The sequence below is a fragment of the Pelobates fuscus genome, chromosome 1 (genome assembly GCF_036172605.1).
Source record: "Pelobates fuscus isolate aPelFus1 chromosome 1, aPelFus1.pri, whole genome shotgun sequence".
NCBI lineage: Eukaryota > Metazoa > Chordata > Amphibia > Anura > Pelobatidae > Pelobates > Pelobates fuscus.
In genome coordinates, this window is record NC_086317.1 from 390,611,652 (window position 1) to 390,755,830 (window position 144,179).

Sequence of the window (144,179 nt, forward strand, 5' to 3'; positions counted from 1 at the left end):
CTCTTTATTGTCAATTGTTGGACTAAATCTTGTGAGTTGGGGTAAACTACCGTGACATTGACAAACACATATACACTCTCAGTGACAGACATACACACTCTCTGACAGACACATACACACTCACACTCTCACAATTTTTTTTATTTAACCTTCATTCCACCCAACCTCCTTACCTTTGGGAGTGCTGGAGTGGATTGTTCCCTGGTGTCCAGTGAGACTGGCTGCAGCTCTGCTGGCAGGGCATGCAGGCATAGGCACAGGCACAGGCGGGGGCGGTTGGATAGGCAGGCTCACATTGGAGGCGGCAAGGGATCTCTGGTCCTCCTGCTCAGCTCCCTTGCGCGCCTCTTAGTAATTCCGGGGCCGGAGTGATGTCATATTCCGGCTCCGGCATCACAGTGGGGTGCGCAAAGGAGCAGAGCAGGAAGAACTCCGGGGACATCGTTCCCTCACAGCCCGCCTCCAGCATCATTAGATGCCAGCCTTGGGGGGGCCCCCAGGACAAGAGGCTGACAAGGCATCTGCCGTCAGGTATGGGGGCGGCGTTTTTTGCCATGACTGTAAGGTGAGAGTAAGGTGACACATCACCCACTTTCCCACTAACATTTAGATGCTTAGTACTTCTGGCTTATCAGATTTCACCTAGAGAAGGAAGTAATCAAGGAAGAGGTAAGAGAGGCCAAGAGTCCATATTCAGTGCTATCAGTGCACCTAACAATATTTTGATTCAAGAAGCTCTGGCTAGACCTTATTGCAGTGTTATAAACTAGTAACAGTTTAAAAATCTAAGACAGAGAAACTAGGCACAGTAAACACAGACCGTACATCAATTGTGGTTGAAAAACTGGGGCTCACCCAGCATAGGAGACAGCAACAGCAGGCTCGCCTCAGTGGCACAATTACATGTCAGTAATAAGGGGGTCACCCCATAAACCAGTAGGGCAAGCAGCACCTACCACTCTAGTAAAATCTCCAGGGTCAATACATTGCTCTTAAATTCAGTGCCCACACCAAAGCAGGTAGAACTGATTGTAAAAAGGTATAAACTTGTAGAATCTGTGAAATGCTTCACAAACTTTGTGTGTTATCCTTGCACAGGGGCCATGCTAATCTTCTCTGTACCACCAGGGATGTCAGCAGCACAGTCCCCCCTACCTACAAAAGGTAAGAAGGGAGGGGGGCTATTAATTAAACGGTCCCCACACAATACACACAGCACCCACACACACAGCACCCTCACACATACAGCACCCTTACACAGCATCCTCACACTAACAGCACCCTCACACTAACAACACCCACACACATTCATCACCCTTACACACACATACATACACATCACACACTAACAACACCCTTACACACACATACACACACATCACACTAACAGCACCCTCACACACACACACACACCACCCTCACAAACACTCACTATTAACTAAACAGCCCCCACACAATACACACAGCACACACAGCACACACAGCACCCTTACACAGCACCCTCACACCTACAGCACCCTCATACATACATCACCATCACACACACATAGCGCACACACACTCTAACAGCACCCTCACACTAACAGCACACACACAAATACATCACCCTTACACACACAGCACCCTTACACACACATACATACACATCACACACGCACTAACAGCACCCTCACACTAACAGCACCCTTACACACACAGCACCCATCACACACACACTAGCAGCACCCTCACACTAACAGCACACTTAAAAAAGTAAAGTTTTACTTGATCCTGATGAAAGTCCTCTATGGAGGACTGAAACGTTGATCGTCGGTTTTTAACATTTATTAATAAACTTTGGATTTTTAAAATCCGTGAGTGCAGCTACCTACTTGGATGATTGGATAAAACAGCCGTCTTTTGCTTGCACCCGGTCATTAAGGGACACTAAAGCGTGAGTGCAGGAGCATCATTTTATTTATATATATATATATATATATATATATATATATATATAGATATACGCGGCGTGTGTGTTCGTGCTTTAGGGTGCACACCCTTATGCAATAGGCTGCTCACGCCTATGAAATAAGGCCTAGTAGTGTTCAGGCAGAGCCTGCCAGAGAAAGGGGGTAAAATTGTAATGGGGCAGGCAGTGCCTGCAGGAAAGGGACAAATAAGGCCTAGTTTGTAGGCAGGGCCTGTCTGGAAATAGGTAGACAATTAGAGCCCAGTTGTGTGCAGTAGACATGTGCAATCCATTTTAGTCCGAATTTCAATTCGGGCGAATTTCGTCAATTCGGACATTCGGATGCCGAATTTCCGAAGTGTCCAACCGAACCGAATTGCCGAATTCCCGAATTGACGAAGTCCTGAATTTCAGAAGTGATGAATTTCGGAAGTGCCGATCCGAACCAAATTGCCGAAGTGCCGAATTTCGGAAGTGCTGAAGTGCTTCGGATTTCTGAAAAGTGGCAAAACAGGAGAGGTAGGTAAAATTAAGGGAATGATGACAGGAATCTAACCCTAACCCTACACCTAACCCTAGCAATAACCCTATCACCTACCCCTACCCATACCCCTAACCCTTACCCCAACCTTCTTTTAAGGGTTAGGGTTAGGGTTATGGGGTATGGTTCAGGGTAGGAGTAGGGTTAGGGGTAGGGTTATGGAAAGTCTCGAATTCCCAAAGTGCTGAATTTCGGAAGTGCTGAACGAACCGAAGTGCCGAATTCCCGAATTGCCGAAGTGCCGAAATTCGGAAGTGCCAAACCTAATTTTTAGCCCATGCACATCCCTAGTGTGCAGGCAGAATTTGCCAGAGAGAGAAGTAAAACAGGGGATACAAACAGATCCCACACTAACAGAACTCCCAAAGAATAAAATAAACATCAGTCGCAACACAGCAAACTGACACAATAATACAATGCAGAGAGCAGAAACTCTGACCTGCCCTTGTTATGGAGCAGCAAAGAAAGAGGAGGTGCTTTGGTTTACTGTGCCTCATATATAAATGTATTGTTTCTGATTGATTCTTGTTTTTTCTACATGTTTCTTTGCTGCTATGGAGCCTTATGTCATGTTGTAAAATTCAAGCCTGCAGCAGTTCATCTTCCTCTGTGGCTGTTTAGTATATTTTCCCACCTCGGGTTATTACAATAGTAATTTAGTATAAGTACCTGGGTGTTTCAGTTCCTCCCATCTGCTTACATTGGGCTTCCTTTGTACAAATAGGTCACATTTAGGATCTAAATGGTGAGCATTTAGAAACGTTAATATGTCCAATGATGCATCTTAAAAATGAAATAATATTATTTATACATAATATATATATAAATAGCATAAAATAATGCTGCTAATGAATATCCTGGCTGTATAGGCATGTGGCCTTGATTCTGTTACCTGTGCATTTTAGAACTTAAGCAGGCTACTTTCAGAGAGTGGACATTGATGTATTGTTTGTATATTCTTCCTGATCTAAATCAGCATATGAGACCAAGATAGTCTCTCTATATAACCTGGTGTAATTACACAGCTACAGTACATGTGACTGATATTATCTCTGTATATGATCTCTGTATATGAGCTGGTGTGAAGCACCACTACTATGTCTAGAATACATGTTTTATGTATGAGTTACTGTGAGGACACAGCCTCAGTATATGTGTCCAGTATGTGCTCTATGTATGAGTTACTGTGAAGACAGCTTACAGTTGCAAGAAAAAGTATGTGAACCCTTTGGAATGATATTGATTTCTGCACAAATTGGTCATAAAATGTGATCTGATCATCATCTAAGTCACAACAATAGACAATCACAGTCTGCTTAAACTAATAACACACAAAGAATGAAATGTTGCCATGTTTTTATTGAACACACCATGTAAACGTTCACAGTGCAGGTGGAAAAAGTATGTGAACCCTTGGGTTTAATAACTGGTTGAATCTCCTTTGGCAGCAATAACTTCAACCAAACGTTTCCTGTAGTTGAGATCAGACGTACACAACGGTCAGGAGTAGTGATGTTCCGAACTGTTCACTGGCGAATAGTTCAAGGCGAACATCGCTTGTTCGCGTTCGCCACAGATGGCGAACACATGCGCTCTTCGGTCCGCCCCTATTCGTCTCCATTGAGTAAACTTTGACCGTGGCCTGTACCTCACAGTCAGCAGACACATTCCAGCCATTCAGCAGCAGACCCTCCCTCCCAGACCCTCCCACCTCCTGGACAGCATCCATTTTACATTCATTGTGAAGCTGCATTCTTAGTGAGAGTAGGGACAGTGTAGCTGCTGCTGATTTGATAGGGAAATTGATAGCTAGGCTAGTGTATTCAGTGTCCACTACAGTCCTGAAGGACTCATCTGACCTCTGCTGTAAGGACAGCACCCCCAAAAAGCCCTTTTTAGGGCTAGAACATCAGTCTGCTTTTTTTTTTTTGTGTAATGTAATTGCAGTTGCCTGCCTGCCAGCCAGCCTGTGTGTCAGGCTCACAGCATATACTGTGCCTACTTGCCCAGTGCCACCACTCACTCACTGGTGTCACAATAGCTTGCATTTAAACAAAAAAATATTTTTTTAATGTAGTATAATAGCAGTCAGTTTCCTTCACTAGTGTGCGTTTCAGGGCCTGCCCAGTGCCACCACTCACTCACTGGTGTCACAATAGCTTGCATTTAACAACAAAAAAAACTTTTGGACTGTAATATAATAGCAGTCAGTTTCCTTCACTAGTGTGCGTTTCAGGGTCTGCCAGGGCACAGTGTCACACCAGTGCAACTCATATCTGGTGTAACAGTAGTGTACATTTAAAAAATAAAAATACAATTTTGACTGTAATAGATTGAATAGCAGTTAGTTGTCTGCCAGCATGTGTGTCAGGCTCACAGCGTATACTGTGCCCACTTGCCCAGTGCCACCACTCATATCTAGTGTCACAATAGCTTGCATTTAATAAAAAAAAAAACTTTTTGGACTGTAATATAATAGCAGTCAGTTTCCTTCACGAGTGTGCGTTTCAGGGCCTGCCAGGGCACAGTGTCACACCAGTGCCACTCATATCTGTTGTCACAGTAGCTTGCACGCATAGTACCACTAATCGAAAAAAAATAACAGGCAGAGGCAGGCCACCCCGCAGGGGCCGTCGTGGTCGTTGTTCTGTGATTCCCTTTGGCCCTAGAATAATGCCCAGTGTTCAGAGGCCACGTACCCTGAACTTGAAAAGTTCTGAGGACATAGTTGACTGGCTAACACAGGAAACCCAATCTTCTACAGCTTCCGCTCGGAACCTCGACGCACCATCCTCCTCCAGCTTAGCTTCGGGCACCTCTCAAGTTACCACTCGCCCACCTGCCACCACCACCAACACTAGCACCACAGCTGCTTAACTTGGTATGTCAGAGGAGTTATTTACACATCAGTTGGAAGAAATGAGTGATGCGCAACCATTATTGCCAGAGGATGTAGATAACAGGGATATGTCTCAGTCAGGCAGCATTACACACGTACGGTGTGATGATGATGATGTTGTACCCACTGCTGCTTCCTTTGCTGAGCTGTCAGATACAAGTGAAGCGGTTGATGATGACGATGTGTCCGTGGATGTCACGTGGGTGAACAGGGGGAAAATTCAGATTGGGAGACAGAGAGGAGGAGGAGGAAACGAGTTGGAAGCAGGGGGAGGTCGTCGCAAGGAGCTAGTGGCACAATCAGACAGCATGCATCGGCACCCGGGGTCAGCCAGACAGCACGCCAATCAACGCATGCTGTTGCCACCACCAGAATGCCGTCATTGCAGAGCTCAGCAGTGTGGCATTTTTTTGTGTGTCTGCCTTTGACAACAGCTATGCCATTTGCAACCTATGCCAAAAGAAACTGAGTTGTGGGAAGTCCAACACCCACCTAGGTACAACTGCTTTGCGAAGGCACATGATCGCACATCACAAACGCCTATGGGATCAACACATGAGTACAAGCAGCACACAAACTCAAAGCCGCCATCCTCCTCCTGGTCCAGCATCTTCAGCCACGTTAACCACTGCTGTCCTCCTTGCCCCCTCTCAACCATCCGCCCCTCCGTCTCTCGTCTTGAGCAGTTCCTGCTCATCTGCCCACAGGTGTCTGTCAAGGACATGTTTGAGCGTAAGAAGCCAATGTCACAAAGACACCCCCTTGCCCGGCGTCTGACAGCTGGCTTGACTAAACTCTTAGCCCTCCATCTTTTACCATACAAGCTGGTGCAGTCTGAGGCGTTCAAAAAAATTTTAGCTATTGGGACACCGCAGTGGAAGGTACCCGGCCGAAATTTCTTTGCACAAAAGGCAATCCCCAACCTGTACTCGATTGTGCTAAAGGAAGTAATGGCATGTCTGGCACACAGTGTTGGGGCAAGGGTCCATCTGACTACTGATACCTGGTCTGCAAAGCATGGTCAGGGCAGGTATAGCACCTACACTGCGCATTGGGTAAACCTGCTGACAGCTGCCAAGCATGGAATGCGTGGCTCTGCAGAGGAGTTGGTGACACCGCCACGACTTGCAGGAAGGCCTGCTGCCACCTCCTCTACTCCTCCTACTCCATCCTCTTCCATAACCTCCTCGGCTGAGTCCTCTTCTGCTGCTGCGTCTTGCTCCACATCAACGGCACCCCCCCAGCTCCCCAGGTACTGTTCAACATCCCGGATATGGCAGTGTCACGCCGTCTTGGGGTTGACTTGCATGAAAGCAGAGAGTCACACCGGACCAGCACTCCTGTCCACCCTGAATGCACAGGTGGATCAGTGGCTGACTCTGCACCAACTGAAGATCGGCAAAGTGGTTTGTGACAACGGAAGAAATTTGTTGGCGGCATTGCATTTGGGCAAGTTGACACATGTGCCGTGCATGGCACATGTGTGTAATCTGATCGTATAACGCTTTGTGCATAAGTACCCAGGCTTACAGGATGTCCTTAAGCAGGCCAGGAAGGTGTGTGGCCATTTCAGGCGTTCCTACACAGCCATGGCGCACTTTTTTTTCAGCGGCGAAACAACATGCCAATGAGGCGCTTGATTTGCAACAGCCCGACACGTTGGAATTAAACACTCCTAATGTTCGACCGCCTGCTCCAACAAGAAAAAGCTGTTAACGAGTATTTTTATGACCGGAGTGCTAGGACAGCCTCTGCGGAGGCCACGTTACTGGACGCTCATGCGCAATGCCTGTAGGCTCATGCGTCCTTTTGAGGAGGTGACAAACCAAGTCAATCGCACCGAAGGCACCATCAGCGACATCATACCATTTGTTTTCTTCCTGGAGCGTGCCCTGCGAAGAGTGCTGGAACAGGCCGTAGATGAGCGTGAAGAGGAAGAGTTGTGGTCACCATCTCCACCAGAAACAGTCTTATCAGCATCGATTGCTGGACCTGCGGCAACGCTGGAAGAGGATTGTGAGGAAGAGGAGTCAGAGGAGGAATGTGACTTTGAGGAGGAGGAGGAAGACCAACCACAACAGGCATCCCAGGGTGCTCATTGTCACCTATCTGGTACCCGTGGTTTTGTACGTGGCTGGGGGGAAGAACATACCTTCAGAGAGATCACTGAGGACGAGGAACAGGACATAAGTAGCTCGGCATCCAACCTTGTGCAAATGGGGTCTTTCATGCTGTCGTGCCTGTTGAGGGATCCTCGTATAAAAAGACTGAAGGAGAACGACCTGTACTGGGTGTCCATGCTACTAGACCCCCGGTATAAGCAGAAAGTGCCTGAAATGTTACCGAATTACGGCAAGTCGGAAAGGATGCAGCAGTTCCAATATCAATTAAAAAGTATGCTTTGCACAGCGTATATGGGTGATGTCACAGCACAACGGGAATCTAACAGGGGAAGAGGTGAAAGTAATCCTCCTCCTCCCACGACCACGCCGGCAAGGACAGGATGCTTTACAGACGTGTTGTTGATGGAGGACATGCGGAGCTTTTTAAGTCCTACGCATGGCCACAGCCCTTTGGGGTCCACCCTCAGAGAACGACTCGACCGACAGGTAGCAGACTACCTCGCCTTAACTGCAGATATCGACACTCTGAGGAGCGATGAACCCCTTGACTACTGGGTGTGCAGGCTTGACCTGTGGCCTGAGCTATCCCAATTTGCGATAGAACTTCTGGCCTGCCCTGCTTCAAGTGTCCTGTCAGAAAGGACCTTCAGTGCAGCAGGAGGTATTGTCACTGAGAAGAGAAGTCACCTAGGCCAAAAAAGTCTAGATTACCTCACCTTTATTACGATGAATGAGGGATGGATCCCGAAGGGACTGACAGTGAGCGATACATTCGACTAAAAAAGGCCTGATGAGGGGGACTACTTAACACATCATTCCTATCTGGTGGCACATTAGATTGCACGCACAGTGCCCCAAATTTGAAGTAGGAGGACCGGCCAAGCATCTTTTTCCATCTCCCGCTTCCTAAAATCGATGCCTTATATACACGTCCCCTGATAGGGGACGTAACAGGGATTAAACCGATAGGAATAGTACTACTTAACACACCACTCCTATCTGGTGGCACATTAGATTGCACGCGCAGTGCCCCAAATTTGAAGTAGGAGGACCGACCAAGCATGTTTTTCCATCTCCCGCTTCCTAAAATCGATGCCTTATATACACGTCCCCTGATAGGGGACGTAACAGGGATTAAACTGATAAGAATAGTACTACTTAACACACCACTCCTATCTGGTGGCACATTAGATTGCATGCGCAGTACCCCAAATTTGAAGTAGGAGGACCGACCAAGCATCTTTTTCCATCTCCCGCTTCCTAAAATCGATGCCTTATATACACGTCCCGTGAAAGGGGACGTAACAGGGATTAAACTGATAGGAATAGTACTACTTAACACACCACTCCTATCTGGTGGCACATTAGATTGCACGCGCAGTGCCCCAAATTTGAAGTAAGAGGACCGACCAAGCACCTTTTTCCATTTCCCGCTTCCTAAAATTGATGCCTTATATACACGTCCCCTGATAGGGGACGTAACAGGGATTAAACTGATAGGAATAGTACTACTTAACACACCTTATAATAACGCAGAGAGAGGCAACGCAGAGAGAGGAGTCTGAAGAAGAGGAGTCAGAGGAGGAAGGTGGCTTTGAGGAGGTGGAAGACCAAACACAGCAGGCGTCCCAAGGGGCTTGTTGTCACCTTTCGGGGACCCTTGGTGTTGTACGTGGCTGGGTGGAGGAAGAGACCTTCAATGACATCAGTGAGGACAAGGAATGGGACATGGCTAGCTTGGTATCCAACCTTGTGCAAATGGGGAGTTTGCGGTTGTGCAAATGGACTGTTTGCGGTGCGTTAAACGGGGAGTTTGGTCTGTCACTGTAAAGTGGGCGTAACCCTTACACTACCTGATCGATACAACATCATACCTGATGTTTTAAAGCAGGTTATTCCAAACAATTTAGGAATGTTAGGTGACTTATGCCCTTTATGGATTAAAACCAGACTCTGCATCAACTATGTAATTTTCCATGGGAGTTTTGCCATGGATCCCCTTCCGGCATGCCACAGTCCAGGTGTTGGTCCCCTTGAAACAACTTTTCCATCACTATTGTGGACAGAAAGAGTCCCTGTGGGTTTTAAAATTCACCTGCCCATTGAAGTCTATGGTGGTTCGCCCGGTTCGCCCGTTGGCGAACATTTGCGGAAGTTCGCGTTCGCCATTCGCGAACCGAAAATTTTATGTTTGCAACATCACTAGTCAGGAGTAATGCTTGACCATTCCTCTTTACAGAACTTAGTTCAGCAATATTCTTGGGATGTCTGGTGTGAATCGCTTTCTTGAAGTCATGCCACAGCATCTCAATCGGGTTGAGGTCAGGACTCTGACTGGGCCACTTCAGAAGGCGTATTTTCTTCTGTTTAAGCCATTCTGTTGTTGATTTACTTCTATACTTTGGGTCATTGTCCTGTTGCAACACCCATCTTCTGTTGAGCTTCAGCTGGTAGACAGATGGCCTTAAGTTCCCCTGCAAAATTTCTTGATAAACTTGGGAATTAATTTTTCCTTCGATGATAGCAATCCGTCCAGGCCCTGACGCAGCAAAGCAGCCCCAAACCATGATGCCCCCACCACCATACTTCACAGTTGGGATGAGGTTTTGATGTTGGTGTGCTGTGCCTCTTTTTCGCCACACATAGTGTTTTGTGTTTCTTCTAAACAACTCAACTTTGGTTTCATCTGTCCACAGAATATTTTGCCAGTACTGCTGTGGAACATCCAAGTGCTCTTGTGCAAACTGTAAACGTGCAGCAATGTTTTGTTTGGACAGCAGTGACTTCCTCTGTGGTATCCTCCCATGAAATCCATTCTTGTTTAGTGTTTTACGTATTGTAGATTCGCTAACAGGGATGTTAGCATTTGCCAGTGACTTTTGTAAGTCTTTAGCTGACACTCTAGGATTCTTCTCCACCTCATTGAGCAGTCTGCGCTGTGCTCTTGCAGTCATCTTTACAGGACGGCCACTCCTAGGGAGAGTAGCAGCAGTGCTGAACTTTCTCCATTTATAGACAATTTGTCTTACCGTGGACTGATGAACAGCAAGGCTTTTGGAGATACTTTTATAACCCTTTCCAGCTTTATGCAAGTCAACAATTCTTAATCGTAGGTCTTCTGAGAGCTCTTTTGTGCGAGGCATCATTCACATCAGGCAATTCTTCTTGTGAAAAGCAAACCCAGAACTGGTGTGTGTTTTTTTATAGGGCAGGGCAGCTGTAACCAACACCTCCAATCTCATCCCATTGATTGGACTCCAGTTGGCTGACATCTCACTCCAATTAGCTCTTGGAGATGTCATTAGTCTAGGGGTTCACATACTTTTTCCACCTGCACTGTGAATGTTTACATGGTGTGTTCAATAAAAACATGGCAACATTTCATTCTTTGTGTGTTATTAGTTTAAGCAGACTGTGATTGTCTATTGTTGTGACTTATATGATGATCATATCACATTTTATGACCAATTTGTGCAGAAATCCATACCATTCAGAGGGTTCACATACTTTTTATTGCAACTGTATGTGTGTCCACTATATGCTCTATTTATAATTTGGACTGTGTGAAAACACAGCCACAGAATATGTGAATTATATAAAGACACAGCCTCAGTATGAGTCCAATATAATCTTTGTGTATGGGCTGTTAAAACACAGCCTCCGTATTGTGATTAGTATATTCAGTGTGCAAGATAGTGTTATTATACAGCCCCAATATACACACAGTCTTAGTATGTTTAGTAATTGCAACTGATATATACATATCTGTATATGAGCTCAAAATAAATATAGTCACAAAAAATTGTACTGTGGCACTGGTACCTATAGGTACCTAAGTACCTATTACAAACTGTGGATTATTTAACTCAGTTTCTCTAACTCAGTTTCCTAAATGAAGATTACTATAATTTTCTTAGGTCCATACTTACCACCCTGTGGTCAAGTGGCTCCTGTAAACTTCCCGTTTTTTCGTTGCTCCATCACGCTCTGTTTAGTGATACCACAACAGGAGTGACGTCATAATCGCTGGAGGGAGCAGTGAGGAACTGGAAGAGCCACTAGTATATTTTGTCAGCGTAGGCAACTGCCATCCAAGTAAGCAGGTGCCTACTCTGCGTTAATGAATAAGAGCCCACTTTGGAGCCCGCCATCTCCTGAGCCCCCTGTGACAGGCGGAACACAGGGGCTAGGTCGCGAGCCCTGTAGTTCTGCCATTTTCCCCACCTCTACATGCAGCAAGGAAGGCTAAGCATCTATGCCCTTATTGGTCCTACATCTTACTGAGGAGAACAATTGGGGAGGCCATATCTTACCTCTGTTTTGCCATTGGAGGGACCCAGGGATTGTGCCCGGATGATTGTTCATATACTGGGAATTTTGTCCGATTCCTTTAGTCCTTCTTTACCAGGTGCTAAGTCCTTTTTGCAGTAGCAAATGTCAGCATCCCAATCGAGATTTTCTGCACCTAGACATTGGCGCAGGTGTGATACTAGCGCTATATTCCTATTTAAGACTTCATGCTCTTTTCAAAAGAATGTGAAAATTTAAAGTAACAGGTTATATTGCTCCTCTCCTATCCATTCACTGCTCTAGCATACTGCCCTCTCCTTCAGGTAGGGTATAATGTGTTTTGCTATTTTTAGGTTTATTTCTTAAGACTATTCTGTTATTACCGTATAGAGAGTTTTTTTCTTTTTGTATGGCCTTCCCACCAACCTCCCCAGTGCCAGATCACAGAAGTATAAGGTGAACCATATATCTTACCGATTAACCCCCTAATCCCCACCCATTGGTTGCCGGTTGGGAGCTTCAAATGATAATGGGAGGGCTATAAACTAAATACCTGAGAAAAAAACAAAAAAAACCCTTATCTTTAGATGTCCCCAAAAAAGCCAAATAAAAATCCATAAAGTTGCATTGAACTATTAGATCATTTAAAAGGACCCGATCGAAAAAAAAAACTGTATAAAAAACAAAATTAACAAATACATTTTTTAAAACGATTCCATCTTCACCCGGCGAGGGCTCCACGCAGACTGAGCTTGCAGAGCAGGGAAAGCCTTATAAATCCTTCCCATGCAATGTACGTTGACTCAGTGTGCTCTAACCGCTAAACCTTGAGACTTACCTGTCAACCAATTAGAGGGCTCTAGCTGTCAAAGCACTCTGATTAGTTGGCCAACCATTTAGAGCGGTCTGAGTCAACTTGCACAGCATGGGAAGGTTTTATACTAATTTAAAAATATGGCTATCCCTCATGGATACCAATTTAGGGAGTTATCTACAAAACGGCTGCAGGATCGGAATTTCATTCGGTTGAAATTAAACCAATCAGCGAATTTTGGCCGAAAACGTAAGGACAAACTGTCGAAATTCGAATTCGGATGAAGTGATCATTTAAGTGGTGCCCAAATCTACATTACAGGACGTTTTAAAGGGCGAAAGGAGGCAACTTGAGAATACTGAGGAAAGGTGAGTATTGTGGGAAAACTTTCCTAGACACAGGAAGTGAAGGTTGCTTAAGTATCTAAGAAAGTCAGGCGGAGATAAAATAGAAAGTAGTCCTTACTTTGTGTTATGTTTTTAGTTAGAAGTAGCTGGAAAATGAAAAAAGAAACACAGAATAGGAAAGAGGAAGAGAAGAAGAAGTGATTGAGAAAAGTTAAGTACGGCATGAAAGTGCCTCTTTAAGATCCCTGAAGAGAGAGCAGAAATGGAAACTTCAGACATATTCTTTGAGGATCTGAAAAGCAATAGACTGTATTTTCCATTCATACTACTATTATGGAACTTATCCTTAATTAGTGGTCGAAGCCAGAAAAAGTTATCTATTCAGGGAAAATTGCCAAAAGTATATTCCTTCAATTCCAAAGAATGTAGGTTACTGATTGGATAGGATTTGTTAATGAAAGTAAGATATCATCTGCAAAAGGCAGAAACTTTCAGTTCTCCTCCTTGAAATGAGTATCCTCTTATAAATAGATTTTTCCTAATAGCCTGTAAAAAAACGCTTACATAGCTAAAACAAACAGAAGGGGGGATAAGAGACATCCCTGCATTGTTCCATTTCCGATAGAAAATAATTTAGAAAACTGACCATTTACCTTTACACTACAGGTAGGACCATTATAAAGAACTTCTATCCATTGTCTAAACCTATCCCCAAACCTTTGTGCCTCCAATACAGTAAAAAGATTGGACCAGTCTGTGGCAAACTCACTTGGACACAGTTTTGGAGTGTAAGCTGGAATAGATTTTAATGGTGCCACACTGGCCTTTTATGACAATCCCCAAGTAAGGTGTATGCCCACATGGACCTAGTTGGGGACAGGGACACAAACTTACAAACCAATAATAACACATTTACAATGTAAGACACTCCCACACATGACATACAATCCCTCCCCTCTGCTTGGGAGATAATTGGATCAGTAACTGTACTAATTATAATCCAATTAGCTCCAAGCACAGGAAAAACATACATTTCTAAAAAGTCCCAAAAGTACCCCAAAACACATGATATCCCCACATGTTACATCCCCTGATAGCCCTGATCTGGGTGACCAACATATTCAGAAATCACACAGATAAGTTCAGGGGTTCATGAATTTCTTGGAAGTCATAATTTTGACCGACCGTGCACATGGTCCTATCCACAAAACAGTTCCATGAAATCAGTGGTAACAGTCGGTCAAGTTTGGTAGTCCTTTACAGGTTTGGCCATCACGTCCCATCAGGGCCATCAGGGCCTGGGCTAGGCAAATTATATAGTCTCTGATAATATGAATAAAATACCTGCGTTATTCATTCTGTTGTCAAATGTTGATTTCCCATTTCATCTTTTATTTTTGCTATATAGGAAGACTGGAGCCTTTTTTTAAATGCTTTTGCTAACGATTTTCCTCACTTATTATCGTGTGAATAAAAAGATCTACATGTAAGCTGAATCGCTCGCTGCGCCTGTAAATTAAGCAGATTTTTAAGCTCCATTCTATACGCTACGAAGCGCTGATGAGTCTTAGAAGATTGTGTTTAACTATTGGGCCTGATCTTCAATTTCTATTTTATAAATTAATATCTCTAAATTAGCAAGGCAATCCTTTTTTTTTATGCATGCTCCCCATGTAATTCGTATCCCTCTGATAACACATTTATATGCTTCCCAAATCCACAAATCCTGGGTATTGGTTGACTTATCAAAATATAATGCTATGGTGGTTTTTAATTCATCCTGTACTCTTTGATCTTCTAATAATCATTCATTCAAACGCCACCTGGGTTTGGGGAGTTAATCCCTGGGAGCCTTAGATCTAAATAGACTGGAGCATGTTCCGACCATGTAATGCTCCTAATTGACAAATTTTTAATCAAATGGAGATGCCTATGGGCATAAAATCATATCCAATCTAGAATAACTATTAGCCGAGTAGGGAAAAAAGAAGACGGTATAATCTCTCCAAGTCGGATTGGCAGTTCACCAACTATCTGCCATCTGGTGGGCATGTAGAATTTTTTGTAAAAGGACTCTCTGATGCTTTAGATAATTCTTCCCATTAAATTTACTGTCTAATGATTGGTCCAATACTAAATTAAAGTCACATCCTAGACTTTCCATAAAATAATCTAATTTCTACACCTAATAAATGTTACCTGTTGTCTATTTGGGACATTAGCAAATCAAAATTTTACATTATTGATCGTGCCCTTTAAAAAAAACAAATCTACCCTGGGGATCAGTAACTAAGCCAATCAAGTTAAATACAATCTTGTTTGAAAAAAAGAATAGCCACTCCTCTTGTTTTCCCTCCATAATAATTACTATAGAATCCCTGGGAAATAAATTTTGACTGTAATATGGGTGCCGAAGCTCCTCTGCGGTGGGTCTCTTGAATGAGGCACACCTCAGCTGAGCTTCTATGACTTTCATTCACGAAAATTGTATGTTTTTCAGGAGTATTAGCCCCTTAACATTGAATGTCATGATCTTAAGTTGCGCCATTTACATACCAAAAAAGGAAAAAAGGAGAGAAATAAGATGCTCTCCTCCGCCATGCAGCAGACTCATCCATCTAGACCCAATACATACTAATTTAGTTGAATCTCAAAGAAATCATTAATAGTACTGTACGCAATACATTTACTAAACAACAAAAACATAAAAATAAAAAGGAAAAATACAAATAGAACAATTTGAGATGATGCAAGACTTGTCAGGTACGCAAAGGGACCTGCAAGAAAATCTGAGCACCTCTCAGGGGTTTAGTGGCATCTAGCTGGGACTAGATTGCCACCCGAGCCTTATGATATAGACTAAACATACAGCGACTGTAAATATATACAGTCTGGTTAATCCACTACATTTCCTCCAATTTCAATACTTCAGAAACCAGAAAAATTAGAAACTTGTATGGTCCTGTTTAAATTCTGTCCTCCCCCCCCTTGCCCCCAACCAAAAAATGGAGCAAGGGGCAGAGGGAGAAAAACCAGAAGAAAAAAAAAAGCAATTAGAGGTTTTTAACCTTTTATGTCAATAAATTGAGATACTATTAAATGGGGGGTTCCTTCCTCTCCATTTTTTCTTTTACTACATAGAACATCTATAGTTTTCTTGTAAATGTCCTATTTACAGTTAAATCCCCCCTCTCATAATGTTGTATGGTGCTATATAAATGGCAATAATAATAAAACTTTTTCTTAAACCTTTTTAGGTTTTTGAGAAATACTAGGCGCCCCTTAACAGGAGTTGTGGATTATACGAGGCTTAGGTAAAACCATGACAGACCGAGGAGGCCTGATTATGGTTAAATGTGTAATGAGTGATTCTAGGGTCTCGGGAGTGCAGAGAGAGGGTCATATAGGAAAGAGTTGCATGGGCATACCAAGGCAGAGAGGAATAGTCAAGCATAGTATATGAATATATGATAGGATTATAGTACACCCTTGAAAAGCAGGAAATGTATATAATAGCCCAAATGAGGGGCCAAAATTGTCTCATAGTGGATTGACCATGGAAGGCCGTATGTAATGTATGGAGTGAAGGTCTAGTGAGGTCACAGTATTGCAGCGGAAGGCCGGGTGCGTTAAATATCTTGTGTAATTTGTAATTGCCCAAATGAGGGTCTGAAAACTGCCATAGTTGATTGCCCGTGGAGGTCTGTGTGAAGGCAGATCGTGCCAAAAGTAAGTCTTGAGCGGCCGCATGGATAATAGGCTGTATGAGATGTATGTATTATGGCATGAACAAATGTAGGTTAATCATACCAAGGTTGTAGGATTTATAAAATGGACTGTAGATTGAGTATGAACAGAAGTGATGCTCTGGTCTTCAAACTGGCCCATCTGTTTTTGTTTTATTTATTTTCTAAACTGAGTGGTTTACTTAAACATAGTAGGATAGGGCAATATATAACCCAAAGCGACAGGTAGTCAAAATGAGGTTGTAGCCCACTAAGGGACATATGAAGAATATGAAGTGAAGGCCTGGTGAACATAAACAAATGCTGATCTGCTCAAAGCTGAAAAGTAACTGTATAACGGAGGCCGTGTGGCCAATTATAAGCTGCAAATATGAAAAATTGAATATGGCATAGCATTTATTATACATTAAAATTAGGGTGTCTAAACTGAATTGCATATGATAAAATACGATATGGCCAAATGAGGACCGAATACAGCAAGAAGAATACATTAACCAAATTGAGGTATCACTGTGATGCTATTGTATGAATACAGACTGAACTGTGAATGCCACCATAGTTATTGAAAGGCTGAATGTGGGCGGAACATATGTTGAATGTCAGTCATAGCACGGCCTGACGTGGGTGGAATAAACAAACTTACAGTTTTGTTGTTAAAAAAACAGCAACAAGAAAAAGCTGCGGCTGGGTTGGATGCGGTTTAGTCCCAGGAGCTTCGAGGGAGACGGCTGTTTTTTTTTTGTTTTGTTTTTCTTACCTGGAGTGAGGTAAAAATGAATACTTTCGTAATCCACATAAGGCCAAGACTGGCTTGTTTGAATTTTAGGTAGTTTGTGTTCATCATGACTTATTTATCGGAAGTAGATGGTTGTGTACTGAACCAGGAAATTTCGGTCCAGAGGAAGGGGACTACAGGCTCCGCCTTCAAATATATATCCTCTAGCTTGTAAGCTCGTTTGATCAGGGTCATTAACCTATTATTGTAACATTTTGTAATTGTTTCATTTATGGTTAAACTCTCCCTTCATAATATTGTGGTGCGGTTGGCACTATTTATCCCAATAATATGACACTAAACAGCCACATTAAAACCACCTGCCTAATATCCTAGGTTCCCCTTGTTTTGCAGAAACAACTGATGTGTCGAGACATGGACTCCACAAGACCTCTGAACGTGTCTTCAGCAGAACATTGCGCAAATCATAACACTGTTTTGCCAGCTTGCCTTCTTTCCGTTGTGCATACTGCACCATTGCTTGCCTGGTGAGCTACGCACATGCACCAGGCCATTGATCTGATCCAAAAGAAAATGTGATACATCAGACAATCTTCTTCCATTGCTCCATGGTCCAGTTCTGATGCTCATATATACATGGAAGGTGCTTTCAGTAATGGACAGGAGTCATAATGGATCGATCTGCAGCTGTGCAGCAAACTGTGTGTCCCAACATATCTCATGGCCAGTTTTTCAGAAATGTAAAGTACAGTAGCTATTCTATGTAATTAGACTAAATGGTGCTAGCTTTTGTTTGTCACGTACATCAATGAGCCTTGGGTACCCTAATGCTGGTTCACAGATTGTCTTTCCTTGTACCACTTCTGGTAGGTATGAACCACTGCCTACTGGGAACACCCCACAAGACTAGCTGTTTCAGAGATGCTTTGACCTAGTCGTCTAAGAATCACTATTTGACCTTTATCGAAGTCACTCAGATCTTTTCGCTTGCCCATATTTCCTGCTTCCAGCACATAAAATTCAAGAATGGACTGTTCATTTGCTGCTTAATATGACCCACCCTTTGACAGGTGTCATTGTAATGATATAACATGTTATGTGATTGACCTTCAATGGTTTTAATGTTGTGGCTGATCAGTGTACATTAACAGATATACACCGGGATTTGGGGGAACAATGTGCTAGACATTTTTGGACACCTACATCAGTTACTGATTGTTTACATTTTAAGTGCATTATATTTTGCAAAGTTTGTTGCAGCACAACATTTGGTATTTACAAGTTACAAAATCTGTCTACTGTGGACACAATGACAGATGAACTTTGAGCTGAAATTCCACTTTGTTCTAATAAGGGGCAATTAGGCTAACATGAAGTGTATATCAAAATTGTGCCCTTTAAAAGGATCTAAATCATTGCTGAACAACACGTAGACCTTTAATGGACCTGGCAAACCACCACCATGTATGGTCATTATTATAATCCTTTCTAAAAAGCACTGCTTGTTTATACACTATTTCACAATGCTTTTTTTGTAAAATTTAAGAAAAATAAAAACTGCTGTGCAATCAGTCTTGTCAGTGTAGACAACACAAGTGCCCTCAGAATTCTCATATTCTTTGTTTTTCCACTATGTTGTCACGTGCCAATTATCTCATAACTTTATAAAAAGTACGCTATCCCCTCCCCAACTTATACAACTACTCTTTTCCCAGGGTTCTGTCAGCTGCCACATTCTCTACCACGAAATAACCAAATATGTGCCAATATTATGTCAAGAGTACTTCGGTTTCCAGGAATGATATCTATACAACTGTGAAGGCCATCAGGGGAACCTGTGCCAGGTTTATGGTTGAACATTAATAATAATAAAAAATTATGAAGTTTGAACCAAGGAAGAATTTTCAGACAAAGAAGTGTAAAATGTAGATTAAAATGTGCACCTCCGATGTAAAGAGAAAGGTCTTCCAGAAATACAATGTTGCACAGTACATGCTTTCCATTTGAGAGAGGACAATGTTACAATGTTTAATTAATTCTCTTTTCAATTGTGGAGTAAACTAGTTAGTTTGAAAGAGCAGTTGGCCCAGATAAAATAAAAAAAAATAAAAAAAACCACATAAATCAATTATCAAGAGAGTTCATTTAATACTTTTTCTCACTTTTTTATTCTTAAAAAAGACCAAACAAAAAAAAAACCTGCACAAACAAAAACAAAAAATGATAATCAATTATTATTTCCGCACAATATTTTGGGAGTTAAAACACAATGTGGTGTCCAAGCACGGGTGTCGACACCCCAGTTAAACCATGCCAAAGCGTTCAGCTCTTTTTCTCTTCTTTGCCTGGAGGAGATAAAAGGGACTATTTTAAAAACTAGAGGCAAGTTTTTTTCACAACATAGATGAATCAGCTCTAGCAAGCAACAACATACATTCGTGCCATTCAACCTTTTAAAATACTATGGATATTTGACATGCATGGTGAGAAATTTGTGTTGAAACACTATTCAGAAAACTCTATTTTATGTTTAAAGTACACATAATATATCCCAGAAAAATGTCTGTATTAATGCCTTAATTAAATTTTCCAGAGTTGTATACAGCAGAACATTCTAATTCTAACCTACAGAATTAGAATTTGTATCGATAACTTCATTAGCTCACTCGTAGTACATTTGAAATCTCATCACGAAAGCAGCTGTTGAGTAGCTGAACAAGTTAATACAAAGCTGGCATAAAGCGCTTTATGGATACTGCTTCCTGTTCTCACTTCCCCCACCTTTTGCAGCCCTCACTTGTGTGCCCTTTGACCCACAATGAGGTCTAATTGGCCAGCCTTCCCCCACCTAAGGCTGTTAGAAGGCTCCCGGCCTCTGTGGCACAGAGTTAACACTTCTGACAGAAGCCCTCACATTTTTGTGCAAGGTAACCACAATCCATAGGGTCAGGAGTGCATATTTGACCCTGCATTCCAAAGTTTTACAACCCACTACATGAGTTACTTTACCAACACATAATCCACTTCCAGCTGTGTTTTACTGCACAAGAGCACATTGAAGAAGAGGGGGAAAAGAGGTAAAGAAAGCTAAACCACAGTCATTAATGAAACATGGGCAGTTTGGACAGTGTGATATTGTAATAGCAGTAACACTCAAAATAGGACTGTAATGGGCAGCTTTCCAGAAATAAAACCAGACAAAAAACAGCACCTCTTTAAATGCCAGTATTAAATATTTAGGTTTAAAAAAATTAAATCATGGATGACAGGATGGAGGGGGACATGCCGCTTCCCCCACTACCAAAATATACATTATGTTTCTACTGTAATTATAGGAGATAGGCAAGTATTACATGTTTACTAATAAGATGGATGAAGTTAATGACAGGGATACACTTGGCAGGTACAGATGTTTAGCAAATTTGTGTTAAGTCAATGAGGACTAGTCAATGAGTTCTCTGCTAAAATGGATTTATACAGGAAAGTCAATATTGAAAGCAACACCGCATTAAAAGTATATTATTTTAATAAAAGATATACCTAACAAAATATGCATGCATTTTACTGCATGCTTTCTTTGAGGGTATATGAAAATATAGCTTGCAAATGCTGCAGACCTTCTGTCTGCAGCATTTGCAAGACCTCCTCTCTTTCCCCAGAACATACTTTTAGGGGTCTGTGAATACAATCATCAGAGGTCCTCACTGAGAAACCTCTGCTCTGGTGACTTGATCACAATCTACAATGAAAAGATGCATAGAAAAGTTGGTGTTGCGTGTGTGTGCGATCTAAAATAGTAAGGAACCACTAGACTACATCTCCCCCCCACTCTCCCCAAAAAATTGCAGATAGGTTAAACAGATAAAATGCAGATAGGTTAAACAGATAACATTTTGGCCCCAGCAACAGTTAGGTTGCACTGAGGGATTTGGATTTATAAAGAATTGAGGCCATGAAAATACATCCCCACGGTCAGCAGCTGCAGAATGGCCAGACTGCATCTGATTATGACAGAGCATGCTCACAAACCCAATCATCTGGCTAGAAATGCATTATTATTATTTTTTTTTTTATAGAAGCACACATTTATCTACCTACATCTGAACCTAAATGAGTTACATATTATATCACTAATTAACTTAAATCAATATTTAATCCAGTATTCTCTTAACCAAGTAAAAGTACTAGCTTGAGCCATATTGAATCAAACCAAAGCTTACCTCTACATCATCTGTAACAGAGGCTGAGCTGGTAACAATGCCAAAACGTTCCTTCCTCTTCTTCAGTTTCTCGTCATTTTCAGTCTGTGGGATAAAGAAAGAGAAAAAGCAAAACGCTATGAAATCACACTGGTTACAATATGGGTGTCCAAGTGTCTGTCTGGTGCTTATTTGTCAGAGCTCTGGGTCGCATGATGACCTGTTTGGTGCGGTTTCTTTAATTACTGGGCTGATGCATGTTCTACCTAAACAATGTATTAAGGACATGACTGCACTAGAATTAAAAAAAAAAAAAAAACCAGAAGCACAGGTAACATCACTGCTGTGCAAATGATGTCAGCTAGAGGAATTCAGTTCTCCAGGTTGACTGAATCTCATGGCTTTGACTGCATAGCAATTAATCAAGGTCTCTCCTTACTGATAAGTTAAGTCAAACATCATTGTGGAATAATAACTTCAACTTACCACGAGAGCAAATGCTTTATCAGGGACAAAACAGTTATGTCATCCTTTAATTGAATTATTGAAGGACGATTCAGATGAAGTTGAAAAGAAAAGCCATAAATAAAGTATAAAGCAGTTACAAATTGAAAGAAAAAATAAATTCTTTATCTGATAGTGATAAAGCAAAATTCTAAATAACTGGAGCTAGTGACACAGCAGTCAGGTTTGAAGTAGCAAACTTCCTATTCATTTCAGCTTTAAAGCAAAATATTTGGTTAAATGCAGGATTATTCACTAAACTGCTCATTAAAGAAAATACAAATCAAAAAAGTTACATTTATAGGTACCCTAACACACTTGTTAAAAACCGCACATTAGCTGAAATTGAAAAAATAAAAATAAACGGAATGATTAGCACAGCTGCCATTTCTTATATAAAAACTTAATATGGATGTAAGAGTATCTCATGTTCCAGATTTAATCATGAAGAGTGGAAATAGAAGATGGCATGCAGATCATGTTGGGTTTCAGATATTTCATGTGTAGCAACACATTTCTTACAAACGTCCCCCTAACCCCCTAGCAAGCTCCACTAACTCCTACACTAAATCAACTCTTCAGAAATCTGTAGCCCACTTGACCTCTGGGCCAGCAGGGGTCACAGAGAGGCACACTTACAATGCTCCTCACTCCATCTTTAGCCTTGTACTGACAGCTTTTGATTCATGGGTTGCTGGAGCCCATCTGAGCTAAATTACCTCTATCCAAAAGCCAGCAGGCCAAGCATTTATCAAACCTTTCCCCTTGGACCCTCTCCCATGCTCGTTTCTGCCCCCAGGCCATGCTCAAGTGCACCCACAGGCACCATGCAGCTGCTGGGGACAGTGACCTCCACGTTTAAGTGTCAGATGGCTGTTTTTAAGTGCTTACACTGCCCTCTTTTTTTTTTACTGGCCAGGAGAGCAGTTTTTCACGTGAATACATATACAGTCACTTCTCTGTGAAAGTCTATATCAGCTGAAAGAGTTACAACAGTGTGGCAGAGATGATACTGGGAATGCCGCTTAGAAAAGCGCATTTAGTATACATTTATTTTAATAACACTCTGCTCTAAACAGGTTTGGAAGCCTTAAGCTTTAGTGCACCATGTAAAGGAGGTTGTCATCCAGAAAGGCAGATGTTTATAGATTGGTGTTAAGGATATCAAAAAGCAAAAAAAGTGAAATATAAAGAATTTTGAACCATTTGGATAATTAGAACCAAAACATTCCACGTTATCAGTAATCTTTTGAGTGCAATTATGGGTAAAAAAATTTCAATGGTCCAGCACTCTTTCAAAGAAAGCACAATAGTGACAATGTTTTAACTAACAATTGATTGTGTATTTAATTATCACAAAGTAATGAGAGCACTTACAGGAGTAATATTACACAGCTCGCTTCACAATACTACACTGGGGATGTAAAACAGGTAATTGACATTCCAAAAAGGAATGTTGACAAAGACAAGAGGTGAAGAGGGCCCTGATTTAGCCAACTATAATCAATTTATGCTGTCAAATATATTTCACCATATGCTGTAAGCATAGACATCATTTAACCTCTTAAGGACCGCTAACATTTTAGGACCATCATCGGAAAAATACCTGCCAGGCAGATAGTAACAGCCAATTATGCCCTGTGAGCAACACGCGATCGCTCAAAATTTGCTGCGGTCAAAGTGGGTGTTACAAACACTCACTTTTACAGTGATTTCTGCCCCTCTCTCCTCTGTAGGGTTGTGTGAGGGAGAGAGACAGATTGTGATAGTTTGTTGCCAGAAATGATCAAGACTTTAAAAAGTATCAAAACTTAAAGGACCACTCTAGGCACCCAGACCACTTCAGCTTAATGAAGTGGTATGGGTGCCTGGTCCAGCTAGGGTTAACTAATTTTTTTATAAACATAGCAGTTTCAGAGAAACTGCTATGTTTATCAATTAGTTAAGCCTTCCCCTTTTTCCTCTAGTGGCTGTCTCACTGACAGCCGCTAGAGGCGCTTGCGTGATTCTCGCTGTGAAAATCACAGTGAGAGCACGCAAGCGTCCATAGGAAAGCATTATGAATGCTTTCCTATGTGACCGGCTGAATGCGCGCGCAGCTCTTGCCGCGCGTGCGCATTCAGCCGACGGGGAGGAACGGAGGCGGAGAGGAGGAGGAGAGCTCTCCGCCCAGCGCTGGAAAAAGGTAAGATTTAACCCTTTTCTCCTTTCCAGAGCCGGGCGGGAGGGGGTCCCTGAGGGTGGGGGCACCCTCAGGGCACTCTAGTGCCAGGAAAACGAGTATGCTTTCCTGGCACTAGAGTGGTCCTTTAATAAAAACCTTTTTAACCCCTTCCCTGCCAAATCTGTTACAGCCGAGCATTTCTACTGTCTGTATTTTTTTCTCTTTGCCCATAAGGGTTAAATTTGTGTTAGAAAGCGGTGTCTTAGTCTCCATTAGATTCTTTTAACAGGAGTTAGTTTAAGGATTGCTGATTTAGTCTGTTTTAGTATAAGAATTTTTTTGTTTTGTTAGTAATTTGTTCGTTTAGACAGTGTGTTGGTGAAACATGCAGCACATGTACAGCTTGGACGAGACATATGCCTTCTTGACGTCAGACTCTGACACCACTGACACTGCGTCCGATTTTGACCTAGGTCAGTTTTGTAACAGGTCATCTGTGTGTGAGCTGGCTGCAAAAAGAAGCGGTGCTTTCCCTGCTACGCCGAATGTGGAGGACTTCACAGTTAGCTGAGCCAAATATTCCCCCTTTTAATGCCAACGCAGGCATTAATGACAAGGTGGATAACTTCTCCCCTATGCAATATTTGCAGCTATTTTTAGGGGATACCATCTGGGAGGAGATTGTTTCCCAGACTAATTTATATGCTACCCAATTTATTGATACCAATCCAGGTAGCTATGCAGTCAGGGAACATGCTTGGCATTCCACAGATGTCCCTGTACTTAACAAATTCTGGGCTCTTACAATGCTCAAGGGGATTATAAAGAAGCCATCAATTCGCGCTTACTGGAGCACCAACCCTATCTGTTCTAGCCCACTACACTCCAAAACCATGTCTAGAGCAAGATATAAGTTGCTACTGAGAGATTTACATTTCAATGATAGGCTTCATAAAATATGCCCACTGGTAGACCATCTTCAGCACAAAATTTCTGAATTTTATACTCCCCAACAAAATGTATCCATTGATGAATCCCTAATGAAATATAAAGGGCGGTTAGGATTCAAACAATACATCCCCTCAAAGCGCTCTAGGTATGGCGTAAAATTGTACAAATTTTGCAAGAATGAAAGTGGCTATAAGTTTGCCTTTCGCGTATATGAGGGCAAAGATGGTCAACTGGACCCTCCTGGCTGTCCTGACTCTCTGGGAACAAGTGGGAAACTTGTTTGGGACCTACTGATCCGCTTGCTCAATAAAGGTTACCACCTTTATGTGGACAATTTTTTAATCAGTGTCCGTTTGTTTAAAACTCTTTATGGTTTGCAGACACTGGCCTGCGGCACTGTGAGAAAAAAATGCCAAAGATTTCCCCAGACCTCTCGTAGAGGCCAAATTAAAATAAGGGGTACATAAAGCTCTATGCAAAGCTGAAGTATGCAATAAAATTTAAGGACAGGAAGGATGTTAACATGCTAACCACCATCCATGACGAAAGCATGCCAGACGTCACTGTCCGAGGCAGAGTACAGGCCAAATAACAGGGGGGTGTTGATTGATGCAGCCATATCTCATTTTAAGAAAAACAAAAGCCTGGTATAAAAAGGTGGCTATCTGATGCAAGTAGCAACACACAATTCAGTTTTACTTTTTTTAAAAAAGGAATCCTGGAAAAACCACCTTTCTCCAATTTCAGCTCAAGCTGTTTTCCACAACCATTTAATGAGATGGTCACGTTCCAACAACGGTGCCAGAGGAGTCCACAATTGGTGCTACACATTTTTTTATTAAGATACCACCAACTGCAAAAAAAAAAAAAATCCCCAGAAATGTTGCCGGGTCGGTTATAAAAAAAGGAACATTAACTGGGGGATGCAAATGCCCCAAACTGAAAATAGGCCAATCATACCTATACATCAAGTTGAAAAACTGACATGCACAAGTCTCGATCGTGGCCTTTTAGCCCCCAAACAACCAAGCAAACCTATGCATGGGTGGTATCACTGTACTCAGGAGATGTTGCTGAACACATATTAGGGTGTTTGGCAGTGACGCATAACAGGATCGGTTAATGTGTGTGAAAAATAAATAAATAACTACCCAAAAGTTTGACAAAGGCTAATGGTAAATTCAGTGCATTAAAAGTGTTAAAATGCCACAATTTAAAAAAAGGTTGACTACATGTCAAGTTGGAAAACGAATATGCGCACCTGCCAAATGTGGCCTTTTAGCACCCTAACAACCTGACAAGCCTATGCATGGGTGGTATCACTGTACTCAGGAGATGTTGCTGAACACATATTAGTGTGTTTTTTGGCAGCAACACATAACAGGATCTGTGAATTTTTACCTGAATTGCAATGTATGTAAAAAACAAACAAACAAAAAAACCAAAAAAACACTACCTATGCGAAGTTTGGCAAAGATTGGTGGTAAAATGGCTGCATAGAAAGTGTAAAAATATCCTTAGATGAATACCCTGGATACTTTAAAAAAACAATATGTACATGTGTTTTTTTTTTTCAGAGATATATGACAGATAACAGTGGTACAATGTCACTATTGATAGATTGTAAAAATGTATATTTTGAAGCAGCCCTACTTGTACTTATAGCCCTATAACTTGCAAGCAAAAAAAAAGCATGCAACACTGGGTGTTTTAAACTCAGGACAAAATTTTGAATCTATTTCAGTTTTTTTTCCCCATTAGCTTTTTTTTTTTTCAATTAGTGTTTTATTGAGTTTTCATATTTCAATAGAAGGGGCAGGGGGGGGGGGGTACAGAAAGGAAGAGGGAAGGGTAGGGTAGGAATACATACATAATATAGAACAATTAAGTACGGCTTATACATGTTAAGCGTAGTTACGTATATGTACAAACATTCAGAGTTGTGGGTTACAGTACAATACAATTACAAGGATCATCAGAATCGCAAGGGTCTTATAAATTCTTCCTAACAACTGAGCTCATGGTTCCTAACGCTCATACATTGCCGTAAGTAGATAACCCACTTTTATTGTGTTATCAAGAGTCAAGAGTTAGGGTACCGTACGAAGCGGTACAATCAAGTATCAGTCAAGTAGTAGCTATTAATCAACTATTAATTATAGGGGTAAGTATAGGGGTGAATGAATAACATGCGATGTTCTAAGTTTGTGGTATAATGGATCCCAATCCTTGGATCAATTCTCTATGTACAATATTATTCCGTATAGCAGCTCATAGTCTTACACGGAGGTTGACATTTGAAATCCTGAGAGAAGATTGGACATTAGTTGTCTTTGTATTTTATTATAAGGGTTTTTTTAACTTGCAAAATTGATTTGGTTTGCAATTCTAGATTTGTCCATTTCTGCCAGTTCAGACGTGCTATATGGGTCTGTTTAGGTGTGGTGGCAGATAAAACCTCGTATCGGAGAAATTGTCTGGTTTTGTGCCATATCAAAGCTGGCAGTGGGCAGCCCAATTTCTTCCAATGTCCTGCAATTATATTCCTGGTGGCTAATATTGTCATCAATAGTATGTGAGCGTCTGCCCGGGGCACCTGAATTGGGATTAATAAGAAAAGGGCTAGCATTGGAGTAATCGGTGGAAGGTTGATCCCTAGTTGTCCCCATATGTGTTGTGTTTCTACCCATAGTGGTTTTATATCTTGGCAGTCCCACCAGATATGGGTCATTGTTCCTTTTTCTCTGTCACATCTCCAACAATTAGGTGAGGACTGGGGGAACATCTGTTGAATTTTGTCAGGGGTGTAGTACCACCTGTAAATTAGCTTTCTATGGGCCTCAATGTGGGAATAGCAGGTTGTAATGCCTTTTAGTGCCTGTATTGAAGCTAACCACTGAGTGTCCGAGGGGCATTGAGTGCATTCGGCTTTCCAGTGTTTTCTATAATTGTATTCTGGCCGAGGAATCTGGTTTAGCAGTACAGAATAGCATGTAGTGAGAGATTTGTTCCTGACCGGTGCAGAATGACATCGATTGTATAGCTGCATGCGTTGGGTGTCGGACTTGTCGCATGTAACAACCTTGTCAGAGATTAAACTCTTCAGTTGGATATATGGGAAAATGAATGATGGGGGTAAATAATATTTCGCTCTCAGCTCCGGGAATGGTATTAGAGAACCTTGTTTACACAAATCTGCAATTCGTGAGATCCCCTTTTCTCTCCATTTACCTAGGGATAGCCATGGAGATACTGAGTTCAGAGCCGTAATAGGTGCCCATATGGAGAATTTAGTGTCGTTACTGTTGGAACAGTGGAGATAGTCCCATGCCTGGATGGTGTATTTGGTGAGTGGTAGTATAGGTTTGCGTTTGTCCCTGAGTTGTTTGGGGGTCCACATATAATCTATCGCTGAGCCTGTGGGGTCATACCCGTTTTCCATGTCGGCCCATTGTATTGTGTGTTTTGGGGCATGTAATTTCACAGCGTGTTCTAGCAGGGCTGCTCTGTGATATGCTGCTATGTTAGGAAATCCCAGCCCCCCTTCTTTGCTGGGGGATTGTAGTAGGGTTAAGGGTAACCTGGGCTTTTTATATTCCCATACGTAGGCAGTTAATAAAGATTGTATTTGTTTGTGTAACGTGGGTGAGAGGGGTATTGGTAGCATTCGGAATAAGTATAATATTTTTGGTAAGACCATCATTTTGATGGTATTTATCCGGCCTAACCAGGATATCATAACATTTTTCCATTTGTGTAGTAGCAGCCTACAAGTTTGCGGTAGTGTGGAAAAGTTACAAGTGCCAATGCCTCTGAGCGTACTTGGGATTTTTACCCCTAGATATGTGAGGAAAGTCTGTCTCCAGTCGAATATGTATTCCTGTTTCATTCGCGTAATGTCTGCACTTGGGAGACGTATGGGTAAGGCCTGGGTCTTTGTTTGGTTAAGTTTGTAATATGAAATGCGACTTTATTCCTCTAGGGTGCGAAGAATATGTGGTAGCGATAGATCAGGTTGTATCACAGAAATAAGTATGTCATCTGCAAACATCGATAGTTTATACTCTGTGTTATTAATGGATATGCCTTTTATATTAGTGTGCAATCGGATTTTTTGCGCCAATGGTTCGAGGGATAACACAAATAGTAGGGGGGACAGGGGGCAACCTTGGCGAGTGCCGTTAGTGATATAGAAAGGGTTCGAAGTGAATCCTGCATTGGAGACCCGAGCAGACGGGGAAGAGTAGAGCGCCATAACGCATTTGATATATTCGTTAGGGAATCCGAATTTGAGCAGCACTTGGGTCATGCAGTCCCAATTGAGTCTATCGAAGGCCTTCTCCGCGTCCAGCGCTAAGAGAAGGCCTTCCATATTATGTGCGTCCATGTGAGCGAGGATATTTAGTATTTTCCTTGTGTTGTCTGAGCCTTGTCTAGTTTTGATAAATCCTGACTGGTCGTTATGTATTATACGTGGGAGAATGAGTGATAGACGATCCGCGATTATTTTGGCGTAGATTTTTGTGTCACAATTAAGTAATGAGATGGGTCTGAAATTTTGGCAAAGCGTTGCTGGTTTGCCCGGTTTGGGAAGCGTAGAGATGTTTGCCTGGAGCATTTCCGATGGTAGCACCCCAGTGGAAAAGCAGTGATTTATAAGTTCAATGAAATGTGGTGCTAAGGTGTCGGAGAAGGTCTGATAGTATAGGTTGGTAAAACCGTCTGGCCCTGGCGACTTATGGGAGGGTAGTTTCCCAATCGTGTTTTTCAGTTCTTCAATCGAGAACGGTTTTGTGAGTGCATCCATATCATCCTGAGTTAGTGTAGGGAGATGTATCGTGCTGAGGAAATCCTGTATCTGTGTTATTGAAGGCGTGTGTGTAGTATTGTCAGTTGAGAGATTATAAAGGGAGCTGTAGTATTGTGCGAACGCCTCTACGATGTCCTGTGGATTCATGATTTTGGTTTTGTCTGGTCTTACTAGGTAGGCTACTCTCGAATTGACCATCCGTGATTTTAGTTTAGAAGCTAGGATTGCTCCTGCCTTATTTCCTTGTGCAAAGAATCGGTGTTTATATTTTTGTAATATGAAATTCGTTTTATCTAGTTCCAGTTCCTGAAGTTGGGTATGTAAGTGCCTGAGTTGTATGTAGAGATTCGGGGATGGATTTCCTTTGTTGGTGTGTGTTAGGGTTTTTATCTGTTGGAGGAGGTCGTTATATCTTTTTTTGTCTCTGTTTGTTTGCATAGCTAGCTAATTTTATAAATAGGCCCCTAATCACCGCTTTGTGTGCTTGCCATGTTGTTGGGATGGACGTGTCTGCTGTGGAGTTAGTCTGGAAATATATTTCTATTTCTGTTTTGATCTGTGTTACAATGGCAGGGTCTCTCAAGAGAGATTCGTTTAGTCTCCAAGAGCCTCCCCCTTTGTTGGGGTATTGGGTGGATATGGTGAGTGTGATCGGGGCGTGGTCAGACCAAGTTATGAGGCCGATTTTTGTGTCTTGGATGCGGGGTATTAATGAGGAGTGTGTGAGAAACCGGTCTATTCTCGAATATGAGTTATGGGCTTGGGAGTGGAATGAGAAGTCTTTTTCTGAGGGATGGAGTATTCTCCATACATCCACATAACCAGATTCATGAAGGTGTTGCTTAATTGCGCTGGTGCATGTAGTGCGGTGAGCGAGGGTTTTGTGGGATATCCGGAGGCCTGAGGAGGAATCTAAAGTGTTGTCCAAAATGAAGTTTGTGTCTCCTCCTATTATTAGTGTTCCAAATTTGTGAGTATCTGCCATAGTTAATATTTTGTTGAGATATGGTGCTTGGTTTTCGTGTGGGCCATAGCTGTTAAGAAGGGTATATGGCTCATTGTTAATGTGACATTGGATGAGCAGATACCTGCCCTCCTTGTCTCCCATTTTTTTATGTAATGAAAAGGTGACATTTTTACTAATGAGTGTGGAAACCCCCCTTTTCTTTTTCAGGTATCCGGAGTGGAAGCCTGTGGGATGCTGTTTTGAAGAGAATTTGGGCATTTTGGAACGCAAAAAGTGGGTCTCTTGAAAAAAGACTATGGAGGCTTTCGCTTTACTAGCCTCTTCCAGGGCCATTCGTCTTTTATGCGGAGAATTTAAACCCTTAACATTAAGTGAAAGGATAATAAGTGCCATAAAATCGTAGTGCATATGCTTGTCATATCGCTGTGTTTTATATTTAAGTCAGCATGTGAGCTCCAGGTGTCACACCTCGATATATAATGGGATGTTATGCCGGATAGGTTTGATAGTGTGTGCCATTTCTGTCTGTTGTAGTTGAGGCGTCTCTCGTTTGGTGTTTCAGTAACAATTTGTGGGTATTTCAGTGTAGTCTCACTGGTGGGTCGGACCATATATTTGTTAGTGCCGTCTACTATGTACGTATGGGGGTGCTTGAGAGGGGGAGGAATGGGGGTAGGGGGTAAGAGGGAAAGGAGAACTATATACAGTAAAAGGGTCGGACTTAGGTCATCCAACCTGGGTGGGAGAGTTTTCTTAATTCGCCCCATGGAGCGAGACGGGGGGAGGGTGAAACCTTTATACGTCGTAACTAACCATACAGTAAAAGTAAGTATAGTGTGTCAGCTTAAGTCTCATAACATTTGTCATATATAAACCCATATTCCTCAGTTGGGTTAATTGCCGTACAGTCTACCTTGAGCTTTTTCTCGTGACGCTAGGTATCGTATCTACCATGTATCACAATTAGTCATAGCGAATGACATTGCAAAAAAACAACAATTAACAGATAACAGAATAAGAAAAAGAAAAAAAAATGTCACAGTAAAATAAAGAGATCATGCTCACGAATCCACTTGGAATATCAAGAGAGATGTCAGATCTGCATAACTTGTGTTTGAGTCCAGTGGACCAATTGTGGTTGACTTTCATAGGCGATTTGTCTGGGTCTCGGGAAGATGGTGATGCGGTTTGAAAGGTGACTGGAATGTCCCATTCATTGAGCATTCTTGCCCCATCTGTTACTGTATGAATTTGATGTTCCGTTCCGTTTCTTCTTAATATTAGGCGTGTAGGGTATCCCCACTTATACGGGATGTCGGCATCTCGGAGCGCCTTTGTAATCGGTGATAGGTGTTTGCGCTTAGCAAGGGTCACTGCAGATAAGTCGACAAACAGTTTGACACGTTGAAATTCTGGAGGGATGTTATCCGGGCTTCTTGCTGCTTTCATTACCATTTCCTTGGAAGTGTAGTAGTGCATACGTGTAACTACATCTCTGGCAGCTGTATTTGCCAAGAATTTAGGTCTCGGGAGGCGGTGGATGCGATCTAGCCCGAGTTCTTCCATCGTGAGAGTTGGGCATAGTGCTTTAAAAAGCCCCAATGCATAATCATGTAGTTCTGCCGGTTTAATTTCTTCAGATATTCCTCTCAGGCGGATGTTATTACGCCTGTCTCTATCCTCTTGATCTGCAAGTTTGGCTTCTAAATATAATAATCTGGATGCTGTAGTGTCATAGGCCGCAGCCAGTTTGTTGTGGGCGCCTATCAGCTCCTCCGTTTTTTCCTCCAGCATAATTGTGCGTTCAGTGATTTCTCTGATGTCTGAGCGGACATCTTGTGCTAGTTTGGCAAATTCTGCTTGCAGTGAATGTTGGAGTTGCTGCAGCATGCCTTGCAAGGTATGCTCTGACACCGGCGCCGTGTTTCTCAATGAGATAGAGGTACAATCACTCTTTTCAGAGCCGGTGGTTGGTGATGTCGGGCCGCCGGCGCCATCTTGTAAGCCGATGCGCGGCGGGGTGAGCGGGGAGATGTGGGTCTGTGTCGGTCGCATTTTTGTTTTTTTAGGGATCTTTTGCGACATGATGGCTCCGAGTCACTAGTGTGTGGTTTTCTGAGTTACTTACGGCGTTTTTCTCGCTTCTATTTGCGGTATGGCGATCACCCTCACAGGAGCCGACACGTCACGCGTCCATCTTCGCGCGCTGCTCGGCCACGCCCCCCCTTCCCATTAGCTTTTGTAGAAGAGTACAATATTTTTTTAATTAAATTATATGACAAGATAGAAATAATGGTATGTAAAGAAAGCCCTTTTGGTCCTGAAAAAAAATAAAAATCTATATATAATTTGTATGGGAACAGTAAATTAGAGAGGTGAAAATTACAGCTAAATACAAACACCACAAAAGTGTTAAAACAGCCCTGGTCCTTAACGTACAACATGGCCAAAACAGGCCGGTCCTGAAGGGGTTAATCATAAAAAAATACCCCACTAGTTTCACTTAATGGGGAGCGGTTTGTCTGCCAGACAGACAGAGAGCTATGCTCCTCCTGGACAGCTCCCTTGTGCGCCCTGCAGTGAGCCGGCCACTGGAGTATGACGTCAACCTGGCATCGGCATCACTACTGGGCACGTGAGGGACCTGTGCAGCAGGAGCACAGAGCTCCCAGTCAAGCAGCAACCTCTAGCTACAAGGGATAGAGGATCGATTTCAGTTCTCCCAGAGCAATGTAGGGAGGCTGGGTGGATATCTTAAGTACTAAATGTGTATGAATGTAATTTTTTTGTATGTTTTGTCAGTGATTGTGTGTGTATATGATTATGTATATGAATTTGTGCATCTGTCGTATGTATAGGTGTAATTTTGTGTGTGTATAGGTGTGAGATTTGGGGTCTGTGATCTTGTGTCTGTGTATAGGTGTGTGTATGTGATTTTATGTGTGGGTCTGTGAATGTGTGTGTATATCTGATTATCTGTGTGTGTAACTGTAAAGGTCTGTGATTATTTGTGTGTGTATATTTGTGATTGCATGTGCGTGTGTGTGTGTGTGTGTGTGTGTGTATGTGGGTCTGATTGTGTGTGATCTGTGATTGTATGTGTACACATCTGTGATCGTGAGTATGTAAGTGTATAGGTCTGATTGTGTGTATATTTGTGATCGTGTGTGTCTGATCATGTGTGTATATATCAGTGGTTATGTGTACATATAGGTGTATGTGTTATGTGAGATTGCTATTTTTAAGGATACCAAATTGGATAGCTAGCGCACATAACAAGGGAGTTATCTACTAAACAATTGAAAAATCATAATATTGCTTTTAAAGTTGTATTACTTCCCTGGCGAGCAGGCGCCGAAGTTGGACAATGTGAAACTTCAATAAAACCAAGTTTCAAATTGAAAAAAAAAAAAAAGTTGTATTACTTAAATACATTATCTAGATTATCTAGTTGATGTGTGGCCCAAGACAATTGTGTTCAAAGCGGCTCAGGGAAGCCAAAAAGGTTGACACCCATAACTTAAAGCATCAACTGACCACTCTAGACAATCAGTGGCGACCCTGCCCGGTAGCACTCTGAGTTTCCAGAAAGTCAATTTCAGAAGCTGAATGAGCTGGGGGACCTGGGGATGCGGTACTGGATGCAGCCTTTGTAGTCAAACCATTAGAGAACAGTATAACCCTTTAAAGCAGGGGTTTTCAACCCAGTCCCCAAGGACCCCCTACCAATCCAGGATTTAGGGATTACCTGAGTGTGTCGAAGGTGTTTTTTTTTTTCCTTTTTCTAACACCTTAGACACACCCAGGTAATCTCTAAATCCTGGACTGGTAGAGGGTCCTCGAGGACTGGGTTGAGAACCTCTGCTTTAAAGCAAAAGCAATCAGGGGGCCTCCTGGCAAATTAACTTAATTTAGATCAAGTTGTTACAGTGACCTGAATGTTCCTTCAACGGAGACAACCTTTAAATAGACTAGTGCAAATGTGTTTGTATCCCAAGACCAAAAGACATTCTGATATGCCAAAATGTTGGAGTATATAAAGACCATTTTCTATTTTGAGCAGAATATTCAAAAGGATTCAGGAGTGTATGTGCAGAGGCAGAGTTGTATTGTCAAAAGGCAATACTTTGCAGACAGCTGAGCCATCTTTCGAACCTACACAACAGGAAGTGGATACATCTTGCCTCTTGGAATATGCAACAAGGAGACTTTCAAATCCCTGTTCCTTCCCTATTGTACCAGGTCAATACCTCTTCACCATTAACCATTATAATTGATGAATTAAAAGGTTTTGCTATAGTCAGATTAAACTAATTTGTGCTGTCTTAAAGCTTCTTGTATGTCCAGTCTTCTTGAAATTCCTTGTATGAAGGGGGAAACACCCAACAAACAATTTAACTAAATTTAAATCAGGCAGCAACTTTGAAAAGTAAGACAATATAATCTATATATAAAAGGGCTGGGACATTTCTATTGCATGACATATGGGACATGCAGTTCTGGGCAAAAAGTAAATTTATGCCTTAGTGCTGGCAAATGGCAAGGTATGTAATTTTTCCCAGCAGTCGCTGATGGAGTCCAAACACAGTGCCAGTGTAATCAACCTGTGTTCTGACGGAGTCAGCTAAAGCATTTTCTGTGGTCTGCACCAACTGGAGGTGCAAACCCCACTCTCCACAACTGGACCACTAGTGAGTTTAACTTCCATTTGACCACCAGGGCTCATAGCCTCCCTCCCTGTTGAAAGCCAAAACATTGCGCGCGTGCGCATGCATGCACACGTGAGGGACAAGAGGTTGAGACACTGAAAATTCAGAGTTTGGTGAATAACTTAATTAAATCAAAATAGAAAAACAAGGCAAAATGTTGTGATTAAGGCAGATAACACCCCCACAAAAAAAAGAAAAAAGTCCTCCCCCCCTTATATGTCTAAACCGCCCCCCCCCCACCCGTCTATCCTCCCCCCTGCAAACCCCCGCCATACATTGGTCACACACACACACACACTAGGTTTTAGTCACCCTCCTGTTTCCTACCTTTTAGATGCAGGAGGGGGACTTCCCTGGGGTCCAGTGGTGGCTCAGGCTCCCTCCGCTCCTTCTCACGCAGCTCGTGGTGTAAGCTGGGAGGAGTGACTGGGGCAGTCACTTCCTCCCAGTGTCTGACGTCATCACATGGGGCCTGGTCGCGCTGTTAAAGCGCCATAGTGCTGACCTGACCCCCTGGATATTCATCGCCATCTGGTGGCCCTAACAGCATGGGTCACCCAATGCAGCCCCGGCGATTCTCACGCGCGGGCCGGGGCCGCAATACATGGTTGCAGGTGCCGGGGCCGCAATACATGGTTGCAGGCACCGCGGTCAGCAGTGCGGCCGGGCCCCCTGGAGCGACGGGACCGATCGCAGCTGTGACCGTAGTAGTTCTGCCACTGATTGTCATGGCGGACAAGTAGATAGGGTTACTACTTTTGAATTTTCACTAGATTTCAATAGAAGTGTAAATTTACACACAAAGCTTTTCAGCAAGCTAAAGTGATTGAAGGGTCTGGAGTGTCCCTTTAAGGAGTCACTGGAAACTGATAAAAATGTAACATGCATATTAATAGGATCAAGGTAACCAATTGTCAGCTTTATATAGAGATCAGTATAATTTTCTGTAAACAGATTTTTATATATTATAGAATGTAAGCTAATTTGAACAGGGCACTCAATTCTCTGCACCCTCTGTTCCTGTACGTCCAACTTGTCTGGTTGCAAATATTTGGCTGTTATTACACCTATTAAACAACGCTATAGAATTTGTTGGCATTTTTTTTTTTATAATAAGTATAGTACAATCACTAACTCAATTGAAAATTAAATGGAAAAGTAGAAAACTAAATTCATATAAATTAAAATATGAATATAAAATACATATCACCCCCTCGCTCTTTAAGTACAAGAGTTAAGTGCAGGTGTGAAGAAACATCTTGCCACCAGACCTACCAAAAATTTAAATAAAAAAAAATTAAAAATAAAAGATTGAGAAAAATCACTTAACATTTTTGGAGAGAAAAAGAGAAACATGTTTTGCTGAAGGTGTTTAGGAAATATAAATAAATTAAAGAAAGTTTGACATCAGCATGAAAGACAAAAACAAATAGCCATGGGAGATGTATTTATCAGCTCTAGTCACGAAGGCAACATGACATTCCTCGTTAATGAATGGCCACAATGGAATGGGAAAAACAACCACGAAGAAGAAAAATATGCACAGCTTAATGTTAACTTGAGGTCTAAAATCTTGTATTATCATCTAGAAGGCTCTGCTCATAAACCCAAAGTCTACATATTCTCCTTGCCAATCTAATAACTTTATCAATATACAAAAACAATCTAACCAAAAAAACACAAGCCAAGGACTGTATAACCTATATAATAAGCAAACGAGCCTTGTAATGCCCCCAGGAAATGGAGACTGGGTGGGATATTAAAATAAATCCAAATTTGCAATTGTAAGATTTGCACATAAAATGACAAGTTTAAATAAGCAATGACTTTACACCTAACCTGTAGTACATTGTAAAGCAATGGAACAGTGACCATGTGATTACTCTGCAGTATCATAGCATCATTGACAAAGTATGATCTAGAGACAAACCGTCCCATTCCAAGTTGGAATAAACATTATTATAAGGATATAGATATAGATAGACAGACACAGACATGCACACCATCACTACCTATTGAGGAGAACGCCATCTTGCTAAATAGCCCAGGAAGTAATAAAACCAAAACTGGAAATAAAATACAGAATTTAGAAACCTAGGGATATAGTTCACACAGAATCCTGCTGCTGCATAATTAACGGACTATACTACTTGAAACAAAATGAAGGTAGCAATGAAGATTTGTTAGAAGTGGAAATGACCAGGTAAAAAGGGATTCTGGATCATATCCATTGTATCTAGTCAACCAATATGACGACAGAAGTACCTTTTGTGCAGAAATAACATTTGGCAGCTCTGAACAGAACTTGGGGGTGTCCAAGTCATATGTGTGGGAAGTGCAACTAGCCCCAAGCTCCAACGTGCAGATGATTCTGTATGTGCCGCTTTTCAAGAAATAAACACTGGACATACAGATTCTAACCACCATGGCCACTTCTAAATACAGAGGTCCTGGTGGTTGGAGTAACCGTTTAAGAATGGAAAAAAATATGTAATTACATTTTGAGAAAAGACAATTAGAAAAAATACATCCTTTATACAGGAAAATGTCTAACTCAAGCGTTAATTAACAACTTAGAAACTGGAAATATTAAACAGTTTGGAATATGGTGTAAATGAATTGTAAGTGATAAAATGGTCTGTCTCTGGCTTCTTTGCCTTCAACACTGTACACAGTCATCAGGCTGAAGGGAGACATGAAGATTTAAGTCTAGTTGACCCATGACTGACTGGTAAATGTGTTACCATTAAAAGGGGTACTATAGTCACCAAAACAACTTTAGATTAATGAAACAGTTGTGGTGTATAGATCATGCCCAATACGCTACCATTTAGGAGATAAATCATCTAGTTTTTTGCAGTCCTACTCACACTTCTCTGCATGTGACTTTTACAGCCTTCCAAAACATTTCATGTAGAGAGAGATCTGAAGTTTAAACTTCTATTATTGCACATTCTTTTTAATTTAGCATTGCTCATCTCCTAGACTGTTAATAACCGATTGCTGATTAAAAAGTAAAATTTACAAAGCAGGTGACCGAACGTCTAAAACAAATTAACATCTGATTGAGAAAAATAAACTTTTTCATGCAGGCTGTCAGTCACAGCCAAGGGAGGTGTGGCTAGGGCTGCATAAACAGAAACAAAAAAAATGATTTTACTCCTAAATAGCAGAGAATTGAGCAGTAAGACTGCATCAGCATGATCTATACACCAAACCAGCTTCATTAAGCTAAAGTTGTTTTTACGACTATAGCTTTTACAATGTTCACAGAAGATACACCACCTTGCAATTGACTCGGTATTTTCACCCTTTGATCAGTGTATTATGTTGAAATATAGTTCATGTTCTTTCTAAAACCAAATTAAAAGCATCAGGGTGATCGGCCATAACATACAGCAAACATATATATACTCTACAGAATTATAGAATATGCAGGTCATCGAAATGCTTTGTAGAATGTATTGCTCAATAGAAAGAAGGACACTGCTTTACTGGACCTGTTGTCTTTAAGGGAGTAGAAATAAAGGGGGAGATTTCCTGGAGCATAAGATTTTGCACACAAGAGAAAAGGGGCAATGGAGCGTAGGCTTGAAGCCATTTGAAAGACACATTAGCCCCTGTGATTAGAGCAGCAGAGATGACTAGTCGACCGAAAGATATCTGGCTTTGTTACTGAAGTAGGGCGGAACATTTGCATTTATATAAATTACTTTCACCCTAACAGGATTGGCAGAACGTTCATTTTTTAAAATACACCAGTAGTACAGCCAATAAAAAGGATGCTGACTTGAGCTTTTGCATGTTTCTGATTTTAAAGATAACCTGGCTAATATCCCCACATTTGTTCTGGCGTTAAATACACTTTTGAAATAAAATAGACTAATAAACATTGTCAAACAAATTTCTACTGAAACGCATACAAGTCAGCACAAATAAAAATTACACGTGTTTGCCGATAGCAGGCAAAAACTAAAATTAAAAGGAAGATGGAAGAATAGTATGACAGAGAAATGGACTGTCACAGATTTTTTAACAGAAGAATGTGAGGGCCCTCAATACGAAGCTTACATAAAAGTGTGTCCACATACCAATATACACATACAGTGTATACAATGTAAGCTTACAATAGAACACTTGGTACAAAAGGTCCTCAAAACTGTTAAAAATCTGGCACAAGCTTCACCTATCAATGTGCGAATATTCATTGGAGCCCTTAGATTAATTAGATGTAAAAGTATAAGTACTCCACAAATGCACAAAAGTAAAGATAAGCTTTCTATCCAAAGCACAGCAAGGATTAACAAAACTCAGCGTGAGGTCTAATATCCTCCAAAGGAGCTGAATGCTTCTCCTGACTAACAGTAGCTTTTAGGGTGTTCACGCCATACATTATCCCTCTGTTTAGTTGATGGGTAAAGATTTTAAGCATGGGGCGAGGGAGGAGTGGCACAGTTCACCTCAGTTGCTCTTTCAGTTTGATATGCACAATGCGTGACTGTGAGGCACTGTTCCACATACAGCACAGCATATGCTGCCGGCATGTCACAGTATATTATACATGTTACATGGCTGCAGGTTCACAGAAAGGAGACCCTAGATTTTGATTTAAAAAAAAAAAAAAAAAAAAAAAAATTCAATCAAGGTGCTAAGTAAAAGGAGAAGTGAGGGTTAATAAAAGTATGTGCTCAGCAACACATACCTACTAATGTTCTGACAGGCAGCGTTGGTGACTCCAGGAAAGGCTGAATGCTGAAAGGCTCTGAAAAATGCTTGTTGAGCCATATAGGGGGAAGTAAGAGTATAGGCAGAGGAGATAAGTGTGTGTCAGCAACAAAAGGCAAGTTAAGCATTAGAATGGTAGGAATTGGAAATAGGTTTTAGGATACCATTTATTTTTGTTTGTTTTTCTGTCCTCATTTCATTATATTCATTTGTATCCACTAGAACAACATGCATTTTTGATATTTACACAAATATAAAAAACACTCCAGACCTAACCGGGAGATAGATAATCCAGCCCTGTTGGTCCAATCGTCTTGTAGCATGTGTTCAAGGGGGGTGCTTTTATGGGGCATTTCTGATAACGGAACTGCTGCCTAAGACAACAGCTGAAATCTGTTAACAAGTTCATTAGGAGTTTAAAATATGCATTTCCTAAAACGTGCACATATGTTTCCTAAGACCTAAAAATGATCTTTCTTTAGCTGCAAGATCCAAGCCTTATGCTAAGCACTTACTTTTGTCAGTGCTGGGCAATGTACAATCAAATGCATATCTCATAGAAAAGTATTAAAAACTAAATTTCCAGTCCAAAAGGTTCTCATAGGGTTTACCGCGATTTAGAGAACCATGTTTAAAAAAAAAAAAAGGCTGTATTCGTTCACGTGTCGTTTTTAAGTATTCTTTTTGTGTGTCCATTAAAATGACTACTTGTTATAAAAAAAAGCAACAGCGGATCGAATTTCTTATCAGGGTCAGCCAACCACTAACTTAGACTGGATGGAGTTAAATTCCACATACGCTGTTTGACTCCGTATCCTAATACATCAGATCTATATAGTTTAACTCTCACCAGTCTCAAACTCTGCGACAATCTCACCAATTATGAGAGGAGGTGTAGTTCTGCAGGGGCAGGCATCCTTTTGCACACCTAGGGAGAAGGTCAAAGGCCAGACCCAATTTAGGATGTATCTTTATTAGGAGGTTGGATAGTTAAAGGAACACTAAATTATCAGGAACACAAACATGTACTCCTGACCCTATAGTGTGAAACACTATCTAGCCCTCCCCCCACCCCCACTAAATATAGTAAAACCTTACCTTTTTTTCCCAGTCTGCTGGTGCTGACACTGCCCCTGATCTGCCTCCTTGGCCGACATCATCAGAAGTGAGGAGCTCCATCAAACACAATGCTTTCCCATGGTTAAGCATTGGATTGGCGGAGATAGTCAATTCTGATGAACTCTGCCAAAGAGGCAGGCCTGGAAGGGCATAGCCAAATGCCAATAAGCACCTCCTAAGAGATGCATTGAATCAAATGTTCAGTGTCTCCATGCAGAGGGTGGAGACAATAAAAGTCAGTGCTGTGCAGCACTGCCCCAGGAAGCACCCCTCTAGTAGCCACCTGGTCTGTAATGTAAACACTGCCTTTTCTCTGAAATGACCGTGTTTACTGCAAAAAGTCTGCAGAATAACTACAGCTTGATGTCTACTACATTAAACTGTAGTTATTCTGGTGACTATAGTGTCCCTTTAAATTGCCTGACAGGTCATCAGAAGGAACACTGACAAGGTGTGTGCTGTGTGTAATAACGGATACAAATTTTATGAAACGTTAAGAAGAGTGTATCCCACTGGTTTTGGGGGAGGGTTGTGGTGGTAATGGGGAGCAAAACTCAACATTCTAACAGATGTCTGCAGCACTTTCAAATATAGGTAGCTTTTTGCCCACTATAAAATAAAAATGCAGCAAGCACTCAATGGTATTATTTTGCTTATGGTGTATAAAGCAATCATAGCAAGTACTTCATTAATTGCAGAATTCATGTGCTTCTGGTGCGAAATCAATCAACCGTGGCTGGTATCACACCGCAATACTGCAATTTAAAATTTTATACCAGAATTACATGAATTCCCCCTACTGCAGGAAAGAATGCAAAATCCATTATTTGATAACTATGCAAAATCCATAAGCATCATGCAAATACTTGCAACCCACTGTTTCTTCAATGCTTTTATTTTGGGAAACTTGCAGAAATTGTTTAGGATTTCATTCAAGGGCAATTTTGTAATTAGTCAGACAGAACTTGAGTAGGCTCCAGCTCTTTTTTGTTTTTGTTTAAATCTTTGTCAACAGCCTCATAACTAATACAGAAGACGGTCATTGTTAATTTTACACCACTGCTTAGAATTCTGTATTATAGCTGCGTTCATGTACAATATCTAACCTGCATAGAATAAGGTATTCATATGGTGCCGAAATAAAAACACGAGTTAACCATGTATGTGAACCTGAAACAATAATACCAATTCTTCTTGCCCTCCCCACAGCCCCATCTGTAGATGTTTTGTATACACATTTTATCCCTGCAGGATGGCTGACCTCTGCCTCTTGCCCATCACAAAAAACGTCATTGAATATTTTGCCTGCCATCTCGGGATGGATAATCTGATTCAATGAGTGACGGCAATTCTGCAGGACCACATATAAAATATGCCCTCATTAAGGAGAATTAGAAGGAGGGTGCCAAACCTGGAGTCACTCGGGTTAGGAAGGTCTGCATACAGGAGTGCTTGTCATTTGAATGGACAATATTTACATTCTGCTTCCTGCTTGTGATTTAATGGTTCGTAAAAATCGATGTAGTTAGGAGGCAATTACTTCTCATTGCTTTTGCAATTCATCTACTTGCTGTAATTTTCTTTTAAAGTTTATTTTTCTTGTAGAGAGAAAATTTGACCTTTAACATTTATTAAGATTCTTTGGGCTGTAACATCTCTGCTAATAGACATGTGATTAATACTTGCCACTAACAAAAGCAGCACATGTCAGCAGGGAAGAGGGAAGAGGGAAGAGGGAAGAGGGAAGAGGGAAGAGGGAAGAGGGAAGAGGGAAGAGGGAAGAGGGAAGAGGGAAGAGGGAAGAGGGAAGAGGGAAGAGGGAAGAGGGAAGGAATTTCTGGAAAGCAGAAGGCTAAAATAAATAAATAAATGGTTGCACTCCTTTGTGAAGAATGGTGTAAATTCCCAGTATTTAGCTTTAGCTTCAGACCTTCTTAGAATGCTGTCCTCAACTTCAAGGCAAAGCATAATCTTACGGTTTATTTGGTGCTTTAAAGAAAGGGGGTTACAGCAATGGGTATTTATCTGGCCTAGCCAAAATTCCACAGGCACTATTCTGTGGCCTGTTTGGCACTGCTTATGCACGCTTTCTCTTCAAATCATCACTCAAAGTCCTTTAGTTGTTTACATGAAGGGTAATCGCTAGACAAATATCAAAGAGTATGGACCCCCTGGATTGGACTTATCCCTCCACAGTTGGGAATCACAAATAACAGCATTGGGTGGCAATGTTATTTTGTGAACTTGTAAGTAATACACCATGTAAAATAGTGGAACTTGAAAGAGATAATTCTTCTATAGTCTGTATGTGTGACACAAAATTTAACATGTAAAAAACTTTTTGGATCTTAATAAACTTTTGCCATTGGTAGCAGTTTACTAGACTGGGGATGCTAATAAAGGCGGTCATGCAAAATGTAAATCTTAGAACTTGATAGTAACCATTCTGGCATTTAAGTAACCTAAATTAAGTGCAATAAATGCCATTTTAAGATACATATAAATGACTTCACTTGACTACAAAATAATCCTATAATATTATACAGGTTATGTGTAAAGATGCATGTATTTTCTCAGTGGAAGAATAAAGTCTCTAAAAAAGATTCCACAAGGACACTTTCAATGTAAAAAGCTTGTTAAAAGTGTTAAAAAAAACAAAAAAAACACTGATGTAAACCTAAAACCCAGAGTTAAAGGAATAGAAAAAAATGTGCATGTATACATGAGCAGGGGGAAGGGATTCTTAAGATTTATTAAAAAGCAGCAATAACTACCAACAGGGATGTGTGAATATGCTCTACACACTGTAGGACAAAGGCAGTTAAGGACCCTCATAAATGTAGCTTATTACAGACTAACACTACCACGCGAGGTTTACATTGTTTAAGATACGATTGTTTTTGATTGTGATCAGATGGAGGGGGTGTGACTGATGTGTGCACACCTGGAAGGGTCACACGTAAATTAATGGGAAATCAACAATACCCAGCACAGTAACTCCACTGCCTTTCTCACCCTCTCCCCCCCCCCCCCCCCCCCTGGGCCAAAATCAGCAGGGAACAATGTTCCCTGCGGAGATAAGGTTTTAATAAAACAATACAGAAGTTACCAAGTGAACTCCTAGCTTTACATGGGACATGGCCCTTGACCAGGGCCAGATTAAGAGCCCAGTGGACCTGGTGCTGACAATTATGATGGGCCTACAAAACAAAATCTTATCAACCAAAAACACTAAAAAAGTCATACCTCCCAATCGTCATGCATCTGGCGGAAGTGGTGCTGAAGGGAAACTCATAGGATGCAGCTATGAGAAAACGCACACTCTATGCTAATCTCGCTCTAATTTATGCTTTCATCTTTCAAGTAAATCCATACCCCTAACAGCAGTGTCTAGTGAAGCAGGCAGTCAATGGGCGGTGTAAAAGTGTGGGCCACTGATGCAAATCATGTAATCAGAACTGCTGAAAAAGGCGAACATGCCTTAAAAAGGGGGCGTGTCTGCCTAAATAATTGGAAGGCCAGCCTGGCATGAATGCATTTCAGGCTTCCTGCCAATCATGCAGGCTGGCCAACTGGGCATACTATGCAGACAGCACCCTGAGTGTGGCATAAATGCGTCTAATGAGGAGTTCGCTGCACGCTTTCTAAGGACTGTCCCCTAGCACTCGCTGGTCCATTCCTCTCCTAACCTCCTTACTAGCAGACAAAAGCTCCTGGTATATAGTCTGGGACAGAGGAAAGCTGTATGTAGTGAGTGTAGAAGAAAGGGAACATGCCACAGTCTTAGAGTGTCTGAAGCAGCAAGAGTATTTGCCTTGTGCACAAAGTCAGCTTTACCTTAACTAATTTCATTGTCAGCCAGTCCACACAAGTTTTGTTCCCATACATCTCTCTAAAGTTTCCATGCTTAAAGGACCACTATAGTGCCAGGAAAACATACTCGTTTTCCTGGCACTACAGTGCCCTGGGGGTGCCCCCACCCTCAGGGACCCCCTCCCGCCGGGCTCTGGGATGAGGAAAGGGTTAAAACTTACCTTTATTCCAGCGCCGGGCGGGGAGCTCTCCTCCTCCTCTCCGCCTCCGATCCTCCCCGTCGGCTGAATGCGCACGCGCGGCAAGAGCTGCGCGCGCATTCAGCCGGTCTCGTAGGAAAGCATTTACAATGCTTTCCTATGGACGCTTGCGTGCTCTCACTGTGATTTTCACAGTGAGAATCACGCAAGCGCCTCTAGCGGCTGTCAATGAGACAGCCACTAGAGGATTTGGGGCTGGATTAACCCTATTATAAACATGGCAGTTTCTCTGAAACTGCTATGTTTATAAAAAAAAGGGTTAATCCTAGCTGGACCTGGCACTTAGACCACTTCATTAAGCTGAAGTGGTCTGGGTGCCTAGAGTGGTCCTTTAAGCAAGTATGTAAAGGATAGTTAGGGTTGTCACCTTTCTTGGAAAAAAATACCAGCCTTACTATTTTGCATAACTAATTATGTATGCGTGTAAATCACAAGGAGTGACCTAAGAGAAAATTCTGTAAAATCACCAAAAAACTACTTACATTTATTCTGCTGAATAAAAGATGGATTGTTCCCAGTGTCTTAGTGTCCCCTAGTCTCCCAGTATCCCCTAGTGTCTGTGTCCCCTACCCCTATGTATCACAGTGTTTCAGTGCCCCATGTGTCCCAGTGTCCCTTCATGTCCCCATTTCTCACACTAGGGACACTGGCTGGGAGATATGGAGACACTGAGAGACTTGGGGACATTTGGAAACATGAGGACACATACGCTAGGGACACAGTGTCGCCATGTCTCCGAGTGTCCCCAAGTGCCTAGTGTCTCACAGCGTACCCTAGTGTCTGTGTCCCCATGTCTCCAGTGTCCCCTGATCGTCCAGTGTCCACAGGTCTCTCAGTGTCCCCAAGTGTTTCAGTGTTCCCAGTTTCACCATGTCTCCCTGCAGCCTTTACCCCATCCCTCACTTCCCTGAGCTGTAGGCTGTGTCTGCAGGCTGGGAGCTGCTGTCTGGACTCTGTGCTGTGTAGCTGCTCCCCCACGGATCAGTGGGGGGAGCCTCTCTCCCCACACAGTGACCCCTACTGGCTGGCGCAGGTATTGCAGAGTAATCTCTGTTTATACATAGAAGTATGCCGGCATGTGTATTGCCGGTTTTAATGCAATACTGGCACTGGCCAGGAAGCCTGAAATACCATAAAATACCAGCCAGGTGGCAAGCCTAAGGGTAATGTGAAAAAAACAAAAAAAAAGTAAAAAAAAAAAAAAAACACTTTTTTTTTTTTAAATCAATGGGCTTATTCCATGGGCCTGGGCCTGGAGCTGCAGCTCCATCAGCCTCTATGTTAATCCGGCCCTGCCCTTGACCCTAAAAAGACAAATTTACCATATCGCAACAGTGAACATTTATTTCTGTTTTAAAGATGCTCACAGTGTAGAAGAGTGCCGAGAGCTTCATCTATGTGGAGACAGATGCAGAAAACCAGAAGGCAGCAGTGTTGGTTCCTTGAGGCCCAACTTAGGGGTTAAACTATTGCCAAGCCATTAAGCCTCTGAATGTAAGATCGTGCTTTCCCATAACTTGAAGGTGAAGTTTTGGGGGTGGAGTTCCTTTAAAGTACCTGGAACTCACAGCCAGTGAGGTAATCTCTCAACTGCTGGTATACCTGCATCCATTCCAAACAATTCCACTAAATGGGTAAACTGGTGTTAAACATTTATGCATGTTTGTGGCCTTTTCTCTGCATGGGACTCCCCACCAGCCAAATCTACTTATTCCAGCATGATCACATTGTAATCATTTTGCATTGTTCATATTGATGACTATGGAATTACAATATTAATATTGTGGCTGTGTTTACAGCATTTCCTCCTGAGTATCCTTTGTTGTCTGTCATCTACTCCTTTTCACATACACAAACCTGCTATAACAATGTAGAACGTGCATCTGAAATTTCAAGTCTCCACTTACACTGTGACTTTCAAAGAAAGAGCAATCATTTCTAAAAGCAAAAAGTGAGCTCTTGTATTTCTACGTCCCCTACATACCATAGTTTAATATTATTATTATTATTATTATTATTATTATTGCCATTTATATAGCGCCAACAGATTCCGTAGCGCTTTACAATATTTTGAGAGGGGGGGGATGTAACAATAAATAAGACAATTACAAGAAAACTTACAGGAATAATAATGGCCAAACCGGAAAAAAAGTTAGTGGAGTAACTGTGCTGGGGATTGTAGATTCCCCATTAGTTTATGTGTGACCTTGCCAGGTGTGCACATATCCATCAAACTCCCTTTACGTTTCGCCTTACCTTTTTAGTGACTGGGGACACGCTGAGGCCAAATCTCTGCGCTCGCTCCTTAAGTTTATCAATATTCACCTTTTAAAAGAAAAAAGGAGGACTATAACTAAAATCCAAAATGTGTATTTTCATACACAGTCTTTCTAATTTTCAGGAAGGACTATAGGCAATCCACAGGAATTGTATAGTGACTGCTGTTTATCCAAAACTAGACTAAGATCGGAACTGTAAATAACAAATCGAAGCCAAGGAACTCAATGTATTCTAGATTAACATTCTGGCCCATGACAGTATATGTATCTCATATAAGCTGGCATTATATCCAACAATTATGTACCGAAAAGGACAAACTGAAATCAAATGCAAGGAACCCATGCTTAGAAATATTATATAAATTATTGCTGATAAGATGCCACTGGAGGGGGAGGGGGGGGGGGGGGATAATACTCAAAAGAAATGCCTTTGTTTACCTCATTGAAAGAAGCAAATATTGCAGTGTAGCAATAAAACATGTTTCACAAAGTGCTGTAAAAAAATCTTTCAATAATTTCAATGTATCTCTGTATGCGATGTAACATACAACACATCGGCACCAATTTTACAGACTTATTCGTAGCTGCCAAACGCATTCAGTATGTACAGACAGTACGGATCTGTCGTTTTGGAGAAATTTTGACATTTTGTGAAACCTAATACAGGTCCCATTAGTCAGCAGGTTTAATTGAAGGAAAGAACGAACGAACGAACGAGGGTGACACACTATGAACCTGAACAGTGAAAGCCTTCTTTGACAATTAGTTTTGCAACTATCACCTTTTGTTGACATGTTAGTGATATTTGGTGCAGACGGCAGTGACACAAACACCCACCCCGTAAGAAAAGAAAAGATAAAAGGTACTTACTGTTGTTAGGACATCAGTGGATTTGCCTGAAATTAAAATAAATACTGATAAATATGTCTCAGTATGTGTACAGTGAGGTTTAAGAAAAAAAACATTAGACAACAGAAAATAAGTGTGCGACTAAAACATCACAAATGTAATTAGTCAAACAATAAAGTAGTTTAAAAACACACACATCTAGATTCAATAAAAAAAAAAAACAAAAAAAAAAAAACACAGAAAGGAACACTCCAAGCACCATAATCACTATTGCCCATAAATCGGATTTCCCCTTCCCCCATAAGAAGCACAATTTTTTACTTTGAACGTGAGGTCCCACAGGCACCATTCCCTGTCTCTACTTCCAAAGCTGCAGAAATGGAAAAAGCCAGCTCATTGGCTGATACATAAACTAATCGATCTCAATAAGCTAATGGAAATTCCCACCTAGAAACGTCCAACATTGGTAGTTGAGGAGGTGAACCCAGATAAATCATTCAAAAACCAGTTTGACTCCTTACAATGGATGATTGATAAGGTACTCCTGGCACCATTAGCACTAAAGTGATCTATTAACTATGGTAACTCAACAGCAGTTCACAAATTGACATCTACAAAAAATGTTTTAATAAAGAATGTACCCCATGGTTCTTGGCATACCATGGCTCACATGTACAGTAAATCTCCAACACTTTCTGAAGATATTAGTCACCCAGGTTTTTGCTCAAACTTTGTGAGGTCTACATGCGACAAAATGGCGGAAATGGTTTTTCAACACAATGTGAAAAAACAATGCGGCCCGGCGCAGTACAAAATCATTAGGGCAACAATGTATGTTAATTAATTTGCTAGCTTTCTTGGTGAAAAGTATAATTTTTGATGGCATAGTAAACCGCACAACTCTCATATTTTTGGATGTTTTGTGGATGGATATATAGTCCATAAGAATATAACAGACTAATCTTTCTAAACCAGATCTATATCGTAGAAGAGCACAGATGCTCACAAATTAGATACCTTCTACTACAGGGAGGCTGAAATAATACACTACAAAAGTAAACCTGAAAATCTCAAACAAGTATTCCTATCTGGAGAGCCAAACAACAGCATATGAATAAGGAACTATTTTGCTCTTAGACAAGTTTAGGTTTATATCTGATAATTAGTAATCTCAGTCTTACCTTTGTTCTCAGTGGATGGAAGGCCAAACCTTAAAGAAAGACAGAAAAAAAAACTGGTTATGAAGCAAGCATTATATAATGAAAAGATAAATGAGAAAACCAGTCTAGATTTACCGTATATACTCGAGTATAAGCCGACCCGAATATAAGCCGAGGCCCCTAATTTTACCCCACAAAAATGGGAAAACTTATTGACTTGAGTATAAGACTAGGGTGGGAAATGCAGCAGCTACTGGTAAATTTCTAAATAAAAATTAGATCCTAAAAAAAATTATATTAATTGAATATTTATTTACAGTGTGTGTATATAAGTGCAGTGCGGTGAGTATATGAGTGCAGTGCGTGTGATATGCAGTGCGTGTGATATGCAGTGCGTGTGATATGCAGTGCGTGTGATATGCAGTGTGTTGCAGAGCCTTGGTGGGGGGTGGGCAATTTTATTATTTTTTTTTAATTATTTTAATATTTTTTTTTATTATTATTATTAAAATATTATTTTATTTTATTATTATTTAAATGTTTAATTTTTTTTTTCGTCCCCCCTCCCTGCTTGATACATGGCAGGGAGGGGGGCTCTCACTCCCTGGTGGTCCAGTGGATGGGCACTGTGTAGGAGGGGGCTGGCAGAGCTGTAACTTACCTCTCCTGCAGCTCCTGTCAGCTCCCTTCTCTCTCCTCCGGTCCAGTCAGCTCGCCAGCTCCCAGTGTAAGTCTCGTGAGAGCCGCATATGACCCCGCGGCTTTCGCAAGACTTACACTGGGAGCTGACAGAGGTGCTGAACGGACCGGCACGGAGGAGGAGGGAGCTGACAGGAGCTGCAGGAGAGGTAAGTAAATGCTTTCTGCCAGCCCCCACAGCCCCCAGTCTGTATTATGGCAATGTAAGTTGCCATAATACAATTGACTCGAGTATAAGCAGAATTGGGGTTTTTCAGCACAAAAAATGTGCTGAAAAACTCGGCTTATACTCTAGTATATACGGTAATTGAAATATCAGAACTGGAGGAATACATAGACTGGTAAAGCACCAATAATAATAATAATAATAATAATAATAATAATAATAATAAGTCTTACCGGATAGCACGAGCTACCTTTTTGCTGTCCACAGTGGCAGGAACATTGAACCGTTCTGCTCTCTTCTGAAGTCGCTGTAGAAAGAAATTAAAAGGCACTGAAATACATGCCAGACATCAAATGTACTTTGCATTAAATCAATAGTGTGAAAAAGAGTTAAATGGAATATAACCTTTCTGAACATTGAGAAATAAAAGTTACAAAAGACATACTAAAAACGGAGGTCGAGCAGTCTGTTGATATTATTTGTACAGTCCTGGTTTAATAGTTATTTTGCTATTCTTAATAAGATTTTCATTTATGCCAAATAAAAATAAAAATAAATAATAGAAAAGAGAACTGAATGACAATGACAAATTCAGATTAAATATTACCCTGGGAAAATAAACACTTGATTTTGAAAAATAATAGCCTTGACCTAGGTCTTTGTTGGCCAACAATGCAAACATTTGTCAACTGCGGGGCTGACTAAGAAATCTGGAAATTGAATTAAACATCTCCAGACCAGAGATTAAAACTTCACTGAACTAGCTGGAGAGTATATAGAAACAAAATAAATAATATATATATTTACACACACATCATACATACACTTTTGTATATACTCTCCAGCTACTTCAATGAGCATCCACTCATGTACCCGGGCATCCGAGGCACACCGGGCAATCAGGAGAAGGGTTAACAGCTGAGTTGGTGAGTATTCTAATCTAAGAAGTGAGCTCGTAGAACAGTAGCAATTTAAACAAATATGCAAAAATCATGTTTTGAGAATATCTGGGCAACATACATGCTCTATATGTGATACAACATTTGAATTGCACTGTTCTCCACTTAGAATTTACCAGACAGTAGTATTTTTTTTTTTTTTTTTACCTTCCATTCAATTATTTCAATGTTTTCCTTATGTTTGTAGTCTTGCGCGGTTGTTAGTTATATACACATTGTATACCTATATATAGGAACATTGAATATTTTGCTAGTTTTCTTTAAATTCTTGCACTGTAATAGTCAAGTTTTTTTTATAATAGATGGTATTTCTTACATCAACCTGAGGAATGCCTGCTACGATTTTCACCAGCTTCTTGTCAATATCTCTAAAAAAGGAAATACAAAATGAGAAAAAAAGGTAAGCATTGCCTAATAACAAAAGCCCACAAACCATAAACATTAAAAGGACAAAACATTTCCAACTAATTTGTATATCAATGACCAATAATAAAACGTACAAATATATTGGGATTTGTATTTGTTACTTTTCAGTATGGTAGAAATAAACCAACTAATTGAGGAGTAAAAATTCTATTTACAGAAATAACTGAACAAAAACAAACAAAAAAAACAAACCCCAAAATACAAAACTAGGACTAAGCTTGCTGGGGAACATGGTACGAGATCAAACTTTCCCTCCTGGAAGTTCCCAGGCTTTAAAGAAAACGAAAAGTGGAATGGTGTCAGTTCTTACAAAGCTTTCTCCCATAAAGTGTGGATCATAAGAGCCCCATAAAGGCAGAGGTGCCTGTTCAGGGGGAACACCGCAATGCTTTTGTTCCCAAATCCTGGAAGAGGTTTTTTTCCCATGGGGCAGTAAAAAATTTAACAACTTACACAGGAAGCACAGCAGGGTCAGAGGACAGAAAGTGCTATTCTACACACCCTGGGGAAGTAAATACCTGGTGCATGTTTAAGGGATCATCAAACAACATTTTCTTTGTATAAGTATTTTAACATAAAGGTCACAAGAAAATCTGTTCAGGCAAACAACTCTAGAAGAAGATCACAAGCTTTATCCCTACTTGGGTCTTGCAAGTGAATTCTAGCACACCTGCCACACCAGAGGTTTTGTTGAATCAGGTTGCCACAGAATATACCTCTGAATCCTGTCCTATTGTGTTTTACACCCCACTTCCTATAGACCATAAACTAGTTTGAGCACGGTCCTCTTCAACCTATCGTTCCTGTAAGTAATCTTGTAATTGTCCTATTTATAGTTACATCCCCCCCTCTAATAATATTGTAAAGCGCAATGGAATCTGTTGGCGCTATATAAATGGCAATAATAATAATAATATAGTCATTCCTGCACAGTTCATGGACAAAAATGTTAGCTGAAGCAGGTCCATATATTTCTACTGAATTTACTGCTGTTGGCATTTTTTGGTGGTCCATGATACAGTTGCACCGCTAAAGGCATTGCACGGCGTCGGCAACACATTAAAAAATGTTTTTATTACAGAACTGTATGAAGGTTGTTTTATATCAAGAAAAGAGCAACTGAAACTATTAATTCTGCAAGGGTTCTACTAAAATTCCATTACATCGCTCATAACCATGAAAAATGTTTTCCATTATCTCTACAGTAGTGACAAACATGTAACTTTAAAGAATATCCATAAATATATTTGATACAACCAGTTGTAAGATGGTAAAATAAAAGAAAGGCAGAGAAAGGTTTTGTTCAATATGACTAAAATGTCCAAAAATTATCACTTGACATTTTACCTTTACCTGTTAGACAATTCTAAACCTTTCTGGCTTAGCTGTATGCAAGAAAAAAAAAATACTATATTTAAGACAAAATTTAAAGGAAAACAGGAATAAAGCCATTAATGGTTTTGCATGATCAACTTTGGTTTTGCACAGTGTAAAACTTGAGTACATGGCCTTGTGCTGAACTATTTGTGCGCATATACTGCCATCTGCTGGATACACATATGTATGCCATTTACTAAGGTTAAAACCTAGGAAATTTGGAGAAAAAAAGGAAAAAAGGATTCACACACACACACACAAACACATATTAAAATCTAAACACGCACACATATAAAATCTACAAAGCCACGGAGATTACAGACAGTTTGGCTTTGTCCTTCCCATACAAAATGTTTATTGCAATATCAATGTATATATATATATATATATATATACACACACACATACACACAGCACAAAATGCACCAAACAAAGCGCATTCTGATTCTTAAGTATATGGGCAAACACCTAGATTACATTTAGTACCAGTCTAGTTGTAACTGCGACTCTAAAATTATTTAAACTATATTTATCACACCATCACTGGGGATGGACCAACTTTCCTGCAAGCCTTGGCTAAAAATATTGGTAGATAAATCTGGTGTAAATTAAATATTGTGTCTTTATGCATGTCAAATCTGTCAGCATTGAAGTTGCAGTTTAGTAGATGAGTGAGTGCGCTGGATCTTGTGTATTGTATAAATTGGCCCCCAGCGGCACCCCATTTATGCATATTCAGGTGACTGCAGCCCCCTGGTTTCATATATATCTCCACGAAGAAAGGCACATGCTGGGCTTTTTGAAGAAAATAATTTGTCTTTATTCATAACACATGCGTTAAAGCAAATCGACGTTTCAGTCCATCATGACTTTCATCAGGATCAAGTCCTATGATGGACTGAAACATCGATTTGCTGTAACCAGTGTGTTATGAAAAAAGAAATCATTTTTACAGATGGGTGGGGGGGTGCTTCATTCCAGGGCCCTATTTAGCCTTGTACTGCAGAGAGCCCCAGATGGAATTTTTTCCCCAACCAAGTAAGTGGGTTCATCTCAGAAGAGCAGACATTAGACTGTGAGAGTAGGACCTGCCAAAGATGGGGTACATTGACGTTGTGGCAGGCTTAAGCAATGTGTGGTCATATAATGTAACTAAACCCCCATTAATTTTGCCTAGATAAGGTGTTTAAACAAACAAACAAAAAAACAACACAATAATAATAATAATAATAAAATCTGTCAGCATTGACGTTGTGGTTTAGTGGATACGTGAGTGAGCTGGATCTTTTGTATTTTATGCATGTGGGGGTAACAGAATTATGCAAGAAAAAAGAAAAGAAAATGGTAATCAACCTGGAACATGGCTGTTAAAGTTCCTTGGATGTTCACTTTATTCCCTATGAATTGAATTAAAACTAAGTTGGGACCATTTCCCTTAGTCTGTATAAATGAATTTGAATGAATTAAGGGGAACCAGCAAATGTATACAGAGATTCAGTTGACTTTAACAGCAAACTGAGCAGTGGTTTTAGAATATGACCCACCCTTAACAGTTTGACAACAAAATTGCACTCAACCTGGGAGAGAAAAGTCTGTTTAGCCTGCAGGCTTTTAAAATGATCAGATAGTGTGGTTTGTAAATTCTATATTTAAATGTACCGGTATTCAATTTGGTTTTAGTGGAATAGAACTGAAATGGGGAAAAAGCTTTATGGGTTCCCTCTACATAAATATTTTACAAATTCTATTACAAAGATGCACAGCGGGTGCCTGTCTTCCATTGCCCACTGACTATTCGTAAGTATAGCATTTAAAAACAAAATGGAGAGGGAGTAACAAGAGGGCATACCAAACCATAAATTACATTTTGCTAATCCTTTCTGGGTGACAGAGTACTTTAATGCTCCCATTTCAGAAGATTAAGATAAAGTTGTATCTGAAAAGATCCTTTGTAATCAGCATGGGAAAACAGCCCTGCTTTATGATGAGGTCACATGAACACAAAACTGCAATGATTCCTTACTGCCGAAGGAATATTTTTTATTCAAATTTTATTTTATTTTTTTAATAAAAAGTAGATTTTCAAATAAGTTAGGGAACATTTTTATGAGATTGCATACCTTGTCTTTTTTATGAAGTAATTTTATATGAAAGCTGGTAAATTGAGGGGAAACAAAAAAAAAAGTTGCACTTGAGTGAAGGTGCCACAAATCAACCACAGCTCCCAAATGGGAGCTGAAAATAAAAAAAATGAAAAATGCATGCAAAAAATAAAATAAACGATCCTTTAGAAACCAGACCGTTATCCTAATGTTTCCACCACTTCTGCTGTCTTACTAGAAAATGATATTAAAAGCACCAAGGGGAAAAAAGCACGCCAAGACAGAGTTAAAAAACAAAAACTAGGGGGCGGCGGAACCTGGATGCCGAGTGGATAAGACTTGCATAGCCTGAGCTCCACTAACCGGTACTGATAAACGTCAATTAACCCAGGCCGCTTGCTAATGTGGACTCATACCGGTGATCACCCAGACAAGGGGACAACGGTGCATCCAGAGATACATTTGTGTTATTTCATTAGCGGAACGCTGACAATAAGGCTTGCAGCCTACACAAGCGTGGGCAGAGGAGAGACGGCCGCTCTCCGAGTCCTTCACCCGACGGAGTTAAACTTACACTAAGCGGTCGCCCCCCCCCAACCCGCCCTGGACCGGTGGAGGTCATCCCAGTCTTCCCCTGACATACTCCTCATAACTCAGCTTGCTTCAAAAAGCTATGCTGATGCGAGCTTGAACTGCTGCCATCTCTCCTAAAATGGCAGCTACTCCTACTCTATCAATGCCTGGCAAGACACAAACTGCAACGACCCTTCGAGACACATTTGAGCATCTACTCCATAATGTTGATATGCTCTTTGCCAGCTAAACCCCATCGTCAAGCACCTGGAACTGCTCAATTAGGCCCACCTGGGCTAAAGACCACCAGGGATATAATACCCCTGCATCTGTCACGGAGGCTGAAGGCCATTGGAGAAACTAAATAACCTCCATTTATTTATACATGCATAGGGATTTGGGAAGAGCGCGGATAACTTTTTCTTTGGTTTTTAATGTATGTATTGGGGCTGATGTTTTCTATGGTCGTTGCTGCCACCCAGGAGTAATGGGAGTTTGAGCGCAGGACTTGTTTTTTTTTTATTTATAACCTATGCGTAGTTGAGCATGTTTTACTAGATACCTAGGTCACTATAACCTGCAATAGGTGGATTTGATGTCCCTTTGGTCATAGCTAACTGTTAATGTATATTAATTCTCTTGCCACTGCTGTTGGGGCAGCGCAAGACAATTATTAGCCCCCCCCCCCCCCCCCAAAAAAACACTAGTAATAAATGAATAAATCTAGTGAACCCCATTTCCTCACAAAATATTGGTTGTGTTTGGGTTGATCGCTCCAAGATGCTCGGGTAAGACTAATCTTATATAAAAAAAAAAAAAAAATAATAATAAAATGGGCCAATTAAAAGGGCCAAGGATACAATGTAAAAGTAACCCACAATTTGTAGACTGACAATACTGCAAAAATGGAAACTCAAAAACCATAAACTGTTATGGTGTGTGCATGAATTTTCGAGGCAGTGAGAGTGTTACAGGGCAATCCCCAATGTAAAACAGGGAGTGTGACAAGAATGAATAGCACAGCTATGCCAACACTGTGCACACAAAGAATAAACACGAATACAGGAAGAGAGGGAAAAAAAAAAAAGTATATACACAATATATTTGGTAGAATTGAGTTTGTACAGATCTGGTTCAGCAATATAATGGTCTAATTTTAGTCGTAGGTTTACTTTTGTGAGATACAGATGGATTAGACATTCTGAAATAAATAGTAGAGTTAAAACCAAGGCCAGAACGTGGCAGAGAAAAACTATAACTTGTTTTTCTTTGGTTTTTACTATATATTGGGGCTGATGTGTACTGTAGTCATTGCAGCCGCCCAGTAATGGGAGTGAGCGTAGGACTTTTCTTTCTGCATTTGTATCCATTTTTTGTATTACTCAGCCTTGTTACAATGCAGCCGCCCATCCCAAGTGTTCCCTATTAAGGGTTAATAATGTCTAGGGGTGTATATAAAAAATACCCCTTTCTGTCTCATTAGAGATTTTTGCTAGAGGCTCAAGGAAGCAAGGTGAATGGTTAGAGTTAGGACACACCTAGGGGGGTCTGCCTTGACGTTGACAGGTGGGCTCATCCTCTCATGGCCATTGGAGGTAACTAAAAAAACCTCCATTTGTTTAAAAATACATGGGGATTAAGGAGAGAGCGCAGGTAACTTGTTTTTCTTTGGTTTTTATTAGCGAAAAACTATAAAACAAAATGTCACACCTCTTGTGTGCTTAGGGCTACGGTATTAGCACGCAATAGCCTAAAGGACTGGTACCAGGTGGTCTGATCAGCAGTACTGGGCTTTAAAAGTAAAGCAGAAACCACAGTTTTGCCGCCAAGAGCTGCAGTTATAGATGCTCAGTGATGCTCTACAATTGCAGTGAAAGGCAACTAACCCTGTACATGCATTCCACCTCATACCTAGAATACACATCACCGTGATGTACGAACGCCATTTTCGGTAACCAGGTGTACAAGGCCCCATGAGGAAACACCATACTCGCATGCTACTACTCACAGTGGCAGGAAGAAGGATGCAGAGCAGTTAAGAAAAATTCCTGTGCTTCCACCTTCTGCCCACAACAAAATATACATGTGCCAGGCAGATTCCCCATGATCTGATTGCTCATCTGTCATATAGCATGGGAGACGGGATTAGAGTTGATGCTGTCTATTACCAAGAAAATAAATACATAAAAAAAAAAAAAAAAAAAAAAAAATTATTATCTTTAAGGTCCTGCCTGACCTTCCCAGAAAAACTCTTGTTCTTACTGTCGCTAAACATATGGAAAATTAGTATTATATAATATAGTGACAAGCAGTTCAGTTAAGGCATGAGGAATAGTTCAGGCAGGGGTCCCATTTTATGAAAGTTTGAGAATGTCATGTAAGAAAGTAGTAAGGACATCCACGTTTATGGGTTCCTTAGCCAGAGAGATAGATATAAAGGAGGGAGATGGAGAGATCCACATTTGTGCAAGGGTGTGTATTGCTGCCAGAGCTATTCTTGTTACTAAAATGTTCTACTGCACAACAACATTAGCAATGGCAAATAGTCTAGACAATAACAATACCTAGAGGCTGGCATGATTATCCTTTTAAACGGACACAAGTAATTTAAAGGGACGTTATATGTTCCATAAACACTTAAAGGAAAACTCCAGTGCCAGGAAAACAATCCGTTTTCCTGGCACTGCAGGTTCCCTCTCCCTCCCCACCCCACCCCCAATCCCCAGTTGCTGAAGGGGTAAAAACCCCTTCAGTCACTTACCTGAGTCAGCGACGATGTCCCTCGTTGCTGCCTCCTCCTCCGCGCCGCTCCTCCTACTGACTCCGTCAGCCGGTGGGCGAGACTGATCCTGCCCACCGGCCGAGGAGACCTAATGTGCATGCGTTGCAATGCCGCGCATGCGCATTAGGTCTCCCCATAGGAAAGCATTGAAAACGATTTTCAATGCTTTCCTATGAGGAAATGAGCGACGCTGGAGGTCCTCACTCAGGTTTGCTGGTCCGTCGCCCTTAGTGCCGTTCCCCTGGGAGCAAAGGGAGTAACTTCTGCGATGTTCCACGGTGGGCAGGCTCCCGTATTCACCGTCGGCATGGGATGCCTATCGATTGGAAGAAAGTCGGTGCTTCCGAAGCACTCAGTAAGAGGTGTGTCTTTCCAGCATGTTCCGCCATCAGTCTGTGGGGGCCCCATTTGTAAGGGATAGAGTTCTCTCGTAGGTGTTGCGTGATGTGGCGGAATGTTCTGCGCCACGTGAGGGTGTGTCTCGACAGGTCCCTATACAGTGTCAAGCTGGCTCCTTCAAAAGTGATTGTGGGGGAACCCCGTGCTGCCCCCATAAGGGCCCCTCTATCAGAGTCTCGAACCATTTTAATTAGAACATCCCGTGGGGCATCTTGTGGTGCTTTTGTGGCTTTGGGGAGTCTAAAGCAGGAGTCAATTCCAATCAGTTTAGCCTGTTTTAGCGGTAGCAATGTGGCTATCAACCTTCTGCAGTAGTGAGGCAGTTCCATATTAGTAATGGTTTCAGGTACCCCTCTAATGCGCACATTACGCGCTTTAGCCTTATCCTCCATGCCTGCTAGTTGGGCCGCCAGTGTAGTGCACTGTTTCTGTAGGGATCCTAGTGTGGCATCTGTGGCCGTTTGTGCCACCTTAGTGCTTCTGAGCGTCTCCTCCGTTGAGGTTACGCGGCCTGCAAGAGTGTTCACCTCTCCTCTAATAAGTGCCATATCTGCGTCAAACATCGCCCTGATTTCTATCATTATAGCCTTAATATCGGCTTTAGTTGCTGGTGCTAGGTCACCACTATCTGGTGTCTGTTGGGGCATAGGTCGTACCTTGGACTGTGCAGGCACAGTGTCCGGGAGGCTGTCGTCGTCAGAGGTCATCTTGGCTGTCTCGCATCGCTGTGTCAGGCGCATAAAAGCGCCTATATCTCTGGTTCCGGAGCCCGGTTCTGCTCTGTGTTTTTTTGCTTTTTTCCCCATGGTCTCGGGTAAGCAGGGGGATGGTATCACGGGTCCCCGTTGGGGTTTTAGCCTCCTTTGCCGCTGTTTTATCGGGTCGGCCGTCGGAGCTATGGTGAGCTGCGACCGTCTCGCTAAGGCGCTGGCTCCGCCCCTCATATTTTATTTTAATAGTTATGTGTAAGCGCTTTGTGTTATTTTTTTTTCTTTATACAGACTCATACCAACAATAGGGACAGTTCAGACTCCTACAGCTCTTTAGTGCTTTATATGTGAAGTGTGTCCTCTTTCATTTTACAAAAGGTGTAGATTTAAACAGAAATTGGCACTTTTGGAATTTAACTTGGTTACACCCCTGCTGGCCGTCAATCAGATGAAGCTAGGGCTCTTACTTCCTTGGATCAGTGGAGCTAAACTCAATAGACAGGTAACTGTTGAGTACACCTGCCTTGCAAAGACTTCTCATTAAGAAGTCTGTGATTGGACAGCCACAAAAAGTCTTTGATGGGTTGGACGGGGAGGGCTTGTTAGGCAGCAGATAAAATATGCAGCTTTTGCAAGCAGTGTTTCAAATATAGCCTCAATGGAAAAAAAAGGCATAATTAAACACATGCTTGTTTTCACTAGGGGTATATCTATTGCATTAATTTCATTTTTTTGCTGAAACAAAAAGGGAATATAGATGACGTGTCTCTTTCACAATATAACTTTTCAACCATGCATAGACTAGCAGGTCTATTAACTAGAATTTAATTAGTAGCAAAATGACAAGTTTTAGGCTAAAATAGCCAAGTTGTTACAATTTTAGTAAATAAACCACTAAGAATCATGCAAACCCTTTAGAATAAAGCATTGATGATTCAACACAAAATGCTCTTAACAAATACAATACATTTTATTGAGGATAAATAAAGCCAACACTATGACCATGCTCTTACTTTTCCTCTGGTTTGGAAGGGGTTTCTTCTTCTTCTTCTTCTTCTTCTTCTTCCTTGACTGGAGCGTCTGATGGCTTTTGCTCTTCTTCCTGCACGGAAACGGGGTAGGGAGAAAATATACAGTTTTAGGACAAATGGAACGCAATAATCTATACTAAAACTTTACTTGCCTAAAACATGGGGGGTGGAAGAAAGCAAATAGCCCATGTTTCAAGTTGTGTCAGCAAAAAAAAAAAAAAACACATTGATCTGAAGTTTAAATTTTTATCAGTTCATTGACCACCCTCACTTCCCAGTCCCCATCATAACACTACAGAGTGAACGTTGGTAGTGGGGACATTTGCCATTCCTATGCCATATGCCTGAATAAACTGGGCTTTTTAAGAAATGAAAACAAGTGTGAGAGGGAATTTTATTCAAGTAAGGAGAAATAAGTATGTAGGTAAAGAGTCATATTTCCATTGCCATCCATGATGTATTCAGAGATAAAGCAAAAGGCAGGAAAGCGCTTCTTTAAATCTATAATGATTATGGTATACATGTAAGCTTGTCCATTTTCAGCAATCTTCCCTTAACTTTAATGTGAGCAGGCAGTGATTCACTACCAAGCAGAGTGGAGCGAAAAAACAAAACTTAAAAAGAATGGTTAAATAGCCATTCTATGGTCAGAGATAATATATTTCCTTGTTATGCCTATTCTTAAGATTTAAATGTGATATTGGCATTTACAGGGCTAATCTGCTGAAATAATATAGATTTAATGGTTTACATGTTCAATGTAAAGACAGAGTAATAATTTCTCAAGTCTTCAACTTAAAGTCAATTCCATCATGCACAGCTTAACAGAGAACTTTATTTTCCACCATTCCTTTAAAGAAATTCAAGAATGTTGCCAGGACACCAATTTGTTTGACACCTAACAGTACAGCATATGCATCAAGCCAATAAAGCCTTTAGTAGTAGTAAAATAACATGTCTACCCCTAAAAGTGGTGTTTTAGTTTTAAAAGAAAACTGGCAACTTGTATTGTTTAAAATATATTAATTTCTAATTCATACATGCAAGTAAATACCCTCTTGTCAGCGCATAGCCTTGTTCTAAATAGGTGGCCATAGAAATCCACTAAAGACCCTCCAGGCCCCAAAACAGCTTCACTAAAATTAAGTTGCTACGGTTTCAGGAATTGCCTGGCACTGGTTTACCATCTGCAAGACTTTGCAAGGGCCATTCCTATAGAATTCCCTACCACCAACGTTTTAATTCCAAAGTCTCCTCTCTAGTGCGGTTTCAGTCGGCTACCTCCAAAATCTGCTTTCTAATAATTTAAAAAAAAGGAATCCTCAGACATCCGCGGGCACGAGCAAAGGCTTACCGCTCTATGCTCACCATTCATAAAAAGTGGCTTGAGAAACGTACAGATGCTGGGCTCCTGGGCAGAATGTCAGGATTTATAAAGCTGCATTATGGGGTGATTTCAGACCTTCAAAATTTACATGGCCATAGAATACAAGTCAGTGTTCCTCACATAAACCCATCTTGTTTCCACTGCTTCTACCTCCTTTTCTTAGTCCCATTCCATTTCCACAAATTTTTGTATTTTTTTTTTTATTTTGTCTCACCTACCCTCATTCATTGTAGTACAGTGGAGTACAGAGAGATAAGGTATTCAACCTCATCTGCCTGTCTGTCAGCTCAGCCAACATTGTGAATCCAGAAAGGAAGGGATGTTATATTGAAGACTGAATGCGCGCAGCTTCCAGATTGGGCAGAGGAGCTTGCATACCCTTACTGTCTACGTTCTGCGTGCTACAATATGAAAAAATGTAAAACTGATTCAGGGCATTATACCACCCATCATTAGTACGCTACAGCCCTTGCTTTATGTGCCTAGTCAGCTTATTGCAAGTCACCTAAGGAGGAACTAGAATATAAGTGGTGCTTCAGATCAAAAAACGAAAGCTGTCCCTACATGCTAAGGGTAAGTAAGGAATACATTAAAAATAGATATTTGGCTTCCACTCCCTCCATTCTACTGAAACTGCCCTCAGCAAAGTGACTATTAAGTCAATCTCTGCAAAATATAAAGGTTATTATTCTGTTAAGCCTCGATTAATATTTTTGGACAAGCTTTATATATATAAAAAAATCAAAAAAAAATCAAAAAAAAAAATCACGGTCTTAATTCTCTTTGGCTCTGATTTTGATACGGTTAACTACTTTCTTCATCAAATTCTTGACAACCTTGCATCAATGACATTGTACTTTACTGGTTTTCATACTATTTTTCTGAACAATCATCTACTGCCATCTCCTTTCCACTGCCCACCTCAGTTTGCATTCCTAAAGTCTCTGTTCTAGGTTACCCATGTTGACAAGGAAGAAATAAAAGTGTAGATATTTCTTACCTCTGTTTCATCTCCTAAAACATCTTCCTCAGCAGCCTCTTCAGCTAAAGAAAAAAAAAATCACATTTAATTAATCAGTAATCTGATACCTGTAAAGCCAATAATTCATTGAAAACTAATCAGCATTGAAATTGATTTCAAGATTTGTACATTAGAATAAAGTTTGAATTAAATAATGCTGGTGCTAAATAAGCTAGAGTATATTTAATGAATCTGTTGTAAGTGCATATATATATGATGTAAAATCTGCTCTATCAAATAAAAAAAATATTATTAAAGAGACATTGATAGCCAAAACCTCTTCCAATTTATACATTCATATGGTCACCTCCAAAGGGGCATCTGAAGCTGGGTGGCAGGGTGCTCAACCCAAAAATGACCTGGTTTGGACTCCAAACATACATGCACCATGGTAAGCAGCCAAACCATTTTAGTACAGTTTGACAAGTTACCTGGATCCTGACGGGCTCTGCCCCTGCTTCCAATATTCTTCAGAAAAATAATCTGATCAGATCTTCAGAGGTAAGAAGGGCCCATGCAGACCATACTTACTGACAGAGTGTCAGCCAGTGGTTTGACTACTTACTGTGTGAAGGCAACAGAACTTCAGCGAGCTTTAATAGTTCTGATGATTGGAGTGCTACTTGAAACACAAAACTAGAGTAACACTAGACATATATATCTCTATACCATGCAGGACTAAACCTGTGATTTTTTTTTTTTTATTATTAAAGGGACACAGTCACCAGAACAACCATAGCTTAATGTAGTTGTTCTGGTGAGTATAATCATTGCCTTCAGACATTTTCATGTAAACACTGCCGTTTCAGAGAAAAGGCGATGTTTACATTGCCCCTAGGGACACCTCCAAGTGGCCGTTCAGCGTCCCCACACTCTGCATGGGACACTGAATTTTCCTCATAGAGATGCAACTGATTCAATGCATCTCTACGTAGAGGTGCTGATTTGCCAAAACAGTGTTTGACCCCGCCCTCTTGACAATTTTAGCCTCATGGGAAAGCTTTGGATTGGCTAAAAATTGGCAATTCTGATGATGTCACCAAGGAGGCAGGGCCAGCGCCAGCAGACCAGTGGAGAGCTGAAAATAAGATGAGTGTTTGACTTGTTGCAGGCTCTTATGCACTAAAGTTAGAATTTAAAGCAACACTATAGCGTCAAAACACAATCTAACCCCCCACTGGCCTTCCTAAATCCAGTAAAATCTTATCTTTATTCCAGTTTGCTGGTGCTGGCTCTGCCCCGATCATCTGCCTCTATGGCTGACGTTATCAGAAGTGATCTCAGCCAATCACAATGCTCTCCAATGGGAAAGCATTAAAATTTTTTGAGATTTTCAATTTAGATGAAATCAGCCAAGAAGGTGGACCGTGGATTATCTCAGCCAAGGAGGTGGAGCAAAATGCTAACCTGACCAATTGAAATTTACTTTAAGTTCTCACAAAGATTTACAGGGAGCCAAGATGGTGGCCCCCCCGTCGCTGAAAATAAAAAGTGTTGAGTTTATACATTTAATGCCGCTTACAAATACACATTTGTTAAAAAAAAAAAAAAAAAAAAATGGATAGGGAAACAGAACACTAAAACCATGGGAAGTGATATTTCCCCTTTAAATAAGATGGTCAGAAGAATTATATTGTAGGATCCCAGCATAATGTATTTGGGGGCACATAAAATAATAAGGACGTTTCAAAACAATTGTTCCCAACCGTGCTCATCCAGATATGCCTGGAGCCTGTTGATCAGATCACTCTTGTTTCCTTTCACCTCCAAACCACGGGCCAGGCACGCCTGCTTAAGCTCAGCCAGCTGCAACATTAAACCAAAGAGAATTATTCATTAGGACAGCAGGGCATTGATTATACACAAGCAAACAAAGCTTCAGTAAACAGTAAATGTTAAAATGGCCAGTAATACCTTCATAGCAATTTCCATTTTAGTAAAAAAAAAAACAAAAAAAAAACAATGCAGAATATGCAGAAACTGTCGAGGAATGGAGACAAAAAAAAAAAAGTCAAATGTGTGTCACATTAATTCCATTCTAAACTAAAAGTGTTTCTCTTCCCACTCTCCCACTCCTTCAGTTATCAGCTACTTTACTGATGATTTAATGTAAATCAGTTTAAAACAACACTTCAAGCAATATAACCACTGCAGCTTGGAGTGCCCTGGAGACCCACATTGTAAGTGGTCAAGCCATTTTAGAACAGTTTGACATCTTACCTGGGGTCTGCCAGGCCAAGATCCCTACTTTCGCCAGACAGAGGAATGCGGTCTGTCCAAGCTCATATTGTTAGTATAATGTTAACCTGATAAACCATGCTCTCCAGTCCCTTATTATTGTAGTCATTTCTACTGACTTTTAGATTCCCCAAAAGGTTACACTGTTTATTTTAGTATATCTGATGCTAGTTTTAACCATTTGTGAACTATTACCATTATTCATTTTTTAGGTTCTTCTTATTTTATTTTTTCTTCATCTAGTGGTACAAACTTTGTGTATGATTGGTTTAATTTAGAGTTTATATTTTACTAAAATTCAAGTTAGACAAATTAAATAGTGCTAAATAAGCTAAAGTATATTTAATAAATCTGTTAGTGCATTGTGCATATATATATGATGCAAAATAAATGTGAAACAATTTATAAAAAATTGGGTCAAAATTAAAGTGATAGTGCTTTGATGTATATACTCACAAGACACCTCATACATCTGCTCTTTATCAAATAAAGATATTAAAAAGACATTGATACCCAAAACATCTTCCAATTTATACATCCCCATGGTCACCTCCAAAGGGGCATCTGAAGCTGTTTGGCTAGTGGAATGTTCATTAAAGGGACATTCCACTAGCCAAATACAAATCACTGTTTTATAGATATACTCCAAATAAAAACACGCAAGCATTTAAATTATGCATTAAATCTAATCACAGACTTCCTAATGTACTTACGGTGTAATTTATAAAAGTGTCAATTTCTATTAAAGTCTGTACTTTTTGCAAAATGAAAAAACAAAACAAAAAAAAATAAACAAGACAGTTATCACACCAAGCTTTTCAGCAAGATAAAAGTGCTTTAGGGATCTGGAGTGCCTTTTTAATACTTCTTTAATTCTATCCATTGGTACGGTTTCAATTTGCAAAAATGCCTGAAGCTATATGCCCACCTTCTAACTAAAAGCTCAGGTTGCCATGGCGACAAGAAATTGTGTCACAGATGCTTGCAAAAGCACATGACGTAACAAGCAATAGCGGAACTATAAGGTCCGCGAGTGCAACCGGCCCTCTGTATTCCGCCTGTCATGGGGTCCTCAAGAGCTGGCTGGCTACCTAAAGGCTCCACCTATAAAAATCTTGGCTCCTACATTTTTTTAAGCTGGCTCCTATATTCAAAGCAAATTTGTCAAGCCCTGACCTAACTTATAAAAATTTTCTTTGGCCCAAGACGATGTCTTGCTTTTCACAGCATCATACCTGGCATAGTAGTAAGGGGACAGAATAATGGCATCAACTGCAGACTAGAAGAAGCTGCAGCAAAACTGCAGCTTGGGAGGAGAGTTTCATTTGAATGCATCTCCCATAATTTTTAACAGCAATGTTAACAGTAAATATGTATTTTTAACGTTAGTGTGTTCCTTGCTCTCTTTAGATCCCTGTGCACCCGCCCTTTAAAAAAAAATGTGCGTAGTGAGGTCACTGCGCAGATGGAGGTGCCAGAGACCTTCTTTTCTTCTGTGCTTAATTGAATCCTGCTTTAGGCAAGGCAGCTTAGGGTACGGGGAATCGCTATATAAATGTATTAATTGCACATAAAATTAGGAATAATCCACTGATTATTCCAACTGCTCAAGCAATGTCCAAAAGCATTGTGTATGAATACGGATTATGAAATTATAGAAAAACACATACTTTAAATCTGTTTTGTTCTGCACACTAAAGTAAGAACACTAAGGGTTGGGGGCTCCTCTCGTTTTAGCACCTACTGACTTACTTATGCACACGTTTAACTACTATATTGGCACGTCACTATAAACCAACCTGAATACTTGACTTTTTAGAACGTTGCCCCCATTCATTTTTGAAAGGGCCACATGTACTGCAGGTGTCTAAATTTTTAATACATTATATAGATCAAGGTGCCTTAAAGGTATATTGTGAAATATTGAATCACTTTCACTCCCATGATGCTTTGCCTGCCTTTAAATTGGCTAAGCAGCATGGAAAATGTAATACAAAAACATCTCCTACATTTGAAATCACTGCACTTGCTGCCAATGCCCGGATTTATATAGTCTGCGGTGAGCTCTGTCCACACCAGGACATGGCTCATCCAATCTGGATACAATTTTTCAGTAAGACCTGTATATGAGCCCTAAGGGTTTAAAACATTTTTCTGTGCGATGTATAATAAGACATGGAAAAGGCTGTGATCACACATTTTTATTTCACTTAAAAATAAATAAAATAACTGAATTTAACACACTTAAGCATTAATACCTATGCAAGGAGGATAAGTCATGTTGTGTGGAGTGCCCTTCTAGCCACGGGCGTAATATAGTGGGGGATACTTATGAAGGCAAAACTTATATGCTTTTTTGGGGGACAGATGGCTGAATGAGGAACGATCACCATGGACAACATGGAAGATTTGACACCAAACGCAGCACCGGTTTTTACTTGATTAATGTCTAGCATGGGATAGTATTCTGATTTTAGTCATTAACCCCTTAAGACCGCAGCCAAATGTACAAGTTGTGATCCAAAAAACGTAAACAAAACCTGGCATTTGCGCTATATGTCTGTCCAACCATAATTCACCTCTTTCATATTAAATGCACCCCCCATTATTATATATCATTTTATTCAGGGGAAACGGGGCTTTCGTTTAACATCAAATATTTAGGTATGGAACATAATTTAATATGAAAAAAATATTACAAAAATGAGAGAAAATAAGAATTTTTTAAATTTTTTTTAGTTCTACGTGACATTCTAACTGTGAATGTCATAATACTGTTTGCTTTTACTGCAATACAATACACATATTTGTATTCAGCGATGTCTCGCGTGTAAAACAGTACCCCCTATGTACAGGTTTTATGGTGTTTTGGGAAGTTACAGGGTCAAATATAGCGTGTTACATATTTCTGTTTTTTTACATTGAAATTCGCCAGATTGGTTACGTTGCCTTTGAGACCATATGGTAGCCCAGAAATAAGAATTACCCCCATGATGGCATACCATTTGCAAAAGTAGACAACCTAAGGTATTGCAAATTGAGTATGTCCAGTCTTTTTTAGTAGCCACTTGGTCACAAACACTGGCCAAAGTTAGTGTTAATATTTGAAAATGCAAAAAACTAATTTGAACGCAAATTTTGGCCAGTGTTTGTGACTAAGTGGCTACTAAAAAAACTGAACATACCCTATTTGCAATACCCTGGGTTGTCTACTATTGCAAATGGTATGCCATCATGGGGATAATTTTCATTCCTGGGCTACCATACGGTCTCAAAGGCAACCTGGCGAATTTTAATGTGAAAAAACTGAAACGCAAACCTTATATTTGACTCTGTAACTTTTGAAAACACCATAAAACCTGTACATGAGAGGTACTGTTATACTCAGGAGACTTCGCTGAACACAAATATTAGTGTTTCAAAACAGTAAAACGTATCACAACAATTATATCGTCAGTGTAAGTGCCATTTGTGTGTGAAAAATGCAAAAAATGTCACTGTCACTGACGATATCGTCGTTGTAATATATTTTACTGTTTTGAAACACTAATATTTGTGTTCAGCAAAGTCTTCCGAGTAAAACAGTACCCCCCATGTACAGGTTTCATGGTGTCTTGGAAAGTTACAGAGTTAAATATAGTGCTAGACAATGTAATTCCCTGAACTTTTGGCCTGGGTTGGCAGGCAGGTCCTGCAAATTGTAATTAATAAAATTACCTAATTATGTAAAATTATTACATAAATATATGCGTAGAATTATTATATATATATGTGTGTATATATATGTATATAATTTTTTTTATTTTTATTTATATATAGGTATATACATAGTGATATATACGTATATACTTATGTATATAGATATATATATTATTTCGTTCTACATGTATTTTGATATCAATATATATATATATATATATATTAATTTTAAAATACAGTTAGAACGAAATTAGGCATGTTTATATATTTTTTTATTTATTTTTTTAACGTATTTATATATTTATTTATTTTTTATTATATATAAATATATATATAATGAAAATTATATATATATTTAATCAATATCATTGTACGTGTATTTTGATATTAATATATATATATAATTATGTATATATTAATATTAAAATACACGTAGACAGTGTATGCATGTATATATATACTTAGATCATATATATAATAAATATATATGATCTAAGTATATATAATTTATTTTTACACTGTTTTAACATTTTTTTATTTTTTTTTCAGACAGCAGGGGGAGTACCTGTCATTACAGGCACTCCCCCTGCTGGCAATGCCTTGGACGGCTATGCCGTCCATGTGATCGCGGGGTCCTCGCAAGGACCTCGCGATCACATGGCCCTGGGCGGCTGAAGAGGACGCAGGGGGACTCCCTGGGCTCCCAGGTAAGTCCCCCATACCGCGATCGCCGGCGTGGGATCGCCGGCGACCGGGTAAGTACATAAGATCGCAGGACGTACTATGCCGTCCTGCGGCTTTTAGAGCCACCAAAATAAGGACGGCATAGTACGTCCTGCGGTCTTAAGGGGTTAAAACCACAATGTACTACCACACCGCCTGGCCAGGTCTCTCATCAAAGCCAGCCACCTGTGCGCCTGCATCATCTGAGCCTGGGCACTCCAGGTGGGGTCAAAGCCTCATTCAATGGCTCAGACCCCAGTCACCCTGGATCCCCCCTCAGCCCAGCGCAGTTCTCTGTATCTATCCCCCCACATGACTTTAGTTCGGCTTCCCTACCTCCCCCAGTGATCTAACTGCGGCCTCCCCAATCACGTTACATGGAGTTCCCAGATAGCTGTAGGACACAATCTACACAGGACTGGGTAGTACATACAGTTGCAAGAAAAAGTATGTGAACCCTTTGGAATGATATGGATTTCTGCACAAATTGGTCATAAAATGTGATCTGATCATCATCTAAGTCACAACAATAAACAATCACAGTCTGCTTAAACTAATAACACACAAAGAATGAAATGTTGCCATGTTTTTATTGAACACACCATGTAAACATTCACAGTGCAGGTGGAAAAAGTATGTGAACCCCTAGACTAATGACATCTCCAAGAGCTAATTGGAGTGAGATGTCAGCCAACTGGAGTCCAATCAATGAGATGAGATTGGAGGTGTTGGTTACAGCTGCCCTGCCCTATAAAAAACACACACCAGTTCTGGATTTGCTTTTCACAAGAAGCATTGCCTGATGTGAATGATGCCTCGCACAAAAGAGCCCTCAGAAGACCTACGATTAAGAATTGTTGACTTGCATAAAGCTGGAAAGGATTATAAAAGTATTTCCAAAAGCCTTGCTGTTCATCGGTCCACGGTAAGACAAATTGTCTATAAATGGAGAAAGGCACAGCACACCAACATCAAAACCTCATCCCAACTGTGAAGTATGGTGGTGGGGGCATCATGGTTTGGGGCTGCTTTGCTGCGTCAGGGCCTGGACGGATTGCTATCATGGAAGGAAAAATGAATTCCCATACTTTTTCCACCTGCACTGTGAATGTTTACATGGTGTGTTCAATAAAAACATGGCAACATTTCATTCTTCGTGTGTTATTAGTTTAACCCCTTAAGACCGGAGGGCGTACAATTACGCCCTATTTTGAGCGGCTCTAAACGCCGCAGGGCGTAATTGTACGCCCTCCGGTCTGTTCTTACTTACCCGGTCGCCAGCGATCGCGGTTGGGGGGAATCTCAGGGAGCCCCCCGCAGCATGTCCTTCCTCTTCAGCCCCCCCCCGGCCATGTGAGAGTGAGGTCCTTGCGAGGACCTCACAATCACATGGCCGGGATAGCTGGCTCAGGCATTGCCAGCAGGGGGACTAACTGTATATAACAAATACTAACGCTAACTTTGGCCAGTGTTTGTGACCAAATGGCTACTAAAAAAGACTGGACATACCCCATTTGCAATACCTTGGTTTGTCTAATATTGCAAATGGTATGCCATTATGGGTGTGAATTTAATTCCTGGGCTATCACAGGGTCACAAAGGCAACGTAACCTATCTGGCAAATTTCAAATGTAACACGCTATATTTGACCCTGTAACTTCCCAAAACACCATAAAACCTGTACATAGGGGGTACTGTTTTACACGTGAGACTTTGCTAAATACAAATATGTGTATTTTATTGCAGTAAAAGCAAACAGTATTATGACATTGACAGTTAAAATGTCATGTAGAACTAAAAAAAAAATAATTTCTTATTTTCTCCCATTTTTTTTCATATTAAATTATGTTTCATAGCTAAATATTTGATATTAAATGAAAGCCCTGTTTCCCCTGCATAAAATGATATATAATAAGGGGGGTGCATTTAATATGAAAGAGGTGAATTACGTTTGGACAGACCTATAGTGCAAATGCCAGGTTTTGTTTACGTTTTGTTCTGTTCACAACGTGTACATTTGGCTCAGTCCTTAAGGGGTTAAGCAGACAGTGATTGTCTATTGTTGTGACTTAGATGATGATCAGATCACATTTTATGACCAATTTGTGCAGAAATCCATATCATTCCAAAGGGTTCACATACTTTTTCTTGCAACTGTATCTACAGCTGTAATACGGATAGGAAAGGAGTGCCAGCTCCTGGGGTCAGTCTCTAGTTTATTAATAATAGAAATTAATATCAACAGTCCCTGGTTCACGTGACGATTATGTGTTATCTATACACATATATAGTGTGTTTTCCCCCAATGCTACACATTGTGGACCGGCCATTTTAAGTTTTACTTCTATTCATTTTTTTTAATATCTGTATAATTTTTTTTAATTTATATTAGATTAATTAAAAAGTCTAATATTAATAAAGTTATAGAAAAAAGTATTTAAAAAAAAAAAAAAGGCATTTTCGGCCAAGGGCATCTTTAATTTTTGGTTTTGGCCCAGAATTTTCATTTTGGTGCGTCCCTACTACAAAGGGCAGGATTTTTTTTTTTTTTTTTTTTTAAATCTATCAAAGCTTTACATCAAGATTATTTCAGCCTGACTCACCGCCAGACAAAAAAAAAAAAAAAAAAAGGGATTAAATACACCTTTGCATGCCTCCGTACCTTTGGGAGAGTCAGAGTGGATCCTTTCCCTGTGGTCCAGCAGGGCTGTTCTGATCATCTTAAAGCTCGACTTGCTCTGTTGCCCCGTGCACCATTTAGTGATGCGTACCGTAGTGACATCATACCCCGGCATCACTGAAGGGCATGGAAAGTAGCAGAGCTAGAAGATTACAGTTCCCTTGCGACTTGCCTCCACCCCCTCAAGGATCATCATATAATCCTCAGCTGGAAAACTAAAGATAGCTGGCAAGAGGGGAGAGCCTAGCAGCTAAGCCGATCGGTCGCATGTTTGGTGTGATCCATGCAGACTCGGTCCAAAACAGCTTTTACTGCTCAATCCTGCCATGAATTTCACCTACCGAGATATCCCAGAGCTGAGAGGCAGCAACTGCATATAACCTCGCTCGGTCTTTGACCGTGAGCGGTGGCATTCTCAGGAAGTGGACCTGCAGCCTACCAGATGCCTACTCACAATGACCGTGAGTGGAGTGGCCGAACCGTCAGCTGGTTGCCGCATATCATATCTTGTCCTCTTCCCCTCACCAGTGAGGGTCATCCAGACACTCCTGCCAAAGTCGCAATCCATACATTGCACCGCGGCGGCTCCTGGTTGATGCTCTGGCGCAACACTGAAAGCTGGGAACTGGAAGCAGGTGCTGCAGAAAGACTAGGAACTACATTTCACATCACACCTAGTGGCCGGGTAATCCTTTAAACAGCCGAAACTCCTCACCCAATGCTTGTTTTTAACTTCAAATATAACAGTAGGGATTTATAACCCTATATCTATCTATACATAACAATGTTTGCCTTTTTTATAATGTATAAAATGTTGATGTTTTCTGATTGGATGACAGTGTATGACGCAATTTTGCATTAATCTTTCCCCTATATAAACTCCCACTAGCCAGGTTGAATATTCTTTATGCCATTTGAGAAAGCCTTTTTGGTGAAACGCGTAATGGTGATTTTATACTGCGTATTTTAGATCAATTAAAAGGTTTTTGGTTACTTTACTGTGCCAATTCTCTTTTTATTGTATTTTTATGCACTTTTACTATTTTTACTTTCCTGGATTTTTATTATTGTTTCTGCACTTAAAGAAATCCCAGGTGGGGATCACACCACCAACACCTTATTAATAGAGCAGTATTTTGTGCTCTACACCTGGAAGTATTACTCTAGTTACTTTTACTTACCTTTATCCAATTGAGAGCACTATTGTCGCCTCTTCATTTCCCCTGGAGCTTCGGATCACCAGACGGCGCTGATAGACGCATTTCCTTAAATTCATTAAATGTGCATTTTCTACCTTTTACTACTATTTTACCCGTTGGATTTTAGACGTACTGCACTACTGGTTGCCAGTTTTTGTTTTTCATATGCGAATACCCTGAGACACTAGGACGCACCCATCTCTACTGAAAAACTACTCATCTATAACCCATCAAGCAATGGGCTCTAGCGAGACTCTGTAGGACTCTTTTTCCGCTGGCGCAGCCCTACCCCATCTCTTTGTATTGATAGATATACACACACATTGTACAGCGCTACGGAATTTGCTGGCGCTATATAAAATAATAATACACACAAATTTTTAAATGGACTTTCATTTAACATGCCAGACAGCTACATTTATAGAACTAAAATGGTTTGACCTATTACAGTGGGAGGGGCCAGGAACCATATTCAACACAAGGATCCATAGTGGTTATAGACCTTGAAACGTTCTTTAACCCCTTAAGGACACATGACATGTGTGACGTCATGATTCCCTTTTATTCCAGAAGTTTGGTCCTTAAGGAGTTAATCAGTCTTCCCCCCCCCCCCCCCAATTGAGATGTGTAATCTTAAGAATTTATTTTGTGTGTTCATTGATTACTTTTTGATCATTTGCCCAAGAAAGTCTATTTTAACATGAATGCTTCTATTTTGCCTAAGTACGGTAGGATAAAGACTAGGTGTGGCTGGAAAGGTTCCATGAGAGTTCTATCTCTACAACACCTGTGGATCCATCTTTCGGGCATACGTGATAAAGAGTGTGTAGCAAGCATGTGCACACTGACACTATTTACTAAAGTGTCAAATATTTAGAATTCAAAGTAGATTTTAAATTGTAGAATTGTAATTTAAAAAGTAAAATTGGATAATGGTTTCAATTCAGCATTTTGGCCAAAAATATGAAATTCACACATTTCATAACACTGGTGCGTAAATTACTAGATGTGAATTACAATAAACTGTCAAAACAATCACATTTTATTATACACTACTATGTGCAGTTCTTGTGTCAATTCGCTACAAAGTTTAGGAAAGGATAAAAACCACTACATATTGTATTAGTTAATGTACCATAGATGTTATATGTGGAAACTAACAAACAATGCACAGTAACAAAGTTATTTAAAAGGAGTTGAATACAGTGACACACTTATCCCTTCAGAATCAGCTACATTGTGTTGCCAATAATTTAGCACAACAGCTGAGCAGTTAAATGCAGGGTGAACAAGATCAATAGCAATGGGGTAATCACACCACAAAGCTAAACCATAACACTATGGAATGCTACGAACTGATCAACAGCTGATCAACCGGAGACAGTGAAAAGTCTGATAGACCAGTGCCAACTTTTGTACATGCTTCAAAATACAACATATAAAACTAGAGTGAACTTTGATATAATATGTGAAACAGCTAGGCATCGGCAACCTAAAATCAATAATACAAAAAAAATAAGCCACATTCTGACAATAGCAGAAGTTATTATTTTCTACCCTCTCAATTCGAAGTGGCACTTGAATTTCAAGACAAAAAAAAAAAACCCACACAAACATAAATTCATTTCAGGCCAAAACAACTGAATTGGAAGATTTACAAACAGCTTTCAATTTAGTTATTTTTGGTAACAAAAAAATGAAATTCACTTTGAATGCTCAATAAGATCCCCATTATTTCTCTTTCACTGCAAGTGAAATCTTCTTATACACACTTAACAGAGGGGAGCGGTGCGCTATGTACAATAGATATCCTGTCCCCGGTGCTATCTAGCCATGCTCAGCTCATGCCTGGCCTCCTGCTCAGCCGGTTACTTGCCCCCAGCCCGGAGTGCCAGCATGCCGTCACCTTCTCCATGTCTCTCGCGGTGTATTATATTATACGGGGAGGGGAGGGAGGTGATCAATAAATACCGCGATCCGGTACACTACCCGCCCGTTAGCGCTAAGTACCTTCAGCTTGTGGATCTCCACCACGTCCGCCATCTTTCTTCCTCCCACAGACTGTGCTCACTCAGCACGGGCTCCGGCGATTGGTCGGTCGCACGCGTGACGTTTCGTCCAAAACAAAGCGCGGGAGTCCGGACTCTGCCTGAGGTGTCTCCTCGATGAACGCGACTTGACCGAGTGTCTCGCAGAGCGTCAGCGCGTCAGCAAACCGAGATGCGAATAAAAACGAAATAAATAAATAAATAAAAAAAAGAAGTAACAAAACTTGCACCAGGAAACAGGGCGGGGATTTACTGGTAAAAGTCTGACCAATCTACGTCGCCCGCCTGTGTACTTTACTCTAGCGTGAAGAACAGCGGGAACCAATGAACGCAGAGAATCGTCACGACGCGTTATCCGTCGAACCAATCGGAGCGAGGTCCTTACGTGACGTCACTTAGCAACGGTCGCGTGGCGAAGACGCCTTCGCTGTAGGGTTAGGGCGAGTATTCTATGTCTATGGGGGCGAAGCGCTGGTGCCGCCATTTTGTCGGAGGATGAATCCTCGGGCGGAAGGGCGTGCACGCTGTAGCGGAAGTGGTGCTGTTTCCTGGATACCGGTGACAGGCGGCGGACCCTGCTACAGGTTGGTGAAGGGACTGGCAATATAATGGCGGCGCTCGGTAACGTTTCGAGCTGGGAAGCATCGCGTTAACCTTAATGAGCGAATCGAGAACACACCGACCTACAGCGATAGTCTGTTACTGAGTGCAGAGCGCTAGGCTTCACACCGGCTGCCATCCTGCGCTGTGAGCTCGGTGGGATCATTGGATAACGTGGGAGGGGGGTCCATACTGTATCATAGTTTGTTTCTCGGTTACTGTGTGGCACATTCAACTGGAAAGGTGGTCATATCCACCAACATTGCCACCATTAATCTCCACGGCGCTGGCTGGGCCTGGCTCAGACTGCACATATTTATTTATAAATTATTTTACCAGGAAAGATACTTTTGAAGTTTTCAAGGATGTCCTGGGTCCGCAAACATTGCACTGTTACAATAGGATACAATATAAGAGTAAACCATTCAAAACTCTATTTAAATATACATATATACGTGTAACACAGAAACTGGTAAGAAATGTAATCACCCCTGATTACAGGTGCATTCTCTATTGAGATATGTTGACAGAGATCTATTTAAAAGGATTTTAGACTGAGGGGAAGATTTGGTTGTGTCCATGAGGTTATGCCATAATTGCGGTGCTCTGTAGAAAAATGAGGATCGTCAATACCTTATCAGGCTTACTCACTGAAGTGTGAATTGCCTGCTATTTTAAGTTTTTTTTCCCATTAACCCCTTAAGGACACATGACATGTGTGACATGTCATGATTCCCTTTTATTACAGAAGTTTGGTCCTTAAGGGGTTAAAGACCAAAATGTAGCTAATATCTGCTTAAACAAAGATTGAACTGTTTGGCTTTGATTCAAAGTGTCATGTCTGGAGAATAACTGGTGCAATACCATCCCAGCAGTTAAAGGATCACTATAGTGTATGGAAAATAAAGCGGTTTTCCTGACACTATAGTGCCCTCAGGGTCCCCCTCCCATGGTCACCTCTGGTCACCTCTTTCCCCCCGCCGACGTCAGCGGAGCCGAATGCGCATGCCGAATTTCTCAATGCTTTCCTATGGACACTCTGCGCGATGGAGTCATAATATGCCTCCAGCGTCGCAGATGCGCTTCTAGTGGCTGTTCTCTGAAACTGCTATGTTTGCATCTGAAGGGTTAAAACCTGAGGGACCTTGGGCTGAAGTGGTCTGGGTGACTATAGTGTCCCTTTAAGTGTGGTGGTTTTAGCATTATGCTTTTAAGGGTGTTTTTCAGACATGATTGGACCAGAAGACTGGGCAGAGTAGATAGAAAGCTGAATAATGCAAACTACAGAGATATCCTTGAAAGGACATTCCAGGCACCATAACATCAGAATGAAGTTGTTATGGTGTAAGGTGGTCACTGGGCAATGGCTTACCTTTACCATTAACAAACGCTTTAACCTCAGAGACTAGGACATGGCACATTACTTTGGGGGGTCTATTTATCAGGTGAATATAAGCCTAAACCTATAGGGCAGGGGGGTTAGATTTATATATCTGGCATATCTTGTGTGCCAGCTTCCCTTGAGAGGTGAAACCGTGCTCGAGCTGTTCAAAAGTGTCCACGTGGAACGGTGGCTGGAGGAGTATATCCATCTTTTACATTAAAGTATATTTGTGATATATGACTTTTTTATTTTATTATTATTGTTTTCGGGGCAATTTTAAGGTAAGTTAGTTTTTTTTTTTTTTTGTTTGTTTTTTGACCGGTTCACTTTAAACCGTTGATTAACTGTTTAACCTCTAAAGCAGGCTGGTGCCAGGGACCTTATGATTAAGTGGTTATGGCGCTCAGATTGTCCTTTTGAGTCCACTTTGCATAAATCTTTAGAGTAAGACCCTCGGTTGGATTTGACCCCTATATCAATGCACCCATACTGTCATTACCACATTCAAGACCAAGTCAGGACCATAATAATTCACTAAAGTGAGTTTTAAATTTAGGGTCAAAATAGCAAAACCGGAAATAAAGTCAGCTATGCTTACATTTGGCTCAATTTTGTCCTAAATTTGAAATTCACTTTGAATTCTCACTTTACTGAATAACCCTATATTACTAAAAAAAATACTCACTAAGTGTGAATCTCACATTTAAGATTAAAAAAAAAAAAAACGAACTGGGAATATTCTAAGTTGGTTTTACTTTCAGTTTAGCTTCTGTCTTTAAATTTGAAATTCACTATGAAGTCTCGCTTTAGTAAATAACAGTAACTAACTATTTTGCATATAAGAACACTGAATTTGTGTACAGTGAAGGAAGGGGTGCCAGTACAACAAGCTATAAAGCTATTTTAATACCACTTAAATACACATTACACATACAGGGGAGCTATGGTTAACTTGGTTTGCATAATAAAGCAACAGGTTGTACTTCATTATTTATTCAGCAAGAACAGGCGTGTCCTCATTTGGGGACAAAACAAGTTAACATATTACATTATTCTAATTTTCTGCCTTATAACAATAAAATGTGCTCATTGCTACCTAAAAACTATTTTAGCATATTACAATATGTTACGTGTTTATTTATTTTATTTTTTTGTTAATGATATGTACTAAGCATCAGAAAAAAAAGTTGCTGTTCAAACAGTTGAGACTAACAGAATTTAGCTACTTATTGGATACAAAAATTGTAAGGGTAAACTAAACATATAGGGAAAACTAAACTAATAGGTTATGTAAGCCCCTAAGATTTTTAACTAATTATTGGCTTTTAGACCTCGGTTTTTGTACATTTTAAAGGGTTATTCCAACTACCATGACCACTTCTGCTTTTAGAAGTTGTCACGGTGGCAGGAATCTGTATGTGCAGCGTTTCTGCTTGAACTCTGATACCAGCACAGGAGCTTCAACTGGCGCCGCGTTCCAGGTAAGTTTTTAACTTATTTTATGAATAAAAAAAAAATGGTAGTGGACAATTGTTATAGTGGCAAAAAAGGCATTATTAGTTTTGAAATCCTTTATGTAAAAAAAGGGTTATAGCAACCATTTCAGGCGTTTTTGTAGTTAGTTTTTTATTAGCTTTATATTGTACAGTGGGCCTATGCTGTAAAGATGAGTTATTCATTGATATTGCATTGACCAGCTGCTTGTGGCTGGTGTGTAATGATTGGTATAAAACACCGTCTTTTTTTTTTTTTTTTTTTTCCCTTTCTTTTCTCTTTAGATTTAGGTTCCATCCCCAAAATGGGGGTGGAAAGAAGCCTTTATAAGTTCCTGTAATTCAGCATTGGGACAGTCTCCTTGCAGCAGCTGCTACATCTCTGGTGTAGTTCTCTGGTTTAATGACCTCTGGTCCAATCAGTCGATTATCCTAGTAAAGTTTTGCAGACCTGCTGCAATAGTCATACTCCTCCAATCCTATGATTCTCGTAGAGAAGCATTGAATCCACTGCTTATTTATGAGAAGCCATAGCAGTGTTTGGAGTCGTCATGGTCTACGTGGTGAAGACGAACATGATGACCGTTGAAATTAAAGGTCAAAGTACACACCTGTCTGATATTCACTAGAGGCATGTTCTTTAAATAAGACGTTGACTGAGTAAAAGGACAGCATTTTTGGTTTTAGTAGAGTGTTTGTTTTAGTTAAACACTGTGGGTACCATGACTACTCTTGTGCATTTCATAGGTTTTGACCTAATTTTCCTGCTCTTAATCCATACTTGAACAAATCGAGTTGTCCAGGATTTACCTGTAGAGTCTTGTTCAACGATCAATCCCTGACAAATTCATTTGTTCGGAAATGGATTTTGGTTTGTAGACACCGGCTGAAACACATTTTTGTACAAGTCTACTTTGAAAGGGATATTGTAAGTCTCAAAACATCTTCAACTTAATACAGCAGTTTTAGTCTCTAGATCATGCCCCTGCTCGGTGCTCTGCCATTTAGAAACATAGAATGTGACGGCAGATAAGAACCATTTGGCCCATCTAGTCTGCCCAATTTTCTAAATACTTTCATTAGTCCCTGGCCTTATCTTATAGTTAGGATAGCCTTATGCCTATCCCACGCATGCTTAAACTCCTTTACTGTGTTAACCTCTGCCACTTCAGCTGGAAGGCTATTCCATGCATCCACTACCCTCTCAGTAAAGTAATACTTCCTGGTATTATTTTTAAACCTTTGTCCCTCTAATTTAAGACTATGTCCTCTTGTTGTGGTAATTTTTCTTCTTTTAAATATAGTCTCCTCCTTTACTGTGTTGATTCCCTTTAGTAGTTCAATCACTTTTGTTTATCCAGTCCTAGTCACACCTTACTTGGCTGTGGCTCACATATAGCCTACATGAAAAATTGGTTTAATTAATCAGATTTGACAGCGCAAGGTGTATACTTTAGAAGTTTTCATCTCCTGCTCTGTTAATTGAAATTTAATCACGTGCAGGAGGCTCTAGCAGGCTATAACAGAGCATAAGATCAGACGTTCTAATTTAAACAGACCATGATGTAAAGGAGGTTTAAAGGGACACTATAGTCACCAGAACGACTACAACTTATTGTATTTGTGACTAGAGATGCTTCCTGGGGCAGTGCTGCACAGTGTGCAGTACTGACATTCAGTGTCTTCATCCTCTACATGGAGACACTGAACTTTCCTCATAGAAATGAATTGATTCGGGGGGGTGGGGCCTGCCTGCCATGCTGACCGGCCGCATGCCACAGAGGCTCCTGCTGATTTTAAGCTAAATGGCAATTATGAACCTACCACTAATAATCGGACAGAGTAGTCCGCTAAAATGCACCGGAGAAGGTGGGCACTACCGTAGTCTCCATGATCTGTAGTTTTGGGGCCCCTGCGGTACGAAACTTTGGTGCCTGCGACTTACTCGGGAGAGGAGCGGGGCAGACAGCCTTGTATGCCTCCCGTCCCCCCCACCCTTGGGCCGGGGGGGATTATCCCGTTCCCCACTGGAGGGAGCCGATGCTCAGCAACGTACATCTGCGGGCCCCGCCTGGCGCCCGGGCCCATGTGCTTCACCAACAGCATGGTGGCCTCAGGGCCCACATCGGGCGCGACCACACTCGCTGCTCGCAGGTAGCAATATAGGAAGCATCTTTAGTGGCTGTTGAGTGACTGCCATTAGAGGTGTTACTAGGCACCTATCTTAACACTGCCTTTTCTTTGTAAATGCAGCTCTTATGTTTAAAGGCCTGCAGGAATAGGCTATAGATACCAGAACCACTACATTAAGCTGTATTGGTTCTTGTGACTATAGTGTCCCTCTAAGCCAAAGTTGTTTTGGTGCTTATAGTGTCCCTCTAATTACTGATGCGGTATTAATATTCAATATTTTCTCTGTATGTTAATGTTTCATATTTGTTTCCCTTTTTAGAATGAATGTTGGGGTTGCTCACAGTGAGGTAAACCCCAACACACGAGTGCTGAATAGCCGAGGAATATGGCTGGCCTACATTATCTTAGTGGCATTCCTTCATATAATCCTCTTAAGCTTCCCCTTCTTCAGTGTCCCAGTTGTCTGGACTCTAACTAATGTCATCCATAATCTTGTAAGTATTTCATTCAGTTAGCTACTGGCTCATTAACAGTGATTTTTAAATAGTATTGTTGTGGAGTAGAGAAAAATTTCTAACTATATATCATAGACAGGTTAATAATGCTGAAACTTCAAAATGTTTTGGTGAACTTGATAATTTTCAAACTGCACAATGTAGAAAAGCCTTCAGCATAAAAGGTAAGTGATTTTTATAAAACCTTTATAACTTTACCTTTTCAGCCGTGCACTGGAGCAACGAGTCATAATTATTTTAGGAAATTAAGTAATCCACACACAAAATTCAGATATAAATGTTTAATTTCTAATTAAAGGGACTCTATAGTCACCTGAACAACTTCAGCTTAATGAGGTTGTTCAGGTGAGAACTATAGCTCCCTGCAGCCTCTCTCATGTAAACACTGTATTTTCTGAGAAAATACAGTGTTTACATTGAAAGCTAGGAACCCCTCCAGTTGCAGTCACTCAGAGTGAACCAGAGGGACTTCGGAGTTGATGGAGGTATAATATGCCTCAGATCTGCTGTCAGCAGAGCACAGGACAGTACTATGGACAGCATCCTGTGATTCAGTATCTCCTCCCTCTACATTCCCAATAGAGATTCATTGATTCAATTCATCTCTATGAGGAGATGCTGATTGGCCAGGGCTGTTTTGAATCATGCTGGCTCTGCCCCTGTTCTGCCTCTTTGTCAGTCTCAGCCAATCCTATGGGGAAGCATTGTGATTGGATCAGGCTACCACATGTCAGCAGACTGCTTGTTTTTCTGAGTCTAACAGCATGCAGAGTTACAGCTTCAGGCTTGAATACAGTAAGATTTTTACTATATTTATGGAGCCATGGGGGGGGCTAGATGGGGGTGTTAACACTATAGGGTCAGGAATACATGTTTGTCTTCCTGACCCTATAGTGATCCTTTAAGAATATATCTGGGTATATATTTTTTTCTTGCTGTTTAACTGCTGCAAAACATTTAGAATAAAAGGATACTATAATAAATGTAATTGATACATGGAATGCAGGTGAATAATAAAAAAGATAAGAGTACACACAGCTGACAAATTAGCTCAAAATATAATCATGTAAATCAACTGTGCAGAGCATAACAATGTAAAGATCCGGACACATAGGCTGTATCTAAAGTAAGTTGACATATACTGTTGACTGCTCATGCTGTACAAAGCATAGCCTCCAGAATACAACAATATCATAGCTAAATCTGACCCTAAAAAGCCACACATAACTCTTGAAGGGGTCTGCACTCTTATCTGCTTGGGTCTTATTTCCACGTGCCGACAGCAAGCCTAGTTTCTGCGTGCTTACTGCCTGATAGGATTCGGCGATGCCACAACAAACTTTCCTTTGCATTTGTTATGGAATATCTCTGCCCTCCACAAGTGACTCATCCAGAGGAGTCCACAAATATACTGTTTTGCAGTGAGTGAGATCTACCCCAATTTGTGTTTTATACCCTTTTTTGTTTTGTTTTGTTTTTTGTTCCTTATATGGCTTCAGGCCTTGAGAAGTAGCAGATATTGGACTTTGATATGAGATTAGACTAACCCTTTTTTTTTATTTTTTTATTTTTTTTTTTAAATACACTACAAAAAAAACACTACTTGTCACAATACTCCAGATTTTATTTACATGTTTAGTTTGATGTGGTGTGTGTTGTGTTGATTGCATGTTTATACTTTGAGCTTGTTTTAATGCTCTGTGTACTTTTATCTTTTTATGTATTAATTTGTATTCACCTGAATTGGTACCATGTACCCACTACATATATTAGTTTTTTTTTTTTTTTGTTTTTTTTTAATGCTTCATAGCATTGGAAAAACAAGAAATTTTTAATTAGAAATTGATATCATCTGCATTGTGTGTGGATTCCTGCTTTATTGCTCATTTACATTTTGTGTTTACCCTTGTAGAGTGGGTTTTCTTGGATCCAGCACCTATTGCTTGATTTGCATTAGTGTAGTGGATTAGTATATTTTGGTTTTCATAAATATTTTAATTTGCATACTTTTGTTTTGAATATTTATATAAGCAATCTATATCTATTTACGTAGTTATCTATCTAGTTTATTTATTTTGGAAAGAGGGTGCCTCGAAAATTGTGTGTGTGTGTGTGTTTTATCACCTTCAGGTGTTGTCTTTAGATTAGGTTTTTGTTTTTCCCTCTCCGCCTCTAATGAAAATGTTGTGTATGTCGCAGTGGGAGTTGCATATCTTTTTTTTTTTTTTTCTTTTTTTTTTTTCAGGCTTTCAGAAATATTGATACATTTGTAGCCTTGATTCAGTAATTATATGTATTCTGTAATGTATATATTATTATAGCAAAGTGTACAATATGACACACTTGGCATACATTTTGTATATTTTTCTTTTATAATAATTCACACCATAAGTTGTCACAGATAATTGCTTTTGCAGGCAATGGTGCAGTTTGTAACTATGATTCTCATCTTCAATCCTTGGTATATTATGGAAAGTTAGCGACCTTTGACACAGAATTTTCATTACTGTTACCTCGCATGCACTGTTCAACCACAGCGGCTCTATCTTATTTTTTTTAATATAAACCAGGGGTAGGTACCATTCAGCATTCTTAGAGCTATGATGCTAGGAAAGTATTAGGGGAGATGTAGTCCATAACATATGGAGTGCCAAAGGTTGCCTACCCCTTTTATAAACCATAGACGATATTCATTGCATCTGGTTCACAAATACTTTTGTATATAAAGAGGGATGATATGTTGTCTTTTATATTTGTATAAAAAGTATTAATGTTACCGGCTCTTGCTCACTTCTGTATGCAACTCTCTGCCACCAGATTATGTATGTGTTCCTGCACACTGTGAAAGGTACCCCCTTTGAGACTCCTGACCAGGGGAAGGCAAGGCTCTTGACTCATTGGGAGCAGATGGACTATGGTATCCAGTTCACCTCTTCAAGAAAGTTCCTCACAATAACCCCTATAGTACTGTAAGTGTTTGACACAAATTTTTGATTTTTTTTTTTAACCAGTTCTTTAACTAATAAATGTGGAGTTGTAATGAGCCAGTATGTTTCCCAGTCCTGCCATATACAACAGGAGTGCAACTAAGCATAATGGTGATGTTAGGGTAAATATTTTGAAATATTTTGGGCTAGTTAAATGGACATTCAGAAGTTACTTTTTTATTATAATGTGTTGAAATATATGGTTTTAATTGATAGACTGACTATTACAAGCATTTACCAGTGAAAGCTCTTGCTGCAAACACTTTAACTTCTACATCAGGGCTTGGAATTTAAGAGGCAGCTAAAAAAGTTAGGATCAAGTTTTTTTTCTAAACTAACAAAGCATTATTTTTGACGACAAAATACTATCCTTAAAGGGACACTATAGTCACCAGAACCACTTCAGCTTAAAGGGACAAACCATTTTCCTGGCACTGCAGATCCCCTCTACCTCCTACCTCCCATCCCAGGTTGCTGAGGGGGTTAAAATCCCTTCGGTGACTTACCTGTATCCAGCGCCGATGTCCCTCGGCACTGGTCAGCGCCGCGCATTACACTGCCCTGTAGGAAAGCATTATTCAATGATTTCCTATGGGGATTCCGGCTACGTTGGAGGTCCTCATGCATTGCGTGAGGACGTCCAGCATCTCTTAAAACACTAAGTGTTTTAAGAACCCGGAAGCTCCTCTAGTGGCTGTCTCATAGACAGCCACTAGAGGAGAACTTAACCCTGTTAGGCAATTAGTGCAGTTTATGAAAAACTGCACTAATTACACTTGCACGGTTAAAGGTAGTGGGAGTTGGCAACTAGACCACTCCAATGGGCAGGAGTGGTCTGGGTGCCTGAAGTGTCTCTTTAATGTAGTTGTTCTGGTATCTACAGCCTATCCTTGCAGGCTTTTCATTGTAAAAACTGTGTTTTCAGAGAAAAGGCAGTGTTTACATTGTTGTCTAGTAACACCTCTAGTGATCCAGTCCAGTGCTGTTCAGTGTCTCCACGCTCTGCATGATGTTGCTGAATGTTCCACATGGAGATGCACCGATTCAATGCATCTCTATGTGGAGATGCTGATTGGCGCAGCACAGCGTTTTGCCGCACATGTGCAATAATCTCCCAATCCTATCCTATGGGAAATTGATCTCAACCAAGGAGGTGGAGTGAGCACAGCGAGACCAGCATAGCGTGGGGAAAAAAAGGTGATCGGAGGGAAACCAGCCACCTAAATACACACACACACACACACACACACTTACGGACTCAAATTATTACACTCAAAAATTATTAATTTTTATTTTATTCACTCAACCTCCCTACCTTTCGGAGAGCTGGAGTGGATCCTTTCCATACGGTCCAGTGTTGCTCCTGAAATCTTCAATCTCCTCTTGCTCTGCACTTTCGTGTGCCATTTAGTAATGCTGTGGGTGGAGTGATGTCATATCTCAGAACCCTGCATCACAGCAGAGCACGTGAAGGAGCAGAGCAAGAAGAACCGGAAGATTTCTGCTTCCTCACTGTCCAGTTTCACTCTCGCTCAGCCTGCCAACTCTCCCTCATCGCTAAATGGGCTGATAAATGCCAGTCATCAGGAAAAAATATTCTAGTTGCCATTGGCTGAGGAAGAATGAAGGCTGGCAAGCTGAGAGAGAATGGAGACAGCCAGGCGGATGAAGGCAGCGAGGGAGCTGTTATCCTGCTCTACTCTCTTGCACATCCTGCTGTGATGCCGGCATCATTAAATGGAGCACGAGGAAGAAGAGCAGGAAGATTACATCAGTCCCACAGGACTCCAGGGAAAGAATCCACTCTAGCTCTCCCAAAAGTAGAGGCTGGGTGGGCTTAAATTAAAATTAAAAAACAACTTGAGTGTGTGAGAAAATGTGTTTTTTCCCCACGCAGTGCCGGTCCTGCCTCCATGGCTGAAACCATCAATCTTGATGATCTCTGCCTGTCCAATGCTTTCTCACAGGAAAGCATTGAAGGCTATTGTGCCTGCACGGTAAAACGCAGCACTGTGTCAATCAGCATATCCTCATAGACCTGTATTGAACCAATGCATCTGTATAGGGAACGTTCAGCACCTCCATGCAGAGCATGGAGATGTTGAACGTAGTTGCTGCACACTGTGCCACACTGGACTTCGAAGCACTTCTAATGACCGTCTGAGTGAATGTGTGTGAGGAGAGGTGTTAAAGAATACAGTGTTTTCCATAGCACATATTTATCAGTGAATAATCATAGTCATGACAACCTGAATGGTGAAATAATAATTGTACTTATACCTGATTTTATATATATATATATATATATATATATATATTTTTTTTTTTTTTTCCTTCCAGATATCTACTTGCCAGCTTTTATACAAAATATGATGTTGTCCATTTCCTTCTAAATACAACATCTCTGTTAAGTGTCCTCCTCCCAAAACTCCCACAGTTTCATGGAGTCAGGATATTTGGGATCAACAAATACTGACAACCTCTCCTGACCACTGCTCCTCAGCAGCTTGCATTGTTTTGAGGAAATGAAAACCACCTTCCTGAATACCATTTTCCTTCTTTCACCTGAAGGCTAATTGTTTATTTGCAGAGGATATGTCAACAGGAAGGACAAGGGATGATGCCTCAAAGCCATGCTCTTCATCCAGTGCTCTATGTTCATAGGGTGATGTTTAAATACATTTCTTAGAAATACGGAGTAACGGGTACCAAGTGGATCATAGACCTGCCTTATTGTCACAGCAGAGTGAACCTTGCTTCATGCTTTGGTGTGGAGATTATATTTTTCAACTGGTGCTAAGTGGACTCTAACCATTTTCCTTTAAAGTTCATGATTCAAGCAGGTTTACTTTGATTTTTGATTGTGTAATGCAACCAATGGAAGTGTCCGAGATCAATTGTGCAATCCTTTACTGTTTGTGTGACGAGGTCATACACAAAGGAGATAAGGGAAGGAAGTACACCAGATAAATCCACAGCCAACTGAAAGCATTAGAAAAATAGCTAAACCTTTAAACCTGCATAGTGAGACTTTCCTTTATTTTTGTAATTTTTTTAACCGCACCCACCTACCATTTATCTATATATAATGATCGCATTCCTTTAACTGGTGTGAAGAATGCTTGCTACTCAATTCCTGTTCCATGAATACAATAGACCAAGGAATTTAGCCATCTTCTCTGTCAGCAGGGGATTTTAGAGATTTGACAAGGCAATTGGACATTTTAGATGAGTATAGTCAAACTCAAAAGTAGCTGAGAAGTTTTTGTCCAGATTATTTTGGCCTAAACATTGTAATTCTCTTTAGACTATTCAAAATTGTCTATAGGGAGTACACCCCTGCATATTGCACTTAACAAAGACAATATATATTGATGTCTCATTGAAAACAAATCTCTCTTCTCAATTACTATACTATAGATAGCATTTAAATACAAATGTAATCAAAATATATTAAAAGGCACTCTCCACTCTAAAAGCAGCTTGCAAAAGCTGCAGATCTCTTGTCTGCATCCTGTGTAAGCATTGCCATTCTTTCACAGACCAGACTTTCTGTGACTGTCTAATCACAGACCATACATTGCAGCTCAATGAGAAGTCTTTGTATGACAGGTCCTCATGAGTATAGCTGAACTGAGCTAAACAACAAGGAAGTAAAAGGACCAATTTTCGAATTTACAGCCTGGGGGCCGTAGCAAGGTTCATTTATAAAAGTGCATATTTTCAAATCAGCACTTTTTTTTTTTTTTAATAAAATGGGGAGAAGGGTCACATTCTTCACAAGTAGCTAAGTAGTTGGCTTTAATAGTTGAATTTTCATTTTAAGGCAAAGTAGGAAGTATTTTGCCTTCTGTATGTTGTAAAATCTGGCAAGACTGGGAAAAGCAAAAATATATATTCACTACTTGCTGCTTTGCTGTTTCCCATGAGAGTGCAATAGCATTTAATGCAAAGTTTTAATGTTAACACAGAATTTCTGGAGGGTCTTGTGGGATCTCCTATAGAGCCTTGTATTACTGCTCCTGTGCACAAGCAAGAACACAGAAGCCTCTGCCAGCCTTATTTTCCAGGTGTGTGAGAGGAAGAGAGAGTCACTAAGGAAGTACTTCATTGAAAGAGACCCCCTCTCCCCCATGCCCTCCATGCAGTGGTGACGGATAGGGGTTCCTTGACATATTTTTGATGAGTCCCATACGTCACAGGCCTGATTTAACTCCAAAAAAGATTCTTACATTTTAACATACATTTTAGATGTTTTAAAACAATTTATCCTCCATTCGTTTAAACTAGACTGCTAGACTGGACTTGTATAAAGAATATATTTACAAAATGACTTAAAAGAACTTCAATGTAGGGCAGCGCACACTATACAGATATGAAAAGGCTTAACTAAAAAAATAAATAAAAAAAAATTCATGTCATTTAAGTCATGATTTTTATTAATAAGCAAGTGGAACATTAGGTGTCAGTATACCATAGAAGACATACAATTTCTCTACCTATTGTTACCAGAATAAAATAAATGTCTGACTGCACCTTATGAATATATACACACAATCATTTAATTTATTTGACATATCAATGAAGTTTCAAGCAGCATCATGACTTTTCTATGCTAAAAAAAAATGGGTTTTGTGCTGCCAATAGCTGCAGTTTGTGTAAAGCATAAAACCCAACTCTTCTCCTCTGTAGGTTCAGCTGTACATCCACAGCCACCAACACTCTGCCCCCCAAGATAATGAGACAGGACATAAGTCTTGCAAGATATGAAGAACAGCTCTTTGGAAAGGGCTCTGTACTGCAGTTCAATTATCTCTAAGCTGAACATCAATTTTTAATTTATTTGCCCAATAGAGTTCTGTCCCCTTGTGAATGCTTTCTATGACAAATCTTCTAAATAACAAACACGAGGTAAACAAATTGTGTAGGACTGATGATGTAAAAAATGGCAAAAAGGGATCTGTAAAAAAAAAATGTGTGCTAAAGGCAAATTTTTTTAACCCGTCCATCACTCAGTCAATAATTACAGATGGTATTATAGGAGTATGAAACAGTGACTTGAGAAAATTATTAAAATTAATGCAAGTGGTATAGTTGGAAAATATACTTATAATTGAGCTTTTTTTATTCTTCTCTGCTAATTGAGTAAATTTCACAATTGTGTTTTTAATGATGTCAAATACATATGGCATCAATGAATGAAAATGTAAGGAATTGAGCAGTGACTAAAACCAAATTGTATGCTTTCTATTTAAGAAAAAACATGTCTATGCAAATATGAAACCTCTTAAAAAAAAAAAAAAATACTCTTGCCTAATAAACCCCCACTTATCTTCCCCTTTTCCTTCAGCCCTATTCTGTGCAGAAATTAGTTTACTCTCTGGGACTCCAACCCCGCTGTGTTCAATTGAAGAACTATAATTACTGTGCACCAATCACCATCTGTGAGCTTGAGAGGCAGGTTACAGGGCTGCATTCTAGCCAAAACATTTGATCACACCACAATGCCCTAAATAGCATAGATGGCTTGTTTAAGATAAGCAGCTGCACATACGGGGCGATGCATGAACGGACACCAAAAATTTGAATATTTGTAATTTTTTTACTTTTTATCGACTGCTATAGAGACACATTTTATATGTGGCTATTGAAGTTTAACCTGACTGCTGCTAGAAGCGTGTTAATCCTGCAATAAAAACATTGCAGTTCCGTTAAAATCACACTGTTTTCATTTGCAGGGTTAAGCAGTCCACGGCCATATCTACTAAACATAGATAGTACTAATGATATCATGATCATGGCACCCAGTCCACTTTATTGAGATGAAGTGGTCTGGGTGGCTATAGAGTCCATTTAAGAAAACAGAGCATCACATGTTCACAATTGGCTTTCAAGATTTTATTCATAGGTATTAATGAGATGTTCCACTTTAAAGGAACACTATCCCATTAGCAATACAAACGTACTGTATTTCTAATGCTATAGTGTCCTACCTATTTAGGTATCTGCCCCTTCCCTGTTTGCAGTTAAGAAATAAATAGGTTTTACTCATCTAGTAGCCCTCACCACACTGGTTTCTGCCATGCAGTCCAGCCTCTTTGTCTGAGATCATCAATGTTCTCCATAGGGAAGTATTGGTAGGCTTGTGCACATGTGCAGAAAATCGCTGAGCTGCGCCTATCAAATTCTGTCTAGGAGAAGTACTTGATTGAGAACTGATTCTTTTACGGAGGAAGTGTCTCTAATGGCTTTCGGGAAGATAGCCGCTACTGGTGTGTTAACCCTGCACTCATAACATTGCCATATCTACTAAACATAGATAGTACTAATGATCTCACAAGCTTAGGCGAGGAGCAGTCTCACCACTGGATTAGAGGCAAGCAAGTTACATATTTATGAAAATAAGAAAAAGGGAGCTGTGTGACTTGGAGTAGCCACGCCATAAAAAAAGGGAATTGAACCCCAAAAAATAATTCTACAAATAGTATAAACTGTATAGGATAACTTTCTTTAAAGACATAACTTAACTTTTTATTATTTAATTAAAACAATGAAAGTAGCTAAAATAAACAATTTCGCTACAGTGCATGTAAATAAAATAATTGAAAGTTAAATACACTGATGAAACATTATTTCCACAAAACAGTGCAGAGATTGCACACATGAAGTATGTTAATGCATAAAAAAATATAGTAAAAGATGATAACCGTTGGTTGTAAGTTACCATTCTACCTACTTGGATACTGCCAGTCACTACAGGTGCAGAGTCCATTGTACAGATGATACACAGAGCCATTTCACACTCCACCTCTCTTCATAGTAAAACTAGTGGTGAAATACACTTTGCATTTCTTACAGGGTTGTTTACTAAAGTGAGAATTCAAAGTTAATTTCAAATTTAAGGTTAGAATAGCCTAAATGGAAGCATAACTGACTTAAAGAAAGTTTAGATTCTCTTGCTATTTTGACCTTAAATTTGAAATTCTCACCCTGTTGGTTTCATATCCTATATCCAGAAAATGAGGAAACTTTTGCTCAGGAAGGGGGGAAAGGCGGGGTGATAGGCGTGTGATAGGCTTGGTGCGTCATCAGTACAACAGACTGTTTCTTCAGTGACTGATCATGTGATTAGCCAAGGGTTACTTTTATATTATGGTTTTATATTTATTGATCCTCTGCATAGATAAATTTGATATCGGCTAGAATGTTAACTTCAGGCTAAAATATTAAGCAGTCCCATTATATCTAGTTCCCTAATATATATAACTGTGCATTCTCTGCAAACCAATAGTGTTTCATTAGGGGATTTCACACATAAGTTTACATTCACTTGCACTTTAGTCCAGCCTTTATTTCCAATGTTTTAATTAAATAATAAAGTAAAGGATAAGTTTTAACTTTGTCCAAAAAAACAGCTATTGCATATATTTTCTATATATGTTGTGTATTTGTGAAGTTAACTATTTATTATACAGATTTTTATGGGGGTCCAGGAGATTCTCCAAATATTTACTCCTACCCAGCAGGGGTTAGCTCAGGAGAACTTAATAGAAACTCCTCAGCAGGGTTCTGGTTTTCTATCAGAAGTAGAAGAGGTGTGGAGAAGATACAGAGTAACAAGTCAAACTGTTATAACAGGCTTATAATACTTGGAGTGACCATTTAAAGACATTTCTGTCCCTCAGACAGCAATTATATTAGACATATGCTATTCCCTTGTCTTTTCTGCACAATTCCTGCATTGTTAAATGAACTCCTGTTTTTTCCTACATTTAAAATTAAGCGAATAATGAAACATGTAATTGCATATATTGCTGCAGTGTAAATAGTGCTATCTAACTTAAATTGTACACTTGCAATTTGCAGAAAACATGGGAAATTCAGAGGGGAATATGTATTAAAGTTATGGTGTCTGGCTGCCCTATTACCTAAAGTGGTTAAGCAGTTTACAAATGGTTTACCCAGGAAGTTGTGAAGACTGCACCTTTCACATTGCCCCTCGTTTCCGGCAGAGTTATAGCCTATAGCTAGCTTCCCATTATAGCTTTGGAATGTTATAGCCTATTGCTAGCTTCCCATTCGGAAAATTATGTGAGAAAGGAGGAAGCCCCGGACTGGGCTCCAATGATAATTAAGGTTAAGTTGACGCAGCCTATAACTGGTGCCCAGTTAAAGACTTCCTAATTGAACCCTTGGCAATAGCTCTCTATAAACCGATATCATTAATACTCTCTAGTTCTGTGCAGAAATATGCTCTTAATACCTAATAATGATGAAACAAAAAATAGATTTGGGACACCGTTACAAATATATTAAACAGAATAAAAGTATCACTTAAACAAAGCACCTTTGTCAGCGGTTATAGTCAGTCTTTTTGTGTATGAAGTGAAAAGCTTTGCACACCTGCATTTGGGTAGTTTCTGCCATTCATCTCTGCCGATTCTCTTATCTTGGTCAGGTAGGATGGGGCCCATCGATGGACATACATTTTCAGGTTTTTCCAGAGATGTTTTATTAGGTTCAAGTGTAGGCTCTGACAGGGACACTCCATGACATTCACAAAGTTATACCTAAGCCAGTCTTGTATTGTTTTGACTGTCTGCTTAGGATCATGTCCTGTTGGAAGGTGAACCTTCAGCCCAGTCTAAGGTCCTGAACATTCTGGACCAAGTTTTTATGAAAAAGGACAATTCATTGTCTAAATATATTTAAAAAAAAAAACAGTTTTGTATACTCTTGATGAAAACGTGCTTGCATTCAACTGCATTTTTTTTCAATGGGGCTATATCTAAAAACATCTTGCAAAACCTGCAGATCTTGTAACTAAAGCTTTTGCAAGTCCTCCTCTTCTAACCTAGCCTTTCTGAGGCTGTCCAATTGCAGACTTCCCAAAGCTCAGTCTTTTCAAGGCGTGTCTGAGCAATTGCCTGCCTCGAGTTTAGTTCCACTAGTCTTACAATCTGACTGATTGACCACCAGGAGGGTGTAAAGTAGTTCATTTTGAAATCTGCACTTTTTATAAAATGAAATGAGGTCACACTCCACTCTTAAAGCACTTAAAGGTAATCTATAGGCACCAAAACATTAGCTATATGAAGCAGTTTTGGAGTATAGGTCATGAACCTGCAGCCACTTAAGAGTTGAATCACTTTGTTCATACAGCCCCAGTCACACCTTCTTGCATGTGACTTGCACAACTTTCCTAAACACTTCCTGTAAAGAGAGATCTAAAGTTTAAACTTCTTTTATTGCACATTCTGTTTAATTTACAATGTATCTACTACTCTGTTAATAGCCAGCTACACCCTGCAGAAGCCTCTTGCTTGTGATTACAGAGCAAGAAATACAAACTTCTGAAGAAGGTGAACATTTGATTGAAAATTAAACCTTTTATTTTTTATTATTGTGCAGGCTGTGTGAGTCAACTCCCAAATGGCAGATAATTGATCAGTGAAACTTTGAGGGCATGATCTATACACCCAAACTGCTTCATTAAGCTAACGTTGTTTTGATACCTATAGTGTCCCTTTAAGCAAGCGTCTGGATTTGTTCTGTGTTTTGCTGCATTCAGCTTTCCCTCAACCCTGACCATTTCTCATGGCCAGTCCTTGACCTGCTTTTGAAAAAGACTTAAAAAACCAGACGCTACCACCATACTTCACCATTGGGATATTTTTGTGAAGGCTATGAGCGGGGCCTGGTTGACCAAACAGTTCAATCTTCTTTTCATCAGCCCTTTATGGGCTTTTTTGTGTGCAAATTCCATGCAGGCTTCAATTTGTCTTTCATGGAGGAGAAGCTGCAAACTGGCCAGATCAGTAGTGTTGCAATGATGGTTGTCCTTCTGCAAGTTTCTCCCATCTCCATACATCATCTTTGAAGCACAGTCAGAGTGACTATTTGATTCTTGCTCACCTGAGTCAGCTCTCTTATCAAGGCCCTTCTCCCCAATTACCCATATTTGGCTGGGCACCAGGTCTAGGAAGAATCCTAGTTGTTCCAAACTTCTACCGTTAAGGAATTATGGAGGCCACTCCACTTAAGAACCTTTGATGCAGTCAAAATATTTATTTTTAGCAGTCTCCAAATTGTGTCTGAAAACATTCCGGTCTCTGCAGTTCTGACTTCATGACTTGGGTTTTATGCATTTAAAGCTGCGAGACCATGTACAGACAGTAGTGTGTCTTTCCAAAGCATGTCTAATCAAATGAATTTGCCACAGGCAGATTCCAAAGTGTAGAACCAAAGATGGTCCAGAGAAATGGGATGAATCTGAGCTAAATTTTAAGTGTCCTAGTAATGGGTCTTAAATACTTATGTCAATGTGATTTTCAGGTTTTTTTCTTTTTAAACATTTTTGTTCAAAGCTTTCAAAAAATCTGGTGTTTGATTTTTCATTATGGGGTTCTGAGTGTAGACGGATGTGAAAACAAAATATTTTAAACAATTGTAACATAAGGCTACAACATAAAAAGACTGGTTCTTAATATTGGTTGAATGCATGGCCTATCACACTCTACAATGTGCTAAGTATTATGGAAGGCATTTCAAAGGTTACCAAACTATTAAAAATAAAACTGCAATTCCAGCTTTTTAAAGCATAAAATTTTTAATTTAACAAAATGTTATACAAGGCTGTTATAACCCCTCAATCCTGAGGATCATACTTCAATTTACAATATAGTTCTCTGAGCAATAGCAATATCTCAAATTTACTTGGAAAATGTGATGTTGATTTGTTGTTTTAATACGATGCCTAGAAAATCACTCTTCAATTGTACATCTTAGTGATTTTCCAAATATTTAAATCAGATTTAAAAACTGCAGAAGATTAGAATTATAGCACAGCCTGGGTGCACAAGATAATAATTAAAGGCTACAGGTATTGTATTGTAACCCATCTACTGCGATGGACCAAAGTAAAATGAAACCACTATGTGGTCCTCTTCCAGGATGCCTCCTGACAAACCTGGTCAAATTTTCTCTTGAATGGTTCTTCCAACAGTTACTTGCTTCTAATACCGCACTGCGTAGCAAACATGGGCCTTCAAGACATCATGAAAGTAGACTTGTACAAATCAGATAATATAAAATACACAGAGATGAGACATTTTGCTAAAATTGATTGTCCTAAACACTGTTCCTGACAAAATTTACTGTAATGATCAGATTGGCCAACCCTGACCAGAATTTGCAAGTCATCTGTGCAACAGTGACCACAGACTCCTTTGCCATTTTCAAATACTGTTGCAGTAAAGCTTGTGACAGCAATGACGCTTCTGCTGCCCAAGGGCATATATTTTAAAAAAGTGAGGAAAGCGAAAGAATGGATGGTTAGTATATCATCTGGACTATGAATATAATGCCATAGAGGATGCAGAGTTTTAAGTGGTTCCAAGGAACTGCAGCATTGTACTAGCAGAGGTCAGAGATGTTAACACCAGTAGAGTGTGGTGATTCCGGTTTGTTAATCCTGAGGGATTTTGCATTTTCTTATCATTTTGTTACAGTGACTCAATACAAACCTTAGGTAACCAATTAAAGGAAAATCCGTATCTTTCTCTTATTACAAAATATGTAATATATCCTATGTTTTATTCTGCTGTACATACAAGTAATGCTCTTCAGTACCTCTTCTGGTTTACCCATGTTCTGGGGGTATGGCTATCTTTACCTGTGCACTTACCTGCCCATAAACAATGCACGGTTTGAATGTCGTGACCTGGCTCAAAGTGTTTTAGAGATACCCGGTAGGTACATGACATTAAGACATTCATTAAAAGGGACAGCTTAATGTAGTTATTCTAGCGAGTATAATCATTGCCTTCAGGCATTTTCATGTAAACCCTGCCTTTTCAGAGAAAAAGCAGTGTTTACATTGCCCCTAGGGACACCTCCAAGTGACCACTCCTTAGATGGCCACTGGAGGGGCTTCCTGGCTCAGGGCTGCACAGTAAGCAGGCCTGCCGTTCAGCGTCCCCACCCTCTGCATGGGGACACTGAATTTTCCTCATAGAGATGCATTGATTCAATGCATCTATGAGGAGGTCCTGATTGGCCAAAACGGCATTTGGCTCCGCCCCGTGCCGATTTTAGCCAATCCAATGCTTTCCCTATGGGAAAGCATTGGATTGGCTAAAAATCAGCAATTTTGATGTCACAAAGGGGACGGAGCCAGTGCCGGCAGACACTCGCTGCGCTGGAAATAAGGTGCATTTTAAACTTTTATAGGGGGGCCAAGCCACCTATATGGTGGGTTTAGCACTATAGGGTCAGGAATACATGTTTGTGTTCCTGACCCTATAGTGATCCTTTAACATGTATTGGCTCTTTATTACTTACATGGTCTTACCTGACAGATCTGATGAATTACATCTGAAAATAGAGCTTAGAACTATCCTCTCTCTTGCACTGAAATTAGATTTTTACTTGTATGTATGCATGCATGCCACTAATATAAATACTACTCGTAATAAAAATGACACCGTTTCCCTTTACAAAGTTACATATCTTCCTACCCTCCTTAGAGATTGAGATAAAGCACCACACTCTGCTTAATCTAATCAAATACACGGTTATTCACTGAAGCAGGAATTGTCAAGAACTGAAAGTGTTGTCAGAGTAAATTTTCAATTTCGGGCCAAAATAGCCAAACGAAAAACTGCTAAATTTTAGAATTGTTCCAGCTGGCTATAGTTGAAATTCACTTTGAATCCTTGGCAATTTACACCTTTAGGAATAACTCTGTATGAGATTGGAAGAATTGTTAAAGATTATGGTATAATAGTCAGCTTCTTCACTTTTAAGTGTCCAATAATATCCTTTACAACAAATTTCAAAGAAAAGTAATCAAAAGGCAATGGCACTAGCAACCAAGTATGTTGTAAAAAGCAATAAAATACAATTGTTAACAAAAAAAAGATTCCTGTGTTTATGTACAAGTAATTAATACATTCAAGGATGTATCCATTCCCTGCCTGCAATAACCTGGTCTCACAAATTACATGCACAGAAGTATTTGTCCTATACCCAGAAAGTTGTGTACACCAGGTATCTTTGGTATGATGAGAAGACATATTCACTTTTAGAGGAAGAAAACAAAAGGAAATCGTTGCAGTCAGTAAAAAACCCCATTAAATTATTATACATGGGGTTGAAACAAGGTGTCCCAAATCTAGGCATCCAGGAAAGTAAAAATACAAAGAAGACAACCGACTTGAAATTTGTTTTAAGCCCTTGGCAGCTTGGCTCAGGCCAAATTGAATACAGTCCAGGATGGTCAGGGACATGGGGACATCTGCAGTATTGGTTAATCAAAGTAGAGAGGTCATGGCCATCCAACTTTAGCTTTCGTGGGCAAACATTTTAACCCAGTCTATGTAGGTCAAACGTAATGCACCTATCTGGTACGCAAATGGTTATACGTCGATGTTCTGGTTCATTTTTGAAGAGGACGTCTAACTTTCTTTTTCCGCTTGGCCTTTGTGTCACTTCTTGGAGCACTGTCTGGTTTAACTGGTCCTGACGGAGATTGAGCTCCCTGTGGGGTATTGAAAACATTCCTATTAGGCATTTGACCCGGAGATCCTTGGAATATTCTGCTCAAGAGGTTTTGAAGATCAGCAACAGAAGATGGACCGTTTTCTGATGGAGCTCTGCGAAAATAAATTAATCTGTCATTTTCACCATTTCAGAACTTTGCCCAGGAATTTTCCACATTCAAAACATTAACATGATTAAGATAGATTATGTACAGGAGAAAAAATAAAAATAAAATTATTTTTACTTAAATACATGATTTAAGTAAACTTTTCTTGCAAATTATTTTTCTTTGCAAAGTGAATGGCTTGATTGGAAGTAAAGCATGTCATGTCAAGGGTGCATAATTCATTGTTGCACTATAGAATATTGCTATTTAATTGGATTTGTGTATTGAATACATGGATCGGCTGCCTGGTAGAGGCAGTATTGTCAATTTCAGCACAAGGAGGGTTAAATGCAATTGTATATAAATATGATAGATGTCAGAAGGATTACAACATGGATTCCTGTTCGAAAACCGATTACAGAGCTCCTCTGCAAGGTGTGAAATGTTACACAAGAGTTCTCTCCAAATCTAGCTTATATAAACTCGCTAATCTACCATATGCCCAGATCACCTCTCAGACAGTGTATTATTTTGCTATGCTAAGTGACCATTAGCATTCAGGAGAACCATAGTCTTCCAGTGTCGAAAGAAACAAAAATAACCCACAGATTGATAATCGTGGCTCCTTTTGTACATATTTAAAATGGGGAAAGCTCAACCTACACGAGTGTATCTACTTAGAAGTGTTTTTTTTTGTTTTTAAAACTGTTTATTTCCCATTTAAAAATAAACTAAAAATCAAAACCAGGCAGAGAAAGCTCTCAAAGGCAGTAACACACGGTCCTTATTATAGTCAAACACTCGTGGGGAAAAATGCACTTAGACACATTCTTACTGGCACCCTCAGAAACAAACAATCACAAATGCTCCCACAACTCTGATATTCTTGCACTCTCACAGAGAAAGACACTCTGTTAAACTCAAAAAGCTCCAACAGTAAATTTGTGCCTTACAAATACCAGGCATTGTGCACTGGCTGCCAGATGGTGACATGACAATTGTCCATAAGTGGGCACTGATCAGCAGAGTGTGAAAGTCATGTCTCCTTAAACTTGTTGAGGCACCCTTAAAGATGCATCATAACACACCAATTTGACATCATAGAGGTTGCACCCCACTGCACTAGTTCAGTTCCTGCTAGTGCAATTACACACCCGTAAGAAAGTCCCTAAGCAAATAGACTTTAATTATGCATGCTCAAAACAATGGCAAGTGCCTGAACCATCACAATTCTAGACAACTAAAATATACATTACTATAATCCTCATAATTTCTATATTGCCAACCTATTTTGCGATGCTTTACAATAATAGAGTGCGGATACATAACAGCAAGCAAATGCCAGACCAAATAATGTTGTTAGAAGATTGGAAGAGACCAATAATAGAGGTGGAGCCATCACATTTGCGGTTTTATGCATCCCCTACATTTAACAAATGTAGGACACAAATAGTTTGTTTGTCCTCCTCTGATGCAATGTGTGCTCTTGCTGTGACTGGACCAGGTTTGTTTTGTCGATTGCTTAGTCTTTAAACGAATACTCAAAGCACCAAAACAACTTTAGCTCAATGAAGCAGTTTTAGTGTAAAGATCAATTTCCTGCCATTTAGGAGTCAAATCATTTTGTTTATGCAGACATAGTCACACCTCACCCGATGACTCACACAGCCTTCATGAAAAAAAGAAAGATTTCATTTTTACAACACAGTGTATTTACTTTTAGAATGTCTTATCTCCCGCTCTGTGAATTAAACTTTAAATCACACATAGGAGGCTGCAGTAGGTACTAGTAGGCAAATGTCAGGGCAGGAGACATAACATTCTAGATTATTGTGCAATAAGGGAAGTTTAAAAATCAGATGTTTTTTTTAAGAAACAGAGTAGGTAGGCTGTGTGTTATTTCAAAAGAGAGGTTTGGCTAAAGGCTGCAGAAACAAGATTCTTTGACTCCTGAATGGCTGCAAATTGAGCATTAAGACTGCAGGGGCATGATTGATCATTCATTAGGGTGCTTAAGGTCCCTTTAGTATACATTTAAAATAAAAGTGAGCAACACAAAATAAATATATAAAAATAAAAAATTAAGACAAGTTAAAGGTGATTTTAAAGGGTTATTCAAGGATATAATGTTCTAGAGGAGTGACGGTCCCCGTTTAAAAGCACAAACTTTTTATATGGTGTATTCACTTAAAAAGTAAACCGTTTAATCTGGATCACTTTACCATTCCCTGAATTAAACATTCATGCCTTAAGGAATAAATTTAGTAGAAAGAAAATAAAGGTAAAAACCTACCCATTATGAGCATTACATTAGGGTTCATAGGGGCAAGGACGAACTTTACATCAATTTCAAGTCATCCCTTTAAATAAACAGCATGAAATTATCAATCTATACCTTTGTCGTCCTGTAGTTGTCTGATTCCTTGAGCCAAACGAGATGTGATATGGAACACGGTGAGTGTCAGGAGAAATACCCACCCGCTGACATCCGGCCCATTCTATAGGAAAATACGAAGAATAAAACAAGTGACTGACAGATCTTTAGATATGACCCCACAGATCAGTCAAAATACCAGTTTTGTTAGGTATCTAAGATACCAGCTTTACCCTGCACATCATGTATTAATAAAAAAAAAAATGTGCTGCATTAAGAATTACCGTATATACCCGACCCGAATATAAGCCGAGGCCCCTAATTTTACCCAAAAAAACTGGGAAAACGTATTGACTCGAGTATAAAAGACTAGGGTGGGATATGCAGCAGCTACTGGTAAATTTCTAAATAAAATTAGATCCTAAAAAAATTATATGAATTGAATATTTATTTACAGTGTGTGTATATAATGAATGCAGTGCGCGTGTATGAGTGCAGTGCGCGTGTATGAGTGCAGTGCGCGTGTATGAGTGCAGTGCGCGTGTATGAGTGCAGTGCGCGTGTATGAGTGCAGTGCGCGTGTATGAGTGCAGTGCGCGTGTATGAGTGCAGTGTGTGTGCGTATATATTAATTGAATATTTATTTCCAGTGTGTGTATATAATGAATGCAGTGTGTGTGTGAGTGCAGTGTGTGTGTGTGAGTGCAGTGTGTGTGTGTGAGTGCAGTGTGTGTGTGTGAGTGCAGTGTGTGTGTGTGAGTGCAGTGTGTGTGTGTGTGAGTGCAGTGTGTGTGTGTGTGTGTGTGAGTGCAGTGTGTGTGTGTGAGTGCGTATGAGTGCAGTGTGTGTATATGAATGAAGTGTGAGTGTGTGATGCAGTGTGTGTTTGTGTATGTATTGGTGGGGTGGGCATTTGATATATTATTATTTTTTTTAATTTTTTTTATATTATTATTTTTTTTGTATTATTATTTAAATATTATTAATTTTTTTTTTTTTTTTAATTCTCTTTTTTTTTTCGTCCCCCCTCCCTGCTTGCTAGCTGGCCAGGGAGGGGGGCTCCTTCCCTGGTGGTCCAGTGGCATTGGCAGTTCAGTGGGGGGGGGGGGGGAAAGAGGGGTGCTGGCAGAGCTGTAACTTACCTTTCCTGCAGCTCCTGTCAGCTCTCTCCTCCTCCGCGCGGTCTGTGCAGCTCCCTCTGTCAGCTCCCAGTGTAAGTCTCGCGAGAGCCGCGGCTCTCGCGAGACTTACACTGGGAGCTGACCGAGGTGCTGAACGGACGGCGCGGAGGAGGAGAGAGCTGACAGGAGCTGCAGGAAAGGCAAGTTACAGCTCTGCCAGCACCCCTCTCCCCCCAGTCTGTATTATGGCAATGCAAATTGCCATAATACAGACTCTGACTCGAGTATAAGCAGAGTTGGGGTTTTTCAGCACAAAAAATGTGCTGAAAAACTCGGCTTATACTCGAGTATATACGGTACTAAATTGTTTTAGGATAATATGTTTTATTATACAGTTGCAAGACAAAGTGTGTGAACCCTTTGGAATGATATGGATTTCTGCACAAATTGGTCATAAAATGTGATTTGATTATCATCGAAGTCACAACAATAGACAATCACAGTCTGCTTAAACTAATAACACACAAATAATGAAATGTTGCCATGTTTTTATTGAACACACCATGTAAACATTCACAGTGCAGGTGGAAAAAGTATGTGAACCCTTGGATTTAATAACTGGTTGAACCTCCTTTGGCAGCAATAACTTCAACCAAACGTTTCCTGTAGTTGCAGATCAGACGTGCACAACGGTCAGGAGTAATTCTTGACCATTCCTCTTCACAGAACTGTTTCAGTTCAGCAATATTCTTGGGATGTCTGGTGTGAATCGCTTTCTTGAGGTCATGCCACAGCATCTCAATCGGGTTGAGGTCAGGACTCTGGGCCACTTCAGAAGGCGTATTTTCTTCTGTTTAAGCCATTCTGTTGTTGATTTACTTCTATACTTTGGGTCATTGTCCTGTTGCAACACCCATCTTCTGTTGAGCTTCAGCTGGTAGACAGCTGGCCTTAAGTTCCCCTGCAAAATGTCTTGATAAACTTGGGAATTCATCTTTCCTTCGATGATAGCAATCCGTCCAGGCCCTGACGCAGCAAAGCAGCCCCAAACCATGATGCCCCCACCACCATACTTCAGTTGGGATGAGGTTTTTATGTTGGTGTGCTGTGCCTCTTTTTCGCCACACATAGTGTTTTGTGTTTCTTCCAAACAACTCAACTTTGGTTTCATCTGTCCACAGAATATTTTGCCAGTACTGCTGTGGAACATCCAGGTGCTCTTGTGCAAACTGTAAACGTGCAGCAATGTTTTGTTTGGACAGCAGTGGCTTCCTCTGTGGTATCCTCCCATGAAATCCATTCTTGTTTAGTGTTTTACGTATTGTAGATTCGCTAACAGGGATGTTAGCATTTGCCAGTGACTTTTGTAAGTCTTTAGCTGACACTCTAGGATTCTTCTTCACCTCATTGCGCTGTGCTCTTGCAGTCATCTTTACAGGACGGCCACTCCTAGGGAGAGTAGCAGCAGTGCTGAACTTTCTCCATTTATAGACAATTTGTCTTACCGTGGACTGATGAACAACAAGGCATTTGGAGATACTTTTATAACCCTTTCCAGCTTTATGCAAGTCAACAATTCTTAATCGTAGGTCTTCTGAGAGCTCTTTTGTGCGAGGCATCATTCACATCAGGCAATGCTTCTTGTGAAAAGCAAACCCAGAACTAGGTGTGTGTTTTTTTATAGGGCAGGGCAGCTGTAACCAACACCTCTAATCTCATATCATTGATTGGACTCCAGTTGGCTGACATCTCACACCAATTAGCTATTGGAGATGTCATTAGTCTAGGGGTTCACATACTTTTTCTACCTGCACTGTGAATGTTTACATGGTGTGTTCAATAAAAACATGGCAACATTTCATTATTTGTGTGTTATTAGTTTAAGCAGACTGTGATTGTCTATTGTTGTGACTTCGATGATAATCAAATCACATTTTATGACCAATTTGTGCAGAAATCCATATCATTCCAAAGGGTTCACATACTTTTTCTTGCAACTGTATACACTTATCTTTATTTTAATTATTACACATTGTAGATACTGGTTAATACTGAATCATGTGCACCACTACAAACTATATGTACTATCACATTATATATGCATATTGCAGACATTCTATACTTGTTTCTCTGAGGTCATATGACTTATCACATGACTGATTTGCACTTCTATTTAACTGCACCATGTTTGTTTTCACTTTATGGTTTGATAAAAGAGCTGCTGTGAGTGCACAAGAAAGGGAACTTATAAACATTGAAGATTGCTGCACCATTTTAATTTCTATAGAGAGGTGTCAGGGCTGTAGACAAGGGAGGGAGGGAGAGACACACTGTCTGCAAGGGAGAAACTGATAACGTTCGTTGCAAGCACACACTGACATCAGATGTGAAATACGCGTAGAACTGACATTACATAGCCTGGAATAGAGGTCTTGGCAGCAACTTGCCCCCGACACACAAGTGCCAATAACAGTCTATGTGCAGTGTTTCAAACTGATTCACTGCATATCCAGACTCCTACCAACATGAGCATCTCTAAAAGTAGAAGTGGTCATGGTGGCTGGAGACCCTTTAAAACATAGCTATGTGTGCAAACACAGCTTCAATTGCTATTTCTTACCAGTTATGTCAAAGACCTTTCCTTGCATCATGGCAAAATAGGTTATTTTCAGTCCAAGCATACTGGATTCAGCCCAAAAGTCGCCCTCTTCAGCAGAATGCATCTTCCCACACTCTGCACAATAACGTGCATTTGTAGGATCCCGATCCATTTCAAATCTCCTGTTAATTAAAACAGGATTGTTTAATCATACAAGAAGCAATGTTTTACTGTGTTTACAAATGTCAAATTTTCCAAGGAAAATGAATATAGTAGAGTGATTATTCACAGGTCATGAAGGTGGGATGTGGCAACTGGGCATATCCATCAGTGGCTGTTGACCCATGATGTAGGAAATCTGGTTAAATACAGACTGTACACATGAAGATTGGTAAAACCTGGATTCAAGTTTTGGGGTGAAGTGAAGGGGAATTCAACATCTTGGGAGATGTTGAATTGGAGTATTATGATACATGGCAATGTGTTATAGATCGATCATTAACCTTGACCCAAGTAAGAGAAAAATCAATGCTATTATGCAGCTTTTTAATTTTGTTTTTTTTTCAAGAATTTATTTCCAAGCCGATACATGATGTAGACACTTTTGAAACAACAATATTTATGACTCTAGGCCCATTTCATATTACTTTTTGTTTTTAGTATTCTTTATATTAGGTGTCTGTGTGAAATACATCAGACAAACATATTTCAGACAAAATTAATATATGACATAACTGGGAAAGGACACTTTACTCCCAGATCAAGGCCATGCCATCAATATGAAGAACAATCACAACTTAATTCATGAAGCATCCACAAGAGAGCACAACTGGACATTGCATTAAAACTCTGGCTGAGCTGAATGTAAAAAAGAAGGGGGGGGGGGGGGGGGAGTACAACATTAGTGGCGAGGGGTGTCCAAGGTTGGCAGAGGGGAGTAAACAAAGTTACTACAGCCTCAATAAGAAAGGACTGGTGACCAGGTTACTACAGTCTCAATAGGACTGACCATTCCATATTCTTAACGCTTTGAATTCCAGATAATTGATAAGAACCCTGCTTGGCAAATACTTTCAGATCCTCATGAAATAGGCACATTCTGATCAGTGAAATTTTCAGATAAAAGACTAATTTGTACCTGTGTTTCCCCTGACATTTGCTGCACATCATGCTATTCATAGCTTCCTTTAGGTCATCCTGCAGCTTGGTAAGGAACTCATTCATGGACTTAGCCAGCTCTGTTTCTGACATTCGCTTCCTAAAATTGAAGGAGATGCAACAGTGTAGACAAATAACGCTTGTTGAGACACTGATGGATGTGTTTATACATGAAAACAAAAGTCGGAAGGACCTCTCTCATTTTGAGGCAGCCAGCCAGCCAAGCAAACTGAACAACTGCGATTTTAATATTAATAATTTTACATTCAAAAACTGGACTCCATCATTAAGCCACAAATCTGTGATTGTTATCGGTGATGCTTCACTGATCAATGTGAAGTACACAAAGTTATTCAAGTGACAAAGTCAAATGTACAGCTGTGATTTCTACATGCAGTGTGTGTAGTTGGAGAGTGTTTCATTCCTCATCTTGTTTGTAGGATCTTTTATGTGTTGTGCACATAACATATACAGATCATGATACCTCATAATGCTTGCTTATCAGGTTAGTCATATAAACAAATGATATTCAATCAATCATGATAATGGAGTCCTAACAGAGTCGTTACGATCCACTTTTTGTAATGGCCTGTAAGCGGATTATCTTCTTAATAAGAATTATGCTTGGGGAAATTTGTTAAATGGACACTCCAAACACCGTAACTTTTATAGCCCATAGCAAGGGTTATAATCCCTGGAGTGCCAAGCTGACATGGGTTCTGCCAGGAGCCTGCATAGCATCCTGTCTTTTCCAGCAGGAGAAGCCAGATGTCTCTTTAGAGCAGAGCAGGAAAGATAGCACTCGGCTGATGCTTTAAGCCAATGACTGCATCCCTGCACTGCTCTACAATAACATCAGTTTGTTCAGTCCTGTTTGAGAAGACCAGATGAGGACTGGGCACTTGGTGGTACTCAGGTAAATTGTGAAACCATGCTAAAATGGTCTGGCATCTTACTGTGGGATGTTGCCAGTGAATTCCTGGCACCATAATCGCTACAAGAGGTTGTACTGGTTATGGTGCTGGGATTGTTCATTTGACAGCGAGTAGTGTCTAAAGCAAGGGTGCCCAAAAGGTAGATCCCCAGATGTGATGGAATCAACTCCCATGATGCTTTGTATGCACTTAGAATGCATTTAGAATGACAAGGTATCATGGGAGCTGTAGTTTTAAAACATCTGGGGGTCTAGCTTTTAGACACCCCTGGTCTAAAGAGTAATTGCTTTGAAAGAGATTAAGTCTTACTTTATTTCTCAAACTTTGTGTTACCATATCAATTCTTACATTTCATACTCTCTGCGTTTCTCAGGATTGCTTACTGTGTCCCATGCAGCACGCAATATCTTGAAAGCTTCTTCTGCACGAGGATGATTATTTTTGTCTGGGTGGACCTATGGAGATAAAGGCAGGAGAAAAAAAAATGTAAAAAAAATTGAATATAACAAATCCACCAATATAAGCAGTCTGCATTTTCAAACCCTTAAATAAATGCTTAATATGGACCAAGTAGGAAAAGGCATCATGTAGTAATTCACATTGTGTATACACATACATACATACACACTCAAAAAGTCATGACTGAGTAACTATCTGAAAGGCACATACACAGCAATTATTTATTTAAAGCTTTAAAAAAAAAAAAAAAGTATACAACTCTTCTTAAAAATAAAGTAACAATGAATAAGCCAGGTTAAGTTTTAGATGGGATTACTGGTTTTCATTGTGGGTGATGTGATAACTACCATCATTAAAGCAGGGAGTTTCCCTTTATTCTAATTTATGACTTTGATAATCATGCACGAGATACCTTTAAGACTCATGTTTCAGTAGAACACAGAAGAAGATAGAGAAGCTCATGGAATTGTAATGTCATTACTTTTTTCATAATAAAATTCTCCCCTTAAATTTTGTCCGTGTTTTATTTTCCTAATGTGTAAATATATGATTTACTTTTTTACTAAGGTTTAATTTTCCTGCCAGCACTTCCTCTGCTGAGTAATCTGATGGCTCAAGTTGTGACAAAAAGGAGACTGGTTGCGAGAAGAAGTTTACGAAAACTAAAAACAGATGTGCTTTCATGGAAAAACATGTTACCTACCAAAACAGCCAGCTGCCGATATGCCTTTTTAAGCTCGGTTTCAGAAGCATTAATTTCTACACCCAACACCTGAAATGGGTTTAACTCCTCCTCTGGAATGTCCGCCATTGTTAACAGACGTTCCACTTCCTCCCCAGGCTGATACCGACCTGTGGTTGGAGATCCTGCTGTGGCCCATGATGTTTCTTTTTCCGCCCTTAACCTCCATAATCTTGATTTCAATTTCCTGAGAGGACTAACTAAACGGTTAAAGGTCCTGTTTTGTGTTATTAAGGCCCAAATCCTGCGTAATCTTACGGAGATATAAGATGCACAGTTGTTTTGTCCTCCTACTCGTTCAGCAGCTCTCTTAATGTATTGCCAACAAAGTCTGGCACAACCCACAGCAAGCATTAAAAGCAGGAAGAGTAGAGCACATAGCATTTTCAGAACACGCAAAAGCCATAATCCAAATGAGCAAATCATATGCCAAGAGTCCTTTACACGATGGCGTGCCCACACCCCAAATGTTTGCAGCTGGCTTTTCAAAAGGCCTAGGTCACTAGCTGGCAGCAATACTGAAGTATATAGTCGCGTGCCAAACATCTCTACATACTTCCTAATCAGGAGCACCAAATCAATAAGTAACTGGACACAGGTAGTTGAAAGCAGAATTAAGGGCTGAGGAATTATGGATTTCAGAGTAGACCTCCCATCACCATGGCTTTTCTTTCGACCTAGCTTGTGCTTGCTACCAGAGAATGTATGTTGCCGGCCATCCCTTCTAGAGTCTTTTTTGAGATTAACACGTGTTCTCCCTTTACGAGCTCCCCTCCTTCCACCTGCTACCTTGAAAGAATCCTCATCAGCTTCCATTTGCTTCCCAAGCACTCCATCTTCAACCCCTTCCCCATCCAATGGACGTTGCTGATATGAAGAAAATGGATGACAACCTCTCCTACAAGAGTGGTCAGCAATGTCAGAGTAAGTGCCACCAGATGAACCTGTATTATCAGTGACACATCCACATTCAAGTTTAAAGGGTGGTAGTGACTCACTGTGAGTACACTGTGTAGTCTCTGGCATTAGTTGGCATTCAAACCTATCATTTAACTCAGATGCTAAAACATTTTCAAGTCTCTCTTCTGAAAGAAATTCCTTAGTCCATCCATCATCTTCCTTCACAAAGTGCTCGTGTGTTTGCTGTTCCTCGCCAATGTTTAAATTCGGGAAGTCTGTGTGCTTCGGCACAAAAAAGGTGTGATTACCAAATCTCCCTGTGGTCAGTTCTGTGCCATTTTGTTCTGAACTGGCTTTCAAATTGTGTTTTGCAGAATGACAATTTCCTGGCACAGAGAAATATGTACCATTCCTTTCTTCCATGCCTTCATTGCAATGTTGTGAAGAGGCACTCTTTTCAATGCCACCTTGTATTTGCTTCTCCATCTTATTGTTTCCCTCAAGGGGGTGAGGTGCTAGGTTATTGCATTCATTGTGTCTTCTTTAACCCGCTGAAAATTAAATCATAAAACAAAACAGTTACACATCAAGTAAGTATTTTCTAGCCATATAATTTTACAGACACATTTAATGGTTTGTTTCACATCAGCAGATGACTCAAATCTAGTTTCATTCTATCCAGAAATGATACATGTAGCATTACATAAAATTGCTTTTTCAAAGCAAATGGACTATAAAATATGATCTTTATATTTTAAAAAGGGTTATCCTTAAAGTGACTGTCAACGGTAAGGGCAGACACATTTTAATCTAATAGTTTATTTACTTTTTGGAGAAAGCTTTTCTTTTTTTCTTTTCATCACTTTCACTGCTTGTGGTTAACTATGTGACCACAACTGTAAAGAGAAGGATACAAAAATCTTAACATCTGCTCCTGTAGGTTCATGTCACAAAGCAAGTTACAGATGGTATTAAAGGTGAAAACCGCACTGTTAAGTTATATATGAGAGAATGTATTTAATTCAATTTTCGATTATTTAGCCCTTTGTATTCACAGACTGTTAGTGGTTGGTAGCATTTATAGAGCGTTATAGCTCACAACAATGAGATATGGAATTGGTATGGGATATGGAATTGGTATGGGATGTGCCTTGTCACAGGCCTGCCCACTGACAGACTGGTCAACCCGCCGGCCATCATGACCATGCAGGGAGCCTTTTTTTTTTTATCAGGTTAGGAATTTAAACTTCAGAATAAACACATACCCATTGCAAACATAAAAGCCCAGGAGTATAAAGACCACTGTTTAGTAGATATACCCCAAATGAAAACATGCATGCATTTACCCCCCCCCCCCCCCCCCGCTGCTGTGAACATTTAAAAGGTGAGTTTACTTACCTTGATTCCTGCGGTGCGCCGGTCTAGGTATTGAAGCTCCGCTTGCAGGCTTTTATCAACTTTTGAATGGCTACCTTTAGTCACTTTTTGTGGGGTTTTTCTTAGTGCTCCCCATTTTTTTTCAAGAGTCATGCCCAAACTAGTGTAAAATCATTTGTATCAAGATGCCTTATTGAGGTTTATATTATTTAAATCCACCCTTTGGTATATCAGATCGGAAAACACATCAGCTACATTTTTTGTCTCAGTCGATTGGGATCTTAAACAAAAAATGTACTACAGACATTTAAGACTAGCGAGTATCAATTTCTTTAAAACTGAAGACCTTTGAAACTTATAGTAAGCCTTAAATCAAAGGAAATCAACCAGGCAGAAAAGAGAGTAACCCCAGAGTTCAGAAAACACCACCAAATCCAAAGCCGTTTTCCAGACAGCAAGAAAGGAAACTAGCTTTGTTCTCAACTAACCAATGAGAATTTTTACTTTGCTTGAAGAAGGGAATACTCCTGCAGAGAAAGCACAGTCAATATTTAAGACTAATGATTAGATTAGTAAACATTGGCTGTGATTTACTGTCTCTGCTTCTGTTCACAGAGTCAAATGTTTGTGAAAAATGCCATTAAAGGGTTACTCCATGAACGTCAGCCAAGGATAATTGGGCTGAGGGAAGAACTAAGACTTGGTGACAGACTCTGTATATCTCATATTTGTGGGATTTCTTGTTTTAAGTTGTGGGGGAGATCACCTCAGAAAAGGTTACTCTAACCAAAATTCAATGTCTTATGAAAACAGTTATATTGGTTGAAGTAAACCTTTAAGACTAAAAGGAACATAGCTGCAATATTTACAGGGCTCAATCAGTATAATATCAGATAATGCTACATAAATGTCTCCACATCATATGGTTCGTGATATGAGAACTGGATGTGACAGTTTATCCTGCATCTAATTAATTAGTGATATCAGTGATTTATCAAGCTTATTATATTTGTAGCCGTGCTTATTTTACTGAGCTAGAGCAAACTCTTGGGCACAGTAAAGCATCCAATATCACACCTAATAAGTTGGCTTGTCACTCATTGCACAGAGATGTACATAAACAGCAGTTACAAGCAACTCAGCTTGGTTTAGCACAGAATAAAATAGCCTCAGTTTAAGAAAGAAATAGCCTCAGTTTAAACTTTACTTCAGATGTATTTACGCTTAACTGTAAAAAGAAATGACCACATATTCCTGATAATACAACACAAAACCAACCTTGAGTATTTACACAATGCCACACAGAAGTCTGTAGGGGATAACTGAAATCAGTTGGAAACTGCAATATGATGCTTGCAAAAGCAAACATCTACATAAGAATGTAAATACATAATGTAAATAGACTTTGACTGGCCTGTATTCAAAGAAAGCATCAGAGCACTGTTGCCACTTGTAAGAATACTGTAGTTAATACACATTTATCTAAGGACAGTGACAAAGTTAGCAAGGTAATCAGAACATTCTATAAAGTTTAGATAGCCATGCCCCTGTACATGGTGCCATGTCACACTTGAGAAACATTATGACAGCACTGAGGTCCCCCATCTATACCCACACAGTGGTTGTGGTGATCCCCTGTCTGTACCCACGCAGTGGTTATGGTTTGTGGTTAGGGGGGGGTCCCCTGTCTGTAGCCACGCAATGGTTATGGTTTGTGGTTAGGGGGGGTCCCCTGTCTGTACCCACGCAGTGGTTATGGTTTGTGGTTAGGGGGGGTCCCCTGTCTGTACCCACGCAGTGGTTATGGTTTGTGGTTAGGGGGGGTCCCCTGTCTGTACCCACGCAGTGGTTATGGTTTGTGGTTAGGGGGGGGGGGTTCCCTGTCTGTACTCACGCAGTGGTTATGGTTTGTGGTTAGGGGGGGGTTTCCCTGTCTGTACTCACGCAGTGGTTATGGTTTGTGGTTAGGGGGGTCCCCTGTCTGTACCCACGCAGTGGTTATGGTTTGTGGTTAGGGGGTGGGTCTCCTCTCTGTACCCACGCAGTCGTTATGGTTTGTGGTTAGGGGGTGGGTCTACTCTCTGTACCCACGCAGTGGTTATGGTTTGTGGTTAGGGGGATCCCCTATCTGTACCCATGCAGTGGTTATGGTTTGTGGTTGGGGGGATCCCCTGTCTCTACCCATGCAGTGGTTATGGTTTGTGGTTGGGGGGATCCCCTGTCTCTAACCATGCACTGGTTATGGATTGTGGTTAGGGGGGGGGATCCCCTGTTTGTACCCACACAGTGGTTATGGTTTGTGGTGTCCCCTGTCTGTAGCCCCGCAATGGTTATGGTTTGTGGTTAGGGAGGGATCCCCTGTTTGTACCCACACAGTGGTTATGGTTTGTGGGGTCCCCTGTCTGTAGCCACGCAATGGTTATGGTTTGTGGTTAGGGGGGGATCCCCTGTCTCTACCCATGCAGTGGTTATGGTTTGTGGTTGGGGGGGGGTCCCCGGTTTGTACCCACACAGTGGTTATGGTTTGTGGTTGGGGGGGGGTCCCCGGTTTGTACCCACACAGTGGTTATGGTTTGTGGTTGGGGGGGGGTCCCCGGTTTGTACCCACACAGTGGTTATGGTTTGTGGTTTGGGGGGTGCTCTTTGAGAGGCTGAATGTTGTTATCAGGGTGGGGGTACAGTAGGTTTACAGCCCTGACTCTTTCCTCTCCCACCATGGCTGCTCCTGTGTTAAAGCAGTGTCCGCCCTCCCCCCGTTCTGTCCCACTCACCGTGACTCCCGATAAAACCGTTCAGCCCCAGGCCTTTCCCAGCAGCTGGCAGCCACAGACACCCTGCCTAACATCACTTCCGGGACAGACGTGTTCCCAGCGTCAGCACGTCGGCGCGTCATCATTACGTCACGAGCTGCTAATACCTCTCCACCTCTCCTCCCTTTTACTTAATATGGGCTGGAGCTGGCTAGTGCTCTCATTGTGGGCTTTGCTAGTAATCTGCTTTATACCCAAACCTGCTATTAGATCCTTACTGTTATATAGATAATAAATGTATGTGACACCCATTATATCACCTTTACACTGCAACCATCTGTTATGGAAATTATACCACTGTAAAACAAAATTAAATGTGCTACAACTTGTAATAACTTTTTATTTTATTATTATTATAATCTAACATGACTCTTTCAATTCTTTTATATGTATAATAAAGATTAATATATTACATTAGTAGTATCCCAATCCAGTTTGTTCCTGGCACAGACAGGGGTAGGCAACCTTTGGTATTCCAGATATTGTAGACTACATCCACCCAAAAAGTTGGTATGCAAAACAAACATATACAGTACAAACTAGATGCTACTTCTATAAAGCGTTCTTTTACAGTTGTATACATTTCTAAATACAGTGGGACCTCGGTTTACGAATTAAATGCATTTCCGGGACGTTTCTTATTGCGAAAAATTTGTAAACCGAAACACGGTTTGCCATAGGAATGCATTGAAAACCAATTAATCCATTCTGTAGGTCAGAAAAAAGTCAAAATGAGCTGGCATGGAAACCAACCCACAATGCAGAACATACAGTAAAAGGAATGTAAACGACGAAGTTCAGCTCCCTACCTTTCCACAGCTTGAGAAATGCACCAAAAAGTCCCAAAACAACTGCAAGCAATTCCCAGAATGGCTGCAAAACTCGATGCAAAAGCCGCTCCAACACCTCCACACTCAACGCCACGTGCTACCCACAGGCTACAGCATGCAGGGGGCGGTGCTATAAACCTCCCAGGTGCAATGCATCCTGGGGAAACTTGCTTTGTATTGCAAAAAAAAATTGTAAACCAAGGCATTAATTTCAATGGATTTTCATTTGTAAACCGAAATTTATGTTAACCGAGGCATTTGTAAACCAAGGTCCCACTGTACATTTTGTTTTTCTGCATCAATTCTTTTTATGCTGCTTAGGCACTCGCCATGTGTAATGCTGTAATTGTTAACCAGGAAAAAAGAAATTGTTTTTTTGTACTTATGGTAAATTTCTTTTCCTGGTTATTTTCCCATGCCAATATATTTTTTTTTTTTAAACATGTGCCTATTGCATCTCTTTATATACAAGCATGCACATTTTAATATTCTGTCCTTATTGTTAAGAGGAGCTATCCATAAGTAAAACTACTGTCATTGAAAATAACTAAGACAAGAAAATTATGGTAAGTGTTTACCACATTTTCTGTTTTTGTGTAGATTTTTACATATCATTTTTCAGACCTCACAAATGCATAATGTTAAAGAGCATATGTAAACATAAAGGATGAGTAAGTTGAATGTATTCACATGCATATTTTCTGCAGGTTAGGTGATCTAAAAAGAAGTATTTTGGCTTGGTATTTGCCATGGCTGGAGTATTGGCTGTTATTTAGCTTGATGGAAGCAGGCATATGAGGTGCAATGTATTGGTAAAGAGTAACAGGAAGGAGAGCCAGGCACTATCAAGACCTTGGGTTATCCCTGGTACTAGACTATTTTACCACTATCTCAGCCTTTAATTCTATCTTGAGCCTAATGGCAGGGTATGTAATGTGGATAGGGTTGCAGTTGCAAAGTTTTAAAAGGCTTGTATCATATCATTTATTATTTAAGTATTTGTAAGTGATCATTAATTCAGTATTACATTTAAGGGCATTTCCAAAATTCCATCCAAACAATAATTAAAATAGAAAAGGACAAACGGTACACTGAGGGCTGTACAAAGAGAAAGATGCAATGGCGTTTCGTGCCTGCAAAGCACTTCCTCAGAGACATCTCCGATAACCATTTTAGCACAGGCTAAAATAGTAGATTCATTATGAAACACACACCTCAAATAGAAAGACTAGCCAATACAAAATACTATAACAATCAAGCATAAACTGAATTGTGTCTGCTAAATTTATCAAAACACTGTGAAACTTTATTGATTGCTTCACTCTTAATAAATACCAAAGGGCATTAAAGGGTTAGTCCAAGCTTCATGATCACTTCAGTGATTTCAAGTGGTCATGGTGCCAAGTGTACATTCACTTTTGTATGTGTTTCACTTTGAAACTTTACACATATGGGGTTTTATCCATCTACTGCTGGAGGTGTAACTCCAATCTGACAGTCTACAACAGTGACGGCTTTAGGGAATCGGCTGTGTCTATGGAGGATCCCAAGGTCCAGGAGGAAGGACGGCATGGCATGCCCAAACATCAGTTATTCCCCATTGGGAGACATTGAGAGGCTAGTGAGCATACACAGCAAAGCTCTGTACTGCGCCAATCAGTTAACTTGGCGCATTAGCTTGACTATTGTGGCGGAAGAGTCTCTAGTTGCTGTCTGTGAAATAGCCAATGTAAGCATGCTAACCCTGAAATGTAAGCATTTCCATTCCTGCAGGGTTAAGCAGACTGGGAGACAGCATTGAGATGAAGTGGTCTGAGTACGTATAGAGTCTCCTTAACTTCTTAAAGTGGCACTGTCACCCCCTGAAAAATTAGTATTTTATAAAGACAGAATTTCACTGACAAAAGACAGATTCTATTTTTAGTGCAACAGTTGATAAAACTATGAATGTTGTAACTCTTATTTATCTCTCTTTCTCATTGAGTACACCCAGGGGAAAGCCCAGAGCACCAGTGTAACGGATTCCCTATACTCTGACTAAGTATATCCGCTGTAGTGAAGCAGTGATTAAAGCTCTGAGCTACCCAAACATCAGCCTAGACTTGATAAAGAGTACAACAGGATTAATTTATGCTGGCCAGATGGACTGCTTTTATACACATCAGGGTTACAGTCAAACACGCCCACAACACTCCCACAACATGCCCATGAATTTGTGAGCCAGGATGACTGAGCATAAAACATAAAAATGCCCCAAAACATCATAAAAATATATACTAACCCCACAAAAATTACATCCTTAAATAGCCCTGATCTGAGCGCCCAAGTTCTCTAAATAGAGTTCAGATCCATGATGTGTAGGGTAAACGCCAGCTAGTCAAAGTTCTGACTGGTCACACACATGGTCCTATGCACAAAATAGTTCCAGGGCATTTGTGCATTGGTCGGTCAACTTTCGGGAGCTCCTGTGGCCGCAATACAGGGTGCTCCACCTTGGTCTCGGGTAGGGTTTTACCCCTTAGTCTCAGGCACCTCCCCTCCAAAAAGCGCTCTCCTGGCGGATTTCAAAGTCATTCAAAGCCCCGGACCAAATAGTCTGGGAGCCGCACGGTCACCTCATGCCAAATTTAGTTCCATAACGATCGCGGCTAAGTACCGCTGAGGACAATTCGTGGGTTTCTTCAAGCAAACGGCCGCCAGGGAGCTAGTGTTTGGTTCCATTCGAATGAAGGGAAAGTGCCGAACCAGGGGCACCCAGGGAGAGCTGGTAATGGAGGCTGGGGAGACTTAGCTCCCGCACAGGGTCTTTGTATGTGGCCCATAGTCCTTGGGCAGGAGGCTAGCTAGCAGGCTCCTCCAGGAGTTCATGACAAACGTCCAGGGTAAGGAGCGTTTGTCACATATCTGCCAGCTCCTGTGGAGACTAACCAGACTCCAGATCTCTAATCGGTCTGGGTCTGTGTAAGTCTGGTGGCCTTTTCCAAAAGGTGCAGTGATCCAGAGGGCCTCCTGTCACAAGCACCTGTTTATACATCCAGGGTCTTTCTGGGAAGAGCAACTGCTAAAACCAAACAAAACTTCCAGGGTAAGGAACGTTTGTCACAACCAGTTCCTCCAAATTCTTTAAAAAGGATTTTCAAGGGAGCGTACATATGTATCAAATGCAGGCCTCCTATTCATATGCATCTATATTCTTTTCTACTGTCTTGCCACCTTTGTCAGAATTTGTAATTTTTATGAACAAAGAAGGATTGTCGAAGCGCTCCAGATAAAGTGACAGGCAAATTTACTAAAGAGACAATAGCGACATTTCGACCCCAACTGCGCTCTTTATCAAGCTACCACCATAATGCATAGATACAATATATACAAAAAGCATACAATAAGTTAAGTTGAGGACAATAATAAAGTGCAAGTTCTACAATTAACTTGATTAGTAGCAGTGTACAATGTGCAGGCTTACATAATCATCCACTCGATCAGTAACAGGATTCTGAACTACTAGGAGACTGAGCATGCCAAGAAACGCAATTACATCTGCAGTAACAATAAATAAAATGTAGGCGTCACAATTAACTTGATTAATCACAATGCATAAAATGCAGGCTTACTTAATTATCCAATTGGTCATTGCCAGAATATTTATGCACCAGGAGCCAGATTGCACTTAAAGGCATGTCAGAAGCTAACAGGGCATGATGATATTCAGTGCAAAAATAGAAGGGCAACATATAACACAATACCATTATATGCCAATGTGCCACATTTCAGCATTAAGTATAATAACGAAAAATTTGGAAAATACAAATAGAAAGCCATAACTATTATGAGCCACATATGACGTGGTCACGTTACAACATGCAGTTACGTGAACACGTCAAAAAGTGAAACTCCTATATTCCATAAGTCTCAATATCCTGGCCGACCGGACAGAAGCAGCGTTGGACCAAAGTGGATAAATTTTTAAAAAAGTGCAAAAACAAAAAAATAATAATAATAAAAAAAAGTAGAAATAAACAAACAAATTAATTATGTCTTGAAAGTTAAAAGAGTTAAATGGTGGCACAAAATGGAAAGAATACACTATAATGGCACATTACAATATATAATATAATATAAATAAATTACACTCAATATGTTTGTAAATAGATTATAATCCAAAATAGAAGCACCTAAGTAGGCTGAACGGATTCCTGTTGATATTAATATAATAGCCAACGTTTTTTTTTTTGTTACAATAGCCCTAATAGAAACTCTAACAGCATGTTGCGTAAAAATAATAATAATAATAATAATAATGTCATGATAAATTTGCAAAATATATGATGTCACAAAATAGGGGGGGAGCAATGCTGACAACCTAATAAAAGTGCTAAGCTCAAAGTACAGAAACAAATAGATAAGGTGTATCATAATATCTAGAGAATAAGTGGTAAAGTCCACGCAACAAAAATGCTAAAATAAATAGTTACAAAAAAGCACCTAAAGGGCTTAACCTACTAAAGTGCTGAATAAACGATTACAACAAAATAACATATGTGTTTAAATTTCTAAAGTACTTCCTATAGTGCAACATTGCTATTAAATTAAAGTGCAACAATGGTAGTGCATAGTTACTACAAAGTGTCCACCAAATTTGTAAAATCAAGGAAGAAAATTCATGCAAATTCGGATGTAGAGGTAAACCAGCACCAAGACTTGTATAGAAATATCTGAAAACAAGAAATATAGAATAAGCTAAAAAATAAACATCCTACCCTGTATCATGGAGTGACACTAAGCACTGTTGAAACAAGTATAGTTACCTTTTCTCTGTTTATTTAAAAAATCAATAGGTTGTAAGTCTGCTCTCACATGTTTGTCCTTCACTGTAGGGAATCTTTTGTATGCCAACATTGGACACGTCAGAATTTCAGGAATTACTCTATAATTGTCAGATAAAGCATGCCAATACCTGAAAATTATCTATTGAATTGCTGATGTTTGAACGTTAAATTGTGACACAAATTTGATCTTCTTGCCCCTGCTATATGGCCTTTCTGGGACAAGAAGTTCCTTCTGACCTCTATCTAGAACCTTTGCTAACTGGGTGTCCAGTGTTGCTGGAGGATAGCTCCATTGTCAAAACCTTTCTGTCATTACCTTTAACTGTTCCTCAATTGTATTGGTTTTGGAGACCAATCTCTTCACACATGTATACTGACAGATTTGTAAAACAGAAGGTGTATTAAAACTTGTAAAGTGCAAGATGGTATTTTTGTCTAAGGGTTTCCTGTACAGATTTGTTTCAAGTTTACTTCTTGGTTTTTTTTTTTAAGATTATCAAGAAAAGGTAGACTTGACAAAATGTATGTCATCGTAAACTTGTTGGAATCCACACATGAGTTTAAAAACTGAAAAAAAGATTTCCAGAGAATCCAATGGGCTACTCCACAAAACCAGCACATCATCGATGTAGCACAACCATTTGGTGGCAAACTGTTACTATTACTCATTTTGATAAAGGCTGGTTTCCTCCAATTCAGACATAGATATGCTGGCATGTGAAGGTGCTACATTGGAACCTATGAAAATCCTCCTTAGTTGGAGAACAAATTCTCCTTGGAATAAAAAAAGCATTTTCAGCCATGTCCATCTTCATAAGTTCCATTAGTAACATACATGTTTCATCTTCATATCCTTAACCAATCAACACATTTTTGATCAAATGTCACCAGAGTTAACCCACTTGCATCCTGAATTTTATTTATTTTAGTTAAATGAGTACCTCAGATACATCTTTGACATGTGACTTAATGTTGGAAAGAAAAGGTTATAACATCTTTGCCAGGGGAGATAACAGGGAGCCTATTACTGCCACATAGGTCTTCCCAGAGGATCAAATAGTGTTTGATGGATCTTGGGTAGTACATAAAACATGGGGACAATTGGACGTTTCTCAATCTAATATGATTTTCTAACATTAGAAGATCCTTAGGTTTGTTTTGTAAGGTGATAGTTGGATCATTCTTAAAACAATTTTAATATGTAATGTCATCATTAAGTTACCTTTAAATTTATTTAACATAATTACTTTTGTTTTGGGTCCCAATAGCTCCCCCTTGTCAGCTGGCTTAATGACCAGAATATCATTATTCTGCAACTTTGTGAGGGGCAAACTTTCACCATTTTTCAAGTTGAGGGGTTTAATTTGTTGATTGTTCTATGTTGATTGATTTGTTGTTTGTGGATTGCTACTTATCAAGTTAATTGTTGAACATGCACTTTATTTATTGTTATCAATTTAGGTAATTGTATGCTCTCTCTCTCTCTATATATTGTATCTATGTATTATGGTGGTAGCTTGATAAATGACCTCAGTAGGGGTCAAAACCTTGTTGTGTCTCTTCAATAAATGTGCCTGTCATTTTACCTTGAATGCCTTTACCAGCTTTCTTTGTTCATTGTATGTCTGTGGATTTGCCAACCTCAGGTCCAGTTTGGACCTCCTTGGATTAAATAAGTAGAGTTGTTTCCCTTGTCTTTATAAATTTTTTGTCCTCTCTGAAAATTAAGCTCTTAAAGGGAGCTCTTTCCTCGAGGGCTAAATCACACTCAGTGGAAATGTGTTTCCTAGAAGAAAATTTAAATGTGATCTCATCTGGTGAGGATTAAAATCAGACAGCAACCTAAGGTTAGTACATTAACTGATTGTTTCTGTACTGGTTTGCATCATTTGTTCAAATAATACATCCTTTAAAACATATATCCTTTAACTATCCTTGAATGTAGGGAATGTCACTGGCACTAAGGGAACATCACCTATGGAAGGAAGGGCCATATATTCGGTAAACTGAGTTGTGTTGACAGCCATAGGGATGTCTGGCTCTGAGATGGATCCCTGTGAAAAATTATGTAACAAGTCCAAAATCATAACTAGAATGAGTAGACAAGTTATGTAGGCAGCTGACTAAGGAAGCTCATTGTTTGAGATTTGGCAACTAAAGGCCTTTGTTTTTTAACAAGTGCAATATTGGATTTTGTTTTAGCTATATTTTATATAGATGTTATAAATTTACATTTGATCATTGAATCACATATACAGCACTTCTTTGTGTCATGTGGAGTTCTCAGGAACCTTACTAGGGGTTCAAGTGCCACGTCTCCAAATTGGCACCAAGCTAATTTACCTCAAAGCCAGGGCCTTACGGCTCTCAATAAGGTGAGTTCAATAATTGATTTTACTATTGTAAGATTTGCTTTTAAGGATTACACCATTGGTTTTCCTTTATTCCTGTGTTCTAATTGGAGGTACATCTTTACCAGATGAGGGTTGTCTTGCTGCCCTAAGAGCAAAGAGGAATTAATTACAGAGCCAATAGATTTAGGTTCCAGTCCATGTGAGTGGATCTAGTTATCATCTATATGTACATACATTAAACTGAACTTAACCTTCTTGTAGATTAAGGGACTGAACCACTACAGGTTAATGTAAGGGTTCTGGTGTCTATAGCCTGTCCCTGCAGGAGTTTCAATGTAAACACTGTCTTTTAAGAGAAAAGGCAGTGTTTACATTGGTGTCTAGTAATTGCACTGGCATCCAGCAACTCCACGCTCTGCATGGAGGTGCTGAACATTCCCCATAGAGATGCATTTATTCAATGCATCTCTATGAGGAGATGTTGATTGGCACAATGCGAAATTTTGCAGCGCATGCACAACAGCTTCCCAATACTTACCTATAGTAAATCATCAAGATTAATGGTCTCAGCCTTGGAGGTGGAGTCAGACGGGGCCAGTCACTTTAAGACTGGCGTGGTATAAGATCAGAGTGGGGCCGGTCACCTAAAAAGCAACTTCATGACTGTAGTGTCTGGAATGCATGTTTGTATTCCTGACAATATAGTGTCCCTTTAATAGTTTCATGTAGGGAGTGTATATATTCAGACAAGGTACTAAATTGCTGTTGATTTAACTTAACTATACACAACTCAGTTTTTTCTTGATTGTTATAAGATTTTTATTAGTCTTTGTATCGGAGGTGTATTTTTCATAACTAATGTCCTATTATAACCCGTATTATAGGTATGGGAGATGTCTCTGAAGAAGTGCATTGTTGATATGAAATTCTTTAGAGTATATCTCTCTTTGTGCCCCCTCTCTATGCACTGTTTGTCCTTTTGTTGTTGTTTAGATGGAATAAACTGACTTTGCTCTTACCTGATTAAGTTCGGATATCTGTCCTTTGTTTAGGACCCAATGCTGCAGTTATTGTTATTTTGTTTAATCACAAAAAACAGTGATACCTACTCATTTCTCCCCCAATTCAACTATTACCCACTCTGCTTTCCCCTGATCCTAAAATTTCACAAATCTTGTTAAATATCCTTTTTTAAACTACCAATCCATCTGAATCAAGTTTTTATGTGATTCAATTTGTGTTCTTGGATTGTAGTAAAGTGCTAGCTCTACGTGGATGCAATTACCATCTTCTGCTGACCCCATGCTGTAAGAAAAATTCTGAGATCCTGAAATTACTTCAACAAAGCTTTTGGAGCAATTAGCAACTTTGGAGGTCACAGACCTCCAGGCAGTTATATGTGATCTTAGACCCTCTCCCTTTTTCCATCAGAATTGATCTTATAAAGATCCTCAATGTCTGGTTTCTCAGAGTGAGTGCTGCCCTAAAGAGCTAAGACAAGAAAATGGCCAAGGTGAATGGACATTGTGGCCTGTTGAGCATCACAGACTTGACTATTTATAGCCAGTTCTGCAAGAGATTGTTTCCTGTTATTCAGTTGTCTTTTTAGCATTTGTGCCTCCACCCAGGGCAATTCAACTCCAGAGAATAGAAATCATGAAAACACAAAAAGGAAACCAAGAATGCAAGAAAGAAGGTTATATTAACCGAGCATCAAAATGGAGAAATTTTGATTTAACAATCAAATCAGATGAGAATCCATTTAAGAAAATTACTAAATGGATTATGTGTGCGATTTGTCTCTTGTTTGCAAATTCCACTCTGTCCAAATTAGTAAACCTTCAATATTCCCTCACTATTCAGTGCAAATGTAACAGGTCCCACAGAAACTTATAGAAGCTGTTACCCCACCATATTATTACTCTCAAACCCGTTGACTAGGATAGGGGTGACTACACTGTGTTGATTACCCTCCACCTCACCATAGATAAGGTGTGGAACAGAAGGTCTAAATACAGAGCCCCTAGGGATGATTTTGTGGTCTAGGGGACCCACCATGCATTAACTAGACTTGTGCATGGTGTAAATTATTGTTTTGTTTGAACAAATTTGAACAAGAATTTTCCTTTCATACAACACAAAATTCTTCCATTGGGAGATTAATTTAGAGAGAACTTCGTCCCTTATTTTTGTTTTGTTATTTGCATTTGGGCGAATGGAATGTCAAGATCATTGGCAAGTCTTTGAGTGGTTTGGATAAGTAAAGAAGTCCCTAATTTTGTACCCATATGTGGGATTGCCGTATTTAAGAGTACCAAATTAGGACGCTATTTAGTAGATAGCTTCCTAATTTGGTACCCTTATTTGAGATTGCCATATATAACTAGATTATGGAGCTGTTTATTAGATTGCTCCTTACTTTTCGTACCCTTATGTGGTACTGAAATATTTAAGTATGTTAACTTAGAAAGCTATATCTACTAAACACAACAGCTCCCTAATTTGGTAGCTGTACCCTTAAATATGGTAATCCTACATAAGGATATCAATTTAAAAGAATGAAGTAATGAACAAAACATGCATGAAAATAGTTAATCGTTTGATTAGTTCATTCTTCCATTGTGCCATTTGGAGATTCAATTTTCAGACAAATTAATGTATGAGCAGACTTTAACGTCTGTTTCACACCAGTGAAAGTGGCACTGTGAGTTCCTTTGAGTGTGCGCATTACATGCTCCAACCATTAGATGGCAGTACAGTTACACACAAAACATTTTTTCGTTTTAGTTGTTTACAAAGCCAAAATGAGATTTTGTGTGTGTGTGTGTGTGTTTCTAAATGCTTATTTTTATATATCTATTTTGCATTTATGACAGGGTGACTTGATATTATACTAGCGAGCTGGAATGTTTAGATCTGCCCTGCAAGCTATTCACTAGCACAATGTGCACGTTAATTCACTAAATGCCTTAAATATTGTATCAGAAAACAATTTGACTCAGAAGTCTAAAATAAAGAAAAATATTTACTGTAAAGGCTAACAAGTTTAAAACAGGCAAAAATCAAGAACCTGGAACACAGGCCTCGATTTAATACCTGGGAATAAGGTTAAGTTATTTAATATTTTCGATAAACCTTTTTTTAGGAGTTCGTAGTAGGAGCCTAGACACAGAGAGTACTCACCTGTACTGAGGCACCTCAATCTGAGTAGGCTGATATCATACAAAAGCCTCTCTAGTTGTGATATGCAGAACAGACTAGTCTAATTCATTTGTCACATCAAGATCTGAAAAGAGGGCAAAAGATCAGTGAAGACAGCGGTGGTTCAAGGTCGGAGTACAATGCCAGGGATCAATGAGCCAAAGAAGCAGTAAAGGGTAATAATGCCAGGAATCACTAAAGACAAAGCCATGTACTGTCCAAGCACTGTCTGCTAACCTGTGTTTCACTTTATAGGGTTTGGTTATAGTGTGTTATCGAATTCCGCTAGTGGTTCTAAATATTTGTGAAAAAAACTGTGATCTCATCACATCTGCTTCCAGAAGTGGTAGTAGGTAGAAGGAAACTGTATGTGAAGCTTTTCAGCTTGAAACACTGCACATCCAGAGATATTTGCTAATCACATCCCTGACACCTGTGATTAAGGCAGCACAGAAATATATTCATCTCTATATGGAAAGTTCAGTGTCTCCATGCAGCGGGTGGAGACACTGAATGTTAGCTACACTGTGCAGCACTGCCCCAGGAAGCACTTCTAGCAGCCATCTGAGGAGTGGCCAGTGGAGGTATCCCTATATTGTAATGTAAACACTGTATTTTTTTCTGAAAAGAAAGTGTTTACTGTAAAAAGCCTGAAGGGACTGAGTATACCTACCAGAACAACTACATTAAGCTGTAATTGTTCTGGTGACTATAGTGTCCCTTTAATGTGTGTGTGGCACTCGCCGCGCATGCACATTAGGTACCCCCATCACTGTGACATTGTGAGAGGAGTAGACCTAACCAATGCCGAGGCTGGAAAGAGATAAGTGTAGAAAAGGTTTTTAACACTTTCCTGCCTGTTGGTGGGAGTGACCTATTAAATTAGGGACATGGATTTAGCGTTAGAAATACCGGTTTGTATTCCCCAGATATATTGTTCGTTTACAGGCCTGTAACAATACTGATATATGAAAATTAGAATAAACATTCTATTATCTGGATTTAAATTAAACTGACCCTATATCTAAGGGCAAACATCTCGACTAAATAAAACGTGCAAATTGTACATGTAGTCTTGTATTTTGTCAAAACTAGATTCACCTTTTGTGTTGATTAAAGAGTCAGATTATACTGAATGTGACAAATAGTTACACACCGAGTTGTGGAATCTGTGTATGTTGTGCATAAATCTTTGGCTACTTTCATCAATAGCAATTCATCTATGGGGTTACAGAAAGGGTTTATGTTGCAGTTCGTAGACCCATAAAAATTTGGTTTGGACTGTGCTCTGGACAATGAAGTTCAGTTGCCAGAAGGAAAATCCCCCATAATCCTCTGCATGGAACAGCAGGCTATGTGTAATCAAAGAATAGCGAGGGGGTGTGATAGGGATAATAAGCCTGAAACATTTGTATCTTTACACTCTCTCTCCCTTCCCACTGGGTCAAGGAGAGGAGAACAGAGGACACTTTGTGTGCCTGTTTGATGTTGAGGCAATGAGACACATGACAAGTAGCAGCCTGCCAGTGGTAAAATGTGTCTGGCATGTCAGATAGGACTGCGCAGACATACATTCTCTCCCCATTTACTGAATCTTGGGATTTTTCACTAATAAATGGCGGATTGTGGAGTTCTGACATAGGATTTAAAAATGTTGGAAAAACTGCTGAATTGGAGCACTATCTTAAAAACTCAGCTATTTTGTCCAGCTTGTCTATTCTGGCTTTGAAAACTGCACTTTACTTGTCAATAGTCTCCATGAATTCTTGACAATGAAAAACGTGATCATTCTTTAAAATGTGACGGTTATTAAAGAGTATTTATATTTTTACTCAATTTCTACATAGTTTAAAGTTTGATACTTTTTTTTTATAAATGAGGTAGTGATAAAATAAATAATTATTTAGAAACCTCTATACTGCAAATCCCATACTGCATTAAAAATGAAAGATTTCATTTACGATGAGCTGAGCAAGTTGGGATATCAGTTTGACAGAAGCAATCTCAGCTTCTATTTGAAGACTCATTAAAAATGAATGATGCTGTTTAATAATAGTCAGTGACGTCCATTTGTCTAATGCTGGTTTTGTTTACAAAATGGTAAGGCTATAAAACGGATGGTTACTCACTAATATTACAGATATACAAATGTCATCACTATTCACTATATAGTATTAAAGCCTTCAGAGATCAAGCAATTTATGAAGGTGGGGGGGGGGGAGGGGGGGGGGCTAGGTGGTGGTTTTAACACTATAAAGTCAGGAATACATGTTTGTGTTCCTGACCCTATAGTGTTTCTTTAATATAACATTCATGTTTATTTTAATGGCCTTGACGTAGACCAGCCAGGCCCTCCACGATATTTATATTCTTGCCATTGTCATTTTTTTAATTACTGATTGATTTATAATTTAATTAGAAGTTGATAAACATTTCAATAAAAAAACAAACAAAAAAAAAAACCTCAATTGGTTAAAGTCAGTATGAACTGGAAAAAACTATATCTATTGTATGAGTGATGTCTCTTTCAGCTACAGTGTATTCCATAGAGAGCCCATAGACTTAATACACATCATAATAGTTTGGGTGTAACTTTATGATTTCTCTTTCCTAACATTGTTCACTTTGAAAACTGTAATTCTCTAAAAAAATTTAAACTTTAAAACATTGGATGATGTCTTAAACGTCCACAATCCATTATTTTGATTGGAAAAAAAAACGTTTTTTCAAAGCTTACTTGCTTGTATTAAGTACAAATTTAGTGCTAACATGCTAACGTTACATGCCTGCATTTCTTGATTACTGTGAAAAATCTGTACTCATATGACTAGCACATAGCTGCAAATCTGCTTTGTGCTGATTGCAAGTCAAGTGGTAATTCAGCACTTTCAGCATGTAATTAGAATTGGAGGGGTACTGGCCAGAATGGTTAGTGTTGGTGACACAAAGTTGTCTTGCAGTGAGGTGTATTGTTCTTGCATGCATGCTAAGCTGCTTGGTAACCCTGACACTCAGTAAACCCCAGGTTTCCCATGTTCAGAGTGCTTCTAAAGAGTTCTTCAGAATGTCCACATTTTGCTTAGTGGTATGTGTGAGCATGTTTCATATTGTGATCGTGCTGTTTTTTCTGGAGACTTGTCTCTAGCATCCGCACAAATTGAAACCAGAGTACGAACCTGGGATAGCAAGATAGGGGCCAAAAATCAATACCAAAAAATCCAAATAGTATTTGCACTCAGTCACTCATAAGGTGCAGGTATCTGGTTCACCCCTAAAGACCCAAAATCAAAATACTAAAATACCAAAGGAGGCCTCCTTGATTTTCTATGGGTGAGATCTGACCAGATCCTATTACAGAACATTTTGCATATATTTTTTCCATTATTTTTTCTACTTTTCTATTTTTTCATATTGTGCTTATTGGATCCACAGCTTAATACAGATTGGGACAGGCTAATAGGCTCCTAGACTATTCTTAAGGAACTTTTATTTCACAGATTACTGTGTGCCCTCTATTTCTCCAAATGTTTTTGCTTCTTGTAGAGGATCATTGGCAGGCAGTATTGTATATTTTATATTGTTGTCACTCTTTGTATATTAGTGTTTCAAAACAGTAAAACGTATCACAACAATTATATCGTCAGTGTAAGTGCCATTTGTGTGTGAAAAATGCTAAAAATTTCACTGTCACTGACGATATCGTCATTGTAATACATTTTACTGTTTCAAAATGAAATAATGAGGCAAAAATGCAATTCTTTGCACATGTCCATCCAGAATTTCTTGCAGTAGTAACATTGTTGTAAATTTGAGATTTCTGTGGGAAAAGTAAGTCTTATGGCTTGATTTGTGTTCAATGAAGTCTTCCGAGTAAAACAGTACCCCCCATGTACAGGTTTTATGGTGTCTTGGAAAGTTACAGGGTTAAATATAGTGCTAGCAAATTAATTCCCTGAACATTCGGCCTGGGTTGTCAGGCAGGTCCTGCAAATTGTAATTAATAAAATGACCTAATTATGTAAAATTATTACATACATATATACGTAGAATTATTATATATATACGTGTGTGTATATTTATATATATATATATATATATATATATATATTACTTTTTAAAATTATTTTTATATGTGTGTGGATATATATATATATATATATATATATATATGTATATAATTTTTTAAAATTATTTTCATTTATATATAGGTATATATATAGTGATGTATATTATGTATATAGATATATATATTATTTCGTTCTACATGTATTTTGATATCAATATATATATATTAATTTTAAAATACAGTTAGAACGAAATTACACATGTATATATATATTTTATTTTATTTTTTATTATTTTTTAATTTGATTTTTAACGTATTTACATATTTATTTATTTTTTATTATATATAAATATATATAATGAAAATGATATATACATTTAATCAATATCATTGTACGTGTACTTTGATATTAATATATATATATAAATATATATTAATATTTAAATAAGCTTAGACAGTGTACATGTATTTATGTATATATATACTTAGATCATATATATAATAAATATATATATGATCTAAGTATATATAACTTAATTTTACACTGTTTTAAACTGTTTTATTTTTATTTTCAGACAGCAGTGGGAGTACCTGTCATTACAGGCAGTCCCCCTGCTGGCAAGCCTTGGATGGCTATGCCGTCCATGTGATCGCGAGGTCCTCACAAGGACCTCGCGATCACATGGCCCAGGGGGGCCCAGGGGGGCCCAGGGGGACTCCCTAGGCTCCCAGGTGAGTCTCCATACCGCGATCGCCGGCGACCGGGTAAGTACATAAGATCGCAGGGCGTTCTATGCTGCCCTGCGGCTTTTAGAGCCATCTAAATAATGCCGGCATAGAACGCCCTGCGGTCTTAAGGGGTTAAGTTTTCTTTTGCACTTTAACTATGGTGGGCAAGTCATTGAACTGAGATGTATATTTATCATTGCATAGGATAGATTAACACTCTATCTGGTATTACTATGTTGTGTCAAAAAAATATAATTTAATCATCTTTCTTTAAATTAGAGTGAGGTATCCTTTGGTATTTTAGCCAAAAAATCAATAGTCTGAGCTGCCAAATTCTGAAAATTTTGGATGTATGTAATTTCAACAAATTAGAGCAAGATGCAAAGAAGCAAGGCTTGTTCTTATATTATTGGTTTGTGCTCCGCAAGAAACACCAAGCCTCACTAGCAAGCAAGTAACCACCATCATGATGATGAGTTGCATTAACAATGAAACAGCTGTCCATGAGTGGGTCACTGGCTTTGCATCTCTTCCAGACTTGGGTTTCAAAGCTGTTGTATACAAGCAAGCATAGACTCCAAGGAATCCATGTTTAAAATGAAATAATGAGGCAAAAATGCAATTCTTTGCACATGCCCATCCAGAATTTCTTGCAGTAGTAACATTGCTGTAAATTTGAGATTTCTGTGGGAAAAGTAAGTCTTATGGCTTGACTGGTGTGCAGATCTGTGCTTAACAATGTATTAACTATCCACTTAATCCTTAGATAGACAAGTATTATGCTTGAAATAAAAAATAAACTGCTGAAATATGCAGATCAGTGATCCCTTACAAGCCAATAGAAAATGCTCCATCCCAAAAATATCAAACATTAAAAATTCCTGGAACAGGAACAAGGCATTCCAAAATCCATAGTTTCAGCAAACCAACTTTATTGTGTAAAATGCTGAGCTAAATCTCTGTACAGCTCATATTCACAACATATGAAAACCAGCTGATCAGTAAAATTTTGCTGGCAGCCTAGTGGGTTCTGGCAGAGAGATGGAGGACCTATCATATTCCGTCCTGGAATATGGTTCTTGACTACTTGACTACTTAACTGCTGAAGTTTGAGACACATTTAAGTCCTATCACAAGACTTGGGGCCCATGACTTGAAAACTACTTTCACAATTCTATATGATCTCCATGCAAGGCCTCTCTCGGAAGCAGTTGATCTCCCCCTCCTTCCATCCTCCTTTCTCTACATCCTTTCTTTACTTTGTACAACGTAAATTGGATTGCTAAAACATTTTTTTTACTGTATTTTCAAGTTTTCACGCTTGAGTATATTGCCATGTGTCTAAATTAAGTTAATTAAAATAAAAGAAGTATGTAAATCTGATATGGCTCCACAACTGGACACTAAAATTGCTCAGATATAGATCTTTACAATATCAAAGATGGATGGATAGCATAGTCATCAGCAGCAAATGTGTTTAATAACAACAAAACAACAACGTATTTTCATAGATATGTATTCACTAAAAGACTTTTAGTGCACTGAAACCCACAGTTGCAACATTTCCCCTTGAATAAACAAACTTGAAACACAGCAGTACAATCAAATTTCCCAAACTTCAATTTATTGGCTTACATTTTGCCGGCATGGCTTAAAACACATTAAGAAAACACCTCTTTGTTTGGTGAATAAACAACATGTTTGCCATTTTTAACCAGCATTATGCAGACATGTTAGAGGTTCAAGTTAGAAAATGTCTCCTTTCATTTGATCTGTTTGTTAAGCATAGACTATCACTATAGTGATGTGTTGCAGGTCATTGTGAATGTTAAGAGATTGCTTTCAAATCATGAAAGGTGTCATTATTGGGTTGAGGTTCCTCTGTCTCCAGTTGTGGGCGAGCTGCAGTGTGAAAGGAGGGAGCTCGTGTGTGCATGTGAAGGGGGATGTTCTATCTCTAAACTCTTCTTTCTCATAAACATAGAAACACGTGGAACCTTTCAGGGCAGGATATGCTATCCCTGGGGACAGTTATGTTTAATGCTCTCACTTCCTGTTCTGATATTCTTTGCAGTTGAATCTTGTTCTTTTGTTGTTGATGGTTTTCTTACCTCATCGTGCTGTTATAGTTTAACGCATTCACAAACTGAGCCACGAGAAACTGCATTTCAATCACGTTATAAATTATATATATTAACACTATTGAATGTAAATAACCCACAACTGATATATATATATATATAATTATTATTTTTGGATATTTTTTTTTAATGATTTTTTTCAACATATTCAAATATAAAAAATATATCACATATAAAGAAATATCAATATATAAGAAATATCAAAATATTACAATAAGTTTACTCAAAAATATTAAATAATTTGGAAAGCTTAACCAGCAACATTAAAACGAGGCTTAAGGCCTTGATTTAATAAGCTTTTCAAATAATCAAAAAAGGTTAGAAAGGTTTCTAAATGATTTATTTCCACGAGTCACTAATAAAGTATAAGGGAATTTTTGTAGATAAATAATTAGATTTTTTTTTCCAATAGTATTAAATAATTTGGAAAGCTTTTTAAATCAAGGCTTTAAGCCATGGGTGTCCAACCTTTTGGCTTCCCTGGGCCGCATTGAGCGCAGAGGAATTGTCTTGGGCCACACATAAAATCTGTTATATAATTAATTTATATAATAAATCTTAAAAACCCTTTTATTAATTTTGTTTAGTAGATAACTCCCTTATTTTTTATCGTTATGTGGAATTACCATATTTAAGGATACCAAATTAGGGAGCTATCTACTAAATACATTCACATGTATATGCATATGCACACATAACCACAGATATACACACACACACTCACATACACACAAACCTATACACACATAATCACAGACGCACACATACACTCACAGACCTATGTGCACACTAACAAATATACACACACAATCACAGATCCACACACACATACAATCATAGACCTATACACAGTCACATACGCACATATATTCACAGATCACAGACATACATATACAATCACAGACCTATGCACACAATCACATACATACACACACACACACACAATGACAGACGCACACACACATACAATCACGTATCTATACACACAATTACAAATATACATACACACACACACACACACAATCATGGAACTATACACACGTCGCATACATACACACATAATCACAGATTTATATCACAATCACATGTACACACATAGATACACACACAATCTCAGAACCGCACACACACACATACAATCACACACATATACAAACAATCACAGGCCTACACACACATACAATCACAGACCAATGCACACAGTTACAGATATACCCACACACATACACAGACCCACACACACAATCACAGACCTATATGCACAATCACATACATGCATACATAATCAGACCCACACCCACACAAACAATCACATACATGCATACACATTCACACATATAATCACAAATATACACACACACAATCACAGACGCATACACAAATAGTCACAGACCTGTACACTATTACATATCTACAAACACATAATCACAGACACACAAAATCAGAGATATACACACACAATCACAGACCCACACACATAATCACTGACTTACACAAACACAATCACAGACATACACACAGACCCCCAACACACACACACACACACACAATCACTGACAAATCATACACAAAAATGACATTCATCACTGTGCCATGTAGTGTGTGTGTATATATATATATATATACACACACACACATATACGCGCACGCACACATGCTCACTGACACACACATGCTCACTACATACAAGCTCACTAACACACACACATGTTCACTACAGACAAGTGCACTGGCATACAAGCTCACTGACACACGCATGCTCACTACAGATAAGCCCACTTACACACACACACAAACACAAACACACATGTTCACTACAGACAAGCTCACTGACACACAAACATACAAGCTCACTCACTAGCAAGCACATACACTAGCAAGCGCATACACAAAGTCACTGACAAATTAGCTGAAGCTTACCTGGCACCTTAAGACTGTGGGAGACATTTCTTGACCTCTTCCTGCTTGAGTGTGGAGGCGGAGCTTGGGCAGGGGGTGGGGTTTATGTGCAGGAGGCAGAGCTTGCGTGCGGGGGAGGAGCATGGACATTAAATTGTCTAAAATTGTAAAGGGAGCCTCACAGTGCTCCTTCTGACCGCCAGCACCCTAAATGCGGATGCAGCAGCCCCCAGCACCACATTAATTAATCCCCTTGGACTGACACAGGTTGTCACAGTCCGAGGGAAAAATAATTTAAATGGCATTTTCTTAATTTTTAGAGCTGTCTGACACATGTGGTGTCCCTCTCCTTCCAGACTGCAACTGAGCTGCACTGCTAGCAGTCCTGAGTCGCGTGCGGGCCATGGGCCCCGGGTTGGACACAACACCCCTGCTTTAAGCCTTACTTTAATGCAGTGATCAACTGGCAGGGAAGGGGTTAATTTTTATTAGGACTGGGTAAAGGGGTGGGATTTTTAAAATTTTTAAATGTTATTAAAACACTTTTTAAAATTTTTAAAGCTTTTTTAAAACGTTTTTAATGTTAACCCCTAGCTAGCCTAATACTAAATTCCCCAATAACTTCCACCCACCCCAGCTAGCTAAATATATAATTTTAAAATATTTAAATGAATTAATAAAAAAAATTTAACCCCTGAGGGTTAAAAAATCATAAAACTTAACTCGGGGGTTAAAAAATAAATCAGATCACAGTAAAATGTAGTCCCTGCCAATTGATCACTGTAGTCAGTGATCAATCGGCAGGGAAGGGGTTAATTGTATTAAAGCAGAGGAAAGGGGGGTGGGATATAACTTTTATTTTATTATTTTTGCACAGGGAGAAGATCAGCAGCACTGATCCGTCTCCCTGCACTTCACACTGACCGCAGAAGCACGGGGAGGTGGATCAGAAGTCCCTGCAGCACATGTGCTAGCTCTGACAACCTGTCAGAGCGATCACAGCTGCAAGGACAGCGCAATCGGATGCTCCTTGTCCGCCTCGAATAACGGAGGAGCATCCAGCCCGCGATCACTGCGATTGTGTCGATCTGGGGTTAATTTTAGCGAATGACGGACCGGGTTCGTCATCCAGCATTAAGTGCTTCCCCAGCATGACGGACCCGGTCCGTCATCCGCGTGAGGGGGTTATATTTAAAATTCACTCTGTATTCACCTTCAATTATCACTTTAGTAAATAATCCTAATAGTGATTTATATGTGTAGATACTGCTTAGCCAGCCATTATTTATATAGATCGTAGGCTTCATTTGGGCAATATTTTCAATGAAGAGCAAATGCAGATGGTTTCAGGTTCCAGGAGCTTAACCTTTTCACTGTCAATTTTGTTAAAAACAAAAACAAAAATGTGAGATGCGTACATAGCACATACACAGAAGATAAGATAAACAGCTGTTTCATACATAGGTTACATTCTCAGAATAACCTAATAGTTAACAGGGGACGAGGGATACTTGTTCTATTTATTTATGTATTTATTTAAAGGAATACAAGCATGTATTCCTAAGATTTTAATGGCCTTATTATCTAGGTCCTTCCTGAGTGTGCCTTTAAAAATAATAAAAATGAAATACTTTTTTTCAGCTCCTCCATAATTGGTCCAATCCGATGCTCTTACAGAGTTCTGTACACACATCCAAGCTTCCCCATAGGAAATCATTGCATCAAAGCATTCCTATGGAGGCTTCCCCACTACATGAGAGTTTTACTCAATCAGTATAGCTGGTATGTGAGCGCTCCAATTAATTATGCAGATCTACATAAAAATCAAGATGAAAATATCAATAAACTTAAAAATGACCAATCTCGCCGAGATCACCACAATGACCACCATAATGGTGGTCATTGTGGTGATCTCGGCGAGATTGGTCATTTTTAAGTTTATTGATATTTTCATCTTGATTTTTATGTAGATCTGCATAATTAATTGGAGCGCTCACATACCAGCTATATCGTTTCGGTTTCATTTAATAAGTCGCTCCCTTGTATGTGACGCAGCCCTACTGTTATTTCATCCCATTGGGTATATTTATTTCTCACTGTCAGTCCATATTACATTTACATTTTGTTTTACTCAATCAGTGCCCATCAAGCAGCTCTAGTGGCTGTAAGAATGACAATCACTAGAGGTGGATATGGGACACTGTAGGCACCCAGACCATTTGGGTTACAGCTTTGTATTCCTGGAAATATCCCTTTAACCCTTTAACGCAAACAAACCAAAAAACTGCAATGTTACTTTGTAGGGTTAAAAAAAAAAAAGCCTGGCTCATTTTTCTGGCAAGTATTTGCCTGATGGACGCCGTGGGGCCAGTGTGCAAATAATACAGATTTCTGAATTCTTACTTGCAAAAGGCTGGTGAACAGGAAGCTCCAAATATGCTCCCAGATGTGCCAGTTTGGTGATAGTTCAGTAAATAATTTGTGTTTGACAATAACCATTAATGTTATACTCTGTACAATTTGGACTATAGTTTTTCTTTATGTTGTCATGTCTGTTCTCGTCCACAGAAGATTGTAATGCTCCTGGAAGCAACATAGTTAAAACATATTTTCTTAGACATGTACTATGTCAGTAATATGCGTAACGTGATCACTATCTGTTTTGAATCTCTAAGCACAGCAGTGTTTTGCATATCTGTCTGCAGTGTTCTCACGCCTCCGGCCAGGCCCTAAAATACATTAAACAGGATGAAAGTGGAAAGTGACTTCATTTCTCACTGTCTGTGTCTACTGCCCTGTAAAAAGTCTCTTTTATGGAATCCATGAGAAAGTGTGGCCCAGCTGACATCACTGTCACCGTCTCAGTGTTAATTGATCATTGATCATATAAATGTCATGCTTGGGTTAATACTAATTTAGATCATTTTTGATGATGCTAACCTTTAAAAAGCCTATCATACAGATTACTGGTAAAGATATTCATCACGCTCTGATCAATTCAGCCAATATCAAAAATCTGGACTGCATTTGAGACCATAATTAGGGTATAGGCTGCACTACCCATGCACTAATTCCGTCCTTTCATATCAGAGTGTCATAAGTATGAACATAGTCTGTACACAATTTATTGGCCTGTCTACATTTCATATTTGATGCTGTGATAAATGAGATGCCAAAAAGTCAAAACAATGCTTTAAAATTTAGAATACAAATGCAGAGTTCAGTGAGATGACTGTGATGCTGCAGCTTTTAAAATGATTTAAAACAAATAAATAATAATAATTATAAAAGATAAAAAATATACCATATGTAAAGATATATATATAATAAAATCAAAAACATCAAAATATTAAAATATTTTCCAAAATATAAAATTCGAGGATTTTTAATGAGGGCATTTGAAACAGCGCAGATTATCGCTAAAATGATGACGCAGACTCAGCAAAAGTCTGTAATTAGTAGATAACACAAGCACAGAAAAGGGTTATGAAGCACATAGAAATGTTTATTTAAGATTATTTGTAATTGGTAACATGTTTCAATTCTATTCATATTAAAACATGTTTTACTATCAGATCTTCTTACGATGGGGTTCATTTTCTGGGTGGCCAATGTAAAAAAGAGACGTCAGATAATGTTTATCACACTTGATTTATATTTATTTATTATTTGTGTGTTTTTGGGTGGAATATGTTTGCCAAAGTTCAATGCACAGTGTACACCAGGGTTCTAATACTCAGATTGAATTTTTTAAAGCCTATATTGTACAGATTTTAGAGAAACCTTTATAACAGAAGTGGAATTTATGGCTGATGATGTTTGGCTATAGAAGAATTCAGGGTGTTATTTTGGACCTGCTGGGATTCCTTCCTACACCATAATAGAAGGGAGACAGGAGACATCAGGCTGTGAAACAAGGTATGTTAAGACTCATTCCTCAGCCAGTGTGTAAAATCCCTATTTAGAGACTAGTCAGAGTGTATGGTCATTAATCAGTCTCAGAGAGTTAACACTTATCACACAAAACTATATCATTTTAATATATAGTCAGACCTGAACTGTAAATTGTTGCAATCTTGCAATTTTGTTATATTTGTTTTTTTAAATCTGATATGCTCATTCTTTCCGGTGTTATTTGCAAAAGGCCATATTTGCAATCCCAAAAAAAGAATGTGCAGCTTAACCTCTTGTTTTAAGCCACTCATAAAATACACAATAGGTAAATAGGTGGTAACATAGGAGAACGTGGGATGTTCATAAAATACACCCAATCAAGGTGTGGAATACTTTCCTGGTATTTGAGAACAATTATCAACAGTTTGCATCACATCTGATAAGTGAAAAGACTTCTCATAGTGAAACTGTATAACAAATAGTCTTTAAATACAAGTGGTCCCTCACTCTTTATAGAGTTATTTAACCCCTTAAAGACCAAACTTCTGGAATAAAAGGGAATCATGACATATCACACATGTCATGTGTCCTTAAGGGGTTAAAGCTTCCTCTAACTGTATAGACGTTGATTAATATTGTTTTCCTCCAGTCTCTTCAACCCCTTCACTGCTCATCACAGGGATGGATAGATGCAGATACTCCAAGTGGTTATAAAAATTATTTTTTTAATTGAAAAATAAACATATAAAAAAAAAAACACACAGGCTTTAAGAGTCCAATAGCAGCACGATGCGTTTCGGCACAATGGCCTTCCTCTGGTGCATGGATCACTGGATTCTGCTGTCCTACTTTTGAACTCTCCACCCGGAAATCAGGATTTGCGCCAACCCGATCAACATCCTACTTCCTGGTAGTCTGATGGCGTTCACACATCGTCATGCATTTGTATCCCAACATCACTAAGGGTGACGTCACCAGTCACTAAACTCTGAACTCGCCAAACTTCGCTTTCAAACTGGACTGAATTAGCTTTGAGATAGGGCTCACTAGGTCATGAATTGCTCAGGAACAAATTTCCAAATTAGCCATGAAATGTAAATACAAATAAAAAGACCCCATAATTTGCCAATAAATAGTGTAAACCATGTAAAGCTGTATAAATAATTTATTTATTTTGTTAGTATAGTAGTAGGAGGACAATGGGTGGAATTCTATAATATACAAACTGAAGCCAGAACAGACCCCCTTACCTTTCTTTCACAAACCCTGCAAGACTTAAAGGGACACTCCACAGCAAAAATACAAAATAAATAAAAATCACTATTTATTAGATGTACCTTAAATTAAAACTTGCATGCATTTAATGATGTATTTTTTCATTGATGATATACCTAAAATCAGCTTGCAAAACCTTTAGTTCTCTTGTCTGCTGCCTTTGCAAGCACTCCCTTTCTAACTCTGCCCAGACTTGGGAGAAGTCTTTCTAAGTCTGGTGCTCTGGGCAGTTGCTACCTTTTGAGGTCAGCTGCATTGAGCTAATGAAACCAGGAAGTAACATTACCTGTTTTCTGCCTTTAAGCCAATGGGGTGTAACAAGATTAATTTATAAAAGTGTAACATTCTTTTGAAATCTGCACTTTTTACAAAATGAAAATAAGAGGACACACTGTTCACATATAAAGCTTTTCAGCAAGCTAAAGTTGTTTAGTGGCCTGGGTTGACACGTTAAATGCTGGTGCAACAAGACAGCCAAAATACATACACTGATGAGCCACAATACTAAAACCACGTGCCTAATATCCTGTAGGTCCCCCTCATGCTGCCAAAACAGCTCTGATGTATCAATACATGGACTCCACAAGCAGAGACAATCAGCACTGGGCGGCAAAGCTGTAAGGCAAAGGCTACAAGCTGACAAGCTGTTTGAGGACAACATAGCACTTGTAATCTGTTTTAGAAGAGAAATTGGATAAGGCATTGGTTAGCCATTTTGGAACAAAGATAGGCACTGATTTGCCATTTGGACATAAAAATTGCACCGATTAGCTATTTGGGCAGAAAGATGGCACTGAACTGATTACCATTTAGGTGCAACAATGGCTCTGATTAACGATTTGGGCACAAAGGTAGCACTAATAAGCCATTTGTGTACAAATATGGCACTGAAAAGCCATTTAGGCATAAATATGGCACTGATTAGCGATTTGGGCACAAATTAGCCATTTGCGCACAAAACTGCACTGATTAGCTATATGGGCACAAAGATGGCATTGATTAGCCATTTGGACATAAAGATGGCACTGATAAACTATTTGGGGATTAAGATTGCACTGATTAGCAATTTTGAGACGAAGGTGGCACTGATTAGCAGTTTGGGGACAGAAAGGGCCCTGACCAGAACCTGATGCGTGGACGCTGCTTGAGCTGCAAAGCAGCGTTCATGCATCAGGCTCTGCTGCCTCAAGTCGTGAGCAGCCTGTTTGAGTGTGGCAATTTGCTATGCCCTTGATTGAGAGGCACAATCTGTAAGTCATCCGTCAGAATAATCTTTTGCAGGTTTGCTAGCAGTTCCTTTAGGACCGCGGTTGTTACTGGGGAGAAATCCAGTCCTGCCTTGCCCATCAGTGCTTTTGCTGGAGCAATTAAGAAGTCATAACTCGTCCGAGAAATGTGAGCAGCCACCGGAGAGAGCAGCCATCTTGGGCCCACCTGCACCAAATGCCTGCTTCCACAGGTCCCCAATAGACAGACCCAAAGTAGGCTTATCTGGTCCCATGTTGCTTGGATTGTCTATGGCAGGGATAGGCAACCTTCGGCTCTCCAGATGTTGTGGACTACATCCCCCATAATGCTCTTACACAAATAATGCTGGCAAAGCATCATGGGAGGTGTAGTCCAAAACATCTGCAGAGCCGAAGGTTGCCTATGCCTGGTCTATGGGGACCCCCAGGCCAGGGATGGGGAGTAAAAGCTCAAAATAAAGGTAGTTTTTACTGTTGAAAGCCCGGAGCTGCAGACTAGTGCGACCGTTCCCTTCAGTGGTTATGCTCTGCCCTCCCCCACCCGTACATTTAAAAGTTCTAATTAATTTCAAACAAATTCACAAAAAATATCAGCATGAAAATGTTGATCTTAAAAGGCAATGCTTCAATAGTGTTGAAAATATTCAAAATCATGGAAGTTACAGCACACAGTATCTTCTTAACTCCTTCACTACCAAGAACGTTTTATTAGAAAAATGTTAAAGAGCTACTCCAAGCATCATAACTTCTACAGTCCCAGGTTCCATTTAGGAACCAAGAGGATTTCTCCTCTTACCTGGTCTCCAATAGGTTCCGAGGTTCCTTGTGGCTCTGATGCAAAAGCTGGAAGTTGACCCACTCTCCATACACTGGCTTAGAGCATAAGCTAACTACTCTCAGCCAATGAATAGCACACTATGTATGAACATTTTCACAGAATTGACATTAGCCAGCCATAAAAGCTTGTTCCGGGCTGGATTATGGTTCCCCAATTAGTCTGGGAGTTACACCTCTAGCAGCTAAGGGATTACATTCGGTATATACACATACATACTCCAGGCATGTAAATTTACACTATTTGTATTTTTCACTTAGTCATTTGGACTTTTTGTTAGTTTAGGGAAAAAAAAAGGTTTAGACAGTATACACTCTCCTTTATCTTATTAATTTATATATATGTATGCATATATAGAAAATACTATAAAGACAGCACTCCAGAGACTTAGAAATATGGTGAAAAAAACTTAGCTCCATTAGAGAACTGAAACGTTGATCCACTGAACGTTGGCAAACGCTGAATAAAAGCTATGTTTTTTTCACCATAAGTCTCTGGAGTGCTGTCTTTACAAAGTATGTGCTATAATTTTGCTGATAAGCACCAGACGTTTGTATTTATTACTGGAGTGCAAGCATTGGAAACTTTGTATGTATGTATATATATATATATATATATATATATATATATAGTTTGTATATTGTATTTTTGTAATATTGTATCCTATTGTAACAATGCAATGTTTTGTAGACCGAGGACATACTTGAAAACGAGAGAAATCTCAATGTATCCATCCAGGTAAAATATTTTATAAATAAATAATTCTTCCAATATTTCACACAGGGTCTGAAAGTATAAAAGCAAAGATTTTCACACACAGCAGGCATAACAAACATAGATTTATAAAACTGGTCAAATACCACACTCATAGATATTTGTAAGGACTCTGAAGACATTATGAACAGTAAAGCTTACTGAAAATGGCAAAAGAATGTAAAAGTAATGTCAGCTTACATTTTCAGAACACTTGCAGGTATTAAAATAGTGATCAGCGGCTTTTGGCAGTGAAATTTGTTCCTCAACAGACTGGTAATTATCCATAGGGTACAAATAAGGGTGAGTGAGTCTTTATGGACTAAATTTCGTTTTGTGAAGTACATAGAAATAAATACATTGATTTATACTCGATTCAGGAAGGGTAGTGGTACAATTAGGCAACTCCTAACCACAGGGACGTTTTAGCCGCGAGGCAAACAAGACATTTGCCTTGGGCGGCATTTTCCAGGGGGTGGCAAAAAACACCGCCCCCAAATGCCCAGGGCAAATGCCTTGTTAGCCTTGCGGCTAACTGACATGCTGGGCTGGCGGGTGGCGCTGGCGGGCGGCTGGCGAGGGAGCACTTTCTCTGAGCTGTCTGCTCAGCTCCCTCGCGTGCCGCAGATTGAGGCTGGGAGCCAGAAGATTATGTTATATTCCGGCTCCCAGCCTCACTCTGCGGTGCGCGAGGGAGCTGAGCAGACAGCTCAGGGGAAGTGCTCCCTCGCCAGCCGCCCGCCAGTGCCGCCTGACCGCCCAGCAGCCACTGGACCACCAGGGAGAAAGAGAACCCCCTCCCCCCCAACATTCCCAAAGGTATGTGTTAATGTGAGTGTGTGGGCATGTCTGTTAGTGTGTGTATGTATGTGTGTCTGTTAGTGTGTGTCTGTTAGTGAGTGTGTGTGTGTCTGCTAGTGAGTGTGTGTGTCTGTTAGTGAGGTTGTGTGTGTCTGCTAGTGAGTGTGTGTCTGTGTGTGTGTCTGTTAGTGTGAGTGTGTTTGCCTGTGAGTGTGTGTGTGTCTGCTAGTGTGTGTCTGCTAGTGAGTGAGTGTGTGTCTGTTAGTATGTGTCTGTTAGTGAGTGTGTGTTTGCCTGTGAGTGTGTGTGTCTGTTAGTGAGTGAGTGTTTGTTTTTGTGTGTGTGTGTGTGTCTACTAGTGACTGAGAGTGTGTGTGTGTTTGTCTGTTAGTGAGTGTGTCTGTTAGTGAGTGTGTCTGTTAGTGTGTGTTTCTGTTAGCGAGTGTGTGTTTCTGTTAGCTAGTGTATGCGTATCTGTCAATGAATGTGTGTGTGTGTATTTAGAAGGCGGGGCGGGGGGAAGGGTTGGGTGGGGGTCGCGCAGGGGGGTTTGGGGGCACCTGAGTTTTGTCCTGCCTAGGGCAGCACAAAACCAGGATACACCACTGCCTAACCGCAAGTTCCACATAACCTTAAACCACCCAAAAGTCAATGCGCAAACCCAAACTGAATTCCACTAACTCTAAGTATTCCCTAATTCCAAATCACACATATCCCTAAATGCCCATAGTGCTTTTTTCTCCAACCTTAAATCTAAGCTTTTCCAACCACAAAGAATTAAACCTCTACGAAAGGTCAACTTGTTCACATGTGATTAGATGATCATTCCGTATGCAGCATCACAAGAAGGGTATTGTGTCCTTTAGCTTTCCCCTACAGCCCAGCAGGCATCATTTAAATGTTGTGATTCTCAGCAAGAACCACAAATAAGTAGGCTGTCTGGGATGTCAGCAAGTAATGGCACTTGAAGACACATTTCCCCACATGGTCTAATCATGATTGTGACTAAGTGATTTGCTTGGTCACAAATTAAAGGTGTGAACATAGTCTAACAACAGTGATTGCTCACTCTGACTTTGCAAATGATCAGGAAGTCCCCATAATAAATGGCCAGCTTAGAATGTGCCCAAGTGTTGATATTTAAAGAATGCTCCAATGATAGAATATTTTTTTATTCTGTAATGCAATCCTATAAAATGTCCAAGCAGATACAAAATAGAGCCGAACAATACTCATGTTGAAGAAAATGGGGAACAAAAAGAGGTCAGTGACCCCTCACGACCACAGACCATGCAGCCATCAAACAGTCCGGAGATCTGGACAGATTCTTTAGAGAATATTGACAGCAGATTCTGAAGACAGCCAAGACCGCCATCTTTGCGCGTGACACTCCACCGGGCAGCCCGACAGGATCGGAAAGATCTTCTATATGCAAAGAACAGGTCCTACGGGACATTTTGAAAAATCTGCCATCAAAGGAGGATATGTCAACTATGCTTACCAGACTGGAATCGACCTTCCAGGACCAGCTTTCCTATTTAACGGTGAAGGTCCGCCAAATAGGCCACAGGGTCTCCAACCTGGAAGAGGACAGGGAAGCGTCTCAATTACAAATGTAAACACTTGAATCCCTGCAATCAACAACCACCTTTAGACTGGTGCACATGGTGAGACATATAGACGACATAGACAATAGAGGTTGAGGGGCATGCCTGAAGACTCTGAACAAAGAGAAGACGTGAATAAAATACTACAACAACTCTTCAATGAAATTCTACAATAGTGTAATGTGTACACAAATCTAATGTGTTCTCAGACTATGATTTAATATTTAGATAGCTCGCTAAAAACTCAGATCAATATATATTGTTTGGTTAATTAAGTGTACATAGTTAATGGGCAAGGGGAAGTTCTTGAATGT

The 144,179-nt window shown here is 39.8% G+C and overlaps 3 protein-coding genes and 1 pseudogene across 4 annotated transcripts; 1 reads left to right on the forward strand and 3 right to left on the reverse strand.

The window, feature by feature from the left end:
* Positions 1 to 1,052: 1,052 nt before the first annotated feature.
* On the reverse strand, positions 1,053 to 1,124 carry LOC134576698 (U6 spliceosomal RNA; annotated as a pseudogene).
* An 18,448-nt stretch (positions 1,125 to 19,572) lies between these two features.
* Positions 19,573 to 76,353, reverse strand: SARNP (SAP domain containing ribonucleoprotein). Of its 2 annotated transcripts, XM_063426845.1 has the most exons (11): positions 76,135 to 76,349; positions 65,292 to 65,391; positions 63,565 to 63,608; positions 61,160 to 61,248; positions 52,094 to 52,145; positions 51,052 to 51,125; positions 49,975 to 50,003; positions 48,815 to 48,840; positions 47,922 to 47,990; positions 21,665 to 21,748; positions 19,573 to 19,789 (listed from the first exon to the last, which is right to left on the reverse strand). In XM_063426845.1, the coding sequence occupies exons 1-11, from the start codon at positions 76,165 to 76,167 to the stop codon at positions 19,748 to 19,750; spliced, it is 642 nt and encodes a 213-aa protein (XP_063282915.1). In that variant the 5' UTR covers positions 76,168 to 76,349; the 3' UTR covers positions 19,573 to 19,747. The 2 variants fall into 2 exon arrangements, with proteins under 2 accessions (XP_063282915.1, XP_063282926.1); XM_063426856.1 differs by lacking the exon at positions 47,922 to 47,990 and having other exon boundaries at positions 76,135 to 76,353.
* A 322-nt stretch (positions 76,354 to 76,675) lies between these two features.
* ORMDL2 (ORMDL sphingolipid biosynthesis regulator 2) lies at positions 76,676 to 89,819 on the forward strand. The gene is made up of 4 exons (XM_063426605.1): positions 76,676 to 76,756; positions 82,102 to 82,276; positions 85,115 to 85,266; positions 87,625 to 89,819. Exons 2-4 carry the CDS (start codon positions 82,103 to 82,105, stop codon positions 87,758 to 87,760), a joined length of 462 nt encoding a protein of 153 aa, XP_063282675.1. The 5' UTR covers positions 76,676 to 76,756; position 82,102; the 3' UTR covers positions 87,761 to 89,819.
* An 8,369-nt stretch (positions 89,820 to 98,188) lies between these two features.
* DNAJC14 (DnaJ heat shock protein family (Hsp40) member C14) lies at positions 98,189 to 113,481 on the reverse strand. The gene is made up of 7 exons (XM_063426592.1): positions 113,369 to 113,481; positions 108,282 to 109,771; positions 107,468 to 107,574; positions 106,165 to 106,284; positions 105,048 to 105,208; positions 101,328 to 101,430; positions 98,189 to 98,939 (listed from the first exon to the last, which is right to left on the reverse strand). Exons 2-7 carry the CDS (start codon positions 109,704 to 109,706, stop codon positions 98,723 to 98,725), a joined length of 2,133 nt encoding a protein of 710 aa, XP_063282662.1. The 5' UTR covers positions 109,707 to 109,771; positions 113,369 to 113,481; the 3' UTR covers positions 98,189 to 98,722.
* Between the last annotated feature and the right edge of the window lie 30,698 nt (positions 113,482 to 144,179).

Bases quoted from the DNA above. Each gene is read 5' to 3' on its own strand.
- ORMDL2 (XM_063426605.1), top strand. From the start codon at position 82,103: ATGAATGTTGGGGTTGCTCACAGTGAGGTAAACCCCAACACACGAGTG. The intron at 82,277-85,114 runs GTAAGTATTTCA...CTCTGCCACCAG, and splicing joins CTAATGTCATCCATAATCTT to ATTATGTATGTGTTCCTGCA. The intron at 85,267-87,624 runs GTAAGTGTTTGA...TTTTCCTTCCAG, and splicing joins ACAATAACCCCTATAGTACT to ATATCTACTTGCCAGCTTTT.
- SARNP (XM_063426845.1), bottom strand. From the start codon at position 76,167: ATGGCGGACGTGGTGGAGATCCACAAGCTGAAG. The intron at 61,249-63,564 runs GTAAGAAATATC...GTTTCCGTGCAG, and splicing joins TTTTAGGAGATGAAACAGAG to GAAGAAGAGCAAAAGCCATC. The intron at 21,749-47,921 runs GTAAGGCGAAAC...TTTATCCCACAG, and splicing joins TGTCCCCAGTCACTAAAAAG to ACTGAAAATGACGAGAAACT.
- DNAJC14 (XM_063426592.1), bottom strand. From the start codon at position 109,706: ATGGAGAAGCAAATACAAGGTGGCATTGAAAAGAGTGCCTCTTCACAA. The intron at 105,209-106,164 runs GTACAAATTAGT...TTTAATTAACAG, and splicing joins AAATGTCAGGGGAAACACAG to GAGATTTGAAATGGATCGGG. The intron at 98,940-101,327 runs GTATAGATTGAT...TTATTTTCGCAG, and splicing joins ACAACTACAGGACGACAAAG to AGCTCCATCAGAAAACGGTC.